Source organism: Lepidochelys kempii, chromosome 2 (genome assembly GCF_965140285.1).
Source record: "Lepidochelys kempii isolate rLepKem1 chromosome 2, rLepKem1.hap1, whole genome shotgun sequence".
NCBI classification, from domain to species: domain Eukaryota; kingdom Metazoa; phylum Chordata; order Testudines; family Cheloniidae; genus Lepidochelys; species Lepidochelys kempii.
In genome coordinates, this window is record NC_136381.1 from 258,840,180 (window position 1) to 258,942,845 (window position 102,666).

A 102,666-nucleotide genomic window follows, 5' to 3' on the forward strand; every position below is an offset into this window, starting at 1 on the left:
GCGGCAAACTGGCAAAGTTCCACTGATGGCTATAAATCTATGCCGATTTATACCAGCTGAGTCTCTTGCACTGTATCTCTTCTAGTTTTGTATCCAAATGCCCCTGATTAAAAAACAATTAGTTTTTTGGGGGAGGTTTTTTCCCCAAACTGGAGCACTCTACTCCCACCATGCAAGCAGTCAGCAGTGCCTTTCTGTTGTAGACCAAAATGTAACTCAAGAACAGGGAAAGGCGTCTGTAGAAAATCAATTTAACAGAGTAAAATTTTGGGGCAGGGCAGAGTTCTTTTACATTCCACCTCTGTGTCTAGAATTTATAGCCTGTAAATTCTCCCCTCTCTAAGTTCCTGTGTCTATTCTGAGTGTGCTTGTGGTTTGCAGATTCTATTTCTGCTCTTGGCAATTTGTTCCACACACATTTACTCCCTTTGCAGAATGCAATTTCTCCTGACAAGCCATTTAGTCTTACTGCCCAGGCTGTGGCTTCTGTAAGTGTCTCTCTGAATTGGGGGCTTCTTACCCTCTGGGATAGTTTTGTGGCATCCACTTTCTTCTGTGAACCGTAAATGTCTCTGAAAAGAGCAGACAGTGAATGAAAGGGTGTTTCTGCCAATCTCAGCCACAGCAGAAACAGGGTTGGGATGAACCAATGGGCGGAGGCCTAGATTTCCACTGCAGGCAGGGACATGAGAGCTGGGAGGGGTCTGTGCTGTGGGCAGAGCAGGCAGTTGGGCTCTTGGCCTCTCATAATTAGTCTCTGTGTTGTGGCTGTAGCAGCTCTCGGCTGCAACAGAGAAATAAATGAGTCACCAGCCCAGAGGAATACGTCCACGCAAAGTGAGGGTCCAGCGATACCAACCAGCCTGGCTAACAGACTTGTCAGTAGGACAGAAAACAGAGTGAGCCTGGCACGTCAGGCTCCCACACCAAGTCACATTCCAACATCTGGGCATATCTGTTCCAGGAGCTCTTTGCTGCTGCTTCACATCTGCACTTTTCCCCACAATGGAATACAGTGGCAGTTTCTTTCCTTGCAACAGTAAGTCAATAGTGGGGACTATAAATATCTATGCATTTGCCTGGCTTTTTCTAACTCCTCCAGAAGGGAGTGTGGGCGTGCGTGTAAAACTTTATATAGAACCATTGCAGGGAGTAATGTTACAGGGATGTGTCACTGGTCAAACCTTGCACCAAGGAAACAACTGATATTTCTTTTTCATTGGGATTATTTGTGTGTGTCGGAATGTGTTTCAAGGCTGTGGAGTTGTGATAATATGAATGGAAGATTCCAAAAAGTTATGCTTCAACTATCCTTTTGAAACACACTAAAATTTCTTCATGATGAGACTGAGGCTTTGTCTACACTGCACTTTTGTCCATAAAACTTTTGTCATTCAGGGGTGTGAAACCACTCCCACCCCGACATCAAAAGTTTTACCAAAGAAAAGCACCGGTGTGGACCCTTGTTGGGGGTGGATTTATTTTGTCGGCGGGAGACCTCTCTCCTGCTGACAAAGAGCGACTACACTGCACACCTTTTAGCGGCACGGCTGGAGCGGCACAGCTGTGTCACTAAAAGATGCGTAGTGTAGACATAGCCTGAGACAATGGGACAGGACAGATCCTCAGCTGGTGTAAACTGTCCTAGCCCCTTTGAAATCACTGGCGCTATGACAGTTCACACCACCTGAGGAGCTGCTTCCCAGACACGATAAAAGCTACTTTAAAAATGTATCTGAAATGAAGAAATCTCCTCTTCCTTTCCAGTGAGGGAGACTTGTGTGGTCTGAATCCATGTATTTACAACGACTAGGACACTTGATAACAGGAAGAGGAGTTAATCAGATCTCCCTTATTCCCTTCCTCAACTTTACTATGTTATTATGTTACCACTTCATGTTATTTTATTCTCTTTAATGAGCAGAAACAGATAAGCACCATGCATACCTATGGTTTATGTACTATAATGGGATATTATGATGTTGAAAGAGTGTGTTCAAAGTGCCTATTCTTTTTCAGAGGCATCTGTTTAGGTGATCTCTTGTTATAGAGGCAATTTAAACTGAAATATATAGATAGATAAATGAATAAGTGCCATGCATATCTGTGGCACTAAATATAATCAGCCATTTTCAACGAGAGAAATGGGGGCGGGGGGTAAGCTCCCACATGCTCAGGATATCTTTCCTCCAGGTTTGTCAGATGTTAGAAATCCGTCTGTGGGGTGAAATTGGGGTTAATATTAGTCATTGCAGGGGAATTATTCATTATTTTCATTATTCATCAGGGAAAAGAAAGGCGAGAAAGGCATCTGAAACTGTGAGGAATCATTCCCATTCTGACTTCTAGGTCATTTTTAAGTGGATACTATTGAGTCTTGGGAACTGGCTAGTTGTTAGACAGGATTTCAGTGGCTGTTTGTATTCTTCACTGTTTGTCTGAAGCAAAAAAGTAAATACTGCATAATCTTAGAACTTTTTTTTAAAATGGCAATTTTAAAGATTAGAGCCCTTTCATGCACACACACAAGCACAGCAGTACCTTCACATGCCAAACTGCTCAGGTGAGCAGCGTTACTACTCACATGCTTACCTATGTGCAGGATCAGGGGAAATATGGACCCATCATGTATGTCAAAGTGTCTAAACCGCACAGATTCTCTGGTGATAGGTGCATTGTAAAATGGGTGGGCAGTGTGGCAGATAGACGTTGAGGCTCCTTCTGTTTCTAAATCTGGGTCTAGTGGAGATATAATAATTAATGTATATTACAAAATTAATTAACAAAGAGAAGAACATCAGAAGAAACAACAAGCACAGAATAATTCTGAGCTTAATGAATCCGGTGGTTCTTAAAAAATTATCTGGGTATATTTTACTTAATCAGTTCTCTACCTGCGGCATACAATAGTTTAATCTCCTATGGGCTGTAATACGTTGGTACTAAACGGTAGCTAGCAGGTACTGGGTGGTGTTGGTAGCCTGTTATATACAGGAGGTCAGATTGGATGATATGGGGGGTCTCGTCTGGCCTTAAACACTATGACTCTAAAGACATTAAAGGGATCGTACAGACTAAAAAGCCATAAGAGTCCAATACGTGTATTGCAAGCTAGTGAAAGTGCGCTCAGTGAATTTGTAGGCTGGTTTGTTAAAGAGAGATGGGCGGAGAGCTGGACTGGTCAAGTTTTGCCAGTTACACCAGTACAGCTCCAATCAATTAACTTTTCTGTGCCTCATGTCTGGATTTGTTTGGTTCAACTGTAGGCACCTCAAGGCTCAGATCTTATCTTATTATTTGTTCTGTAAAATGCCATCTCCATTTATTGGGCAAGAAATCAGCCGGATTCTGCAGTCCGTTAATTGTTTCTCTTCTGCCTCTACCTGGCGTTTCTATCACAGTTCATCAGTTAAAACATGGCCTATACGGTGTGCGAAGGGCCACAGCCACATTTAAGGAAGGCTACTGCATTCTGCTGCAGCAAAAATACTGGAGCGGGAGTCAACAGTAAAGGGGTTAGAAGTATTCATAAAATCCTTATTGAATGATTCACTTTCTTGTTTCCCATGTCCCCATCAGGGTCCTGAGGATTGTCCCCTTCCCCTCCCTGAATTAAACCCTTGAAGCCATATGTCATAGTCCTCTATCTTTTCTACCTGGGGCACTGGACCAGCTCTGTTTGGAATCTAACACTGTTAGGCAGAGAGGGGTTCCTGTTGAGTCGTCTGCAGCCATCTCTTCACCTCCCCAAAGGTTTGGCACTGTGCTGATCTTTGCAGCACAGTTAATTCCTGATAGGGAAAGGCAGGGACCAGGACTCTCGGTTACACTGGAGAGGATTCCTAACCCACACATAACTAACCTCAGGGGTTGAATAGTGATGGTAGCACCCAAAGCCCCGAGTTGGGATTGGGACCCTGTTGTGCTGGGTGCTGAAATGCACATGGACCCCAGGGTGAAGACCAGGCCCAAGCACAGACAAAAATAATATGTGGGGCAACAGTTCAGGCATGCCAGCATGTGGAGGCAGAGCTGTAGGGTGGATTTGTGCGGGGATGGGCCTTCATGAGGAACTTGAAGAGGAAGAAGGAGCACACTTGGCAAGTCGGGAGGCTGCTCCATGCAAAGGGGCAGGGATAAAGCTGAGAGTGGGAGAGGGCAATGAGGGGAGGTGAAAAGTTTGGAAGGGGTGCAAGGAATGGGGGAGAGGGGGAAGGGAGAGCAGAGATAGAGCTGAGATTGTGCGGGGCAAGGAAGGCCAGGATGAGGATCTTCAACTGCTGACCTTGAATGCACAGCACTGGCAGGCAGGGCCGGCCTTACGGGTGGGCAGTGTGGCAGACTGCCCTGGGTGCTGTGGTCGAGGGGAGGGGTGCCGTGGAGGCAAGGAGCAGGGCAAGGCTGGGGTGTGAGGCTGTGGAAGGGAGCTTGGGGCAATGTGGGGGAGAGGCAGCAGATCCTGGGGGCAATGGAGGGTGGGGAGCCTGGTGAGGCAACACGGGCCAGGGGTGCCAAAATACAAGTTCTCCCAGGGCGACATTTTCCCCAAGGCCAGCCCAGCTGGCAGGCATCATTGCAAATGATGTGGGGAGCAAAGAATAATTCCACCTAACACACCGATGAAAGAGATGTAACCAAGTGTGGCTGCAGGAAAGCCACAGAGAAGTATGATGTGCTTGTAGATAACCCTGTCTCCTGTGACCGTGCAATTTCACACGATTCCCAGTTAACACCATACATAGGTCCCAACTTGCTGGAAACTCAGGCCCCAGGTTCACTGAAGGGCTTCTGAACCTTTCTGCAAACAAGGGCTATATTTTGAATTGGTAGCAAACCCCCCAAAGCTGGGAAATTCTCCCTGCTTTTCAGCTTCACTCTGAAGCTCGGAACCATAGCCCGGTCCATGCTAGCAATAATCTAACCAGGTTTGGGGGAGAATTATTACACGGACCAGGACCCCATTGTACTAGGTGCTGTACAAACACAGAACAAAAAGAGTCCCTGCCTCCAAGAACTTACAATCCAAATTTAAGAGAAGTTTCAGTAATGTGGTTTCGTCAACGGAAGTGAAATATTGTTACATGAAACAGCTTTCCTAACTGGTTTAGTGGTTCCACATTACTTCTCCAACAACACCATCAGATGCACTCAACCATGTCAAGTGAGAACAGGATTCAAAACCCAGTCCCCGAGCAGCATTCAAACACTGCTCTGAAATGCAGTTTTTGAATGGCTGAAAAATTACTTATTGCAGGCAGACCCCATGCTAGTATTTGAAAGTGGCAGCGTGGCCACAGATTCAGAGAGATCCCTGGAACGGCCTGGCAGGGGTTTAAAGTGAACATCCGTGGCTCAACAGGTAAACTTCAAAGCCCTCACAAGACAAAATGGATCAGTGCTAACACCAGTAAAAGGATCTCTCAAGCACATTCGCTGTTGTGAAGGGAGGAGTGGAGCAGGCAGAGAAATTCTAAGTCTAAGCAAACCTGCAGTGAAATATGAGGCTAGAAACCACATTGCCTGCTTTGTGAATTAGCTTATTCCTAGCGTCACCACAAGGTGGAACTTGTTACATATTCTATGTACTAGACGATGCAAAACTAAATGCAAACAACTGTGAAGCGGCAGAATCATAGGCCTGGAAGTCACTACTTTCCTTGGAAGCATGGGACACACTGGACAAGCCAAGGGTATTGTTGATGAGGAATTTCTTTGTTCTTCTGCCGCGGGTTCTTTTAAACTTATAGAGATATGTAAGTAACATAAATGCTTAGCTAGAAGATGGTGTGTAGGGCCATGGAGAGCAATTCTGCACTTCTCACCAGCAGTAAATTCACTAAGAAAAATGAAATCTACCCCCAGGAAGTGTCACCTTCGGTCTCTCTTAGATTCCTTCCTCAACACAGTTTGAAAGCTCTAGTGCAGATTATGGTGTGTAGAGAATGATGGCTGATTAGAAGGGAAGTTAGCCCTCTAACACTGAGACGACCTGGGAATTACTTACAATGGCTAAGAGTGTCTGAAGTGCTGTTACATGCATCTTGACTGTCTCAGTTGCTGTAATAGGCATATTGCATACATAGTTTCGCCTCACAACAGTTTTACACTGGTATAACTCCATTGACTTCAACAGAGTTACTCCAGATCTACACTGGAGTAACAGAGCACAGAATCTGTCCTCAAGGGTGGCAAAGTGATGTCTCGCCGGGCAGTCTGAATAGCAGTAATAATGTAGGTTTCAGAGTGGTAGCCGTGTTAGTTTGTATCAGCAAAAAGAAGGAGGAGGACTTGTGGCACCTTAGAGACAAACAAATTTATTTGAGCATAAGCTTTCGTGGGCTAAAGCCCACTTATACTCAAATAAATTTGTAATATTGCAGTGACCCTGCCTGACACATACTAAGAGCTGGTCTACACTGAAAACTTTCATAGCTACATATCTTAGGATTAGAACGAAAAATCCACACCCCTGAGAGACATAGTTAAACCAATCTAACCCCAGTGTAGACAGCATGAGGTCGATGGAAGAATTCTTCTGTCAACCTAGAAACTGTCTCTTGGGGAAGTGGATTAATTACAGGGGTGGGAGAATCCCCCTCACTGTTGTAGTGTCAACACTGAAGTGGTCCAGTGGCACAGCTGGAGTGTTTTCAGTGTAGACATGGCCTCTGATTAACCTTGAAAGGAACCATAGTCAAGGGAAAGGAGTGCTGTGAAAGCTGAGCGCTCCCCCTTCCCACGGTTCTCATTCCCTTTGACAAATGCTTCTCTATAGAGATTGGTTTCCACAGTGATGTCTTAGGGCCAGATCCTCCTACCCTCACTCACATCAGGCCTGATTCTCAGTTTCTAGTCTCCTTGGGACTGTCCTAGTAGTGTAAAGGGGCCTTAGTGCAGCTGAGAAGTAGCTTATTCTGGGAGTGGTCCCATTGGTTTCAGTAGGGCTAGTCACAAAGAAAGGTGCTGCTCAGCCGGATGAAGAGTATCTGAATCTGGCATTTAATGAATGTTGCCTGGAGGGATTTTTTCAGGGGGTGGATCTGAGTCCTTGCTTTCTCCTCCTGTTTTTAGTTTCTGGAATGCACGTCTACGCTTTGCATTACATGGTTTAGGCCCCATGCAGGAGGAGATGTAACAGTTTGGCTATGGCTGCACTAGAGAGCTTACAGTGGCGCAGTTGCACTGATGCAGCTGTGCTGTTGTAAGCTCTCTGTGTGGCTGCTCTAAGCCGACGGGAGAGAGGTCTCTCTCTCGTTGGCTTAATTTACTCCAGCCCCTGCGAGTGGCAGCAGCTATGTTGGCAGGAGAAGCTCTCCCACCGACACAGTTGCGGTCCACTCCAGCACTTAAATTGGCATCAGTTATGTCACTTGGGAGGGGATGGCTAATTCACACCCTTGAACGGCATAACTTACGTTGACTTCAGCTGTAGTGTAGCTATCGCCTTAGTTCAGTAAACTATGAGTATATCAACATCCCAAATGAAGGCGTGATTGCAGTGCAGGGAGGCATAACTACACAAGCTTTAATCTAGCTGGCAGAGGTAACAGTGGTAGTCAGGATGTGGTGGCATAGCCTTCAGTGTGAACTATCCACCCAGGACAAACCTGCTGGGGATCCTGGACGTGAACTCGGGTTGCTGGCTCACACCAGGGTCTGTGCTGCCGTGTCTTCGCTGTTATCCGTGCTAGCTAGATTAAAGCTTGTACAGGAACACCTACCTGCATTACAATTACATCCTAATTTGCCATAGACCAGGGGAAGTCAATTATTTTTTGTCAAGATCCAAATTTGTTGGTCAAGGTATAGTCAAGATCCAAACTCCAGAGAAAAATAATAAAAAAATAATAACAATAATGATAATGAGTAAATAAAAAGATTTTTGGGGTCCCTTCAAAAGCGTCTGGTGGTCTGGTTTTGGCCCGCCGTCCACTATTGACTACCCCTGCTATAGATGTATGTACTCATAGGGTTGAATTAGAATCGCGGAGCCAATTTTGATTGTGGATCTGGATTTAAATTTTGCAGCATGGTCCCTTCTTTGTATTTTGATGTGAATAGCATATTGTTGTTTTCCCTTGTGTGAAACATAGGTTTGAGTGCAGTTCCTGAGTACCTCGCCCAATGGGCTCATTCCAGCCCCTCCTGAGAGAAGGGAATTAGGAAACTTTTCCCACTTCACCTTTAGACATTCACATTCTTGCAATTCAAGTTCTTTGGAGATCGTATCAGGGGTTTGGGAAGGTACGAGAGGAAACGTAGCGCTGGTTCTTTTCACTATTGTTCAGTACGTTTCTCCAAGGAGCAGTCGGTATCTAATGATGGAGGTGTTGTGCTCATTTTCCAAAAGACAATACAGTGAATGTTCTATTTGCACTAGGCTTATAATTCTGCGGAATAACATTATTCCTATTTTACGTACCATAATGACAGAAAATTTAGCAGACCCCAGTTTTGGGAATATTGTCAGAGTTTGATGCTATTGCCATTTTGTAAGGAATTCTGACATTAACAGGGCAAGCACAGGAAGTGGAGGTGAGGTTACAGTGTCATTTGAAAGATGTATTTTCCTATGTTTACAGGTGTAGGACCTGTAATGTGTGACCTTTGCCTTCTGGGGAAAATTCCCATTGACATCAGCAGGTGTTACATAATGGGCATGTGCTATATAGTCATGATTATTCATGGTACAGGATCTTGCATCTCTTACATAAGAATGAGTGACAGCATCTTAGGTCACCAAAAGGCCTTGTGCTCTGGTTGTGTGAGCATGGGGCTAGGAGCCAAGCATTCCTGTGTTCTAATCCCAAATCAGTCATGAATTTGGGCAAATCAATTAACTTTTCTGTTATTTGTATTACAGTAGTAATCAGTAATCAGACCCCCTTCAAGATCACAGGCCCATTGTGTTAGATGCTGTACAGATGGAGAGTAGAAGGCCAGTTCCTGCCCCCAAAAGCTCAAAAATTGATCTGCTTCCTGTAAAATAATAGTGCTCCCTTGCCTGCCTTTAATAGGAGTGTGGTGGAGAGTAATTACTATATTTGGAAAATGCTTTGAAGCTGTGAACTGTATGTATAATTATTGTTATACATATATATACTCCTTTTCATTCCAAAGAATCCCTAGATGGTTTCCTTTTTACTGTCCCTAGGATCCCCACCTTTCTCTCCATCCAAAGTGCCCACTTCCTTGGCATCTAAGGCCCAGATCCTCAAAGGTATTTAGGCACCTAACTTCCTTTGAAATAAGGCACCTAGGCCTGAGGATCTGGGCCTAAGTACTTCGCTAACTTTGGGACAAGATTCTGCCATCCTTACAATGAGTAGTGCCTTACTGCATGAGTAACCCTATTGAAATCAGTGGGACTGCTCACTAAGGCCCTGATCCTGCAAACACTTATGTACAGGGAAAACTGTAGTCATACGAGTAATCTCATGTGATTTCAATGAGATTGCTCATATGGGTAAAGTTGCATGGTTGAGGAAGCATTCAGAGGACTGGCATCCAAGCAAGGTACTATCCAGTGTGAGTAAGGGTAGGAGAATCTGGCCTGTAACATATACTCGCTGAAGTGTAGCCAGCTCTGGAATGTAACATGATATCCTGTAACACATATTGTGATTAGGTAATACTGTATAACACATAATATCATCCTCTCACCATCAGGAAGATATACGCATCGTTTGTAAAATATGTCACCTTTATGTAACCCCAAACTCCAATGAAATAAAGATCTGTTGTTTCCCAAAGCAAGGCTTTCTGGCTCAAAGCCTTCACCTTTGTTTTAAAACCAAACAGAGTTTCCTGTCTCCAAAGCCCCAAAGTAAAATCTAGCTTGCACATTGCTGTGTTTGTGATCCGCCTAACCTGGATAAATGCCCGTACTGCTCCAGAAGGTTTGTCCAACTTCAGTGAAGGGGGACAAGTCTTTACTCAGAACAATATTGAAGATCAGGTAGCTCTTGCACTTGAGCAACCTGCATTGTTTAAAAATGAATTAGTACTGGTAAGAACAGTAAGCAGAGATGTTCTGTGTGCTCCAAGGTGGAACCCTAGGGGAGTGACACTAGCTGCTGCCAGGTCAGCAAGACATGTTAAAGGAAGCAAACTGCCAGTGTTGCCAGGTGATTGACGCTATGCTATGGTGCTTTGTTTTTCTGTTTAATTAGGCTGGTATCCAGTGCCATGCTGTGTGAATTCCAAGTGCTGTTTAGAGCCCAGTCTTGCAGTCCATAGATATTATAAGACCTATTAGATCATCCAGTCCATCTCCAGCCAAGGTAGGATTGCTCCCTAGAGTCCATAACTCCCAATGGGAGCCTTGCCAGAGAACACTCTGCAGGAGCAGGCCCTTACACATCTGTGAAGAAGTCCCCCCCCCCCCCCAGTGATTTACTTATAAGTGAGAAATTTCCCCCTCTAACCTGTCTACTCCCTGGTTAAAATGGTCAGTAACTTCCTAGCCAGAGAATGCATTTCCCCTATCCTCTAGTTATTTGTCTGTGGTTTGCAATCACATTGGCTAAATATGACAACATCTTGTTTGTTTACTGCAGTTCCAAGATCCATCAGTGGCTCACACTGATCCCCGAGGCATTTCACTATTAAACTCTGCAGAGGGCAGTGGCAAATTATTCTGATCATGTCCTCGGGTTTGATCAAAGGAACCAGATTCTCAGTGCTGACGCATGAGTTTTGATTTATGGTTTCCATGAAAGGTGTAGTGAGAATGGACAGAGTGTAGTGGCACTAGATTAAAGTGCCCCCCCCCACCCCTCCGCGTACTAAAGAAACTCTTTTCTCTGCCACTTGGAGTTTTGATCTAAAAACCAATGACTAGCTTAGACTCCTTATGGAGAGACTAAAACCAGGGTTAGAAATAAATAGTAGCTTACTCTTATCACCGCTAGATCTCAAAGCCTGAAAGGAAGGAGGTCAGTAGCATTGCCCTCACTTTACAACTGGGGGAAGTGAAGATGCAGAGAGGTGAAGTAACTTCCCCAAAGTTACCCAGCAGGACAGTGACAGAACCCAGCTCTCCTGAGTCCCAGTCGGTTCTCTGTCCACTAGGCAGCACTGCTCCTCTCCTTGTTACCCACACAAGAAGTGCGCATGGGGCAGGAACTGTAGGAAATTTTAGGGAAACAAGGCTAGTGTAGCGAAGACCTCACCTCTAAAAGTGGCAGCCAGGATTTAGAAAAGAAAGATGCTCTGCTCTTTTGGAGCTTGTCTTATGCCTTATATTTCAGTAGTCTTTAGAGGCCCCAGCTAGATCATGGCTCCATTGTGCTGGGCCAGGGGCCCCCAACGTCGTGCCTGCGGGCGCAATGGTGCCTGCCGAGGCAGTTGTGTGCACCCGCAGGACACCGCGGTGCCGAAATGCGGCCGCCGAGCACGGCTGCCGTACAGCCGCCCACCGAAATGTTTCTCGGAGGCATTTCAGCGGCGGGGTGTCTTCTGGGAATAGGAATATGCTATTCCCACAGAAAGGATGGGGACCACTGTGCTAGTGACCCAAAGAACTCCCAGTACAAGTAGATAAGACAGACAAAGGGCGGGAGAAGGGAAATATTATCCCAGTTTTGCAGATGGGGAAGGGAGCCACAGAGTAAGTGACTTGCCTGGGGTCACACAGGAAATCTTTGGCAGAACTGGGCCCTGGACCCAGATGCCCAGTCCAGCGCATGCACCACAACGGATGCAAACGCAGGGGTGCTGGGGGTACGGTAGCACCCTGGGGCTTGAAGTGCTTTCCATCACAGGCAGGGCTTACAGTTTTGTTCAGTGGGTCTCAGCACCCCCCCCCCCCCCCGCTATCCAAACTGTTCCGGTTCCACTGCACAAAATGCACAGGTCTCGGGCGCACTGGGGCTCTCGTACCCCTATTTTCACGCGCTGAAGGATGCGCTTTAGCCCCTCTGCCCCCCCAGGGGCTGCTAGCCTACGACCAGCCGCGCTGGCGACGTTGTCAGGCTGGCTCCAAACCATCCTTTGCGGCCGGTGCCTCTCTGAGCCCGCTGAGCCGACACGCCCCGAGCAGCGGCGGGGGGCGGGGGGGCGGGCAGCTGGGAATTTTATTGCCCCTGGCGGTGGCGCGCAAAGAGTTTAATTGCGGGGCGACTTGGCCCTTCGCCACCGCGGGAGCTGCTGCGACTTCTCCTCCAATCTCTGCTGCCTGCGAGCAAGCCGGGAGGAGAGACATGCCCAGCGCCACACCCCCAGCCTGCCTCCTCCCTCTCCTGCCGCTGGTGCTTCCTGAAGCTTGGGACGTTGTTTAATAACAATCTCTGGGGGCTCGGGGGGGGGGGACGGACTTGCCGGATCAGAGCAGGACAAGGGCGGCTGACTGCTCCCCAGTCCGCTCCAGCAGCCCCGTGCCTCTCCCTGGATCCCAGGCTGGACCATGCAGTGCTTCTGGAGACAGCCCAAGCAGAGCAAATCCCAGGACAGCGTCTCGCAGGAGCAGAGCAAGAGAGTGGCAAGGCAGAATGGCATCCGGCTGGGTAAGGGGCGAGTCAGAGCCAATTCCTCGGTGCTGGGTTCCTGGCGGCCACTCTAAATCTGGTCTTTGGCACTCTCTTCCTAGCGGTGGCAGGGGCCCTGGTCTCGACCCCACCCAAAAGTAAGCCCCCGAAACTATTTTTAAACTCCGGAGGTTTCTTTTCGCTAACCACCGGCCTCCAGATGTGCAAGCTGGTTGGTTTCAGGCATGGAGGAAGATTGGATCTTTTGGGCAAAGAGGCCATTTCGAAATCACTTCTTGTTCCCCTTATGCTGAAATATAACTGAGCTGTTGATGGCTATACGGTGGATGTATAGGGCACAGTGATTTTCCACTCTGGTTTTAGTACTTATCAGGACTACATTATTAATTATTATTATTTTCTTATTATTTATTATTATTACTATGGAGTCTAAAGTTGCATTCAAGGGTCTGAATTAGATTGATTACAAAAAACCGGAGGAAATTCAGAGCAAGTTTCCTAACCTCTACGTTATTCACCGATCACTGATTAATGTTGTGTGAATTTACACCAGGGATGATTTTGTTCTTAGCGTCTTTCCTCTCAGCAGATATACCCTGGCTACAAGGGTGCTGGTGGAAGTTGGAGGAGTTTCAGAATTTACTGCAGCATTGCTCTGAATTTTATCCAAAAGACCTGTTTGCTTTTTTAAACTAACACCATTAGATCTGAGCTACTGCAGATAGTAGACACAGGGTGTGGGTGTGTTACAGTAGTTGAAATTTAAAATAGTGTCAAAGCATATAAATCTTACTCATCTGTAGACGATATGGAGATGCCTATTGTTACAGTCTCATGTACACATCTCATGAGTGCCTCTGTCTTCTGGGTCTCTATTTCAGCGCCATCACTGAAATTTTCACTGTAAGGTTGGGACCGATCATGTGTTGGGGTTACAAAGGGTGTCATTTTTAGGGTCTTTAAATTGTAATCCTTCCTGGTCAGGGACTTTGTTTGTGAAGGCTCATCTACTCTGTAGTATTGTATGTTGTCGGGACACTATTTTACCATTATTAAATATGACACATTTCACTCTAAATATTGTACATTAAATAGCCCAGGATTATGTGGTTGGTATTTACTGGGGAGAGGGGAATAGTATCACGGGGTTGGAAGGGACCTCAGGAAGTCATCTAGTCCAACCCCCTGCTCAAAGCAGGACCAATCCCCAACTAAATCAGAAGGTGGCTGCCTTTCTGAAACCATATTTAGGGAGATTTAAAAATTTTTTTTTTGACCCATACAAAGATATGTGGATAATTTGAGGGTCAAAATATATTTTGTATAATGCAGAGGCTGCTAACTAAGTAAGGCCCCAGTCCTGCAGCCTAATCTTTGCAGGTTTAGGACCTAAGGTGGAAATCGACCAGTGTGGAGGGCTTGGTAAAGGCCCTCAATGCGAAGTATGCCTACTATTTTCCCAATTTAAGTTCTGTTATTATCATATAACTGGAAAGAAATGTCCTTAGCATACTCTGTAATGTTCGCAAGATCTTTAAATAACCTGGTAATAAAACTGGTGTGTATTGTGACTGTGGTTTCTTTCATGCAAAAACTTCTGAAGCCACAGTGGATGGATCTCCCATTGATGCAGAAAGTAGATATTCAAAGCAAGTCCCATTAGCTCCAAACAGGATATTAGACAAGAAAATCTTGTCAATGGGAAAATCAAGTCTGAGATAAAGAGCCTGCTAAGAAAAGATTTGTTTATAGAAAGTAGTTCAAATAAACGCCTAGGAGCGTTGTCCCATTGGCATTGCTGTCTCTCTCTGGTATTTATCTGGGATCTATTACCATAATATCTGAGGACCTCACAGTCTCTGATGTATTTATCTTTGTGGCATCCCTGTGGGGTAGGGAGGGACTGTTATTCCCATTTTACAGAGGGGGAACTGAGGCACAGAAGAGTGACGTGACTTGCCTAAGCAGGGTTGCTGGAACAGTTTGTATAGTGGGGGTGCTGAGAACCATTGAACCAAACTGTAAACCCTGTATATGATGGAAATCATGTCAAGCCCGGGGATACCAGAGCACCGCCAGCTCCAGCACCTATGTACCTAAGGTTACATAGGAAGTCTGTGATGGAAGAGGGACTCAAACGTAGGTCTCCTAACGCCTAGGCTAGGGCCCTAACCACTGGACCATCCTTCTTCTGGAGAGCAAAACCCACAGTTATCCTCAGAGCAGTTATACCGCAGACAGTGCCCGCTCATCTATACCAGTGTGCTTTCACACTTTGGAAAGAGGGTAGCTCACTCTGGACTTCGTGTCACTATTGGTATGGCTGAGATTTGAACAACTATTCTCTAGCCAAAAGGACCTGTGTCAATATAGAATCATAAAAGCGTAGGACTGGAAGGGACCTTGAGAGGTCTTCTAGGCAGTCCCCTGCACTCAAGACCAGAGTAAACGTTATCAGTCATTCTAGACCATCCCTGACAGGTGTTTGTTTAACCTGCTCTTAAAAACCTCCAGTGATGGAGATTCCACAACCTGCCTAGGCAATTTATTCCAGTGCTTAACCACCCTGACAGGCGTTTTTCCTAATGTCCAACCTCTAAGCCTCCCTTGCTAGAATTTAAGCCCATTGCTTCTTGTCCTATCCTCAGAGATTAACAAGAATAAGTTTTGTCCCTCCTCCTTGTAAACAACCTTTTATGTACTTGAAAACTGTTATGTCCCCTCTGGACTCTCCAGACTAAACAAACCCAATTTTTCCAATCTTCCCTCATAGGTCACGTCTTCTAGACCTTTAATCATTTTTGTTGCTCCTCTCTGGACTTTCTCCAATTTGTCCATATCTTTCCTGAAATGTGGCTCCCAGAACTGGATGCAATATTCTAGATGAGGCCTAATCAGCGCAGAGTAGAGGAGAAGAATTACTTCTTGGGTTTTGCTTACAACACTCCTGCTAATACATCCCAGAAGAATGTTTGCTTTTTTTGTGTGCAAGTGTTACGCTGTTGACTCATATTTAGCTTGTGATACACTGTGACCCCCAGATCCCTTTCTGCAGTGCTCCTTCCTATACCAGCCTCCAGTGCCCATGGGGGGCAGGAGAAGGGAGCTAGTCACACCCCTCTATCAGCTTCCCCTTTCTTTCCTGAAGTTCTCAGCCTTGCCTTTTCCCTGTCCACTGGTCCTGCCCTCTCTGCTCTCATTTCCTCCTAGCTTCCCTGCCTCCTTGCTCTCTCCCATCCTGTTCCTTGCAGACTCTTTCCCTGGAACCGCCCTCTGCCCAGGTCATCCAAGGTGACTGCTTTCTTGGTTCAGATTCCTCCTAAAGTCCATATGTCTTCTGCCCAGCCTCTCAGTGTTAGTTGGAAGAGCTGTGATGCACCTACTAGCAAACCATGCAGGGCTCTGTAGCCTCTCTCTGGCCACCCAGGTCATGTGTGTCCGTAGAGACTTGTGTCCTCACATGCAATTTGGTGTTCCGTGATCCCGCTGGAAGCAGCGGGAGTATTCGCTAGGCTGTCGGATCAGGCCCTTAGTCTTCAAGCTCCTTGGGACAGGGATCGTGTCTTCCACTGGGTTTCGTACAGCGCCAAGCGTATTGTCAGCACTTGACATTATTTTCCCATTGATGCCCGTGTTTAATGTATTGTGGCAGCAGGATGTAAAGTTTGTGCATAACACAGTGCATGTGTGTAATGGAACATGTTACGGTTAATGGGTGTTACTCACTACGCATTCATGTACTGATCAGTTCCTTTCACGCTCAGATCTGCATTATCTTCTCCACTGTGTGAAATCCCTTCCCACCCATTTCATAGTGACAGAGGCAGCAGTGGAGCTGGAAGCAGGGCCAAGAGCTGTGCTGGGGTGGAGGCACAATACCTCCACCTGGCTGATGCTGGGCTTCCGTAGATTCTCCCCGGAGCTGCATGAATCTCATCCATCTGTGAGCCTGGGGGATCTCGGCAATTGCTGGTTCCATGAGTAGAGTGAACCCTACCCAGGAATGATCTGAGGGGAAAGGCTCATGTTCTCCCCCAAACCCAGAACTTTCCTGTGGGAGTTTCCTAGAAGAAGAAAGTGATCAGCAGGTATCCTAGAAATCATTTTCCCATGAAAAAATGCAGAATTTGCTTTTTTACAGAAGATCTTTAGTTTTTACATTTTGTGAAAAAAATAAAAACACCTATTAACTATGAACTAAATTTTACTGAAAGTACCAGTGACGCTTGTTCAGTGCGTGCGACCTCCTCCACTGGTGGTTGATTGTTGAATGGCTTTAAATTTACAGTGGAACCCCATTTATCTGATTTAATTGGGACTGGAGCCAGATCGGATAATCAAAAATTGGGATGATTAGGAGAACTGGCAAAGAGCTTTCTATCCCTTATTTTAAGATGGGAGAGGGGCTCGAGCGGTCATTCCCTTGCCGTGCTGACAGCTGGAGCCCACTCACCTGGGGCTGACCACCTGAATCCTGCCCTGTCAGACTGATGGTTCTGTTAATGGAGAACTTGGATAAATGAGGTTCAACTGAATATCAATAAAACATTGTGTTCAGCTGATACCTGTATATATTGTGGCCTGGGAAACAAAAGTTCAGCGTTTCGTTTTAATCACAGAAAAATGCTGATTTTTATGGGTTTTTTTATCACGGTGATCCCTGGTGATCAGGTCCTAGTTTAATTAACTTTGATCACCACCCAATGAGAGAAAGCTCAGAGGCCCAGTGGTGCTCTCAGACAGAGAGGTGTGTAACAAATGTAATATCCAAGGCAGTGCTGGGGAAAGAGAGACCTCGATAACCTTGCCAGGATCTCCATCTCATTTCTCATCTCCTCTAATACCCTTTGCCTCTGACTCCTTGAGCCAGCCTGAGGATCTCGGCCTACTTCTCGGCTTCTTTAAAGTAATCTAGTGCTGGTGAAATCTATTACAAGGAAAACGCCTGGAGAGTGAAGTCTGCTGTCTTTCCACAGGGCAACAGGCAACATGACAGAGGTGGATGGAGGAAGTGTTCAGGTGCTGTGCCCTGGAGGAGATCACCGAGCAATGACTTGGTGGGATCCCGGAGAGATTAAGGCCCAGGGCTCCTGGACCGTGTTCCCACTTAGCTATAAACTCCCAGGGTGATATTGGACAAGTTGCGCGTTAACGTCCCAAGGCCTGAGTTTCTGTGTAAAGTGGCTATGATAATACTCACCCATTTCACAGAGTGTGGTGAGGTTAGTTACTTAATGTTTGTAAGGTGTTGTGAGAGCCTTGCTAGGAAGGTACTTGAAATCCCAAAATCCAGAGTTATTTTTACCCAGATTTCGGGCTGTGCTTAGGAACCTAAAATGTTACCTTTGGTCTGATCCACTACAGCACAATCTTTCTGCCTCTTCTCTAGCCTACAAGCACACACCGGTGCAGTTGTCCGCATACTCCTGGCCCTGCTGTTGTTGTTATTATATATTACTTGTATTACCATGACATCTACGAGTCCCAGTGATGGACCAGGGCACCCCTGTGCTAGTAGCTTTACAAACACAGAACAAAAAAGACAGCTATCTCAAGCTGGCCACACCAGTTTTGGGGGCTGGCTCATAAACTCTGAATGTTTGGGGTTGGCAACACTGACTCAGGTGATCAGCTGTTCCTCCCCCTATCCCCAGCTCAGCCTGTAGCTTAAAGACACATTTCAGCTCTAAGTATGATGCTGTTATACCTCCTTCAGTTGTAGCTAAGCCTAGTTAGGTTTCCTGTCTGACCCGTCAGGTGTTTGCTGTTGATGTGTCACAGGAGGTTCTTAGCTGCAGACAAACTAGGTACTAATCAGCTGTGGATTTTCATGCCTGAAATGGTGCCTAAGTAGCCTGTTACCAGCCCCTTCCAGATGGTAGCGGCTCACATCAGCTGTATGTTTAAAGCAGGAATGAAATAAATGACACAATGGAAATCTGCACAACAATCACATTACTATCCCCTAGCCCAGCTCAAATTCCTTTTATCTGTTATGAATCACACTGCAGGAATGACCTTTATGCTGCATTATGTAACACTGGGAAGTGTCCTAGGGAACTGAATTATCCTGATGACTGTGAATACCAATGCGTGCTGCTTAATCAGGAAGATGTTGGCAAAAATTCCACTTAATGGGGTGCATTTGACTAGTGCCAAGGAGTTAAGTGGTGTTTAACCAGCTCTGGATTGTGGCTTTTTATATAGGGCAAGAGGTGTGCATGATACCTCAAAACTGACACATACTGTGTCTGGAGAAGTAAGACGTTATTGTCATCATCTCCCATTCCTATGTTCTTCCCAGCACATGCTCCATATTGTTCATTATAATGTTCTGCCATCTGGTTTCCCCCAAAGGAAATAGCTTAGTGGTCAAAGCATTAAGTTGAGAATTTCTACTGTCTCTGGAACCCCAGGTTCAGATTATTATGACTTTCATTTACAATGTTCACTACGTGTCCCAACCACAATCAGGGCTCCACTGTGCTAGGCACTGCACAAACAAAGACAGGGTGTTTCCTGCTCAATCTTCATATGAATGTTGCTGTCCATTACTATAATATCTCAGTATGTCATAGTCTTCATTGTACAGTAGAAGAAGAGCTGTAAAGCAATTAAAAAAGTTAATTGCGATTGATTGCACTTGTTACTAATAGAATGCTATTTATATAAATATTTTTGATGTTTTCCACATTTTCCAATATATTGATTTCAATTACAACACAGAATACAAAGTGTACAGTGCTCACTTTATATTTTTTAATATTTGCACTGTAAAAATAAAATAGTATTTTTCAATTCTCTTAATACTGTAGTGCAATCTCTTTATCATGCAAGTTGAACTTACAAATGTAGAACTATGTACAAAAAATAACTGCATTCAAAAATAAAAAAAAATGTAAAACTTTAGAGCCTACAAGTCCACTCAGTCGTACTTCTTGTTCAGCCAATCGCTCAGACAAACAAGTTTGTTTACATTTGCAGGAGATAATGCTGCCTCTTATTATTTATAATGTCACCTGGAAAGAGAGCAGACGTTCGCATAGCACTGTTGTAGCTGGTATTGCAAGATATTTATATGCCAGATGGGTTAAAGATTGATATGTCCCTCAAGCTTCAACCACCATTCCAGAGGACATGCATCCATGCTGATGATGGGTTCTGCTCAATAACGATCCAAAGCAGTGCAGACCAGTGCATGTTAATTTTCATCATCGGAGTCAGATGCCACCAGCAGAAGGTTGATTTTCTTTTTGGTGGTTCGGGTTGTGTAGTTTCCACATCGAAGTGTTGCTCTTTTAAGACTTCTGAAAGCATACTCCACACCCTGTCCCGATCAGATTTTGGAAGGCACTTCAGATTCTTAAATCTTGGGTTGAGTGCTGTAGCTATCTTTAGAAATCTCACATTGGTACCTTCTTTGCGTTTTGTGAAATCTGCAGTGAAAATGTTCTTTAAACGAACAACATGCTAGGTCATCATCCAAGATGGCTATAACATGAAATACATGGCAGAATGCGGGTAGAACACAGAGCAGGGGACATACAAGTCTCCCCCAAGGAGTTCAGGCTCTAAAGTTTTAAATTTTTTTTTTTGAGTGCAGTTATGTAACAAAACAAAACAAAAATCTACATTCGTAAGTTGTGCTTTCATGATAAAGAGACTGCCGTATGGTACTTGTATGAGGTAAACTGAAAAATACTATTTATTTTGTCATTTTTACAGTGCAAATAATTGTAATAAAAATAATATAAAGTGAGCACTGTATACTCTGTATTCTGTGTTGTAATTTAAATCAATATAGTTGAAAATGTAGAAAGCATCCAAAATATTTAATACATTTCAATCAGTGTTCTATTGTTTAACAGTGCGATTAAAACTGTGTTTAATCGTGATTAATTTTTTTAATCACGATTAATTTTTTTGAGTTAAATCGCATGAATTAACTGTGATGAATCGACAGCCTTAAGTAGAACCTCTGAGTTACAAACAGTTCGGGAGTGGAGGTTGTTTGTAATTCTGAAGTGTTCGTAACTCTGAACAAAGCGTTATGGTTCTTCTTTCAAAAGTTTATAACTGAACATTGACTTAATATAGCTTTGAAACTTTACTATGCAGAAGAAAAATGCTGCTTTTAGCCATCTTAATGTAAATTAAACAAGCACAGAAACAGTTTCCTACCTTGTTAAATCTTTTTTATTTTTAAAACCTTTCCCCCCCCTTTTTTTTTAGTAGTTTACGTTTAACGCAGTACCGTACTGTATTTTTATTTTTTTATTTTTTTGGTTTCTGCTCCTGCCTGATTGAGCATTTGCAGTTCAAAATGAGGTGTGTGGTTGACCTGTCAGTTTGTAACTCTGAGGTTCTACTGTATTGATTTTCACACCACCACATGAGGGACAGCAATGCTATCATCCCCATTGCATAGCAGGGGAGTTGAGGCGCAGAGAGATTAAGTGAGTTGCCCAAGTTCACACAGGAAGAGTGGCGGAGTGGGGTTTTGAACCAGAGTCTCAGGTCTGTGCCTGAACCACAAGACCCTACTTCCGCTTCTATACTAGTGGATCCCAATACCTCCCCTGTTTGGATGCTAATCACTGGCTTTTTAAGATCTAAACTGCATTAACACAACTCTTATGAAGAACATAATTTGTGTATCACGGGGTTTACTATGTGGTGATCTTTTGGACAAGACCATAAAAGCAAGGGTCCAGTCTCTCTGTCTGGGAAAGAAAAAAAGATCCTGGAGATTTTTGTTTTGTAAGGGAGGAGTTTGCCCCAGTGTTTTGCAAAATGCTCTCTCCCTCTACATTGTGCTAATTATCCTCTGGTGTCCAGCCCAGAGCTGGCTGCATTTCATTGGTGTATGTATATGACTTGGCGACTCTGCTGGATGGAAAGGTCTGTATAAATAGACATTAATTATTATACTAATGCTAATGCTCTTCTGTGCAGGTCTGCAAGATGACAGGGATCTGTTATTCCTCCTCAAGGGGAGCCAGCTGCTGAAAGTGAAGTCCAGCTCTTGGAGAAAGGAGAGGTTTTACAAGCTCCAGGAAGACTGCAAAACCATATGGCAGGAATCCAAAAAGATGTTGAGGTCTCCGGAATCACAGCTCTGTAAGTGACCGTCCCCTTATCCTAGGGGCAGCATAATGTCCAGTGGTACGGTGTCTGGAGAGGTGATTGGTTGGGAGTGTAGGCCCAGGAGACAGGAAAGTAAAAGCAGGAAGTAGGCATTCCACGTACAGTCAGTGAGTCTGATCCAGTGCTCAGACTCCTGGTGTCTTTAAGCCAACTTTATGCCTTCTAGATTCAAGGCTACTTGAGGGGCTGAAATGGCCCTGGCATAACCTAGGCAGCTCTGAGGGCTGCTTGCGTCCCCCAGTACTGCCCTGTGCTTGAGAGGCAGGCCAGTGTAGGAACTCTCCCTTAGGCCTCGTGGGCTGTTGATGGTTGCTGTATGCGCCCAGAGTGGTGTAAAACAACTGTTTCAGAATGACGGGCTGCAGCCCCTCCACCTACACCAAGCCCACCTAAGCAAGCAAAGGCTGCAGCCAGTGAGGACAGGCAGAGATGCTTCTGGGTATGGACCGGGTCACACACACACAGACAAGGGAAAACCCAGCACAAAACTGAAGGGGCTCCCTTTTCCTGCAGCTGTTGAGAATTGCAGCATCTCCATGGGAAAGCAGAGCGAGGGGCAGAGGAGATAGTGGGAGCTGCTGGCTCAGAGTCAGGCCCCAGAACGAAAGGGAGAGCTGCAGGGATCAAAGGGAAAGGGCAGGTGGCAGGTGTGCATTGTTGTTCCTCTGGCTTTGCGAGGCTGAGGTTGTTCTCATGACTGATTTAGAAACATGAATCCTGCCCATCATTGTCCGTAATAAAACACCCCAGCACCACAATTGGTATTGAATGAGTGCAGGGAAAACCTAGCTGTGTCACAATCACCCTGCCAACATCGTTATTCATTATTTGTATAACTGTAGCGCCTATGAGGCCCAGACCCCATTGTGCTAGGAGCTATACCAACATAGAACAAAAGACAGTCCCTGCCCGCCAGAGTTTACAATCTAAGTAATCTCCTGCCCACAGATAATAAATGCTGTCCTGGACCTTGAGCCTATAAGGAAGAGGCTCAAACAGTTGCCCTCCGCCTCCACTCTAACATCTGCCACATGCCCAGGGGCCTGAATTGCAAGAGCTCCACTGCGTGGGGACAAATGTGGCTAGAAAGGCCATAGTGGAGAGAGAGAAACTCTGAGTTTGTCAGGTCATGGGCCAGTCTGGGCTTCACCGCTCAGAACACACACCTGAGGGTGACCAGAGATCCTGAACTACTACATGCTGTAACAAGTGAGGGTGACGAGCCCTGGCAGAGGCTGGGTGGGGAAAAAGGTGGCTGGTTGTTAACAACTGTAAGCTCGCATGCCTGTGCTTGGAGGAGTGCATCAGGCATGTGTGTTTACTGGCTCACCCGGCAATTTGTGTTTTGTTTTTTTTTTATCTCCTTCTCAGCTGGCCATGGGTTTGTCTGATACAATTCTCCTGCACGGATCTTTGTTTTATAAGCTGCTAGGTGAATAATACCAAATATAGATTTATAGTGTGCGGCAGTGCAAGGTCACATTGCCCAGGTTGTTTGTAGAACGTTTGACCTTTACAGTTGAAACTAACCAAGCTAAGGGCCCAGACCTTCAAACTCAGGTGAGTAGTTGTTACTCCTGTGAGCAGTGTCTGGGATTACACCCGGGGTAAGGGCTACGCACCTGAGTGAGGGTTCAAATAGGACTGGGGTCTGGAGAGGAAGGGTGGTCTTGTTTAAGAACTGGATTAGCACTCAAGCAATCTAGCTTCAATTCCTGGCTCTGCCAGAGACGCCTTGTGTGTATCTCAATCTCTCTGTGCTTCCATTCCCATCTGTAATGGGGGATTATAATATTCCCTCTCCTACCCTGTTTATGCTGTAAACGCTTCAGAATAGGAACTGTCTCATTAGGTGTTTGCACAGTGTCTAGCATAACAGGGCCCCAGACTCAATGGAAGCTTCCAACCATCACTGTAATTGAAATAATAATAAAGGCCCTAGCTAACTCTCTCTCTCTCCAGTTAAGTCCCATTCTATATAGGTTATGGACGCGAATGAAAGTAACTATCAAAGTCCTTGCCCAGATAACGTCTACTTTGAAAACAAACAAGGGTGTGAATTAAAATAGCACACCGTTCAAACAGGAAAAAAAAAAAAGGAAATGGCAAATGTAATGTGTGTGAGTATTCTCCAGGCTTGCTGAGGCCCTGAATGCACTGGCCTTTTAAGGGTTTTAGGGAACTGTATTATAATTTGATCTATTGATTTACTTGTGTTTAGTTTCTTTAATGTTGTAAGCCACCACCATAATATCTGGACACATGACACAGGTTACCAAACCATCCACAATATTATATGATATATTCAGGTAACATCTCAGTGGGTCTCTCTAGATCAGGTCCCCATATACTAGCTGTTTGTAGCAGATCGCTGACTCACCACTGCAGTGCCTCCTGCTGGTCATCTGGGACTTAGCTTGATTCCAGCACTCAGAGCACCTCCTGTTGGCTGTGTCTCTCCTTCCTCAGGCCCCCGGGTCTCTCCCAGACCCCAGTGCCCCTTACCTTGAGGTGCTGCCCCACAGCAGTGCCCCCACACTCTGGGTCTCCCTTCCCAGGGGAACCCCCTTCCTCTATGCCCACCTTGCCTCAGTGGCTACTGCCAGTCATCATCTAGCCCCCTTTCTCCGGGGCAAACTGCAGTCTGTAATGGCCACTCATCATTGGCAAGGGGGTTGGACCAGCTACCTCTGCCTATCCCTGGGCTTCACCTCTGCAGCCCCAGTACCTCCTTAGGCCTTTAACAAGGCCCCAGCCTGGGGAGTTGCCCAGCTGGAGCTCCCTAGCACTGCTCTGCTTCAGGTACCCTGTGCTCCCAGGCAGCCAGGTCCTTCGTACTCCAAGCTGGAGTGAGACTAACCCAGCCCCTCCCTTTAGCCCTTATATCAGGGCCAGCTGTGGCCGCTTCCCCAGTCAGCCTACCTTTTCTCCCAGGAGCAGGGTAACTGCCCCGCTACAGTGCTGAACACGCATTTAGTAAGAGATGTCCTTGACCCAAGGAGCTTAAATAGACATGGCAAGGGAGAGCTCAGGCACAGACAGATTCAGCGGCTTGCCCAAAATCATACTGGAAGTTTGCAGCAGAGCTGGGATCTGGACTGAGAATTCCGGAATTCCAGTCTGGAGCCATAACCAGAAGCCCAGTTCCGTCTTTGTGTTCAGCGTTCGCATTCCATCCCAGGGGGTTCAGAATGATTACCTCGTGGTGCTGGCTGGGTTAGAGCTAGTAATGGTTTGAGTTTGATTAACCATCTGTGTGCATCTGGGCTTGAACAAGCATATCAATGTACATTTTCCTGATCACAGCATAAACTAGCTTTAGTTTTAAGGCCCTGGGAATATAGTGGATTACACTTAGCTGGTGTAGTTTCCCTGTACCAGGCATTGTGCTACAGCTGTCTTCTTTCCCTGGTCTTGTATTGGTAAGCATTCAACAGCAAGGAAGTGCATAATAGGGTCATCGTTTAAAATATAACATAATGGAACATAGAAAGCTAACAAGGAGCACAAGAGTAAACGTGTTATGTCAGGTGCTTGACATTTTGCTTTTAGGTGACTGTTACTTTGGATTTTAGTTTGGGACCTCTATAAAATCCCAGGATTAGCATCCATACAAGCAGACTCCATTTTCCAGGCGGAAAAAAGAATCAATCCTGTGAAAGCTGTGAAGTGGGAGCATAGCTAAGCAGAGTGAGATAGAGGAACCGCAGCACAATAACCTCTCATGAGGGCACAGGTCGTATTTCTGATTTGAGAGATTTCCTGCTAGAGTGGCTACTGGATGTATAGTCACACAGAACTAATTTTGTTTTAAGCCATTGTGTGGTGGCCACCAATGGTGAACAACATGAGTCTCGACAGCTTGAGCTGCAAAGCCAAGCTGTAGCTGAGGGCTGTAACAGACTCACATCCTCTATGTGGGTCAGGCACAGCGGGGGATCTGTAACACACATCAGTGGGTTATAATTGCTCCTCCTGGTCACGAAGAATAATATTGGATTTCAAACCAAACACTTGTTATCGACCAAGGACCTTATGGTCTTTTATATTTTAAATGTTCTGATTATACATTTAAAATAGTTGTGAATTATGGGCACTTGAAAGATTCTGGCTTGACATCCTGGGAGACTGATGTCTCTGTTTACAGAACTCATCTTGGATCTAATCTGCCCTCCCTGCGGAGCCAGCTAGTATAGAAGCCCATTGATTTTTGTGATTCTGGCATGGTTCAGTGAGGCCTACAGGACCAGATGTTCCAAGGAGCATAGTACATTGGGTGCACATTGGATGCTTGGCTCTTTTGGAAACCTGGTCATGAGTGTTGCAATGGGAGCTGACTAGTGCCGAGCGCCTTTGAAAAACTGGCCCTAATTGTGGGTGAAAATGTGGCCCGTAATGCCCAAGCCCTTTTGCTCTGCCAGGCATTCTGGTTCACCTGTTTTTGCTTTTAAGCTGGAATGATTACATTGCAATCACCCTCTCATTCGTTTCTGTAACAGCAATCATAAAAGTCAAAGCCACAGAGGCCTAGTAAATTCATACAGACATGTGACCAGTGAGAGCTCTCATGGGAGAGAGATGGAAGCAGGAGTGAAAATCCTGAATGTTGTTAATCTTCTGTAGTCAGCTGCTACTCAGATATTTTGACACCAGTGTATGTTTCATAGCACATTGAAACACTGTACGCAGCCATCTAGGACGAGAAGTGAAGGGGAATATCCTATCCAGTCCAAGGTACAGCAGGAATTCAGAAAGTTGGGCCCAGATCTTCAAACATATTCAGGCTCCTAACTCTCATTGATTTCAATGGAAGTTAGGCGCCTAAGTCCCTTTGAGAATCTGGGCCCTGGATCCACATCAGGATTTGGGAAGATCTCTGGGACTAGTCCTTATGCTTTTCTTAAAGTGTTCATGGGGCCTGACACTGCTCTCCCTGAATTTTGCCTCTGATTTCAGTGCTAGCGGGATCAGGCCCTAAATGGCCACGATCTCAGCTTTTATGTCTCCCTACCCTCTGTTGATCCTAGGCCTAGCACCATAATGAGGCATCAGTTTAGTGCTGGCCCAGCCCAGCACCACTTCCTGCAGCACACTGAGTTTCTCTTGGACTTGTCCCGGCACTGCCCCAGCCTGGTGCTGCTAGGCCCACGAGAGCTGGCTCACAGCCTGAAGGCGGTGTGGCTCCAGAACTCCTCTCCTGCTCGTTCACTACAAAATCTCACTGGAAAGGAGCTCTGGTGATTTCCTGCGCACTGCCCTGTACAAGGGCGAGCCGCAGAGCCGCAGCAGGCATCAGAAACATTGCCCCCCAGTGCAGCAGGGAGAGGGAGTTGGGAGTTGTGTCTTCTCAGTATGATACACAGCTTTGAAAGCAAACAGATGTACATGTTGGATGGCAGAAATGAGAGAGAGTTTAGAAAGCTCCCTGCAGCCTGTTCCTGGAATGGAGAGAAAAACCCTTGACCCTATGGGACTGTATTTCTAGTTACCACCATCCCCCCTTCATATAATGAATTGGCAGAAATTCCTCTTCGTTAGTAGCAAGCATAATAAATTCATAGATTTCAAGGCCTGAAGGAACCATTGTGATCATCTAGTCCAGGTGTTCTCAAACTTCATTGCACCGTTTGACAATAAAATTACTACTTGACCCCTGGGGTAGGGGAGCTCAGAGCCTGAGCCCTGCTGCCCTGGGTTGAGGGAGAGGGGGCTGTAGCCCGAGCCCCATTGCCCCAGGTGCAGGTGGAGCTAAGGCTTCAGGTTCAGCCCTGGGTCCCAGCAAGTCTAATGCTGGCTCTGGCGACCCCATTAAAATGGGGTCACGACCCACTTTGGCGTCCTGACCCACAGTTTGAGAACCACTAATCTGACCTCCTGTACAACACAGGCCATGGAATCTTCCCAAGATAATTTCTAGACCATATCTTATAGAAAAACATCCAGTCTTGATTTAAAAATTGTCGCTGATGGAGACTCCACTTTGACCCTTGATAGGTTGTTCCAATGATCAGTTTCTCTGCCTTTAAAAAGTTGGGCCCTATGTCCAGTCTGAATTTGTCTAGCTTCAGCTTCCAGACAGTGGAACATGTTATATCTTTCTCTGCTAGACGGAAGAGCCCATTATTAAATATTTGTTCCCAGGTAAATTCTTATAGAATGTGTTTAAGTAAGGCCTTAACCTTCTCTTTGGTAAACTAAATAGATTGAGCTCAGGGAGTCTATTGCTATAAGGTAGGTTTTCTAATCTTTTAATCATTCTCATGGCTCTTCTCTGAACCCGTTCCAATTTATCAACATCCTTCTGGAATTGTGGGCGTCAGAACTGGACGCAGCATTCGAGCATAGTGGATGGCAGTGGGTAATTGTTCAGAATTAAAAACAAACGCTGGGCTGGAGTGACAGCATTGAGTTCAGCTATTTACCTAGAAAGGGTGAGTTCACTCCGCTCATATAAAGCCCAAGTTTTTGGGCCCTTTGAGTGTGGGAGATCCAGGAGCTGACCTCTACCTTCCAAACCCAGGGCCAGGTGTGGGGCTGCAAAAAATCTGAATGTGAGTGACTTGGCCCAAGTGCCAGAGGAAGCCTGTGGCGGAAGCAGGGGGACTGCCCTGATGGTCAAACCCCTAGGTGTGAGCTTAGTCCTGCAAGGCCGTCCTTCTCTTCAACCAGAGATGTTTCCTCAGGAATTAGTGTTCCAGGTTTAGGTGCATTATAAGGTTTTACATCCTCTGAATCATCGTCCCAGTCTGAGACTGGTCTGTGCTACATTGATCTGTGGTGACCCTGATGAGCCCTGACACCAGGCTCATCCTAGCCTTGTCACAGCTTTTGCTGCGCTGTCTCAAGCCCACTGCACTTGGGGCCAGATGGTCGCAGTGGTAAACTGCCCTGCAGTTGGGTTGGTCTGAAGCCACATGGTTCTGACAGGAGTAGGGAATGGTTCAGCACTTCAGGCCGTGCACAGATGGAACAGGCCTGCTGCATGATTTCTTAGGATAGTGCATTCTTTGCACTCCTTTGCAGCATGTCTGATCCACTGGTCGATTTGGATTGGTAGAGCCACATTGCCTGCCCCCATTGGGGTGGCTTGTGTCCTGGGAGCACTAGCTGGGAGCAGTCGCTGCTCTTGAACCCAGCACAGGGGTGGGAATGTGATGAGAAGGAAGGGTCTTTGCACCTTTCCTGCCCTGTGAGTGCACCCATCCACAGGGCTGTCACAGTCCGGCCTCTTGATGTGCAGCCTGCATTAGATATAACAGAGAGAGCAGGACTCCTTGTTTATACCTTAGAGATGGAACACAGATGCAGGGCCAATATGGTGTATCCAGGCCTCCACACTACTCCAGTAGGCTCCAGGCCTCCACACGCAGCACATAGCATGGGGGCTTCTTGTTTGTACACTTTGGAAGTTGCCAGGTCGGCCAGGCGTCCCCTGTGTGCTTTATTCACTCCAGAGAGGTCAGGTCTATAGACCTGGTACTCTGTGTTGTGTTACTTGTCATTCAGCTACAGCGGCAGCGTGGAGCCTGTGTTGTTGCTGCCACTTATCTTCTCCCACAGGCTTTCTGCTCATGAGAAGGCTTTCTGTCTGGGAACAAAAAAACCCCAAACATCGGCTCCCAGCTTTCAATGGAAAAGGGAGAGAGATTATGCTGGCCTCTCGATAACAGGTCATTGAAGTGACTGGATTAACAGATGGCCAAGAGGAAATGTCTGCTTTGGGAAGCTGGCAAATAGCCAGTCAGAGCAATACCTCGCGCTTTCCGTCGTCAAAGCACGTTACAGACCGCACCGCACTGAATGGAGGAGGTAGTGTGTTCCTCAGGTGAAGGCCTCAGGACATATTCGTTCTATTGCTAGCTCTGATTCTGTCCTGTCATTAAACTAGGGCCAAATCACGTAGCCCTTGGCCGTACTAAAAGTTGCAGTTCTTTAACTACAATTGATTTTTAATCCATCTAGGTACGCCAGTGGAAATCCCTAAGGTAGACTCACCTAAACCAGTGTAGTCGCTGCTTAGCTTGGTTTAGATTAATTCAGTAAGGCCTTGTCTAAACAGGGCTGGTCGAAAACTTGACAGTGAAATTGTTTTCTGAGTAAATGATATTTTTCATGAAAAGTGTCTGCTTTTCGTGGAAAATGGCTTTTTGTGAACACCCCAAAACTAAAAATTTTTGGCTGAAAAATTTTGATCAAAAAATGACACTGCAGTGCCTCATGGGAGTTGCAGTTCAGGTACCTTATTCCCCCATTCTCCTCTATGGGTTGGATTCCCCAGCTGGACTACATCTCCCATGATGCAACACGACCAGGGACTCCTATGATACACTGCAGCGGCTCAGCCAGATGGGAAATGTAGTCCAGGTAGGGAGCCCAGCTCAAAAAAGAAAACCAGGGCATGGAGCACATGAACTATAACTCCCATGAGCCATCATGACAGCATTTTCAAATCAAATTGTTTGGGTATTGACTGAAAAATTTTAATTTTGGCTTAACAGTTTTAGCTTTCAATTTTTTTGATGAAACGTTTTAATTTTTCACAGAAAAAAAAAGCCCGTTTCCAATCAGCTCTAGTACATCAGTTTAATGGACTGGATTGAAAAAGTAACTTACTGATACAGGCTAAACCGACTTAAGCACAGCTTAAAACATTTTAAGTGCATCTACCATAGGAATTTGTGCCAGTTTAACTAGATCAAATTTAAATCAGTTTACTTCAACCAGAGCAACTCTTTGAGTATAGACAAGGCATTAACCTCTTCATGTCTCAGTTCCGTCTTCTATAAAATAGGAATAATAACAGGGGTATTGTGGGGATTCAGGTCTCTAAGGCATTTTGCAGTCTTCAGTTGGAAGGTATTCTACAAGTCCAGAGTAGTATTACTCATTAATCCTCTCAACACTCTTGTGTAGTAGATAGATATTATCCCTACTTACCCTCACTGAAAAGCCCTATAGAATTGAATACAAAATGGTAACTTTCCTGTAGAAGGTTTGAGCTGTTCTTTAGACTGGCTACTGAATCCCATGCATGGTTTACAACCTACTGAAAAGATCTAATTCCTTTTCAAATTCTATAGGTATGCAGAATAATTCTAAAGAGCCCTATTATTTTCCTTGTTTTCTGTTTAGTCCCTGTTAATTTCTACAGGATTTTTCCATATGGGTTTGTTGGGAACACTGGGGCATGGCCACTAGGTAACTCGAGGGGATGGAAGACCACGAGTGTCGATGAAGCCCCCTCGCACTAGGCCCCTGTGTCCTTGCCCCCCCCCCCCGTCCTGCCTGGAGGCACTCGCAGCAGCTCTGTGTGCTAGGCCCAAGTGTCCTTGGCCCCCCCGCCTGGAGGCACACACAGCAGTTATGCTGAGAATCTGCAACAGTATGTTGCAGAGTCAGACTGCCTGAAACTAAGCAAGGCCAAACAGGGGAGATATGGAAGAACAATGCTGAATAAAGCAGCTTTATGTATAGTTTAACAAATGATACAGAGAATCAGGGAACTAGCTGGGAACTGGATTGGCTGGCTATATGGATACTTGGAGCAGCTTGCTATTGGATAAGTATGCTGGAAAAAAGGATGTATAAAAGCCTGTGTAACTTCCTGCTCTGGTGTGCAGGATTTGAGATTTTATTCTCCCTGTACCTTTTTGCAGCTGCAAATAAACTTTTCTGCTTCTCCACCCCGTTGTGATTATTGGGTGCAGCACACTGGGTAACGAACCAACTCAAGCTGTTGTTCAGCCTCTCGGCACTGGGTGCCGGCAACAGGTTTGCAGAAGATTTAGCCCAAAATTTGGTGAAAATGTGGCTGCCCATGTTTAGGCACCTAAATATAAGTGTCCTAATTTTCAAAGTTCCTGAGTCTCTACAGTTGCCATTAATTCCACTGGGAGTAACACACAAAGAACCAGATTCTTAGCTGGTGTAAATCAGGATAGTTCCTGTGAGGTCAGTTTATACCAGCCATTAGAAGTGATAGATTTTAAGACCAGAAGGGACCATTATAATCAGCTAGCCCAGTGAGTCTCAAACTTTTGTACTGGTGACCCCTTTCAAATGGCAAGCCTCTGAGTGCGACCCCCCCTTATAAATGAAAAACACTTTTTTATATATTTAACACTATTATAAATGCTGGAGGCAAAGCGGGGTTTTGGGTGGAGGCTGACAGCTCCCAACTCCCCATGTAATAACCTCACAACCCCCTGAGGGGTCCCGACCCCCAGTTTGAGAACCCCTGAACTAGCCTGACCTCCTGCATAGCACAGGCCAAAGAATTTCACCCGATGATTTCTACATCTAGCTCAATAACTTGTGGTTAAAATAGAGTGTATGCTTCAGAAGAACATCCCGTCCTGATTTAAAGATTCCAAAGGATGGAGAATCAACCATATCCCTGGGGAATCTGTTCTAACAGCTAATTATCCCCACTGTTTAAAAAATGCCTCATTTCCAACTCAACTTTGCTGACTTCAACTTCCAGCTGTATAAAGGATGTTTTTTTATATAGTTTGGGCACAGTGCATGATTAGTGCAAAACCTGTTCCATTGATGGACTGAATGATCAGTAAAAAGAAAAGGAGGACTTGTGGCACCTTAGAGAAAGTGTTTATCAGAAAGCCAGTCATGACTGAGTTATTATGGGGGTTTAGGCATTTCCTTTAAAATGCTTGTGTAAAGTTAAAAGGGTTACAAATCAGGGTTTCTGATTTTACCAAGTGAGTGGATGCAACGTTTGAATCTCCGATGCATCAACCCAGCTAAATTTACTGTAGAAAGAAAGGAAAGGGTGTGATATGGTGCCAAGCTTACTCTTTGCCAGTCAATGAATGAAATGCTTAGGACAATGAAGTCAACATAATTATTAATTACTATTATTTATTATTTCTATTATTCTAGCACCTATTAGCCCCAGTCATGTACTGGGACTCTACTGTGCTAGGCACTGTACACAAACAGAACAAAAAGAGCTTACAACGCAAGTACTGTATAAGACAAGAGACAACAAACAGATAGCTACAGACAGAGGAGAGAGGACAAGGAAACAGTGAGATAATATTGGTCAGCATGATGCACAGTGGACTCGGAATACTAGCAGCCTAACTGTTGTCAAGATCTTTGTAGGGTTTACAGAAAAGAAGAGCTTAAAGGAGGGTTTTGAAAGAGGATCATGCATTCGTTTTACAGATGTTTACAGGAAGCTCCTCTCAAGCATGTTGGGCAGCAGAGGAGAAAGCACCAAGGTGCTTGATTGAACATTTAACAAGTGGGTGATGGAAGCTGGCATGAGGGATTCAGAGGCAGTAGTTGACCTTTCAGTACTGAATAAGAGCTGAGAGGTAGGGTGGGGTTAGGCTGTGAAGGGCCTTAAAAATGAAGAGAAGTAGCTCATGCTTACTGTGATCGATAAGAGGGAGCCAGTGGAGAGATGCAAAGAGAGGGGTGACATGGCAAAACTATACACCCAACAACCAGTCCATTGAAATGACCACTTCTCCCCCCTGATTGGCTGTACAGTTTTTCAGGAATTTTGGCTCCACAGCCGGATGTCTTTGTCTCTGAAAATATGTGCTGATGGGAATGTATTATGCAAGGCTCAAGTCACTGTGAAAACAAAACCACCTGACTAATAAGTCTGTTGATAATGAGTAGGAGTACTTGTGGCACCTTAGAGACTAACCAATTTATTTGAGCATGAGCTTTCGTGAGCTACAACTCACTTCATCGGATGCATACCGTGGCGGGGTGGAGGGTGAGAAAACCTGGATTTGTGCTGGAAATGGCCCAACTTGATGATCACTTTAGATAAGTTATTACCAGCAGGACAGTGGGGTGGGAGGAGGTATTGTTTCATGATCTCTGTGTGTATATAATGTCTGCTGCAGTTTCCACGGTATGCATCCGATGAAGTGAGCTGTAGCTCATGAAAGCTCATGCTCAAATAAATTGGTTAGTCTCTAAGGTGCCACAAGTACTCCTTTTCTTTTTGCGAATACAGACTAACACGGCTGTTACTCTGAAACTTGATAATGAGTGTTTATCAAAGTCTCTTAAGTTTTATCAAATGCGGACCTGCCCAGCTTTGCACTTTAAACCAGCCTGTTGCGTATCTCGGGCTATTTGCCTGCTGGGCGGTCTGCAAGATATCCCTATTCTCCACAGCACATGTTCTGCGTGGATTGTGACAGGCCCCACATGTCATGTTTTAGGGCCAAATTCAGAGGTTATGTGTAAGGGGCAGTAGTGGTAAGTGGGTGTGAGCCTCAAACTAGATCTAAGATATTCTAAAGGCAGTCTAAACAGTTCTTCATACCATGGTGTTGAGTATGACATAAAAATCTAGATGAATGGATTATAGAGGGAATCTTATAATATGCTTAAAATTTATGCACCAGATTCTTGTAAAACGTGTGTATATCTTAGATGATCCCACAATGAGGAGCAGCGTTTTACAACCCTGGACCTTCCCTGTGAAGGGAGATTTGTTGAATTCTAGACTGAATTGGTACAGAAGTCATAATCATTTTAGCTTTTAGCCCTTAATTGTTAATCACCTGTAGTGCAGCTGAAAGAAACTATGTTACCCTGTTAAACAAACAAAATAATGTTGATGCTTGTTGTGCCCAGCACGTTGTGTTTATTGTGATATGGAGGCTCTCTCACTGCAGATGTCCTAGCTGATGCTGTGGCTTTGTGGTTGGATAGTGTCTGTTGTCTGCTCTTGACAGTCTGCCAGACAGATCTTGCAGAGTTTAAACTGAAAGGCAGCTGGATAGAGAACTGTGAGCTCTACCTTGACAGACAGTTCTGTATGCAAATATGGCGGCTAGCTATTAGCATGTGGCTAAACCTCTCATTTACATTTTCTGGCAGTAAACAGATCTGATTCATTGAGTCAATTACAGTGTGTGAGAATAACTCAATGTCACTGAGTACCACATAGTACTGTCAGCTAATTAATAGGGAGAGGAATGGTGTCTGGCAGCTACAGCAGGTGACTCCTGGTTTCCATTTCCAACCCTCACACTAATGTGTCGTGTGATTGTACCGAATCACTTAACTTTTCTGTTCCTTAGGTTAGCCACCTGAAAAGAAGGGATAATAAAGCCTGGTGCACAGGGATGTTTGAAGACTAAGGGCTTGTCTACACATGAACGTTAATCTGTAGAAAGGTAGGGTGTACATTTAAGGCAGATTATCTGTTTGAACTGATGTCCCGGGGCCAGGACCGGATTAACCTTTTGTGGGCCTGGCTCCAAACATATTTGTGGGCCCCCGTGGGGGCAGTGGAGACTGGCGCGGTGGAGTCGGTCTCAGGAGCGAGGGGCTGGACAGGGACGTGGTGTGGGAGGGGCAGCCCTGCTCCGCCAAGCCCAGTGGGAGGTGACTGTTTACAAACCGGCAGTTGCCAGACGCACAGTGGCCTGCCTGGCCCTGTGCTGCCAGCATGCCCCTTCCCCTCAGGGGCAGGCCGTGCCGTGCCACATATTCCCCCCTGCCCAACACTGGAAACCCCCACCCCTCCCCCGATTCCCTAAGACCAGAGCCCCCCCCCCAAGACCCACTATGCCCATCACACACACCTCAGATCCTGCCACAAATGCACAGTGCCCTGGCCAACACCACCCCTGCCCAGCGCCCCCCTGCCCACAGCCCCACCACAACTGCCCAGTGCCCCACTCAGAACCTCCACTCCCTAGTGCCCCAATACACACAGATCTTTCCCGCCTCCTCGCAGCCCAGCACCACCCCCCGACCCTCCAGAGACCCACTCAATCACGCCCTGCCTCCTGGCTGCACTCACTGGCCCTCTGCGAGGCGACTGTGTCTGCCGGGCTGTGCTGCCAGCTGCAGCCAGGGTTGGTCCCGGGGTGGGGAATCGCTCCGGCCCCTCGGGAGTGGTGTGATCAGCCAGGCCAGGGCCTGTCCCGGATGGGCTCCCTCAGGACCCACTTGCCTGGAGGGGCCCAGCCAAGCCCCCCAAACTCCCTCCCCACCACAACTGGCTGAGACTTGCCAGGCTTCTGCACCAGTCCCAGGCAGCTCAGCTCCGGGGAGACAGGGGGGCCCCACAGATGATGGGAAGCAGAGACTGCCCAGAGTCGGAGGTGCACTGGAGTCTGGCCAGAGGGCAGGGAGGAGCCGGCGGGTGGGGCCAAGGGGTGAAGAGGAGCCCTCGGCTGGCCAGCAGGTAGGTCGAGAGGAGCAAGGGGTAGGGGGGAGGTAGGGTGGGAGCCTGCAGGCTGGTGGGGTCTCAGAGCACAGTGCAAGCAGAGCAGGCCGGGGTCCCTTCTGAGCATGGGCCCAGCTCCATGGCGCCATTGTAAACCCGGCACTGCCCGGGGCCAGAACTATACAAGTCTCCCTGTGTTTTGCTGCAGGCATTTGCCTATATACAAATCAACTCCTTAGCAGATATTAACATCCAGGCAAAGCAGGAAGCAGAGATAAACTTTCTGTTCTGTTCTCAGTTACACCCATGCAGCTCCATGAACTTTCATTGGGTCGATCTGTTTGCTAAATTTGTCCCATTTTTGTTCCTCTGCTATAAAAGTCTTTGTTTCTGATTCCTTTTCACTGTCAGCTGATCTGTGTGTCCCTGCTATACAGTGTTTGCTTAGTTTGGGGCTCAGCCTTAGCTGTTCATGTACAGTAGCCTCCCTATTCTGTGGCAGCAGATAATGTTTTTGCACTAGGCCTGATCCCAGATTTTCCAATGGAAGCAAAGAGATAATGTTTGGAAATAGACCAGCCCAGTTGCTTTGCTTCAGCTCTTGTCTTTAGAGATGAATGCATTCTTTGAGCTGTATAAAGCTTTTTAAAAAATCCCCATCCACCCAATAAATGTCTTTTAAAAATCTCCACACTCCCAAGCTCTCTTGAGCTCTTGCTTAATTAGTTACTCCTGAGGGAATTCTGCACCAAAAACTTAAAAATTCTGCGCACAATATTGTAAAATTCTGCAAATGTTATATGTCAGTAAATAAATGTGGAAGCTCCAGCGTGGCAGTGGGGAGAACAGGTGACTGGCTACACAGAGGTGGGAGATCTCTGCTGGCTGCTCCGGGCGCCCAAAACAACGGGCCCGTGCTGCTGGGGAGGGGCATGTGGCTGCTCTTGCAGCTTCCCTTAGCTTCACTGTCAGAAAGTCATTTTTCTGCATGGAAGCAAAGAAATCTGCTCGGGACATGAATTCTGTGCACTCAAAAGTGGTGCAGAATTCCTTCAGGAGTAATGAGTTTATATGCTGACCAGTATCCTGTCCCCAGCCTCCCACTTACCTTCTCTAACCAGAGCAACTCTTTTGACCCCACCCCCCCTCCCGGAACATGGACTCAGCAGTGAGGCTGCGCCCAACCCTGACACAGGGCAAGTGCTGGGCCTGCCTCAGAGGCCTGTGTCTGGGGAGGGGGTGGCTGGGGATGGGGGGGCTGCAGAATGATCTCCCACCTCTGTGCAGCCAGTTGCCTGTGCTCCCCACTGCCATGCTGGAGCCTCCACATTTATTTATTGACAAATAAAGTTTGCAGATTTTTGCAAAATTTTAAAACATTATGTACAGAATGTTATTTTTTTGGTACAGAATTCCCTCAGGAGTAGCCGGTGAAGCAACTCACCAGGGTTAGCAGCGCCACACCAGGTGTATCAGGTGTGCGCAGGCAGGCACAGCCCGGCAGGATCCAAGTGTGGAGGGGCTTAGTGTGGGGGGATCCAGGTGTGGGGTGAGAGGGTTCTGGGTGGGGAATCTGGATGTGGACAGCTCAGTGCGTGGAGGGTCTGGGTGCGGGGGGATGTGGATGCACAGAGGCTCACTGGGGTGGGTTCCAGGTGCAGGGGCAATGGACTCTGCAGGGGGGTCCAGTTGAAGGTGGTTGGGGCTCAGCAGAGGGGTCCGGATGGGGGATGATTGGGCTCGGCAGGGGGGATCTGGGTGCTGGGGAAGTGGGGCTTGGTGGGGGTCTGACTGCAGCTGGTTGGGGCTCAGTGGGGTTGGGGTCTGGGTGTGGGGCGGGGCTTGTGGGGTGGTCCAGGTGCATGGGGGTGGTGCTCATCAGTATAGGGGTTCTAGTATGGAGAACTCAGTGGGTGGTGGTCTCTGAGGGTCCAGATGCAAGGGGGAGGGACTCAGCAGAGGGTGGTCTGGGTGCAGGGGTGGAGGTCCAGAGGCAGGGAAATTGGGGCTCGGTGTGGGGATCTGAGTATGGGGGGATACAGATGCCCAGGGGTTGGGCAGACGGAGGAGCAGCTTCCCGTACAGTGACCCCTCGTCCCGTGGCTGAGGACCAATGGGGGCAGGAAGTGTGGGCGAGTGCGGAGCCGGGGTAGGTTTCTGGAGGTGGATGCTCAATGTAGGGGAAGAGTGCTTCTTCCCCACCCCAGCCCAGCCGGAACTAGCAGCTGAGCCCGCTGTGGTTCTGTTATTACTTGCAAACCTTCCGGGGTACGTGCGGGCCAGCCCTGGTAGGAGCCAATGGCCGGGGTGGGGCTGGGGAGGGCCAGGTGTGGGGGGAGGGGCTTGGTGGGTTGGGGGTTCAGGTCTGAGGGTTCGTTGTGGGGTTCTGGGTGCGGGGAGTGAGGCTTGTATGGGGGGTTGGGCGGACAGGAGATGGGTCTGGCCTGGACCAGCTGCAGCGTCTCCAGCCTCCCCCCCGGCAGTGATTTACTTCTCTGCTGACAGCTCCGGGCACCCAAAATGACAGACCCGCGCTGCTAGGGCGGGGCGTGTGACTGCTCTTGCAGCTTCCCTTAGCTTTGCTGTCAGAAAATCATTTTTCTGCATGGAAGCAAAAAAATCTGTGTGGGACATACATTCTGTGCACGCACAGTGGTGCAGAATTCCTTCAGGAGTAATCAGTTTATATGCTGTCTCCAGCCTCCCACTTACCTTCTCTAACCATAACAGCTCTCTCTACCCAATCCCCCTTGTCTCAGCAGTAGCCCTTGCAGTGTACCATAGAGTCTTTTCAGGGACAGTTTTTAAGTCCTTCACCTGTGTCCTTCCCCAATGGACTCATCTTGTTAGACCAGTGGTCTCCAACCTTTTACGCCCAAGATCCCTTTTTGAATTTAAGGGCAACCCAGGATCTACCCCGCCCCTTCCCCAAAGCCCTACCCCACTCACTCCATTCCCCCCTTTCTCCGTTGCTTGCTCTCCCCGACCCTCACTCACTGTCACTGGGCTGGGGTTCGTGGGGTTCTGGGCTGAGCCTGGGGCAGGGGATTGGAGTGCAGGAAGGGGTGAGGGGTGCAAGGTCTCGGAGGGAGTTTGGGTGCAGGAGGGTGCTCCGGGCTGGGGCAGAGTGTTGGGGTGCGGGGGATTGTGGTGTGCTGGCTCTGGGATGGGGGGTCAGGGCTGGGGCAGGGTGTAGGAGGGGGTACAGGGTGCTGGCTCTGGAAGGGGGCTCAGGGCTGGGGCTTGGGGTGCAGGAGGGGGTTCCGGGTGTAGGAGGGGGTATGGGGTGCTGGCTCCAGGAAGGGGCTCAGGACTAGGGGTTGGGGTGCAGCTAACGTGGCTGCTGCTAAGGCAGGCTCCCTGCCTACCCCAGCCCCACACTGCTCCCAGAAGGGGCCAACGTGCCCCTGCAGCCCCTGGGGGGGGTAGGGGGCATGTGGCTCCACGTGCTGCCCCTTTCTGCAAACACCACCCCCACAGCTCCCATTGGCCACAGCTCCCTATTCCTGGCCAATGGGAGCTGTGGGGGCGGTGCTTGCAGGAAGAAGCAGCGTGCAGAGGGAGACCCCCTGCCCCTCCCAGGGCTATGAGACCACGCTGGCCACTTCTAGGAGCGGCGTGGGGCCGGGGCAGGCAGGGAGCCTGCCTTAGCAGCAGCCCCGCTACACCACCAGAGATCGCCATTGACTGGGAGATCCTCTAGGATTGACCAGTCGATTACGATCAACCGGTTGGTGACCACTGTGCTAGACCATGGTGTGACATTGCACTACATATGCTTTATAAAAATATGTTTATAAGTGTGAATATGATGTAACTGGAATATGCTTTATGCAAAAGGTGCCTTGTAAGGTATCATCACAAAGCTTATAATCTACTGAGTGTGTTCATCCTATTTCTATGAATGTATCATTCTTGTATCTGAAACTAGGAATATGAAATATTACTCTGAGGTCCTATTGTAATTGTGCAAAGTGTGGGCCATTCATGGTGGTTTAGAATCTTGATGGCTCACATTGACTAGGACAATGAAGTGAGCTGTAGCTCACGAAAGCTTATGCTCAAATAAATTTGTTAGTCTGCAAGGTGCCACAAGTACTCCTTTTCTTTTTGTGAATACAGACTAACACGGCTGCTACTCTGAAAATTGACTAGGACAATTGATTGTAAATGGCTCTGTTTACTTGCAAACCTTCTGGGGTACATGCGGGCCAGCCCTGGAAGAATGGAGACTAGGGGTCTCACAGGACATGTGAACATGTCACGTGATACTGGAATCCATTTTAAACCTGGTGCCTTTCCATTTAGAAGGAGGGGTGGGGACCCAGAAAGACAAAGGATTCCTGCCTTGTGCCAAAGCTATAAAAGGGGGTGGAACAGAACAAAGGGAGTCCCAGTCATGAGAAAAGCCCTGCTTTTCATCTGCAATGCCTGCTGGAACTAACAAGGACTGTACCAGGGGAAAGGTTTGGGCCCAGACTGGAAGGAGTCTAGTTTGTGAAAGAAGCTTATTGGAACATCTCTGAGGGTGAGATCAGAGGCTGTAATCAGTTCCTTAATGTATTAGGCTTAGACTTGCGTGTTTAGTTTTATTCTGTTGAGTAACTTACTTTGTTCTGTCTGTTATTACTTGGAACCACTTAAATCCTACTTTTTATACTTAATAAAATCACTTTTGTTTATTGATAAACCCAGAGTGATTAATACCTGGGGGAGCAAACAGCTGTGCATATCTCTCTATTAGTGTAGTAGAGGGCAGACAATTTATGAGTTTACCCTGTATAAGCTTTATACAGCGTAAAATAGATTTATTTGCGGTTTGGATCCCATTGGGAACTGGGTGTCGGGGTGCTGGAGATAGGTAACCTGCTGAGCAATTTTTGGTTAAAGTCTGCAGCTTTGGGGGCGTGGACCAGACCTGGGTCTGGGTTGCAGCAGGCTAGCGTGTCTGGCTCAACAAGACAGGGTTCTGGAATCCCAAGCTGGCAGAGAAAATGGGCTCAGAGGTAATCTCAGCTCGTCAGGTGACAGTCCCAAGGGGGTCTCTGTGATGATTGACTGGTCGATTCTCTACGATCGACCAGTCAATCGTGATCGACCGGTTGGTGACCACTGTGCTATACCATGGGTTCTGGACCATGGGTTCCAGAGAATCAGTTCTAGATTTCCTATTGGATTAAAAACTTCTGAAGTTTTATTTATTGTTTGCACAAGCAGCCATCCTTTCCAAAGTCGTAACCATCTAGGAATCGACAGTTAAAACTTCTGCAGTGACACATTAGGAGTAAGTGTGTTCTGTGTTCTACTGCTGTCCAGCCACTGGTTCATATGGGGTGGAGTGGCTGGGGACATAGCTAAGTGGTAGGGCACAGGCTTAGTGCATATGAAGCCCGAGATTTAATCCATGGCATTTCCTCCACATATTCACTGGTGGGCCAACTCACGAGCCAGCGTATCAAATAAATCTCCTAATAGCAGCAGAATGTCAGCTCCTTTCTTCAGGATGGGTTTATTTCTCCAAACCAAAAGAGTCCAGCATAAATAAAACAGATAAACTAGGTCCTTTCCTCTGACCCAGCATCCTCTGCAGGTCTCTCCCTCCCTACTGAGAAGCTACTCAGCGCTTAGGGCCTCAAGTTACACAGATTTGCTTAATAATGTGTGTTTCTGTCCACATATTGAACAGGCATCTGTGTCTCTGTTTATTTAGGTTTTCTCCAATATCCACCTTGATTATTTGGCATGGATTTAGCTTCTACAGCTGGGGCCAATTTCCCCCAGATGATGCCACACAGATCAGATTGTGTGGTTTATATTTGAACTGGGTGGCCTGATTCCCTACAGCAAATGGGATCAAATCTGCCCTCAATGATGGATTTGGAGTAGCATGGGTGTAGCTGAGGCCCGTAGTTTGGCCTGTTATTGCCCGTTTTGGCCAACTGTTTTGACTCTTTATCTTGAACAAACAAGAAAGTGGGCCTGATTCTCCTCCCCCTTATACCAGTTTAACACGAGTTTGACTCTTGATTTACATCAGTGTGAGAAGAGAATCTGGGCCAAAACACTTGCCCTTTTCATAGCCTTCAAACAGAAGGCAGACGGTGTTAACAGAAGGGACCAGTGTTCTGGCCCTGATCCTGCTCCCATTAAAGATTAGACCCTCTGTTTTTATTAGGGTTGTTTTTTTTAATCAGTTCTTCTGTGATAAGAATAGATGAAGCTGATATGATTAGCAGGCTGAGATATTGTTATACACTGAGGTAACACTTGCCCAACATTTGTTAAATATACTGCACCTAACTCTATGTACACATCAGAATAGTCTAGCTGTTCCAAATAGCTGAAGCCCTCAAAGCATTTGACAGATGGGGTATCAAAGGCCATATTAGTGATTTTGCATGTTTGTTTCTGGGCACCATTTGAGACAGCTAAAGAGTAATCTTCAGAATGTGATGAGCGCCTTCTCTCTGAAAATTAGCCCCTGTAAATGTATTTCAAGCTGTGCACCCAAAATAATTAGTTTTGTTTGAAAAATCTTGGCCTTAATGACAAGATCCCACATCAAGTCAATAGCAGAGTCATATTAGACCCCAGGCCTCCTGACAGTCAGTCCGGGGCTCTATACAGTAGACATTGCTAGTCTCACGTTGCTACTTCCAGTATGAGTCCTGTTTATTTGTTAAAATGGTGATAAAAGTGAAGAACAAAGGAGAGCTTCCTCCTCTCTTGATACTGCTGCTTCCTCCTTTTGATCATTCTGTTTGCGAGAGGTGGGGGGAAAAGTCCTTCGGGCCTTGCAGGGAGCAGTTATTGGAAAAGAAAAATAAAGAGTTACTTGTTAATATCCGCCTCAGAGCAAAGATAAGACTGGCTAACCCCCCCATTGATAGCAGGAGCCTTTGTTTCCACAGTCTCCATTGAAGATATTCGGGATGTGAGGCCCGGTCACCAGACAGAGGGGATGGAAAAGTATGCCAAAGATGTCCCTGAGCATCGCTGTTTTTCCATCATCTTTAAAGACCAGCGGAAAAACCTGGATCTCATTGCCAGTTCTGAAGATGATGCCAGCCACTGGATTGCAGGCCTGAGGAAAATCATAGCCAAGAGCAATTCCATGAGCCAGAGGCAGAAACTCCAACAGTATCCTTTGCATTTTAAAAGTGATCAATTATCTAACCACAACAAAGATGCACTTGTCTTTCTCAGTTGGGGTATTTGTATGTGTGTGCGGGGTTGTAAAACTGCACTATGAACAGGGCACTGTGTCTCCTCTGACACTGACTTTACATCTCTATGACTCCATGGACTTTCTCCTGATTTACACTGATGTCCTTTCAACAAAGAATTGTCTCACTGAGGACTTAAGATAAAAAATCCATTAGTTCCTAGATTCTTCAGGGATTTGTTTCATTCACCATGATCTCCAGGTTGGGAATTTCTTGGCAATTAATGAAAGGCTTGTCGTGTTTATGATGTTTTATAGAAAGGTAATGCATTTCCCTCTCTTGTGCACCAATTTTACATCAGTGTAGTTCCACTGACTTTAATGGAATTACTCCTCATTTACGCCAGCATGGGAGGAATACCTCTCCCTGAAGAGCTTGCTCGCTATGTCGACACACTACAGACAAGGAGAGGGGGAAAGGAATGCAACAGAGAAGCAAAGCCAGTGAGTCATTGGCTGAAATCCTGGCCCAGCTGAAGTCAATGGGAGTTTTCCCCCTGGCTTCAATGGAGCCAGGATTTCATGCACTGGGCTGTAGATCCTTGCGCATCCATAGGCTTCGCTGTTGGGCTGCATTTTTTAAACTATTTGAACCACATTTGGCCTTTTGGATGCTCTGTGGGTCTCCCTGCTGTTAAAGCAACCTGCCTGAATCGGCACTGGGATTCTTGAGAGGCGCTGACCTACTGGTTGTCTTGTGAGTGCCAAGCGTACTAACCTGGATGGACTTTACAGATATCGCACCATCCCTTGTCTTTTTATACGTTATTCCACACACTTATGCATGCTGTGGTCTAACACTCTGTCAGGGAGAGGGGGACAGGTTTTTCTCCCCACAGAGGTCCCTCGGTACCACCAGCAGGACGGTCAAGTTGAATTAGGCATTAGTCAGCCTGCCACATCCCTCCCTCCCCTAGGTTGTGCTTTGACTAGCACCTGGGGTGTTAAGTCTATGGAAGCTGTATTTCTCACTGGAACCAGCATTGTCTTTTAACTGAAGACAGGGCATCCCCGGAAGCTCATGACAGAAGCTTTTGGTAAGACACAGAATTTCCCACGAACCCTTACTGCATTTAAACTGTGGGTGACTCGGCGTCCTAGTTCCACTGTTATTGTGTGGCAAGCGCAGACTCTGGTTGCCATTCAGAAACAAACACCAGCTCTGGAGAGATAAAAAGGAGCCAGCACTTCTTATCTGGTGGCAAAACAGTGGCAGACAGAGGTTTTATTGTCGTTTTCTGCCACTAGTGAGAGTTGGTTGGAAAATTTTACTCTAGAAGGGAGAGGCTTAAATATTCTTGGAGTGGCAAAACAGTCATCAGGAACAGGGAAGTTTGCCATTCATCTCTCTCATTTTTGCATCTATTGCTGCAGACCAGTGCATGCAAGCTAGTGACTTGCAGATCACGAGGGATCCCGTGCCCTTGTCTGATAGCAGTCTGCGGTTGTGGCTGAAAAGCGTGATACTTCAAGAGGGTGAGATGCAACCAAATAGCTTTTGCTTACCACCAGCTCCAAGGTCCTTAAAGCCTCTAGGAGATTGTGTGTTTTTTCAACACTTCGGCCCAGATTCTGCCCTCAGATCTATGCAGGCATGTCTGGCTGAAGTTACTGGCTTGACCAGCACTGACCAAACAATGCAGAATTGTTGCCAGAGTGCCAGTTGAGTGAATGATGTAGCTCATCCTCTTGGGAGGAGCCTCACTCTTTGGGTCAACAAAGCTCAAATTTAGCTCCCTCCTTATTTAAGTTCAGCCTCTCCTCTCGCACTGTGCCTTGGGCTCCCATCTGGACCCAACCCACGGCTGGGTCAGTACTTCCTCCTCTGTCGCTACCACCTTGCTACATTAGCTCCTCTGTGCCTTGTTGTCACTCATGGGTGGGGGACCTTCACTAGGTCTTTCTACTACTTCATAACCTCTGGATATACCAGAGGTTCTGCTGCTGGCCCCAGCATCTTCAGCTGGAGGACTCTGTACCTGGATGTTAGCTAGTCTGTCCCAGTGCTCACAGTCTGGGGACTATTTTTCCTGTAAGTAAAGTTCTGGTCTTCTCGTCACAGTGCAGCACCCCTGCCTGGCTTTCTTCTGACATTGCTCTGAATCTGCCTGTCTCTGGCGCTGAGGTGTTTGCTGAGCCTAATTAGGGGTTTAGTGCTTGCCACTGGCACTTCCCTAATCCAGTTAGCCCTTGATAATGAGGGACCTCCCTGACTCCTATCCTGCTAAGGTCATTCATTTTCTTGTGACCTTCACAGTAGATAGGGATCTATTAAGTACAAATTCCTCCAGCTTTTAATACCATGTATTCCTCTCCCATGCCTTCGCTGGTTTACGGTGACTTTCCATCCCCTCCTACTTTACCTCCCTTTGGCTTTCATTAGGAACATACCTATAGGAATTGCCATAGTGGACCAGACAAAATTTCCTGTCTTCAACAGCAACCAAGGCCAGATGTTTCAGAGGCAGATGGAAACCCCAAGCTGCACCTAACTGCAATATTGTAGAATATCATAGCATAGGGAGAGGGAATTTACTGTACTGTATCATGTAATACGGGATCACCAGAATTTCTTCCTGAGCCCAGCTAGTGATCAGGGCATGCTTAGTCTCGAGCACTTATACACACGTCTGTAACAGGTTAGTAAAACACCCCCAACCCTTGATAATTATCAAAGCTGAGTGTGGCTCTCGAGTGGCACAGCGGCAGCGCCGCTGGGGAACACAAGATGCACCCAGAGGGAGAGTCCAGTCCTGAGGAGTCCAACTACCTCAAACTTTTCCCCCTTATTTATACATTAGTAATAGAATGACATGTCCCTTAAAGCAAACTTGTTAAGTAAGCAGTTTCAATGGTCAAGCGAGAGGTTCTTTCTGATTATCGATTAACCAGGTGTGGGTTTTTCCAGAGTTTGCAGCCTTGAGGCCTCAATAGACATTCCTGGGGCACATCCTGCTCTTCTAAGATGCATGTATCAGCAACTTCAACACAATGCTTATCAGGAAGGACGCGGGGTCAAGCTGCCCTCTCTGTGGCTCCCAAAACTCCCCCCCCCCACCTCAGCTCGTGCCTTGGTCAAAGTGAGAGTGCTGAATGGCCAATTTACAGCCTGCTGACTTGGCTGCTTTTATCAATAAGCCATAGTGGTTTCAGGCACTTTACTGGTTTGCTACTTCATTTGAGACTTTCCTCACCGCTTGGGCTGACCCCCAAATTTAGCTCAGTTCAGCCCCTCCTCTTGCACTGTGCCTCATGCTCCCACCTGCAGCCAAACCACCATCTCGCTGCTAGGTTTCACTTCGGCGGCCACCATCTTGCTACACTGGCTCCTCTATGCCTTGTTGGTACTCATGGGTGGGGTGGGGTGGGGCCTTCACTAGGGGTCATGAAGGTTATTGCCTTCTAGAGCCCTCCTTTCTGGAGAAACCCATGGCCATGCCAGAAATAATATTTGCCTGACTGTTTTCATTCTAGTTAACATTTGTGATGACTGCACCCCTCCACCACCACCTCTGTGGGTGTCTCGGCTACAAAAAGCCACCTCTGGAGCATGTCCAATTTAAACCACTGAACAATTTCCATCAAAGAGTAGAGATGATTGTATCTAAATAACAATAACATTTGTTTGGGGCAAAGGCTGTAATTTCCAAAGTGGAAACATGCCTCTCTCTCTCTTTAACTCCTAGTCAGAATCCAAGTTAAATGGGGTGGGGAGGCAAACAGTATTTCTGGAAGACTAATTATGGTGCCTGTTGGCGTCCAGTCTGGAACAGTTACTATCAGTCTAACCCAACCTGGAATTACAGAACAGCAAGATTCTCATTTTAGGTTTGCTGATGTTTAATTAAAGCCTGGAGTTTAAACTTAGTCTTTCTTCAGTGGATGTGCCTGGAAGTGTGGTTTGATGTGAAAGTTTCTTGAAAAGAAATGTGCATCATATATGAATACAGATAGATAGGAAAGAAGTGTTGGGGGCTCTTGGTCCATTCTTCTCCCTAGCAGGGCAGGGTTGTTCTCTGCAGTACATTTTCCTGTGCTTGCCACCCTAGTTTAAAGAAATGAACATGGAATAAAGTCAGGCATTTGACAGATGTTTTTTGATGCTTCTGTATATACGGTAGTGCCCAACTAACAGTCCAGTTCAGCTCTAGAGCAAGCAGGCATAGCTTCAATGATTTCACACACAGTGTTGGGCACAGTTTTGCCAGGGATGACTTTGGTCCATAGAATTCATAGGAACTTTCAATCTAAGCTGTGAGAAATGCAGCAGCTTTGCTTTTGGGTTTGTTTTTTTTTCTGCTTTGAAATCACATCCCCTGAATTTCTAATTTGAACAAACTCACTAGATGCCTTAGAATTATTCTTCAGTCATTTTTCCTTAGTTTCTAGTGGAAGATGGTAGCTTCAGGAGCCAGCAGATTCTTTAAAACAGCAGTGAGACAATATTGTCTCCCTGTTCAGACAGGAATGAAAGCCATAGCTTTCCATCAATCGTAGATACTTAAATGGTCCCCATTACCATTGTGTTTGAGCACTTCATTCTTTATCATATGTATCCTCACAACATTACTGTGAGGTTAGGGCAATGCAATACGCCCCATTTCACAGATGGGGAATTGAGGCCCAGAATGGCTAAGTGATCTGCCCAAGGTCACACAGAAGTATGTGGCAGAGCAGGAAATCAAATCCAGGTCTCTCAAGTCACAGGCTAGTGCCCCAACCACTCGAGCAGCCTATTCTCAACCTGCTAAGGCCCAACCTAGGATGCAGTGTGCGACAAAGATCCAAAATGAGGAGCACAAACCATTAGCCGTGCAGGACACTTCTAATGTTGTAGGATTCATCCCGTTAGCATGAGTGATGGTTTCTATATGATCTCTCTGATCCTCGATTCTTTATTTCTGATGTAAATAGTTTTTAACAACAGAAGTGAGGGGACATTAGTTAACCTTGGGACTGAAATGAGGGATATGTCAGAGGTAGGATGATGCCCAGGAAATCTTCAGTTGTGTTTGAGGCTCTACTGTTAAATGGTTGTGTGACCATTGTGGTTAGATAGCTAGCTGTGTCTCTGCCCTCTTTCTGGTCTCTCTGAGTGTTTGGCCTCTTGTCCTCACCTCTCTCACGGTGGAATTTTGTGAATCTTCTACTTTTGGGCGGGGACTCAGGTACTGTGATGGGGTGCACCTTCCCATGGTCGCATGCTGTCACACCGTCTCTCTCTCTCATCCCAGTGTCCTCTTCAGCTAGGTCACTCAGTGTCCCCCCTTCTGGGATATATAAAAGTCTTTCCTTCAGCAGTCCTAGGTAGTCTTCCCATTCACTGCCTCAGGTGCCACTCCTTCAGTGGCTGGTAGGGGAAGCCAGGCCCACCCTCTACTCCAGGTTCCAGTCCAGGGACCCTCAGCCTAGCAGTTCTGTGCATTACCCTCCCAGCCCTCACTGCTCCTTCCCTGGATGGCTTCCTACCACTCCTGGTTCCCCCCCTTTCTCTAGGAGTACTAGCTCCAAACCCTCCTCCCTCTTCCCAGGGAGTGACTGCTCTTTCCCAGTCCAGTTTCCTGTCTTTGTAGTCCCTGCCTGTACCTGCACAGCTGAACCTGCTTCCTATCAATACCCTGCTCCCTGGCTCTCATTCCAGGTGCAGCCTTACAGTTAATAGACCGTAACCCCTTCCAATCCTGTGTGGGGTGAACACCCCATCACAGGTACACTGCCCTGTGTATACCAATCGCTTATTGCCCTGCGGGTCTGACTGGGTTTCGGGTACTTGCATTTCCTCCCTTCAGAAATATGTGATCAGTGATATAGTGAGCAATGGCCTTCTGAAAAAGACAGTATTTTTATTTAGCAGTTGGAACTAAGCATTTTAGAAAAAAGGGATTTGAAAGTAAAAAATAACAGACGTAGTTCCTTTCATTTAACCTTATGCTGCGCTAGCATCTAAATTAGACAGGATTTGTTCCAGGAGGAGAACAAAAGTAATTCATAATCTCTTGCATTCCCAGATCCTCCTGTAGGTCTGGGTTGTGACCCAAGGTGTGTAGGGTAGCCCACACTGAAAATGCCAAGGTGTGGGCAGGCTGCAAAAAAGAGAGCAGATTCTCCCAAAACTGGTGGTTAACACTGTAGTTCACCAACCAGTCACCAACTGTGCTCCTGATCCCCCACACTGGTTATCAGAAGAAATCACACAGCTCTCTTTATTGCATTCCAGTCTCTGGCTCCCAATCAGCACCTAGGTCTAGTAAAGTGAGAAGTTATTTAAAACTCTATTCACTGTACAAAATGTTCTTCTGATCCCCAAAGGGCCAGCCACATTACCAGATCAATACTAGTTTGGATCTTACCCAAAATACCACACTGCCAGCCAATCCTTTAGTATCTAAAACTAAGGGTTTATTATAAAAGCAAAGAAAAGAATGAAAAGAGAGCTGTTAAATGGTCAAAGCAATAAGATACATACATGTGACTTCAGAGTCCATATATCAGGTTCTTAGCAACACTGGTGAGTTTGCTGGCTTGTAAAGTCCCTTTGGAACACATCCAATGCTTGGATGGTTCTGTCAGTCCTTTGTTCAAAGCTTCAGTTTGTAGAGAAGTTACTTCTGAGGTGGGAAGCAGGATTGAAGACAAAATGGAGATGATGTAGCTGCCTTTTTATATCCTTTGGTATGTGGCGTGTACATCCTCTGTCCCAAACACAAGCTCACAGCACATGGGCATGGAAAAGCACTTGGAGTCCGCTGGCCACAAGGCATGTCTCTACATGTCCAACTGACTCGTAGGCGTAGCCTCTGGCTTCTCTTAATGGGTTCTTTGTACAACTGATTGCCCTTGATGGGCCAGTAAGCAGGCTGGATAGTGCTGAAACCCAGAAACCCAGCACAGGCTTGAGATGCAGATATAGTGCACACATTTAGTTGGGGTTAGTCCTGCTTTGAGCAGGGGCTTGGACTAGATGACCTCCAGTGGTCTCTTCTATGTTTCTATGATTTATAACTCACGATACAAAGACGATACACATAATAAATATGCTTATCATATTTAGCAAATCATAACTTTTCCACTGATACCTTACATGGCATATTTTGGCATATGACTCATTGCAATTTTGTAATATTGGTATCCATAATATTATAAATGGTCACCCATATTCCATATGGCATCACATGGTTGACTCCTTGTCTGAGTCTCTCAGGCCAGGTCGACACCTAAAACTTAGGTCTACCTAGCTACATCACTCAGAGCTGTGAAAAATGTCGTGCCGTGTGTGATGTAGTTGGGTCAACCTAATCCCCGTTTTAGACGCAGATGGAAGAATTCTTCTGTCAACCTAGCTACTGCCTCTTGAGGGCGTAGGTTTACTGCAGTGATAGAAAAACCCCTCCTGTCGACGTAGCAAGTGTCCACAGTACAGCACTACAGTGGCATAGCTGCAGTGCTACAGCCGTGCCTTTGTAGCATAGAGATATACCCTCAGTCTCACTGACCTGTTCAGACTCGGTGCTTCCCAGGAGAGTGGGTGAGAGCCATTCACGCTACTTACTCTGGCATTGTCCCTGGCATATTGAGGGGCCATGCGGGTACCCATAGCAGTCCCACTGACTTGAAGGTATAAATTGTCCCCAAATGTGAAATAGTTATGGGTGAGGACAAAGTCACAAAGTTCAGCCACCAGGTTTGCTGTGACATTATCGGGGATATTGTTCCTGACGGCTTGTAGTCCGTCTTTGTGTGGAATGTTGGTGTAGAAGGCTTCTACATCCACAGTGGCTAGGATGGTGTTTTCTGGAAGATCCAGGGCTGCCCAGGGGATTCAGGGGGCCTGGGGTCTTCAGCAGCAGGGGTCCTTCCGCTCCGGGTCTTCGGATGTGGTGTGTTCGGCGGCACTGAAGGCCCCCCCGCTGCCGAAGTGCTGCCAAAAACTCTCGTGGGGGCCCCTGTGGGGCCCTGGGCCTGGGGCAAATTGCCCCACTCCCTCCCCCCCCCGGGCGGCCCTGGGAAGATCATCAAAGGATTGTAGTTTCCTCAGGAAGTCAGTGGTGTCTCGAAGATAGCTGGTAGTGCTGGTAGTGTAGGGCCTGAGGAGGGAGTCTACATAGCCAGACAATCCTGCTGTCAGGGTGCCAATGCCTGAGATGATGAGGCGTCCAGGATTTCCAGGTTTATGGATCTTGGGTAGCAGATAGAATGCCCCATGTCGGGGTTCCAGGGGTGTGTCTGTGCGGATTTGTTCTTGTGCTTTTTCAAGGAGTTTCTTGAGCAAATGCTGTAGTTTCTTTTGGTAACCCTCAGTGGGATCGGAGGGTGATGGCTTGTAGAAAGTGGTGTTGGAGAGCTGCCTAGCAGCCTCTTGTTCATATTCTGACCTATTCATGATGACGACAGGATCTCCTTTGTCAGCCTTTTTGATTGTGATGTCAGAGTTGTTTCTGAGGCTGTGGATGGCATTGTGTTCTGCACGGCTGAGGTTATGGGGCAAGTGATGCTGCTTTCCACAATTTCAGCTCGTGCACATCGATGGAAGCACTCTATGTAGAAGTCCAGTCTGTTGTTTCGATCTTCAGGAGGAATCCACGCAGAATCCTTCTTTTTGTAGTGTTGGTAGGAAGCTTCCTGTGTGTTAGTGTGCTTTTCAGTGGTGTGTTGGAAATATTCCTTGAGTCGGAGATGTCGAAAGTAGGATTCTAGGTCACCGCAGAACTGTATCATGTTTATGGGGGTGGAGGGGCAGAAGGAGAGACCCCGAGATAGGACAGACTTTTCTGCTGGGCTAAGAGTATAGCTGGATAGATTAACAATATTGTTAGGTGAGTTAAGGGAAGCACTGTTGTGGTCCCTTGTGGCATTTAGGAGTTTAAATAGTTTAGTGTCCTTCTTCCTCTGTAGAGATGCAAAGTGTGTGTTGTAAATGGCTTGTCTAGTTTTTGTAAAGTCCAGCCACGAGAGCGTTTGTGTGAATGGTTGGTTTTTTAAGAGAGTTTCCAGTTTTGAGAGTTCATTCTTAATCTTCTCTTGTTTGCTGTATAGGATGTTGATCAGGTGGTTCTGCGGTTTCTTTGCATGTGTGTGGCATAATCTCTCATTATAATCTGTATGGTATGTTGATTGTAATGGATTTTTTACCTTCAGTCCTTTTGGTATTATGTCCATCTGTTTGCATTGGGAAAGGAAGAAGATGTCTGTCTGTATCTGCACAAGTTTTTTCATGAAGTTGATGGATTTCCACTTCATACGGCTAAATTCAGTGCCTTTTATGGTGACAGGTTTCTGCCGTGTTAGTCTGTATCAGCAAAAAAAACCGAGGAGTCCTTGTGGCACCTTAGAGACTAGTGCTATAATGCTAAAGGAGTTGAGAACCACTGCTTTAGATACACATGTGGCAATTGTAGGTAAATATTCACATATTAAGGGTTACCACTGCGGATGCTAATGGTATCTGTAAACATCTTTTTTCTCAGGGAAAATATGATGGGTTCAGTTAAAATATTGTGTATTGTCCCTTAGGGTCAGTTATATATATTCTAGCTCACGCCCTCATCTCCCAGAATGGGCATTTTTTAGTCTTTTTGGAATGATTTTTGAAACAGTGCCTTCTGCCCTAGACCCGCTTATGGCAGTGAGGACTACGTCCATAGAGATTTGATGACCTGATCTTAGTTTGATGATTTTCCTAGTTTAAAAGTAGAATGCTTTCCCTGAAGACCTCATTCATTTGATGATTAAACGAGCAGAAAGAAAGAGGGTGCTCTGCTGCAGTAATAGCCATTCCTATTTTGAAAAAAAACGCCAAGATATTTAACAGTCTGACGTGATCTTCCAGAAAAGACATAGGAATGCCAGTGGAATCAATGACAGATATTTTATTGTAATCGGCTGAAACAGTACAGTAACATCGTAAGCTGTAATGTTAGGGCATGGCAGAATACAGTGATATATAACTTATGTGTTTTACAAGGGAACGTTGGAACCTACCAGCAACACCAGTTCTACTTTTAAAAAAAATGATAAGAAATATAGGAACAGATCCTCAAATATATACTAGAGTAGAATCACAGAATCCTAGAATATCAGGGTTGGGAGGGACCTCAGGAGGTCATCTAGTCCCACCCCCTGCTCAGAGCAGGACCAATCCCCAATTTTTGCCACAGATCCCAAATGTCCCCCTCAAGGATTGAACTCACAACCCTGGGTTTAGCAGGCCAATGCTCAAACCATTAGACAGCGTATAGCTTTCACAAGATGAACAGTAATGTTTCTGCTGGGGAATCTTTTCCCAATATCCAGGCTGGGTTCTTTAGTGTCTTCCCCAGCTCCAGTCAAATGCTAGTTGATATACTGGATCTCGATCAAATCCCGCCTATCCATGTAGGAAACCATCAGTTTTGCCTTCTGGGAGCTCTTTGCCCTCCTTCCCTCACCCCCAATCCCCTGTTAATGGCCTTGAATGCAATGCTCATTCTCTTGCAAAAATGTTTTGTGATTCAGCTGGGGCAAGAAGCTAATAATGGGGCAAATAATGTTTTTCTCACTCCCAGTGGGTGAAAGAGCTCTCCTCGGCCGGGGACTCTTATGTGACAGAGCGCTCTGCTGCCACCGAAGCAACCCTTAACATTCTCTTTAAAAACAGAGGGCCAGATCCTCAGCTGGCGTAAATTGGCTTGATGGCACTATGCTGATTTACACCAGCTGAAGACATGCCCAGAATCTCTAGTTGAGTTTTTTTTCCCGGGGGGAGGGATGATAGATGGGGGAAGGAATCGATCTGGAGTGATTTCCTTACATCAGCTTGCAGCTGGATTCACTCCTGCTTGCAGAAAGCCGATAAGAACAAAGACAACAAGATGAGCTTTAAAGAGCTCAAGAACTTCCTGAAAGAAGTGAACATTCAAATGGATGACAGTTATGCCAAGCAGATCTTTCAGGTAAGGAGAATTCACAATTAGCATGGCAGCGAATGGCCTGGCTTGGGGTCACAGTCCCTGACCTTCACACCAACTGAGCTGGAGACAAACGCTCAACATGCTGACTGAGCCCTAGGATTGTGCATGTGCCTTAGGATCTTCAAAGTGCTCACTGTTGGCCTAACTGGGCTCCCAGTTAAATCAATGGTCAAACTCCCATTGACTCCAGTAGGAGCAGAGCTGGGCCAATCTTGAGTGCGTTTTGAAAACTCCATCCATGGTGAATTGGGGACCCAATGTGAGAGCTGCCGTGTCCCAAAGGTATAAATGAGTCCAAGAACCGAGGGGGATGGAGAAAAGGATCAGTCACTGATATGGATAATGCAAGATAAATGGATAAGATCAGTGAGAGAGCAGGTACCCTTGGGCATTGGTGGATCAGGACTTCAGAGTGTAATGACTACATGCTGAAAAGTTAAGTCCCCCCTGGAATAAGTTCTGCTATAGTCACTTACCCTAACACAGTGGAGTAAAATGCCAAGTGGCTTCTGTAAAATCAAGGAAAGTTATACAAGATAGGGGAAAGCGTGAATTAAAGGAATACAATCATAATAGTTATGCAACACTGCACACTGGCAAGGAGCAATTATGGTGCTTTAATGACCCAAGACACACGAATTCCGCTCAGGGATATGCACTACTAATTTCTTGTGCTTCGACTTGCTGGCAGAGCCAGTGGGAAGGTAATGACGGTGACAAGAAGTCCTTAGTTGTTGAGTTTTTAGTGTTCCTGAAACCCAGCCTTCCTGCTTGCATGAGATAAAGCCCATTGGATTGATTTGTAGGCCCTCATCACATCTGTCACTTAACTTCACTGAAGTGGGCAGTGTTGGAAAGAACTGTTCTTTTCTCTTCAGAGTGCTACTAGATGGTAAAAGCACACGCAGTTGTCAAAACCCAGTAGTGGTTCTCATGCTCCCCTCTGCTTCTGCAAGTGGAGGGCTGGGGGGTAGAGCCCTGCTTAGGGCTATTTTTTAAATCCTGCGCCCATCCCGCAATACCCACTCCCGCATCGTCTCTTGCATTTTTATCCCACTCCCACCCACGGAAACCTTAGATCCCGCAAATCCCGCAAGAGAGACAGACTCTCCCACGCTACTAAAAACAAAACAAAACAAACACAAAACCACAGATTGGTTAATATATATTATATATAAATGGAATTCAGACACAGTTTTTACCACTAAAAGAATAAAACAAATCTTGCTTACACCATGTAAAAAAATATTTTAACTCCTGTTATAAGACATCAGATCTCTTTCTGTCCCTTGCTTAAAGTTAAGTATTAAAACCTTTATTAAAACAACAACAACAAAAAACAAACTTGCTGAATTTCTATTATGGCAAACTGGCGAGAGATTTAGTATTGTCCCACAAATGACCACAGTCAGGTTTTTTTGCCCACCCAATCCCAACCGCAACAAAGTACATTTTACCTGCTCCCACTCTTATGGCAGCGGGTCCTGCGGGACCCCAGTCCCGCTGCAGGGCTCTTCTGGGGAGCCTCAGACTGCAGGTCCTAGCTGGGGATTGCATAGAAGGGAGGCATGCCAGCTCTTTGTGTTCCCCTAACCCTAGATCTGTGGAGACCTCTCTGTGTGGGAGCTCCACATGGATTCGAGGGGAGGTTGGCCAGCATATCTCTACTGATTTCCTTCTGCAGAAGCCCCAGAATAAAGCTGCATAAACACAAGCTCTGTCTGCAGTAACATGTACTTCCTTCCTTTTCCACACAGTCGAACAGGCCTGCTCCTCTGAGGGGACTCCTCTTGGAGCAGCTGCAGTCAAGGAGCACCCAGAAGAACAGCTTTCAGACTGTGAGCTCTGTGGGGTATACAGCACCTAGCCCGGGGACCTAACCTGGGGCCTGTAGGTGCAGCTGAAATGCAAATTACAGTAATGATAACGAGCTGCTCTTACAGAGGCTGTGCTCTGTGGGGGGTCCAGGGGAATAGAGAGAGGTGGGGAAGGGTTGGCAGTGGAGAAGTGAGAGACCGCAGTGTCGGTTCATGTAGCAGTGAGCTGTTCTTCATACAGGCACAGTAATGACGGATGATAGATCAATCAGACTGTGGCTATAAGGGTGTTTTCCTAAATTAGTCCTGTTTTCCATCAAGGTGGCCTCCCATACCTGTGTGGTCCCGCTATAAGTTCTAAGTAGACCTGGGTACAATGTCTCCAATGAAACCAGAAGCCACATAAAACTCACCTGGTTGGGCATTTCATTTCAAACTTGATCTCAGCTCTGTTCCATCACGAAGTTTCCCCACGCTTTCTGGCAAACTCAGTCTGATTCAGGGTATCAGGATGCATCAAAGCCAGGTAAAACCCAGCAGTTTGGACCAAGATTCTCTCTGTGATTTAGGGCTCATTCAAACCCAAAGTGAATCTCAGAGGGGACCACGCCATACAGGTCAAACTCAGAGAACATGTTCACACACACAGAGCAACCCAAACTGGAATCTGGCCACGATGGCAGCACTTACACCCCTGTTCTTTTGGAACGGGCAGCGAAGTCTGTGTAATGGCCACTAAGGGCCAGGCTTCCAAGAGGTGGCCCTTACAAGAGCACAGGCCTCCATACAGCTGTACTGGGGTATTGTCTCAGTTCTGTCTCAAAGGAAAGAGCGTCATTGGCCAAATCCCCACTATCGCCAGTCTGCCTTTGTGCTTCTTCTCCAAGAATTAAGCAAATCAGACACTGCTGAGGTGACAAGCTTTACCAAGGTGACATCACAGGATGGTATAGACACAGACAGCAGCAAGCAAAATAATTGCTTCAAGAGTGTAGAAAACGATCTTGTTGGATTAAAATTGTTATTGTTTTTGTGCTTTTCGATACACACATCTGAATACAGAAAGAAAATGAAAAACATTATAAATTTGTAACGACACCATCTGTACCATACAGCATAGTGTTAACATGCACCTGCAAAATCCATTTAACAACCTTAATATTACACTATAAAAGCAACTAAGTTGAAACCTATGTAGAGGGTGACCTTTTAAATGACTAAGCATGTCAGGAGAAACAACTGAGCGGGTAAATAGGCCACTTTCTCAGCTTCTCTCAGCATTAAGGTGAATAAATGCCACCTCTGTCACTTTGAGCATGCCAGTTGTGAGATCATAGTTTTGACTTGTGGAATGCAACGAGCCACCAGATAGTTTAGGTTGGTTCATAACTAGGCAGCCCAATGGCTCCCAAAGTGTTCCAGCAGTGACTTTCCATAGGGAGCAATGATATCAGTGCCCCAAAGACCTCATTATCATCTTGCTAGAGGAAACCTCAGGGGCATCATGATTGTCTTCTGTGTGATTAGCACTGCTTGGCTTGCGTCCTAATAAGATGGTTGGTTAAATTAAAATGTGCATTTTTTTCTAGGAATCAGGAATATAACCATATCTTGCATTTATACCATGTCTACCATCCTAGGGATCCCAGAGCCAGTTATACACTATGCACGTACAGAACCCCTGAAAGGTTGCCACCTCTGCAGTGGGTGGTGACCACCAAATGGCACACAGCATGGTCTACAGCACTCAGGGCTGGGGGATGGGACCTTTTTTGGCCAAGTACCTCGGGGCAAACCAAGTGCTATGGGAATTTTGAGATCTGTGCAGAGAGGGCAGGACTTAGTTTTCAGAGTCCCACCTGAAAGACCATCTAGACTTAATTGAACTCAGTGGGCCAGATCCTCAGCTATGGAAGAGCTGGCTGTCTATATTAGATATTTATAGAGAGCCAGTCATCAAAATATCTAGGCATCAACTGATAAGATAGGTACAGAGAAACCTGCACCAAAAATCCCTCAATCCTAATAAGAGACTCTGTGTCTTAAGCGACCACTTTGACATATGCCCATGTTTTCCATTACAGTTTGTTTTGTTTGACCTTTAGTTAATTAAAATGTTTACCAACAAAAATCCTACCAAAGTAATTAACATTAGGGCAGGATAGGGAAAACGGTTGTAATACTGCTTGCAGATGCAACATTGTGAAGATTGCGGGGGCAACCATTATATCACATCTAGTCAGCTGCTAACTATAGCTAGTAGGAAAAATGGCTTTTTCCCCATTGGAAATGTTGATGAAAACTCATTCATTCTCATGGAAAAGTTTGACTTTTAATAAACCATCAAAAACTGAAGTATTTGAGCCAGAAATTGAAACGTTTCCATTCAGAAATTCTGCTGTAGTGCCTCAAAGGTGCTGTAGTTTGAGTGCCTTATGTGCCCATTCTCCTTAATGAGCTAGGCTTCTGGAAGGACTACATCTTCCATAATGCATCCTGGTCTCCCCTTATGGGAGGTGGCGGCCTCATGGGAGTCTCTGGTTGTGATGCATCATGGGAGACATAGTTTAGCTGGGGAGCCCAACCCATATTGGAGACTGGGGACGCAAGGAAACTGAACTACAGTGCCCCTGAGGCACCAAGGTAGGATATCTGGATCAAAATATTTGGGTGTGGGGGCATTTGTTTTTCTGAGGAGAAATTAAAACTTTCCACAGAACGCAGGAACTTTTCACAAAAGAATTCATTTTGCTGAAAAACCCAAATTTTCCATCCAAAAGCAGTTTTTATGGACTATCTTCAACCAGCATTTCTGCCAGTGCTTGCTAGTCTCTTAGTGCCGAATCCCAAACCCATTAAAGTGAATGGAAGTCTTTCCATTGACTTTAATTGGCTGTACATCAGTCTCTTCATTACTTGCTTAACACAGGTTTCACTTACTGTTTCCTTGTACTCCCTGGTCTGTCTATCTCCATCTGTTGTATCTTAGATTGTAAGCTATTTGGGGCAGAGACTGTCTTTTTGCTCTGTGTTTGTACAGCACCTAGCGCAATAGGGTCCTGTTCTATGATTAGTGCTTTTAGGTGCTACAGTAATAAAAATAATAAATAATAATAACTGTTGATGTTGCAGCGCTAGAAAATGACCCTGGACAGGTCAGTAAGAGCCATCAATCAAGGGCTTCTCATTAGGCGGGAAATAACTTTCCAATTATTTTGTGTTCTACACTGTTTAGAGCTGGTGCAGATTATGGCTGGAATATGCTATAAGGAAAGAAGGTTTTCACTCCTTCTCCCCTCTACGTTTACAGCAGTGTGACAAATCCAAGACAGAGACCTTGGAAGATGAGGAGATAGAGACATTTTACAAGATGCTGACTGAGCGGGTGGAGATAGACGAGATCTTCAAAAAATACTCCAGTGCTGAAGGGATCATGTCCAGGGACAACCTGCTGAGGTTCCTCCGAGAAAAGCAGCAGGAGGAGCATGCTGTCCCTGAATCTGCACTCTCCCTGATTGAGAGATATGAACCCAACGAAAAAGGTGAGTTGGCAGCACTGGCTGCTGTTTGGGTGAGAGTCTAAAATGCTTGCTCTGGGTAGAGCAATTCCTTGAACTATTTTGCTACTGTTTCCTTCTGCAGCCTTGCATGACCTTGTATTGCAGCAGCCATCTCTAATGTGTCAATATTCCAGAAGAATGTTAGCAGCTCCACAAGGATGTGTTGGGTGGACTGGAAAGTGTCTTTTTTCTCAGGTCTTTCCTCTGATCCAGTACCCAGCAGGAAAGTGGTTGATATATAGAGTTTTAAGGGTTGCTGTAGTCCTTGTGGGGAAGCGACAGATGGTTTATTTAATAATAGTCCTTGCATAATATTTAGCACCACTATAGCACCTGTCATCTGATGGTCTCAAAGCACTTTGCAAAGGCAGATTTGTATTGTCATTTCCATTTTCCAGATGGGGAAACTGAGTCACAAAGAGCTAGATTCATAATAGGATTTAGGCACCTAACTGCCACTTTAGGCTCCTAAATCCCAGAATCAGGCCCCACTGGGATTCACAAAGCTCCTTCTCAGCTGCCACCAAACCCTGTAGACACCTAAGCTCACTCGGAGCCTAAATTTTTGGAGTAAAAGTTCCCTAGGTGCCTATGTTCCTGCCTCTGAGCATGCCCACGGCAGCCCCAGGCCAGGCGTCTGGATAATACACATGACTGAACTATTGGTATAGAAGGGTACAGCTTGCTCAGGAAGGACGGGTAGGGAGAAAAGGGAGGAGGGGTTGCCTTGTATATCAAAGATGTATACACTTGTGCTGAGGTTGAGATGGAAATAGGAGACAGACTTCTTAAAAGTTTTCTGGGTAAGGATAAAAGGGGTAAAAAAGAAGTGTGATGTCATGGTAGATGTCTATTATAGGCCACCTAACCAGGAAGAAAAGGTGGGTGAAGCTTTTTTTAAACAACTAACAAAATCATCCCAAGCACAGGACTTGGTGGTGATGGTGGACTTTAACTACCCAGAGATGTGTTGGGAAAATAGTACAGTGGGACACAGATTATGCATCAAGTTCTTGGAATACATTGGAGATAATTTTTTATTACAGAGGGTGGAGAAAGTGATTAGGGGAGAGGCTGTTCCAGATTTGATTCTGACGAATAGGGAGGAACTGGTTGAGAATTGGAAGGTGGAAGGCAGCTTGAGTGACAGTGGATCATGAAATGACAGAGCTCATGATTCTAAGGAATGTCAGGAGGAAGACAGCAAAAGAAAGACAATGGACTTCAAGAAGGCAGATGTTAGCAAACTCGGACAATTGCTAGGTAAGATCCTGTGGGGCAAACCAAGTACTATGGGAATTTTGAGATCTGTGCAGAGTGGGCAGAATTTAGGTTTTCAGAGTCCCACCTGAAAGACCATCTAGACTTAAAGAAAAGGAGTACTTGTGGCACCTTAGAGACTAACCAATTTATTTGAGCATAAGCTTTCGTGAGCTACAGCTCACTTCATCGTGCCCCATACTACAGAGGAAGGCAAAAAAAACCCCAGGGCCTCTTCCAATCTGCCCTGGAGGAAAATTTCTTCCCGACCCCAAATATGGCGGTCAGCTGAAAACCCTGAGCATATGGGCAAGATTCACCAGCCAGATGCCCAGGAAAGAATTCTCTGTAGTAACTCAGATCCTACCCCATCTAACATCCCATCACAGGCCATTGGGCCTATTTACCATGAATATTTAAAGATCAATTAATTGCCAAAATCATGTTATCCCATCATACCATCTCCTCCATAAACTTATCGAGTCTAATCTTAAAGCAAGATAGGTCTTTTGCCCCCACAAGTCTCAGAATGACTCCGTAACCTGGCAGTTGGAGCACTCCCCTGGGAGGTGAGCGACCTGGGATCCAGTCCCCCTGCCCCAATGGCTTTTTATATGATTTATCCACTGAGGAACTGCTTCAGCGGGAGAGACTGAGTGAGCCCCGCTTCAGAATATCCCAGAGCTCAGTTAGGACACTCCCCAGAGAGGTGGCAGATCCTTGTTCAAATCCCTGTACTCCCTTCATGAGGAAGGGAGATTTGAGCTAGGGTCTTCCAAATCCCATATGAGTATACTAACCACTGGGCTAAAAGTTAGGCGGGAGTTGACTCTGGTCCTCCCCTGGCCGCCTGCAAAAACAGCATAGATGCCACATGCCAAGAGAGGGTTCACAGCTGAGAATCCCAAGCAGAGGGAGGTGCCTTTCTGCAGCCTGCACTTAGGGCCCATCTCTGTGAGAGCAGAGGGGCTTAGGACACACTCCTGTTGCTGGCATCTCCCATTGGCTTGTATAGCTGAAGTAGGTTTGCCACATTTCTAATGGCTGGTAACCAGACCCCTGTGGTGCTGCCCCCTGCTCAGCCTCTTCCCCGAAGGCCCTGCCCCCTTCTCCATCTCTTCTTCCCAAGGCCCCGCCCCTGCTCCGCTTCTTCCCCCACAGATCAAAAGAACTGGACATCAGGGTTTGTCAAATGGCACCCGGACACACAAGCCAAAACTTGGATTGTCCAGGTGAAAACTGGACGGGGGCAACCCTAAGGTGAGTAGCCACCTAGCATGCTGGCTTTTGTGAATCCCATTCTGAGGCCCCACTGCCTAGCCCTCCTTAGTCATTGCATAGGGCGCTTAGGCTCCTCAACTCAGCCTTTGTGAATCCCAGTGATTTTCCAAGCCCCTGAAAAACTCGGTAACACTCAATGTCGCCACGTCTGCATTTCTTATCCAATCTAGCCCAAGGAGAACTTTTTGAAACTTGGGTACCTAAAAATAGTTAGGCACCTAAATCCATATTTAGGCGGCCAGTTAAGTGACCTGCATTTCAATAGAGCAAATGCAGAATTATTTTATTTCTGCTCGGAGATGAAATGAGTAACCACCGTGCAGCCTCTTAGATGGAATGTTCAAGACAGCTGAAAGGCCATGTTCCTGGGCTGTGTCTCTGCTGCCATTGGCACAGCTCAAGAATGGGGTGGGGATGAAAGTAGCTGTGCAGTTCCCTGGTTTGGGGCCTGGCCTGGGGACCAGTTCAGTTTCCAGCATAAGTTAGAGCACCCTCTAGTCAAGCCAGTACAGCTGTACGTCGTTGGCTTTTGCCTTTTGCAAATCTTGGTTTGCTCAGACGATACATTATTAGTGTTTGCTAGGGAATTTGAGGGATGTGAAGGGGTTATGTTTGGGAGAGAAGATCTGTCATCCTTCACCTAGGACAGGGGTGGCAAACTATGGCCCGGGGGCTGCATCCAGCCCTTCAGACGTTTTAATCAGGCCCTCGAGCTCTCACTGGGGAGCAAGGTCCAGGGCTTTCCCCACTCTGGTGCTGCAGCCAGGGAGTGGGGTCAAGGGCTTGCCTCACTCCGCGCAGCTCCTAGAAGCAGCGGCATGCCTCCCCTCCAGCTCCTACACGAAGGGGCAGCCAGGGGGCTCTGAATGCTGCCTCTGCTGCAAGCACTGCCTCCACAGCTCCCATTGGCCAGGAACCATGGCGAATGGGAGCTGCAGGGGCGGCACCTGCGGATGGGGCAGGGTGCAGAGCTGCCTGGCTGCGCCTCCATGTAGGAGCCAGTGGGGGGACTTGCCGGGGGGACATGCCGTGTAGGAGCCAGCTGGGTGACATGCTGCTGCTCCTGGGAGCTGCTTGAGGTAAGCATCACCCGGAGCCTGCCCCACTGCCCCCCTCCCGTGTCCCAACCCCCTGCCCCAGCCCTGATCCCCCTCCAAACCCCTTAGTCCCAACCTGAAGCACCCTCCTGCACCCTCAACCTCTCATTCCCAGCTCTGCCTAGAGCCCGCACACCCAGCTGGAGACACACCCCAACCTCCTGCCCCATCCTGGAGCCTCCTCCTGCACTCTGAACTCCTCATTTCTGGCCCCACCCCAGAGCCCGCACCCCCAGCTGGAGCCCTCACCCCCTCCCACACCCCAACCCCCAATTTTGTGAGCATTCATGGCCCACCATACAATTTCCATACCCAGATGTGGCCCTCAGGTCAAAATGTTTGCCCACCCCTGACCTAGGACATAGACAGCAAGTTTGCTTCATGAAAGTGGAGTCTCAGTCAGGCTTGGTTGAAACCACTGGAGATAACTTTTGGTGAGATAAGCTTCTTTAAACAGGAGGGTAATTTGTTAAGTTGAGTCTCTAGAAAGCATGTTATGATTTTGTTTTATATGTAACCATTTGTTTCCAGTGTTCTTACTCATTATTGCTGGAATGTCTGTATTTGAGAATGAACTTATTCTTGTTTTCACTGTAAATACATCTCAGTGCTGTGGTGTTAAGCAAAGTGGTGATCCGGAGTTGAATCTTACAAGGTGGTGAGTACTGCTGTTTTGGGAACAGCAGGCCTGGGCATTAGGAGGGGCTGGACACTACAAGGAGTGCTCTGAAGACTCAGGGGTTGGTGTGTGCCTTTAGCTAACCTGTTCAGAGAGAGTGGAGGCATGGAAGGCAGTGTTTGTGTAGCCAGAACCTAGTGGTGTCAGAGTGCTGACCCACAGCAAGGCACAGATAAAACTTCCTCACACTAGGGCAGGTGGTGTTGAGGGGCCTCACAGCTCACGGTGTTTCACATTCTTCCAGTACCAAGGTGTCATATTTTCACTGCTGGTTTATGTTTCTTTTATCTGGTAGCCAAGAAGCAACAGATCATGACCAAAGATGGTTTCCTGATGTATCTGCTGTCTGCAGAGGGGAACATATTCAACTCCTCTCACAGTAAAGTTTATCAGGACATGACTCAGCCCCTCAGTCACTACTTGGTGTCATCTTCGCACAATACCTATTTAATGGAAGACCAGCTCAGAGGGCCCAGTAGCACAGAGGCCTATATCAGGTAAAGGGGGATCTCTCAACACAGATTGTACAAGGATACAGAACACATACAGGCAGACTTGACCCTTGAATGTTCAGTTCCACCCTGGCCTGAACTGACCCTAACCTTATTGCTGATTGTTGTGTCTGCCAGCTAGTAGCCAGATGTTGAAGTGGCCTCAAACAGCTGCAAACAAACCAGCAACAAGATACTTCCCTGTAGCTGACAGTATTGCCAACCCTAAGCGTGCAATAATCCTGAGTCAGGCCCCCAGAGGAATGAGATTTAAAAACTAATAAATGTAACATGCTTTGCATTTGTCTTCTGGTGTTGGGGACTTCACGGGTCATGTTTTCAAGCTTTTCTTTGCAGCCAGGAGGGCTGGACATTTACTCTTTTTTCAGTGAAAGCTGAATTCTCAGGCAATAGCATGATTCCAGGAGGAAACCCCCCAAGTCACGTGAGTCATGATCAAAGTGTGAGCCCTAGTTCCACTGAGCAGGTGCTCTGCTACCATGGCTCCTTGCCTACCCGATGGAATTGTTGGGGAGTAGCAGCTAGCGAGTCAAAAGCGACAGGGAGGGGCAGAGGGTTTAGCTCGGTGAATTGCTTTCATTAGTTATTTGAGTGCATTTTGCAATATCAGGAAATTACTTAATCCTGTTTCCATTGGGGTTAACTCGGTGGTTCCCACAAGTCTCGTAGCAGTGCTTATAGGAGATGGGTCTCTTTAGGCATATGGGGGAATTACTCTACACACGGCCTACTGTACACATATGCCTCTGTAGAGAAAAGTGGAAAGATCATCTTCAGAAGCCTACAGTGATGAATATATAGACAAGAACTTACGTTTGAAGGCAGGAAATGACTGAACCAGACAATGCAGGGCAGGGGCTTTCTGAGCATACATTCAAGATGTATAATCTGTGGGGTGAACTTTCTAAAGGGGATTTAGTCTCATTAAATGACAGTGAAGTTCGCATAGCTATGTCAGTGAGCACAACTTTGAAAATGCATCCCCAATTCCTTGTCAAATCTGCATGAAGAATGCACATGGTCTAGGCCTCTCTGATTGTGGCAGCTACTCATGGCTTCTTTGATCCACTCTTTTTATGCCCAGTCAGCCTTTCCTGATCTGCTCTTCGCCATCTCAAGGCTTCCCTAATCTCCCTTCTCTCCAACCCCCGCCTGTGCTTTTCAGATCCCCGTTATCTTCAGGTGCCCTGAGCTTTTCCCATCTCCCTTCTCCTCAGATTCCTTTATGCATTTCTGAGCTTGCTCATCAGTTTCTCTGAGCTCCTCTCCTTTCAGTTGCTCTGATCTCTCTTGAGCTCCCCGCTCCTCAGTCCCACTGCACTTTTTACAGGTTCCCCTTTTTTCACTTACTGTGCACTTGTCAAAGCCATCCATGAGCGTATATTGAAATGCTCATGTACAATATCGTCCCATTTTTGGAGGGGAGCGGGGAGAAAAACCAGAATGCCTCCATTCTTTGTTTCCAGAGCCCTGACCAAAGGCTGCCGCTGTGTGGAGCTGGACTGCTGGGATGGTCCTAACTCAGAGCCTGTTATTTATCATGGCTACACACTCACCTCCAAGATCCTCTTCAGTGATGCCATAAAGGCCATCAAGAACTATGCTTTCAAAGTAAGAACAAAGGATGGGGGGGGTGTTTATCCTGCAGCTTCATTTCTTTTCCCTGAGAACAAACAGGCAGACGTTCCGCTTCAGTGAAATAATCAGCTTTCCATTGTGCGTACAGAATGAAACCTGCATACTTGCATTTCTCATTGGTCCCTTTCTGGGCTGCCATACTTGTGCCTTGCCCTCTGCAGTGAGCAGCACCTGAGGGTTATTGAAATGCTGAGCCCTTTGGGGCAGGGATTGTCTTTGCATTGTCCATGGGCGCAGCACTTAGCGTGATGGGATCTGGACCCCTACCACAGTGAAGACAGTAACCAGAAATTAGAACAATAATGCATGTAGGCAATGGGAAATGTAGGCAGTCCAATTAACTCAGCTGTTCATTTCATGATTAGCTTGGCTGTGATGTCTGATGGCTCAGCCTTATTTATCCAGAGGTTTTAGAGAAATCCATGTGTGTGCATGTGAGGGACTGATGGGAGATATTCCCTCTCTCTTCCTACTGGGAGTAAATTACAGGATGTAGCAATCAAACCTGGGTGCCTTGAATAGCAGCCCCGGGCTGTCATCCTTTATATCAAGACTGTTGTTCTTCCAGACTCACTGGGGACTCAGGCTTGCTCCTTCTTCTTCAGTTAAATTGCCTTTAGAGCCAACATCCTGTTTTCCCCAGGATTTTAGGATGCAGAAATCAGAAGCCTACATTGCAAGGAAATATCCATGGGGGTGTACAGTGGGTAGCACTTTCCTAGGGTCCTAAAACCCGTTAGATGCATCATCAGGAAAGGAAGAAATGACTCGATGATATAGGATCTGTCTCGCCCTTGTCACACTAGTATCTGAGCATCTCACAGGCATTAATGGATGTTACTTTCAGAACACCCTCTGAGGTCAGGAAGCATTATCTCCATTTTACAGATGGGGAACTGAGGCACAGGGAAAGTTAAGTGACTCAAGGTCTGTGGACCAGTTGAGCTGGGAATTGAGCCCCTGCCTCCCAGTCCAGCGTCCTAGCCTCTAGATTACGTTTCCTGGGAGGCTTCAGTAGATGGCTACCAAAATAGTGCTATTAATGTGTAATGTTAAATAGTGTAGAGTTACTGTGCATTTGAACTCATCTGTGTTAACGGCCCGGTTTCCAATGAGATGTGCCTTTTGAAAACTGCGCAGCACATTGGTTTTATAACACCCGGAGGGAAGCGATTGCCAGAGTTAAACCATGATGTATGTTGCTGTCCTACCACAGACCTCTCCATACCCAGTAATCATTTCCTTGGAGAACCACTGTAGCCTGGAACAGCAGAAGATGATGGCTCAGCACATGAAGACGATCCTAGGGGACATGCTGCTGGTAATGCCACTTGATGGAAATACATCAGACTTCCCCTCGCCGGAGGTGAGTGGAGCTACTTTACTGCTTTGTGTGTTGTTACACTGCCTGTGTTCTTATCAGACTCATGTAATATCACTCACCGTGATAAGGAGAGTCACTGAGGAGTCTCACGTGAAGACCGGCTCTGTGGAACTCAGGGAATTTCTGATCCAGAGGCCAGACAATGTCTTCAGCCCTGTTAGCAATTGCTTTCTCACAGGGCACGTCCAGTTAGCTGGATATTACAGGTCTGTTTTGTATATGCTCACCTTACACAGAACTTGGTTAATATGACCTTCCGGGGCCTAAAGTCCTCTGGATGCTGGAGTTATCCTAATTAGTTTTAGTGTAGATGAGGGGCAGACTAGCTCCTTGGGAGAAGTAGCTAGGGGATTTGTCTCCATGTTTCTGAATAGGCAGAATTGACCACTGCTTGATTATAATATAGAGGAGCAGCACTGTTCTGTACTGAAAGAGGAAGGAAGCTGTCACTGGCTTGTTTTCCGCTGCCCTTCAGTCCCTGGGAAGCTATTCCATGAGGATTCTGGCCCGTTCCCAGGGAATAGACAGAGTAACTGAGACAGCCATGCTGCACTGATTTCCCCTACCCCTTCCCTACCTCAACGTGATTGGGGAAAATCAGTGCAGGTTACTGCAAACCATGTCATATTGCAGACTCTCTTCCCACTGAAAGAGATTCTGAGGGCAGTGGTAGCTTGAGGAGTAATAGAGAGCATGGGAGCTGCCTTGTCAAGGGATTGTGAGGAGGGGGAGAGCTGGGTGGCAATGCAGAGGCAAGGGACCCTTGCATGGAGGCTCCTTGCCAGTGGCATGTGCCTAGAGATCCTTGCACATCAGTGCAGCCAATGAGTTTGGGGAGCTGACCCCCAGGCCTGATAGGAGAGGGAGGGACCCAGCAGACTGATGAGGTAACTCAGTGAGTTAACACTTGTGAGCCCTTGGTTGGCTACTATCCATGCTGCTAATAAATTCAATACAGATTTGAACTCATTAGGACTGTTGCAGTAAATTAGCCAGAGTTTCATTCAGCTGGGAGTGAAGCAGCGTAGCTCCCTGGATGCCAATGACACCGATCTATACCAGCTGAGAATCTGTCCCGCTCTATGATACTTCAGCCTGATTCCAAAATAGCAGCACGTGGAGGAGAAGATACAGCGACAAAAATGACCTTGGATTAACTAGGGCATTCTGAATGCTTTTTAAAATTCTTATTTTTACCCAAAGCTTCATTGGCCCAGGAAGTGCTGGTAGGAGTTTGTGGATGGGGAAAATCCGATGGTCAGTGCGGGAGAGAGGGGAGGGGGAAAAGCAGTCAAAAATATCATAGGAATTTGGCGTCTCTCATGTTCTGCTGTATTTTAAGGCATTTGGGAGTGTTACCTTGTGTTTGTACAGTGCTTAACAAAATGGGGCCCTGTTCTTGGTTGATCCCTAGGCATTGCTATAATAAACAGGATTTATTATTATGAATAAATGCACCACTGCTCCACTAGGACCTTTGCATTAGGGAAAAGAATTTCACTCCATAGTTAAGCACTGACTGTGCTATGGCTCGTGCAGGAATAGGACACACCCCAAGGCTGGGGATTGAATAAGATTTTGCTGAGTTGGACAAGCAAGCTCTTATGAGATCGTGTTACTGACTTTCCCCTCACTTCCTCGTCTTGTTTGCCCTCAGTGAAAAATCCTGAAATCAGCTGATTGCTTTTCAAAGGGCTGTTAACTCTTTGTAGCCCAGTAAAATTATATATATATAAATCTTTAAAAATCATTGAAAAATAAAATGGGAAATAATAAATCAAACAAAAACCAACGAGATTTTGCACATTTTTGTTTCCTGCTATCTATTTGATATGCCCTCTGGCTCCTCCGATAGCCAGTGGGCCAGCTCCTCAGCTGGTGTAAATCAGTGTCGCTGCATTAAAGTCAATGGAGCTAGGCTGATTTATATCAGCTAAAGATCTGGTCGAGTCAGCTTTTTAAAAAAGGGAAAAAATAGTGATATAAAAATAATTCCTCACTTTTTCCCTCCTGTACTATTCCTCCATCTGCCTAACATGTGTGCCTAGTAGAATCTTTTCTCAAGACCAAATTGTTGACTGTTGTAGATACTTTCATTTATAATTTATACGTAAAACACCATCCTTGATTTTCCACTTCCTAGTAAAGCTGATGAGGGAAGAGGGAGGGGGCAATGAATTTTTTATGAGAAAAAAGTGTGTCCATTTATTTTCTCAGTTTGGAATCCAGCCCTGGCAAGCTGCTGGAAGGCGGTAAACAAAATGCAAAGCAGGAGAAGCATCATTATGGAGTCTGTTGGCTGGGTAGTTTTAGGACTTAAAGAAATATACCGCACTGCAGGAAAAGGGAAGTTGACACAGTTCAGATTCACACTAATAAATTATGGTGCTGTCTAGGGTGTGTATCTTTTTTGGTAGGTCCTAATCCTGCAAACCGTTACTGCTGTGAGAAGTCCTTATGCACGTGAGTAATCTCATTGCCTACTCACATCAGGGGCAATTAACCCGGTTGCCGAGGGACAGCAAAAGCCTGTGAACCACTTAAGCTACGCCCAGGGTTGCCCAGGGAGGTCCACTGGCAGATGGCTGCATGGGTGCCAGGGCACTCCCACGGGCCATGGAACCAGTCTGTGTAACATCCCTGCATAGGCCAGCATAGAAGGCTGCTGAGGGGCTGGGAGGAGAAAGGAGAGGCTAGAGTTACACATATGGGGCCGGGGGGGATTGACCTCCTCAGCCACTCTTCACTCCACCATCCCGGAGCACAGACAGCCTCCTAGCAGGCTTTATACAGATGGATGGCTGATTTGCATTGCTGGGCACATGGTATGTCTGATCCCATCCCATCCCCACTAGTTCACCCTCCATGGAAACTTCCTTCTCCATGAAACCATCTTCCCCTGGAGGTTTCCCTGGTAAGGCTGTCTAAGTTTGTCTCTCTTGTTCTTTATCACATTGCACGTGATCCAGTCACTTCACTGCCATTCTGAAAGGCACCTGGCCTTTTATTTCCCCCCGTCTCTGAGAAAGCTCATTCGGGAGCCAAGTGGAAGAAATAATTAGATCAGAATGGAACAATAACTCACGGGTGGGTGATCCTAACTACAGAGCATGCAGAAAATAGCCTAGCCAGCCCAGCACTGGAATTGAAATAAAGCGCTCGTTAAAGTTGTTGGTGACTAGAGGAATCAGATGGGTTAAATATTAGAGTCCTCATAAAACACTCCAGATAGATAGAGTGGATAGCTCTTGCTGTGACCCTGACATCCACATTCAGGCATTTAATCAATGGCTTCTCACCTTGACTACCGCATCTCCCTTCTCAGTGGCTGCCCTGATGCCATTGCTGTATGGGCTGGTGTGCCAAGAGTGTTGCTGCCCATCATCTCACATACAGTAAGACGTGACCATGTCCCCCTGGCCTCTTAACACTTCAGAGTTGCTAACTCTCCATGGAGTGGCCCCCTGCCCATCTCACCTTCCTTGGGCTCGATTCACTCCTCAGTGGCAGAAAGTCTGCCTGAGTCAGAGCCATCATTGCACAAGTCTGCTGCAATCCCCCGTCTGCTGTGGGTGTGTCTGCACTGCAATAAAAAACCCGCAGATGGTCCATGCCAGCTGACTTGGGCTCAGATCTAAGGGGCAGTTTGTGATTTTGGCGCTCGGGCTGGAGCCCCAGGCTCTAGGCCCCTGCAAGGTGGCAGGGTCCCAAAGCTCGGGCTGCAGCCCAAGCTGGAACGTTTGCACCGCAATTAAACAGCCCGTTAGGCCGAGCCCCGCAAGGCTGGGTCAGCAGACATGGGCCAGCTGGGGGTTTTAATTCCAGTGCAGACATAGCCTGTGAGACCTGGAGTGAGCTTTTGCCATCCATAGAGTAGCGGTGCTGCCCCGAAAGACGCAGGACCAGGGCCATTTGGAAGATACACTGAGTCAAGCAACTTACCCTGAAAGCCTCTGCCATCAGTGTTTCTTTTGGGTCCTGCCCCCACTGCATGTATACTGGAGCGCAAATTGCTCCCTACTAGTGAATCTAGGTCTGGTCCTCTGCCTCCTCCCCCAGGTTCTCTTCTGTGTCTTTTTCCATAGTTATTCCAGTGTTGGAGGGAGCTGCCTTTGCAGCCCCTCCTTTCTGGGATAGCTTTCCTCTCTCTCTGCCTCTCTTAATAACCTCACTGGAAAATGTCTCTTCTCCTCTCTTGCTGGGGCCCCTTAATTTTTCCCATCCTCTGCCATCGTTTCTCCTTTAACGTCATTGTTCAGTTATTGCTATTTCACCCTGCAAAGCAGCTCGGGAGACAGTTGCCCTGAAAGACATTGTACAAAATAAGGGTGTAATAAGTATTAGTGTGTTGGATCTTCAGAGCCCTTGACAAGCATTAACTCAGTAACCCTCACAGCTTCCCCGTCAGATAGGTAGGAAAGTATCCTTATTCTGCACACTGTGGAAACTGGGACATGGTGCTGAGCCCTTTTAATTCGCACCTGAATTCAGCCCCTACCAGGATCCTGCCCACAGAGAGGTTAAGTAAAGTGCCCAAGGCTATGTATCAAGTCAGTGGCAGAACTGTATAAAGCTCTTTGACCTGTGCTATACAGAAGCTCAGACTTAATGATCTAATGGTCCCTATGAATCTATGAAACTGTGTGTGATGCATTTGGAGCTATTCTGTAATAACTTACGAATACTGTGTGTCGACCGCGTAATTGGGATGTTTACTTTGTGCATAGACTGGTTGAGTTTAAAAGGGGCTGTTGCGAAAAAACAAGCAGGATGGAAACAAATGGCTGAAGATAAGACACTTCTCAGCACACTGGAGAGTTGTTAAGAGACAATACCATGGCAGGGGAAGGCTGGGACCACAGGAGATCAGAAGAAGCCGGGCAAGTTTTTTTTCACTAAGAGGGTGGTGAAACACTGGAATGCGTTACCTAGGGAGGTGGTAGAATCTCCTTCCTTAGAGGTTTTTAAGGTCAGGCTTGACAAAGCCCTGGCTGGGATGATTTAACTGGGAATTGGTCCTGCTTTGAGCAGGGGGTTGGACTAGATGACCTTCTGGGGTCCCTTCCAACCCTGATATTCTATGATTCTATGATTCTAAGTTTAAAAGGGAGCACTCTGTCAAAGGGGGTGAGGAGCGATATTTGGGGGGGTGTTTGAGGGCACCAGACTGAGACACCAGGGACCTGCTAGGGAGTCTGAAGAAGTTAGGGCTGCCTAAATGACCATCAGGGGATGATAGGGCTTTACGTAAGATGGATATGCGTGTAGACTGTTTAGAGAAAAAGGGTTTTAAGACAACAAATGCTTTGTTCCTGTTGTTAAAATAATCAGTACTTTGGTTCGAAAAGGCTGTCTGGTCATGTATGCCACTGGTCACAGACTCCCACAGGGTAGAACCGCTGGTGCCTGAAGTCCGTTGGACCTGCTGGCTCAGCATCGTGGATAGGCAGGGTATCGCAGCACGCAGCCTGGTCTGAGAGCGGGAGAATCACAGGATTCCACCCTAGGGAAGGCTAAAGGCATGAGGGCTGAGACGGGCAGGGCTGCACTCGGAGAGACCAGAAGGCAGGCAGAGATGTGGCTAGCTCTGCAACCGTGACTCTCTATCCCTGGCTTCTAGTCCAGAGTTCCATCTACTCCCAGTCCTGCTGCCTCTCAGGATATATTGTGTTGTATTCGCCCTTGTGCTTCCCACAGGTAAATGAAGTGGGTTTTGTGGTCAAGTCTTGCCAGTTGCCGTTACTTACTGAGGCATTTCAGGAACTCTGGGGCTTCTACACAGCACAAAGGACGTGCTCAGCAGAGCTGAAGTAAAGAGTGGATTCTCTTTCCCCTCAGGCGTAGTTTGGCAGGAACTACTTAGTATCACATGGAGGGAAACCGAGACTGCCATAACGAGAGTTTAGTTTTTTAAACTTCATCCTGGGGGAAAGCCACTGAAAATCAGGGTGTCAGCATCTCTTGTTCCAGATAGCCATACTGACTGATGGGTGCCAATGCTCAGCCCACGAGCCTCATGGAAATAAGGTTCAATGCAACTTTTATTGTAGTACAGCAGTGGTCACCAACCGGTCGATTGTGATGAACTGGTTGATCCTAGATCTCCCAGTCAATCGCAATCCTATTGACTGGGAATGGGGAGCTGTGGCCAACAGGAGCTACGGGGGCGGTGCTTGCAGAGAGGGGCAGCACACGGAGCCACATGCTGCCCGCCCCTGCCCCCCAGGGGCTGCAGGGGCATGTTGGCCCCTTCTGGGAGCGGCATTGGGCCAGGGTAGGCAGGGAGCCTGCCTTAGCGGCAGCCATGTTTCGCCACAACTGGGAGTCGTCGCAGGTATGTGCTGCCTGGTGGGAGGGCGCACCCCAGCCCTGAGCTCCCTCCCAGAGCCAGCACTCCAAACCCCCTCCTGCACCCCAAGCCCCAGCCCTAAGCTCCCTTCCAGCGCCAGTACCCCAAACTAGCCCTGAGCCCCCTCCCGGAGCCAGCACCCTATACCCCCTCCTGTGCCCCGAACCCCCTTCTGCACCCCAAGCCCCAGCCCTGGGCCCCCTCCCAGAGCCAGCACCCCCACTTCCTCCTGCACCCCACCCCCCTGACCCAGCCAGGAGCCCCCTCCCAGAGCCAGCACCTCGCACCCACTCCTGCACCCCAATGCTCTGGCCCAGCCCAGAGCCCTGTCCTGCACCCAAACTCCCTCCCAGAGCTTGCACGCCTCACCCTTTCCTGCACCTCAACCCCCTGCCCCAGGCTCAGCCCAGAGCCCTATCCCACACTCCAAACCCCTCAGCTCCAGCCTAGAACCCGCACCCCCTCTCAAACCCCAACCCCGTGAAAGTGAAAGTGAGTGAGGGTGGGGGAGAGCGAGTGACGGAGAGAGGGGGGGATGGGGTGAGTGCGGTGGGGCTTTGGGGAAGGGGCGGGGTAGATCCTGGGTTGCCCTTAAATTCAAAAAGTGATCTTGGGCATAAAAAGGTTGAAGACCACTGTAGTACAGCATCTTCTACAGAAACTGGAGCCTGAAACTCTTCACACAGCTCAGTTATGAACCTCATCCCGTGCAAGAGGGTCGCATCAAGACCAGTGTGCCACTTAAGCTCTCAGAATAGGATTTAAGATTGACCTACCAATGAATTTCACCCTCACTGATAAATACTAAATCACAGCAGAATTAGAAAGAAATCAAGAGGTATAGGCAAGGGGGGGGGTGGGGCGGACAGTATTCATAGGCCAAAAGGGACCATTGTCTGGCGTCCTGTATAACACAGGCCAGAGAGCTTCATTGATCCTGGCATCAGCCCATAACTTCTGTTTGAGGTTCAGCGTATCTTTTAGAAAGACCATCCAGTCTTGATTTAAAGACTCAAAAAATGGGAAAAGATTACTTGTCTGTTCTTGCCGGCGGAGAGCTGAGGAGTTAAGTGATTTGCCTAAGGTGTCATGCAAAGTCAGTGGCAAAGATGGGAATTAAATCTAGATCTCCTACGTTTTATGCCATGGCCCATTCATTTTCTTTCTTCTGGGCCCAGAAATGAGGCGGTGGCAAGGAGGTCTGAAGTGCCCTTCCCTAGAGAGCTCTGTGATAAAAAGGCAGCGTCACAGAGATAAAGTACCAATGAGGCGGAGACGTAATAACTAATAGCAACACACAGCTTTTATATGCAGTAGATACAGGAAAGGCTGGTCCAGAATCTGCCTGGGAGAAGGCTCTTGCGCTAGTGAGATGAAGTTTCTCCACCCCTGTGGAGAGTGCCAGCATGAGGCCTGACAGTCCCTCTGTTTGAAGGCTTGAGTGGGATGTAAGTGGTGCATAGGCCTCTATGCAGGGATGAATTTCTCCTGCAAGGTCTAGATGTTATGGAAGGACAGAGAGGAACAGGGGGATGCTAAAGTACTGCAGGGCATAGGGAAGGTGTAAAGAGAGGGCAGCTCTATGGAGAGTGTTTAAAAAAAGGGGGACGGTTTTCAACTGGCTCCTGAAATGAATGCAGAGAAATGAAAGGATCACCAGCTCATTTAGTCTGACCTCTTGTATACCACAGGCCACCAGCACCCGCATACGCACTCCAACAACTGCAATTAGACCAAAGTATTGCACCCCTACGGAGACAAAACTATTTTATGCCCGAGGCAAAGAATAGGAGGGGCTGGGGTGCACCAATCCCTGAGGCCCCGGCAGTGGCAGGAAATTAAGTGAGATATACCCAGATGAGGACTGGCGATGTCTGTTCCTGCCATATGTTGCCTCATAATTGGTACCCTCCTGCTGGCAGCTTTTGTGCACTCTGAGTGCCAGGGGAGTTGTTCCAAAGTAAACAGCTTATTTGTGATATCTTAAGGGGGAAAAAAAAAAAAGCTTGGCTCCTTTATCAGGTTCTAATGGCAAATTTCAGTTCAAGCCAGACTTTGCGGTGAGGCCAGCAAAATCTACTGCAACTTGACTGCATGATGTGTCAGGCTGGTCTCTGCTGAGACTCGTTACAATGTGCTGTCACCCAGAAAGAGAGTATAATATTCTTTGAAAACTGCTTGATTGCTTTAAAATCTCCCTGGTTTACTACAGCCCTGTCATTTAAGAACAGCATGACTGTTGCCTCTCCCATTACAGCACTCAGAAATATAGAGGAAGGATTGTTCAGTGGTTAGGGCATTAGCTGAGGCTTTGGGAGACCCAAGTTCAATTCTTTGCTCCACCACAATCATCCCGTGTGACCACGGGCAAGACACGTAGCCCCTTAGTTCCCCCGCTGTAAAATGGGGATACGAGCACTGCCCTGCCTCAGAGGGGTGTTGAGAGAATAAATACATTAAAGATTGTGGGTGCTTGGCAGGATCTAAAAGAGTGCGGGAGTGCATGTCATACCAAAGCAAAGCAAGTAGAGTGGTTAATTTGCAGATTCCATCTTTCCTTGGGAAGATAAGGACAGTGCTGTGCACTATGGGTAGGATTTTTCTAACACTCAGCACTGACTTAAGCACCCAGGCTGGAGTCAATGCTACATCTCCGACCGTGTTCGCTGGAAGCAGAGGTGGGCCGGTGCTAAGTGATTTTGAAAATCCCAGCCCACTGGAGTAAAAAAGTAACAAGCCGCAGTCATCTAGCCTGCCCTCCAGCATAACACAGGCCAGAGAGTGGCACACAGCGATCCCTGCATCAGGCCCATAACTTCTGTTTGAGCCATAAGAGAACTTGTAAAAAGATGTCCAGTCTTGGTTTTAAGACAGCAAGTGATGGAGATTCCACCACATCCCTAAGTAAATAGTTCCAATGGTTCATTACCCTCACTGTTAAATGTTAGCCACTTGTTTCTCGTCTAAATATATCTAGCTTCAACTTCCGACCCTAAAGCGCCCTCTACTATCAGAAATCTTTCCCCCGTATTGGTACTTGTAGACCATGGTCAAGTCACCCGGGACCTTCTCATGGATTGTGATAAGCCATATAATACAAAAATTGAATGTCTTGGGCCAGCTCCTCAGCTGGTGCAAATTGGCATTGCTGTATTGGAGGATGCTGATTTGTTCCAGTGGGGGATCTGGCACCTAATCTTTTTGTTTTGCTTATAAAGAGTATGTCTCTGAGATGTGCTAAAAGCCCAGAGCTCTCCTTGAGTTTGAGCACAGAATATTTTCAAAGCGGGCCCTGAACATTGTCCAAGATACTGACCAGTGCATAGTGATCATGTGGAATCCTTTGGACAAATACATGCTGTCACTTACTGGCATATAGCAGTTTTCAACCATGGCTCTCAAGCGGTTTTCAAAATGGTGTAAGTTTCCCTATCCACATTTTACAGATGAGGAAACAGAGGCTGAAGGAGCTTAAGTGACTTGCATAAGGTCACTCAGCGAGGCAGTAACAGAGCCAGGAATACATCCCGTCTGTCCTAACTCTCAGTCTTGTTCTGTGGCCATTGGGAGATGTTAGATATTTAAAAAGAGTTGGATAATTTTGTAGCCTTTGATAGGACTCGTAGTTATGTCTGGTAATTTAAGGTGGATCACACTACATGTTTCAGAGAGCGTGCTGATTACCTGGGGCACTCAGACAGGAGCTTTTTCTTATCATCGGTTTTTGCAGATGGGCTGGGAGGTGGTTGCCATTCTTTGAAATCTCAGGCATTGGCCACTGCAGGGAGTAGGGTACAGCCTTGGTGGGCTGATGGCTTTGTCCATTAACTGGATTCCTTTGGCTAATAACCGGTGACTGGTGAAGCTCAAATGGGCCTTGGTCCTGCCAAGCATCCTTCTGATTTATTACAGATCAGGCCAGATTCTGCTCTGACTTACACCCGTTTTTCACAACCCCTTTTGCAGCAATTAAAGGGGAAGATCCTTGTGAAGGGAAAGAAGTTGAACAGCCTGGAGGACACCATAGGGATGAACGGGAACAGTAGCACAGAGGCTGAAGATGTCTCTGATGAGGATGAAGCAGCCGAAATGGAAGATGAGTCTGTGAAGAAGGAGGTAGAGCAAAAGAGGACAGTAAGTCAAAGCTCTGACCAGATCACTGAATGGGAAGAATTATGTGGAGAGGGAAAGGGCATAAGCTAGATCCTGGCTGTCCAGCCTGCAGAAGGCCTTGACATTTTATTAAAGCTGATGTTAAAATTATGTAATACACAGGTTGAGAAAAGAGTGTCTGTACATCTGGGTATAGTGCTTAGATGATCCACAATACAAAGTTTGTTTTAAAAAGACATAAAATACATATAGTGCATAATCAGCAATAACCCAAATTAAGGTGAATAAATTACATTAGCGCTTTATCCCATTGCACCATTCATAGGGCTGTGAAAAGTCGACCCTTCTACATGGGGCTTTGAACGTAGTGTAGGTCCAACGAACCCACTTTCTAATACGTGACCAGGTCCTCAACTGGTATGAATTAGTGTCGCTCCAATGGAGCTCTGCTGATTTACACCAAGGGGCATGGTCTGATCTGTTCAGGCGAGCAGGGCCAAACTATAAGAATCTTGGTCCTTCCCTAGACTCAAACATAGCTTTTGAAAGCTCTGCCCTTAGACACATGCGCTTAACTCACTGAAGCATCCACGTGCAGAATTTGGCCCTTTATCTTAGACCACTGATGTTTCCCAGCCTCCAGGTGTGTGTGAATGTCCCTATGCACTATGGGCCAGATTCACTATGGGTGTATAACAGTGTAGCTCCACTGAAGATGAACACCCGCTGTGGATCTGGTCCATCATGTGTTTTCCCTAGTTTCCAGAGGTTTATATTTCATGTCTAGTCTGGAATCAAGCAGGTGTTTCCTTGGACTTTGGTTATTTTTCTTTCCTGCTTCCTTCCCTCACCGGAGCTGCTTGCTCCTGTTAAATCCCTGACGTAATTAAGGTGGCTGTGGCAGCAACAGGGGCCAAAGCATCACATGACAAAATCAGAACCCGTCTATCCCAGAATGAAGAGCTCCAAGCTTTGTGGAGCCGGGAATCCTGCCCTCTCTGTTCCCTTATTCCCAGCCAGGGTAGATCTTCCGGTTTGCACAGCTGGCTCTGAGACAATCAATTTCTGAGATTCAACTGAAAAGTCTGAATGCTGGAGTCAAGGGCTGAGGCTGAGAGTGCAAACAAAACATTTTTGGTCCTGCGCTGCAGAAAGCCTTGCGCAGAGCTTTCCACCTGCATAATGTGGGGGTCCATCATGCTGTGACACTGAGCAACAATGGGACTTGGCCGACAAAGCAGCTGCTGCATGAAACCCAGTTAGAGCTCACACACACAGCCCAGATCTTTCCCAGACCTCCTGCCACTAGCAGCCTGTGAGCCAGAAGGGTGAGCTGGGTAACAGCATGCAAACACCAATCCCACAGCCATCCCAAGTCTTTTCTTAACCGGGATAGGGTTTGCCTAGACCAAATGTGCAACCAGGAATCCGCCTGTTCATGTGGTCAGCGTTGAAAGCAACCTGTTCTGGGAAAGGAGGGGAAGCTGGGTACAGCCCAGTTGCACGAAAGGTTCTGGGTGCTAAAAACTGGGGGATCCCTCTGTGAAGGAGACAGGAATGAGGCCCTGGTGTCCTTCCCCGGTGATCACTAGAGTGCATACTCTGCACAGTTGTGAGGGGGTTTGTGGAGGGAAGGCCAAACCTATTGCTTTCTTGTCTCCAGAGCACCAAATTAAAGCTGGCCAAGGAGTTATCGGACATCATCATCTACTGCAAGAGCGTCCACTTCCAGGGCTTCGACAGCGCCACCTCTCCCCTTGCCTTCTATGAGATGTCGTCCTTCACCGAGAGCAAAGCCCAGAAACTGGCGCAGGAGTCTGGTACGTGCCTCCGGCCTTGTCAACAGGCTTTGCTAGTCCCCTTGTCCGTGAACCCACACATTCGGTGCTCACTTCCTTCTCTAGTCTTTCCATGCGAAGATTCACTTTTAAAGGCAAGATGTCCAGAAGAAGAGAGCACCTTAGAATCTAAAAACAACTTTGCATTGTCTCTCTATGTATAAATGGCAACTTCCCTCCCTACCCCACCATTAAGTATTTGTGCTGCGTTCAGTGCTGTCTCCTGGATCTCTTTTGTAATCCACAACTGGTACCTTAAGGGTATTTTAGCCAGAGCAGCATTTTACATGCTTTAAGCATGGTAGTAAATATCATGAACAGATATTGTAATGTGGTGAATTTTGTGTGTGTGTGTAATGTATGTACCCCACTGCAGTTTGCTGGACAGAATTATTTCAGCTATGTCTCACAGATGGGTTTCATAGGCCCTATACTGCATGCATCCAATAGAGAGTCCCATTTAGGCTGAAGCAGAACGAGCCTGTTCCTTTAGAGTAGGAGGCTCTTGGTTCTATCCCTTTGTCACTGTGAAATACTGAGCATACAGCATAGTGGTCATTGTGTACAACGCAGTAACACCCAAGAAGCTTCGAGGTGGCCAGAGATTTATTATAATATCTTCTTGCACTGAACTGTAGAACTTCCTGCTCCATTAATATCCCTTCATATTAATGTGGGAGCAGAAATGGTGTCGTTATGGCATATGCTGTTCAAGCAGTTTTGAATGGACACATAGGTCACAGGGGCTGTTTCTGTTGCCTGATTGGATGAGTTTAGCTCTCAGAATCAAGTTTCTTGTGTGAATAGTTGCTCTTTGAATTCTGCTTTTTGTGAATGTTCTGCATTATCCCTGTCACATTAACTATTTCGGTCAGCATTCCTGCCAGAATATTCATCTGCTTTAGTATTCACAAGGCAGAACCACTTCATTGAAAAATTCGAATACTTGCTCTGCTCTAGTTCCCAGCAATGGTGGCTCAGGATGGGAACTGTATGCAAAGTGACTGCAGGTTTGGGTGAGGGTTCAATTTACTTAGTAAATGAGAGTCCACTTTGGAGTGATCACCACCAGATTAGTGATCAAATGTGGATGAGGAGGCACCTAAAAGGTTTGGTCTCTTTGGCTGGGTATGTCACCGAAAGAAGCAGTGGAAGTGATTTTGTGACAGTGTGTCTGATAAAGGGAAAGAAGTGGTGACAGAATATACTCCTGTGTTCACACTCTATACACCATTGTAATAACGTTTGTACAAGGTGTGCCGCATGAGGAATCATTTAAAAACACATAATTTGCTGGTCAGTATTGCCCTGGTAAAGTATGTGTGGCAACATTGAGAAGTGATAAGATTTCCCTCTATGATGTTATTAACACACGTTCCAAAGCCCACAGCCCTGCCCATGCAGAAGTCAGGTCAGTCCTAAACAAAGGAATATGTGCTTGCCTTAATATGTATTTTAGCAGTAAGCTGAGTCATCAAGCAGGGAGGGACAGCAAAGGAAGTTCAACCAGGTGAAAAAACCCAGCAGGGAATATCCTTCCACATAGGCTCTGTGTTTCCTGGGTCTCAGCTGGCAATGTTTTTCAAGAAATTATAAAAAGGAGGGACAAACACCCCAAGGCACTCCTTTCTTTCTCTCCCTACCCATCCCATTCACTGCACCTGAAGAGATAAAGGAAGCCACCATGGGACTCTGGGGGAGGGGTCCTGACCTGAAGAGTTTGGTCGGTAAGACTGCTGCTAAAACATGTGGTGAGAAAACTCTGCTTCGAATCTAACAGAATACGTTAAGTTTGGCACCAGGAAGTGTTTTCTCTTTATTTTTCTGGTAGCCATTTCTGGCTTGTGTGCCTCATTACTTGGACTCACTTAAAATCTATCTCCTTATCATTAATAAACTTGTTTTATTGTTTTATCTAATCCAGTGTGTTCAAGTTGAAGTGTCTGGGTAACTCCTTGTGGGGTAACAAGTTGTGTGCATATTATTCCCTTAAAGGAATAATGGACTCAGAATATTTGTACTGTCCAGGCGAGGGCTGGGCCGTACAGGACATACATTTTTTGGGGGAAATCCAGGATGGTGGGGGGGGTGTTGGGGTCACCCTGCAATATAATCAGGCTGGTAAGAGCCATTGTTTGGTTGGCTGCAGCGCACACACAGATGTAACTGGGCGTGACTTACATGCTGGAGGCTGTTTCTGAGCAGTCTAGGTTGGAGGCTACAGCAGCGAGGCATTGTAAAGGGCACCCCAGGTTACAGGGTGGGGTGACGCAGCTGCTCATTAGTCTGGATTGTACCCTGGTATGTCACAGAAGAGTTCTATGCAAAGTTAAAAGACAGGCTAAGTAGGCAGGTAAAGGGGCTGCATATCATTAAAAAGGAATAGAAATAGCACAAATCACTCAAAAGGGTGTTTGTATCTGTTTCTCTAGGAACCAGTTTTATTCATCATAACATCAGGCATTTGAGCCGGGTCTATCCTGCTGGCTGGAGGACAGATTCTTCCAACTATAACCCAGTTGACTTGTGGAACGTTGGCTGTCAGATCAGTAAGTGCAATTGAAAGCTACCAGGTTGAAAATCGGAACCAGATCAACAGGGACCTAAATGTTGTTAGTATTTGATTGACCTGTGTGTGGCCTCAGTCCCTGAAGAGAGGACCTCCCGCCCCAAACCGCCCCCCCCCCGGGATCCCACCCCCTATCCAACCCTGCCTGCTCCCTGTCCCCTGACTTCCCCGACCTATCCACACCTCTGCCCCCTGACAGGCCCCCTGGGACTCCCATGCCCTATCCAAACCCCCCTGTTCCCCGACCCCTGACTGCCCCAGAACCTCCACCCCATCCAACCGCCCCCTGCACCCTGTCCCCTGACTGCCCCCCAGGACTCCCCACCCTAACCACTCCATGTCCCCTGACTGCCCCCCGGGACTCCCTACCCAACCCCCCACTGCCCCTCGCGCCGCTGCCACCCCCTTACCATGCCGCTCAGAATGGCAGGAGCTCGCAGCCCCACTGCCCGCGCGGCGGCGTAACTATGTGGGAGGGGCTGGGGGCGAGCCTCCCGAGACAGGAGCTCAGGGGCCGGCCTGGATGTGGCCTGCGGGCCGTAGTTTGCCCACCTCTGCTCTAGTATACTACGCTATGCTGTGCTATGCAGGTTCTTATACTGTGCTTATCGCTGCAGTATCTGAGCACATTCTAGCAATGCATTAAACAACCATGATTCATATCTGTCGTGAGTTGTTTGTTTTCTGTGAGATAGTGAACTCTTGGTATTCGTGTTTAACAAATGGAGAACTGAGAGTCAGAAGATACGCGCCCAAGGTCAGACGGAAAACCTGTAGCTAGCTAGGAGTGAATGTAGATCCCCTGAGTCCCAGTGTTGTGCTGTCACTCTGAAGCTCCATACTTCCTCATTTCCTGTAGCTGCTTCTTGTATTCAAAGCGTAATGTAGGTAATAAGAACAGGAGGACTTGTGGCACCTTAGAGACTAACCAATTTATTTGAGCATAAGCTTTCGTGAGCAACCGCTGTACTGTAGCCCACGAAAGCTCATGCTCAAATGAATTGGTTAGTCTCTAAGGTGCCACAAGTCCTCCTGTTCTTATTACCTTTTCTTTGTGCGGATACAGGCTAACACGGCTGCTACTCTGAAACCTAATGTAGGTAATGTAATTGTGCATGTTCCATGCCTAACTGATAGAACAGTATTTCTCAATGACCGGTTCCCGGACTGGCATCGGTTCCTGAGATCTCCCTGACACAGTTCAGGAAGGCAGCAAGCCAGTCCCTGGTGTCAGAAAGGTTGAGAAACACTGCACTAGACTGCACCAGTATGGTTCAAGACCCACAGTAGTGGAGGAATATAGTGTGGCAGAGTAAGCAGCAACAGCAGCTGAATAAGCAAGCTGGTTATTTAGCCCGTTGTCTGTGCCTTAGCTGGTGAGTTCCTGGGTCCAAACGTAGCAGATCTAACACAAAGTAACACTCTTTTAAAATTCGTGGAACACTGAAACTTTGAGGAGATACGAATGTTTCAAAAACAAATTGTGAAAACAAGGGCTCCATGAAGCTACTCGTGAAATAAAGTATTTTTGCCCATTCCCCACCCCCCTGGGGGGAAGATGGTCCAATGGTTAGAAAAAGTGCTTGAGGGTCTGGCATTCTGGGTTCTATTCCCAAATACCACTGTGACCTTGGAGAATTCACTGAGACCAACATGGGTGCTGAAAATTAGGCACCTACATCCATATTTGGGAACCTGAGTAAGTGGGCAGATTTCAAAGGTGCTGAGCGTGCACACAGCTCTCTCTGAAATCTGTATTAATTTATTTATCAGAGGAAAAATAGAGGTGTGAATGAGAGGATCATTTTTGTCTTTAATTTTTGTAGGGCACTTAGGACTTAGTGGTCATGGTGGAAAACCAGCTAAACATGAGCTCCCACTACCATGTGGTGGCAAGGAGCGTTAAGACGATCCTCGGATGTATAAGCAGAGGAATATCGAGTCGAAGCAGAGGAGTCGTATTGCCTCTGTGTACGGCACTTGTGAGGCCACTACTGGATAGGGTGTACACACTTCAGAAAAGGTGTTGAGAACATGGAGAGGGGCTCGGAAAAGAGCTACCACAATCATTCAAGGTCTGGAAAACATGCCGTATAGTGAGAGAGTAAAGAAGTTCAGTCTATTTAGTCTAGCCAAGAGAAGGTTGAGAGGTGATTTGATCAGTCTATAAGGCTCAGATCCCCAAAGGTGTCTAAATACCTTTGAAGATCTGGGTCTAAGTAATTACATGGAGATTTCTGAAAATACAGAGCTTCTTTATCTAGCAGACAAAGGCCTAAAAATCTCCAATGGCTGGAAACTGATGCTGGATGCATTCAGACTGGAAGAAAAATACAGTTTTCAGTGAGTTAATTAGCCATTCAAACAACTTACCTATGGATGTGGTGGGTTCTTCAGCACTGGAAGTCTTTTAACCAGTATTGAATGTCTTTCTAAAAGATACACTCCATTTCAACCTGACGGTGTAGTCTCAGTTTAGGAATCACTGGGTGAAATTCTGTGTTATGCAGGAGGTCAGACTAGATGGTCAGGATGGTCCCTTTAAAATCTGTGAAATCCTCATGTGAAAAGGGCTGTAGGAAGCGAAGTTTATCACTATTGTGCTGCAGATCACGAAGGCAAATCTTTATATGTATGAAGGTAGCTGTATTGTGTGAAAAATCACTAGAAAACCACTTGTGCTGGCTTACAGGAAGGTGAATTTTATTTTTTTGTTCCAGTTGCCTTGAATTTCCAGACGCCAGGCCCAGAAATGGATGTTTACCAGGGTCGATTCCAGGACAATGGGTTTTCTGGGTATGTCTTAAAGCCAGAATTCCTTCGGGACAAGCAATCCAAGTTCAATCCAAAATCCATCACAGAAGGAGTCTGGTGGATGCGGAAGAAACTCCAGATTAAAGTAAGAATTGGAGTAGGAAAATTGTAACAGCAACGCCAACTTTGTGTGCTTCTACAGATCTAAATTCTGCCACCTCTACCGACACTGAGCAGTACCTTCACAGCCCCGATTCACCAAGTTTGAAACTCCTGCTTAAATCCAGCGCGTCATCAAAGTTGTTAATCATGTACATGAATCCCATTGACTTCAGTCTGAATTGGGGCCTCTGCGAGAATTCCTTTCAAAGCCAAAGGGACTACTCAGAAAGTAAGGCCCCAGTTCAGCAAAGACTCACGCACATGCTTAACGTGATGCACAGAGTAGTCATTGGGATTATTCAGTGTTCATAAAGGGAAGAAGATATGTAAATCTTGGTAGGATTGGGGCCTATGGTACTATAAGGTCTTTGGGGCAGGGGCTGTCTTGTTCTGTGTTTGAACAGTGCCTAACACAGTGGGGTCTTGATCTGTGACTGCAGCTGCTAAGACGATCACAATTCAAATAATAAATTATAATAATAATGCGTTGGGGTGGCAGAGCCCAGCTCACAGAAAGCACTCTCTTTTCATGACTTCACCTTCTTGGTTTAGTATAAAACGTGTGAAAAGGATAAAACAAGGGTAGTCCAGGCTCATATGTCATTATTTATTGTTATGGTTACAAGCATTTATTTGGCAAACATCCTTCAGTATTAGTTCAGGGTATAAACCGCTCATCAGCAGGGGTCCATTAGGAATTCCTTCTCCCTGCCCCTTGCCAGGGCTATTGGAGCATTGCACAGTTGACCAAGAATACTGTGGCCGTTTCACACCTTTCCCCGAAGCATCAGGTGCTGGAGTCAGGATGCAAGTTTTGAGAGAACTGTGGTCTGACTTGCTATGGCAGACCCTGTGTTCCCAAAGGATATTGCCTGGAGAAAAGAGATGACAGTTCTGAAAATCAAGTCTCATCCTGAACGTGTGCTACTGTCCCCTCTGCTTCCTCTGCAGATCATCTCCGGCCAGCAGCTGCCCAAGGTGAACAAAAGCAAAAACTCCATCGTTGATGCAAGGGTGACAGTCGAGATCCATGGGGTCCAGCGGGACAATGACAAGAAACAAACCAAAGTAATTGAAAACAACGGTAAGAGGGATTTCTGTATCACAGCTTAGCTTCACACGCCATCAGAGCATCCCAAGACCTTGCTGGCATGGTTTCACTCTGTACACAAGTAATGTCATGTAATTCACACTCTAACATGCTTTCATGTGATGACATGCTCCAAAGTGCAGCTAATCGTGGCCTCCCCTAACCAGAACAGCTCATGGTACAGAACAGCAGGCTCAGATCTGGGCCTGCTGCCATGCCTAAGCTCCTGGTTATGGACAGTGGGCCAGATCCTGAGCTCATTAACACTGGTGCAAATACAGGATAAGTTCATGGATTTGTTTCCATTGGGCTCAGGCCTCAATAGCTTTTCAGAAGGAAAGAAATTTCCTCTGGCGGGATCAGCCTGTCCTTTGCAAGGAAGCTACTGTGCGGCCTGCTCTCAAGCCCGGAGAGGATTCATGAGAGGCCACAGTCGTATGTTTCTGCACTGGCTATGCCACTGTTTCCCTTGCCCCTGGACTTGTCTGCTGGGATCTGTCCCCTCTGTACACGAGTCTGGTGTCACCCATTCAATGGGCTGTGTGGACTGAACCACCCTCCTCATAGCACGGAGCTTACACTCTTTGATGGGACAGGGTGGGGAAGCTTCGTATCTGTCCTGTGGATAAATACAGGACTTAATTCACCAGGGAAGCCAAACTGGCACCTTTCACTGGTGCTAAATTCACATACATCATGGATGTCTAGGAGGAAGGATGAAAAGCCTTGTGGTTACAGCCTGTGACCCTGGAGAGCTGGGTTCAATTCCTGCTCTGCCACAGACTTCCTCAGAGCCTTGGGCAAGTCACTTATTCTCTCCTACATGCAGTTCCCCATCAGCAAAATGGAGACGATAATACTTCTTTCCTCACGGGCTGTTGTGATGATGGATCATTAGTAACAGTGAGGCTATCTGATACTGCACTGAGGAGGGCCATATAAATACCTAGAGCAAGAAATAACTTAGGTTCCTTTCCTGCAAGACTGATCCAGGCAGTAAATAGCTGTCAAATCAACATACACATTCCTCACAGAGATAGGGAAATATGCCGCTCACAACACACACAGAGACTACATTATTGTGTGGGATCAAAGCCAAGTGCATATAAACACCGTGTACATTTTCTCCAGGGCTAGCGGTGTTTCCCTTTTCCTCCTTTCCTTTCTTCCTGGTTTAGATTTCAGTTAGTAAAACGTGGCCCCGCTGCAAAAGTTCTTGTCCGTTTCCTTTCAGGCACATGGCTGTGAGTTTAGAACCACGTCAGTAACTTTCCCACCAAACTCTGCACTGTGCTGTTATCTGCACTGTGCATATAACATCACAAGGTCTGGATCTACAGAGCTGCTGTGCGCCCCCCCCTGCTCCCGGTGACTTCGGGGAGGTTACTGGCAGGAATGTTTACAGAAACAGGGACTTTTAAGTGAATGTTGCAAAATGGGATGGGAATTCCACATTTGTTATTGTCACTATTTGAGCTGGAAACCTGATACGAGTTACATCAAGGGCTATGTCCTGCATGGCCCTGAGGCCCAGATCCTCAAAGGTATTTGGGCACCTAACCCCCATCAGAACTTAAACACCTCTGCGGATCTGAGCCTGAGTGCCCTCAGCTTCCACTGAAGTCAGTGGGGTATTCTCACCTTGCAGGAACAAATCCCAAATCAGGGAACAGATTCAATGGGAGCTGGGAATGCTCGGGATTTCTGAGTATTAGGCTGTTACCAGGTAGGGGCCATAGAGTACAATGCTGAGCTATTGCTTTGCACGTGCAAATCCCCTAGTGACAAAAGCATAGTCCTGGGGCTAATGCTGTCACATCCGCCCATCGCTGACTATCTTGCCTTCCCACAAAATCTAAATGGACCGAATGCCATAGATGAGACCTTAATTGTTAACACTGCCCTGTCTTATGCACCTTGCTAGGAGGCAACCACACTGCTGAGGCATGATTCCCTCTCTGCTTCCCTCTAGCTTTGGGGGTACAGCCATGTGCTGCTGACCCAAACCAGCAGCAAATTCTGACACCCCCTGCACCAGCACAGCTGTGCTGGTCAGCGCTTTATGGGTGGAGCCAAAGCTCACTCCATTCACCATCTACTTGCTCCTGGGTCTGGGTAGCTGATCTGAGTATCGCGCGCAGGGGAGTTCGTACTGCCTCTTATCCCACAGCATAGATGTGTTGTCCAAGTCACAAGGTAGCCTCAGTGATTTACTTAAAGTCAGACAGTGAGTCAGTATCAGAGCTGGGCAGGAAGCTTCTGACTGTCAGCCTAGGTCCCTATGCACTCGGCCACACTTCCTCATCTCCAGCTGACCCAGACCTTTACAACAGATCAGACTGGGCTGGAGATCTTGTGGGATCTCTTACCAGATCCCCAGACATTGCTGCTTTTGCTCAGGCTGCAATATGGCCAGAGCAGCCTCTATTCTTCTTTTTGGCATTTCCTGGATGGAACCAGAGGCCTGAGTCAAACAAAGGGTAACGTGTGGTTTGAGTTTGACGCTGGGAATGATCAGTGATCCAAAAGAGGGGGTGGCTCTTGTGTCCCTCACAACCAGATTGTCCAATCCCTTGAAGATAGAGAGAAACCCCAGAGGTACCACCTTTGGCTCCAGATCCACTGTTCAGATCTGGGGTTTGTTCCAGCTCTCTGGGCCAGTTTTGAACTCCAGACCTGGATCTCAGGTCAGCTAGTGACCAGCCCACTCTCAGGGTGTAGGTGGGGGCCCAGAGCTGTGTTTATGGTAGGGCTCCTCTCTGTGAAAAGCTGACGCTGTTTTATCACTGGAGAGGGGAGATGACGATAATCCCTTCCAGCTGCGCTATTTCTTTTACTAACTGGTGAATGAAACTTCAGCAGTTCTTTCTGTTAAAAAGGGTCTAACAAAGAAAAGCTGCAGCAGATCTCACTCGGTTTCATCACTGACAAAGTGGTATTGTCCGTATGCAGAAAAGAAATCCCGAATCAAAACTATAAACCAGTTGGACAGAGACCTAATCCTACCTCGGGCAGAACTGCTTACTCAGTCAGTTGGAGCTTTGCCTGAATCAAGACTGCAGGGCTGTGCCTGTTGAATTCTCCCTGGCACTCAGGGCTGTTCTCCTGAACTGTTGCACTTGTTCCTGTTCGTCTTAGACTTAACCCCATATGGGACAACTGTTTTGCTGATTTCAGCTGCAATTTGCATCTGAACCACCCACTACATCATTGGAGAAGTATCCTGCTGCTTCTAAAAAGACACACTATGAACCACAGTTTGTGCTAAGTCAGGTAGCCGTGCCATGTACTCACAACAGGTAGGCAGGGAATTTTGGATGAAAGAGGGATTTTCTCTTTCCCCTTAAGATTTATCTGTTGAATTCATGGGGTCAATTCAGAGAATACTTGTGCAGCACTGGATCCTGCAGATCTCTGCTCACCTTGGTGACCTACTTGACATCAACACTCAACCGGAGTCACTGTTGGTTATTCCTAAATGGGAATTTACAGCCTCCGAGTTAGTTCACCATGGAAGGGCTTCTGCAGAGTACCAAGAGGAGAAGGCAAATCCCCCACAACTAGAAGAGAGCCACTGGGTCTTGTGGCAGAAGAGGGGACCCCATGAGCTAAAGTATGGTCAGAAATGCCCCAGTAGAGTGAAAACGCTTATTTCAGTCAGATTATTTTGTGGTTCACATTGTTCCAATCAGTTCATAGATTTCTAGGGTGAAATCTGGGCCTCACTGAGGTCAGTGGCAAAACGCTCATTGATTTCTGTGGGACTGAGATTTCATGCATGAATTTTAAGGCCAGAAGAGACGGTTCAGATCATCTGGTCTGACCTCCTGCACAATGCAGGCCAGAGAATTTCACCCCGTGTTAGCTTGTGGCTGAGCGGGAGCATATCTCCCAGCATGACAGCCCATCTTTATTTCAACTTGGCATGACTGTTTTTATTTTTCTGCTCCCTTGCTCAGGGTTTAACCCAAACTGGGATGAAGAGTTTGAATTTGACATTGATGTCCCCGAACTTGCTCTGGTCCGTTTTGTGGTGGAAGACTTCGATGTATCAACCAAAAATGACTTCATTGGACAGTACACCATCCCCTTTACTTGTCTAAAACAAGGTAAGGAGCTTTGTCTGTAGCAGAGCAAGCCACACTGGCTCGGCCCTTTAAAAACAAGCGGTGCCCTAGAGAGGCTAACGGCCTGGATTTTCCCACACGACCAGCTGTTACCCTGGGACCACTTGCTCGTTCAGTGACTGCCTGAGTCTTTGTTAGGATTAGGGTAACGTGGCCTCCAGAGACTTCCCTTAAAGGCCCAGCATAAGCCAGTACATTGGCCACTACGGAATGGTGTCATTGTGTTGGAGACCCGAGTAATACATTGTAACAAAGGAAAACACGCACAGTGGATTCACTCGCATTCATTCAGCAGGAAACAGGATGTGGTTTGAGCATACTCTGAAATAAAGCAGCCTCACTTCAGCATGGTTTCAGCCTGCCTCCGAAAGGCCAGGTACTACAGGAAGCAGTGGTGTTAATTCAGAAGGCAGTTCACTCCCGTCAGGGTCAGGCACAATACGAAATCAAGCGTCTGAACACTTGTGATCATGAGTGATCTATTGTAAGCGTAGTGGGATCAGACCCAGTTTCTGGTCATATGTGAACTCTGCCCATTGTATTCCTAGCAACTTAATAACTACTGTAATTAGGGTTGGATAAATAGGGACCTTTAAAAACAATCAGCATATATTGTTTATGGAGTAGCATCTATAGGGAAGCAGTGATTAGGGCAGGATGGCAGTAGTAGGATTCCTGGTTCCTATTCTTGGCTCTCCCACTGCCTGTGAGCTGCTGGGCAAGTCACTTAAACCTAACGTATTCACTGATCCTCAGATGGAAAGAGCTGTAGAAGTGGCGTAAAGTGTAATTGTGGAGCCATACCATATCACCTGTGCACTATTGTACCTATTATATATGGCCCAAAGTTACAGGTCAGGGAAGGAGAGGACTCGAGCGTAGGAAATGGAAGTGATGTGGGACAGTCACTCTTTAGCATTGCAGTAGAAATGCCCCTACTCCTGCGTATGAAAAATAAGCAGCTTTCTCACGTCTTTACATCCAATCCCATGTTGTTGCATGTAAAACATTCAGAGTAGCAACCACATCAGGACTTGAAACTGAACGCTCGTGTCTGTGTATTTACTCATTCCAGGCTACCGCCACATTCATCTTTTGACCAAGAATGGGGACCCGTATCCATCAGCCATGCTTTTTGTGCACATCAATATTCTGGACAATAATTAGAAACAGCAGAGAAACCCATCTTTCAAGAATCAATGGACACTGCTACAGACTAAAAATGAACTGAAATCTGTCCTCATCCCTACCCTGTGCAATCCCCAGTGCCTTCTCTGGGCTTGGAAGAGGTATAAGTCAGTGCAGCCTGACTCCCATGCTGCTAAAAATACCTTTTATTCTGTACACACCCTCCATTCATTATGCTGAAAATATTCTGACCTTGCTGTTGAGATTTTGTTAATAAGACTATTCAACACATTTTGATTTTTAATGAATGGTAATTCTAATTACTTTACTTCTGTTTTTATAGAGCAGTTTAGGGATTTTAAATGGAATTTAGATTTAGTTAAGGGTATTGTGTTTGTTCAATGGAGGGCAGATGTGACCCTTGCATCCTTGCCATTGTAAGGGTGCACATCGAAACTTTGTATAAGCAATATACGGTGGACAAATAAGCCCTGATCCAAAGGCCAATGAAGTCAGTTGTCTTCAGATCAGGCCTGTCCTTCACTCTTTTAAATCCTAAATTGAGACACAGTTCTGTCCTCTTTACTACAGTATAAAAAGCTACACTACAAAGATCACTTTTATTTTGTAATATGATGAAAAAATATGTGAACACTACTCCACGGATGTGCTATTTGCATCCAGCATGAACAGGGCTGAGTCACATTCTTCAAAGGAAAGAAGAAGTTGTAAGTGGGGGGAGTCTTTTTTAAACACAGGATGACCACAGAGACTTAATTTCACAAAAGACAATGTAAGTGTATTAAAGTGAAGGTATGGAAGGTTGTTTTTAAATACAGTAAGTTAAACATTTTCAGTGTGTATGGAAAACATCTTTTTGAATAAGGAGATGCTGAGAAAAAGGCAGTAGAAAGAATAATTTTAAATGTTTATCTGGTTATTATTTCACTGGTTGGAACCGAACATCATAGGACAGTAAAAAGAGGTGGCAGGTCTCTGAAAATGAAAGCAGGAAGGTGTGTGGGTTGTTTTGTTTTTTCCAAAATACAGCTACAGAGCTAGAGGAATAACGTAGAGAGAAAATAATATATTTTCAAAAATTGTCCACACTTGAGTTACTGATCATACTTCAGACTATTAAAAATGGAAGCATTCTGAAAAATACCTGATTTATTTTTCATCCTTTCTCCTCTTTTGTTACTTCTTGCAATGCACGCCCGAAGATTGTAAGCCTTATCTGTTTCATCGTTCATATTCAGTCAGCTTCACTTTGTGCTAATGCATGACACAATAAGAGGCACAAAACGATTGGGTGAAGGAAAGATGTCAGTGTCTCTTTGCGTCCTGTTCCACTCACACCCCCACACGCCCTTGGCCCAAAATAGCCCAGGTGAGTGCCCTTTAGCCAACACAACAAAACCCCTCTATTCATTAGGGTTTCTGGTGGAAAATGTATTTTGCTGCAGTGTTTGCTAGCAGATATGTTAACCGTTCTTCTGGACACTGCTGTTGGCTGGTGTTCTAAACAATTAGCTGTTTAATTGTTGTTTGGGGACTTCGGATTTGTGTCTAATCATTAAAAATACCCAGCCAAACCCTTACTTTAAATTAGTTACTGGCAGCTAAGGGAGCATAAGTGCTCGTGCCAGCCGTACAAGCAGGTAAGCTATATTTCAGCATAGCCTTGTTTCCTACAAACGTCATCTATTGCTACACGAGCTAACAGCTTCTTCGCACTAGGTCTCTTTAATAGCATGCACCCAAGCTATAGAGCACTCCCTGTTCAGGAGTACCCTGATCGCTCACTCTGCTTTCCCTAGCTGCTTACCAAAATTGCCCAAAGCATAGGCCCATGATTCATTTTTATAGTCTTGCGGCAATCACGAGGGCCCACCTGGGTTTCCCAGGTGCCTCTTATAAAAGAGGCTGCAAAGTGCCTGCTCAGGTCTTTGGCATCAATCTTAGCCCTAACCAACCCCACCAGAGCATAATCTTTCCTTTTAGCCAGAGGACAAATAGTTGTTTTTGGAGCAGATAGAGCAGGACTTTCATGCTGGCATCCTGTAGCGTATGGATTTGTTATAAACTGGCAGCCAACGCATGTGTTTGACTGCTTAGGAAGTGCAGCTTCCAGGTGGGTGTTGTGTAACTGCTGGGGAGCAGGAGTGCGGGGTCAGAAAAAAATTAGTGGCGAGCCAAAGCTACAACCGAATCCCTGCTTTCGCCTGCCTGCTGAGGCTGTGGCTGCTTGTGAGGGGCTAGTCCCATCCTAGAGGGGGGCCAGGATAAGGGGTGGCTCACCAATAGCCAACCTGGGGCATCCCTGCTTTCTCTGCACTCAGCATTGGCCCAGGCTGTGGTGGCTACTTTCTATTTGGCTGGCCAGCGGCTGCTTGAGGCAATCTGCCGGCCCCATCGTCATAGGCTTGGGGCAGCGCATTTGGCATGGTTTGCCCCCCTAGCATGAGGCCAAAAATTTGCCAGGCCAAATCTGAGTGAGTGGCGTTGCGACCTGGTGCACAGGGTCACAGCACCTTGCAAATTTGGCCCTGCTGCCTCTGTCTTGTTGGAGAGGAAACCAGGCCAAATCTGCTGCTTATAGCAGCTGCCTAAAAGTCAGAGGGGAACCAAGGTCCTGGGTGGGGCAACTGCTCCCTTGTGCCACAGCAAATGAGGCTCCTATTGGGGAGCGAGTAATGTACTGGCACTGGGTATGGTTATGATGGTTCGTGGTAGTGACGTGTGAGAAAACCGCATGGCCTCTCTGTGCCTCAGTTTCTCATTTATAAAACATGGCTCATGAGACTTTACCTTGGTTGTAAAGTGCTGTGAGCTGATGAGTGCTCTGTAAGCACAACGTGGTGGTGTTATGCAGAGCCTGTATCTGTGTGCCCTCACCCTGCAAACTCTCCTTCATTACAGGAACTCGTACTCACACAAGCCATACCATGGACTTCAGTGGAGTGACGCGTGTGAGGCAGACGTTGCAAGATCTGGCCCCAATGAATAAATTTTAGATGTATAGTGGGGGCTAGACTCCCAAGGGAGTCCCGCCTAGTGGAATTTGCAACCCCAAGTCAGGCACCCAGGCTCCCTATACCATGCATGGGGGACAGTGAGGTACCTAAAAGGGATTCACAGATGCCAGCTTGCTGAGGGGGGAGCTGCCGAAGCTAGCTAATAGGAAGTGCTGAGGAGAGGGAAGTGGCTGAAGCCCTGCCCCTCAACTAACTCCAGGCCAGAGGGAGGTGTCTACCTCTGCTAAACCAGGTTAGTCCTTTATCAAGGCAAACCAAGGAGATCATAGAGGTGCCCCCATACCTAATGCCCCACTGACTAGAGCACTCAGCCGGGAAGTGGGAGCCCCAAGTTCAAATCCCAGCTTTGTCGGACTCTGAGCAGGGACTTGAAGCCAGGTCTCCTATCTCCCAGGTGAGGGCCCTGACCACTGGGCTGTAAAGTTGGTCTTGGACCCCGCTGGCTATTGAATTGTTTATATAAAGTGGAACAGCTTCAGCAGGAGAACTTGAGAGACCCACCGCAGAATGCCCTGCTACAGCCACCACAGCTGTGGTTTGTGGGGGCCCCAATCCAGTCGCTGTGCTCTGACACTGCCTGAGACGACCCGCCCCGGCAAAGGCAGTCTGTGGGGGGGAGAAGCCTCCTTTGAGCATCCCGCTGGGGCTTAGAGGTGAGCTGGGCACTGAGCTGCCAGGTGGTTTCGCACCTGCCCACCAGCAGAATAGTAGGCACCATGGGGACTTTACTGACAGAAACGTAAGTGCCGTGATGGGGACTTCAGACAACTAGAGGGTTAGGCGGCAGCTCAGCGGTGGTGTAGTGAAAGAACAGGATGCCTGAATGTTGGACTTAGGTGCCTACATCCCCCTTGTGAATCTAGCCCGAAGGGTGAAAACTGCTGTGGAAGTTAAGGGTACAGCTGCACTGCGGCTGGGCCGGGCTGGGCTGGGCAGCCCGGGCAGCCAGACTTGAGCTCGCGTGGCTAAAAGTAGCAGCATGGACACTGTTGCTTGGGCTGCCACCCACGCTTGGACCCAACAAGGGGGCAGGCGGGCTTGGGCTTGAGGGGCTTCCTTAGCCGCCGCCCGTGCAGCAACGAGCCGAGTTAGCGCATGTCTGGCTCTGCGAGGGTGGCCACGGACGCATTCCCAGAATACCAGACGTTCCAGGATATCTGGGGACAGCAGGCCCCCGCCCCCCGACTGGCATGATGGTGCGTGCGAGGCTGGGCCACATGGGGGAATGCCATTTTGAAGAGCATGCCCATGCATGCATGGTGTGTGTGAGTGTACGTGATTGTGAGGTTCTCAGATTAAAATATGACCATATAAATCATTGTTGCACCCACGGTTATATATTTGCAGCAAATCTTGTACAAAGGTTGTCGAGTGAGGTGTCTATGAAAAGGTTATGAGTTGCTGGTTATGATTATGCTATCTGTATGCATGGATCATGTTTGTATTTGAAGTGATAAAAGTGATAAAAGTAAAATCCAGCTCTATACCTGGATTTCAAATGTTGGCTCCTGAGGTACCGCCCACAAGGAAGCTAGCCAGCACATCTCGGAGGGCTATTCAAATTAAGTGGCTCATCAAGAGACACTTGGTTGACAATGGACCATGCGAGACGCCAGTCTGCACTGAGTGAACTGTCATGTAAACGTGCTGTCTGGAGCGAAGGGAAAGGCTTCCTGAAAGGACTGAGCGAAATTGGGAATGGACATGTGACTTGCCCATGTGACTCCAAACGCCATCTTGTTGCGGTCATTTTCCACAGTAAGAACAATGGGATGCCCACCACATGGCACAAGCTATAAAAGGCCCTGGAAACACCTCCACTTTGTCTTCAATCCTGCTTCTTACCTCTGGAGGACCTTTGCTACAAACTGAAGCTCTGAACAAAGGACTGACTGACCCATCCCAGCTGTGGATGTTCTCCAGAGACTGGACTTCAGCCAGCAGTTTATTCCATCGCTGATACAAGCCTGAACCGAGAACTTTGCCATTACTGTATGTAACTGATTTCTTTAACCAATTTTAACTCTCACCTTTCTTCCTTTTTATAAATAAACCGTTAGATTTTAGATACTAAAAGATTGTCATCAGCGTGATTTTTGGGTAAGAGCTAAGTTATATATTGACCTGGGCGTGTGGCTGGTCCTTTGGGATCAGAGGAACCTTTTATTTGACGAGACTGGTTGTAAAGAACCACTCATCTCTGAATCCAGTGTTTTTGGTGGTGATATAAGAACTGGAATGCCTGAGGAAACTGCCTTTGTTTTCTTCTTAGGCAGTGTGGTGAAACAGGAGTTTACTTTTGTGGCTGGTTTGGGATATCTTATAAAAGAATAACCACCAGTTTTGGGTTGTGTTTGCCCTGTTTCTCAGCAGTTTGTCCTGAATTTGACATCCTCAGTTGTGACCCACTAAGGCACGGGTACCGTCGCACTGGCTGGGTTGGAGCGGCATGCTCCTCAAAATGGGGTCCCCTGTCCAATACCAGACAAAACCATGTCTGGTTTGTTTCAGTACCGGATGTGGGACAAATCACCCACAAAGAGGACTGTCTGATTTAAAATAGGCAAGTGGCCTCTCTAGTTGATGCATGCTGGGAATCGTACCTCCCTTCTGCAGTGCAGACACCCTAAGTCTCAGGCCAAAGGCAGTGATCTCTCAGCTGGTGGATCATTTCTCTTCAGCCAGATGAGAGGGTGAGGCGGTGCCGGTTCTTTCTGAAATCACTCGGTGGTTCAGCTGTTTCTGATTGATCCTTATCCTGACAAACTCCAAAATGAAATCAAAAGCATTCGAATGAGGTAGCTAGACTTAATTGGGTCCACAGCAAGGAGGGGCTTGAAAGGAATGACTGCGGCTTCCATAGAGCTATGGCTAATCCAGGCATCTGAGCACACTTCAAACACCCTGATGTAACTATGGTCAGCAGTGAAGGATCATAGTAACTGAAGCACTGATGTCATCCCCACACTCCCACCAATAGGGTGGCTGGTTCAGGACAACATTTACCCAAGAGAGAAAGGGGTGATCTGTGAAATACCCTCCACACACATGGTGGTGTCCATTAGTTAGCTTCATATGCGGGGGGAAATGTCATTAAAGAGAAACAGGCAGCTAGCAAGCTGGGCTGTGTTCAAACTAGCGATGTAAGGATCAAGGCAATCTAGCCAAAAGCCGGTCCTTAAGGCCATGTGGCTCTTTGATGAGATACACAGATACTCTCGGCATATAAGTCTTAATAGACACTGTATTTGTAACTCACTGAGCACAAAGCGGCCTCATACCACGCTAATAGGGGCAATGAAAATAGTCAACTTAGTTGGAGGAAGGAACATGGCTGCTGGTGGCTTGTTCTTCTCTGATCTAGGGGGACTGCATCATTTTTCGGCTGTTTATAGAGATGCAGCATATGGCACTGAACCTGCCTCCCCAGGAGGGTGTAAGCTTTTAGCTAGGACATGGGACTACCTGGAGCGTCTCTCTGTTCCACTCAGCGTGTCCCAAGTAACACACAAATACTGCTGCTGCCTTTGCCCCTAAAAATGCAAAAGGAAATGCAGACTCTCAGCCATATGGAAATCATAACTAGCATGGCAGTACATTGGGGACTGCAACACAGGGCCAGAGGGTTGCAGCTCTGACAACGGCCACCTGGAATCTGCTGATTGAACCTGGGACCTCCCAAGCTAAGCCATGAGCTGCTACAGTTTAAGCTAAAAAAGCCAAGGCTCTGTAGCTGGGGCTGCCACATTCACTGTCTGTGGACCGGGCACAGAGCAGGATGCGTAACACACACTGACCAGTGGGTTACACAGCCCCCAGCCCTTTCTTTAAGGCTAGTTTCAGGGGGCTCCTGAAACTTTGTGCTGGTGTCTGGTTAAGGTTGAGATTAGACCCGCTGCAGTAACATTCTGGTTGAGAGACTCACTGTACTCTCCGGTTTGCTTGTGCAGCCTGTGTTCTGCAAGTTCTGTGGATAAACAGGGGAGGAAGTGACAACCCATCTCAAGGGTAAGGGACAGCGAGCCGCTTGGGTAGGGGAGATGTTACACCAGTGTCCTACTCACCTGGGGTTGTTAAAGACCGCACTGATTTTCTTAAGAGTAAGGGTATTAGGGCAGGGATTAACAGCCTGATCCTGTTCCCCTTTGCGTGGGTTGTTCATTCCCTCCCCTAAAGCTGTTCAGAAGCATGGCCGTGCACTGTTCGACGGCTGCTGCAGTTCAGCCTGGTGATGAAGGAAGTAATCGCTGGCTAATTTTCAGGGTGTTTTGTGAAGCTCTCTTGATTCTTTGTGATGACAAGCGCCATATGAATGTCAGCTCAGCACCGCTGGGCTAGCAGCAGGAAAGTGGAACGCTTCGTCAGACACTGCTGGGAAGTGTTATAAAGTCTAGATGCATGTCAATGAAGGACTATTTCTCTCTGCATTTATGAACTACATACAGCTGAGTAAGCCACTCAAGCTACAAAGGAGACAAGAACAATGTTTCTGCAATGAGCTAAAATATCTCTTTGATTTATTGTTTGTAAAAATCTCCTACCAGCTTTTGAGTGACAGCAATAACCCTCTCACTGGGATTTTCCTGTGTGTTACAAGAGCGAGAGTGCAGGTGACCTGCAGTGAAATAGACTGATCTCCCAAATCCTATTGCATGTCTATCTCTCCTGACTCAATCAGATGATATACTTATGGCCCACAAGCAAAGCTTTTAGGCAAGATTCATTGCATTCTATTGAGCAGCAATGTGTAATTGATTAATTGTGGAGCTGCAAAGGGCAAGTCACACACGTGTATAGGAGGGGAATACATTGGGCATAGCCGGCTGACCACTTTTCCGGGATGAAACACACTGATCATATTTGGTGTTCAAAATAGATATGATTGTGCAATAAAAATTGGATTATACAGCTGGGTGACTTGTGCCTCTGTTTCATCTGCTTCCTTATTCATGCATCAGTAGCTGTCCCCACATCCTTGTTGCCATTTCTTCTTGGTCTAGCTGATGCGGCTCCTTATTTGCTGCTTGCGTAAACTGTCTCTCTCGCTTTGCTTCCCCAATAGATTCTTCTGGGGAATCGTCTGTGCTCTTCCTCCTACTCTGCTTGGGACGTTGTTTAGATCCTGATCAAGTTCCTATTGGCTTTGGTGCTGGGCACTTAAGACGAGACTTACAAAAGTATTTAGGTGCTGAAAGTCAAGGGGAGTTGGTTACCAAATGCAGGTATTTTCATAAGACCTGCTCAGCCCCTGTTTCTATTTTTAGGTGCCTAAATACCTTTGTACATCTGGCCCTTAGAGCTCAGCTCTGGGTGATGCTGATTTGGATGTCAAAACATGAACCTGGATGTGGTTTTAGACATGTCTAACTGTAAAGGGGTGATATACACATGGCTATCAGCGAGGATGGGACCTTCACGGCAAGACACCTCAACACCCTCTGATCTAAAGGAGAGGGCATTAGGGGTGAGTAAATAGCAGGCTTCTAGCGTTGCTGGAGTCAGGCACTGGAAGGAGACATGATCATCCAGTGTATTATACAGCCACACTTTCATCATCCTGATAAAGCTGCGTAAGCGTGATGGAAAGGGGCAGTTGTGATCCACTGGAATGAACCAGTGTTGAGAGTCAAAGTAGGGCTCTTATACCCAACTCTCACTCTGACCCTTTGTGTCTCCATTAACCTTGCTGGAAGATGGAGAATGACGATCACCCTTTTTGCAACATGCTGTGAGGTCTCCAGCTGACACTGTATTATAGAGAATGTGGGTGCTGTGGGCTGCAAACAGGATGAGCTCCCTCACTCAGCCCCCACCCCTGTGCCCGAGCTCTGACCTAGAGGGACTCCCTCCAGGTGCAATTTAGTAGTTCCATTACCACAGTACATTCAATGCTGGGCCTGCCAGCGGGAACTGTCAATATTGATGCCAACCATGGTGTACAGATGTCAGCAGGAATGGGATTGGAACCCCCAATGGCAACACCTTTTGCTCACTCCTGCCAAGAGCTGGATTTGAACCAGTGACTGAGAGCTATTTGGGAAGGTTCTTTTGTTGGTGTTGTTCCCATTAAAAGGGTCAGGCTTTGGTTGGAAAAACCAAGACTCTCTTGGTCTTCAGGTGCTGAAAAACTTTGTTTTCACAGAAACGTAGAGGTGGAGGGACCCCTGAGAGGTCATCTAGGCCAACCCTGTGTCCTGAGGCAGGACCCAGTGTACCTAGACCACCCCTGGCAGATGGGTGGTTGACCTCAGTTCTGCCCATGAAAAGCCCAACTTTTTCATCAAAAATGAATTTTCTTTTAATGTCTTCAGTGAAACACTGTTTTTTGAACCAAGAAACACTGACATTTTCAACCAGCTCCAGAGAAGCTCTAGAAATTTCTCTAACAATCACAGGAGCCAGCCAATCCCCTTGTTACTTAATAATTTGGATTTTTTTCTTTAGCCACAAGCTAAAACACAAAAAACTGAGGTAAGCGTTACCGAGTTAGAAAGTGTTAGTATAACGAACACTGTAGCTCTGTCGCCCTCTAGGGGCTGGAACATGTAACAGTTGAGTCGGTTACAGCTCTCATGCTAACTAACCATGTCGCTCAAGCAGTAGAGGCTTATGGTCTGAGGGAGGTCGCTGGTATGAGCCCCACCTATGTCCCAGCCAGGGGAGATTTTACATAGGTAGATGCTAGGTCGATTTGATCAGTTCCTCTGAGGTGAGCACTATACAGCAGGTTTGACAAGGGGTCAAAAGTTCCTTTCTATCCTGTTCTGAGCCCCCTTGCTGATGATTACCTGCCGTTCTGATTGACCATAGCATTCAATGAGATGAAGTGAGTGAGTAGCTAAAACACCCATTAACTTCCATTATTTGAACTGTCAGACAATGTCTGGAGTCCTGGCATACGTGATGGAAGCGCTGCCCACTCTAAATACATCAGAAAAGTTAGATTCCATCATCTAAAAACAAGTATGGGGTTTAGCCTCTAGTGAGGCAGAGTTGCTTGTGATTCACAGCAGGTATCAAAAAGCAATGAGAAAAAACAGTGGGAGAAAGGGGAAACAGTCTCATGCTCGGTAGCAACCTGCCATGCGATCAGGAAGGGGAATTGCTGACATATGACCACAGGGAATCACACCTTAAACACACACATCCTTGGTGAACCAGAGCCACCTCCGAGTCTGGCTTTCTTCTTACAGCCTGGCAACACCCACAGAACTTTTCATGCCAATATGGTGTCGTGGAAGCAGAACATCAGAAGCAGGAAGCCTGCTACATAATCAGTGGGGCCACTGAATGAGCAAGGTGGTAAAGGAGCGCTCACAGAAGACAAGGCCATTGTAGACAAGCTAAATGAATTCTTTGCCACAGTCTTCACTGCAGAGGGTATGAGGGACATTCCTACCCTGAGCCATTCTTTTTAAGTTACAAATGTGAGGAACTGCCCTAGATTGAGATGGCAGTAGAGGTGGTTTTGAAAAAAATTGATAAATTGAACAGTAGTAAGTCACCAAGGTCAGATGGCATTCACCCAAGTGCTCTGAAGGAACTCAAATACGAAATTGCAGTATGTGGTATGTAACCGATCCCTTAAATCAGCCTCTGTACCAGATGATTAGAGAATAGCTCTTGTAATGCCCATTTCTAAAAAAAGTCTCCAGGGCTAATCCTGGCAATTACTAGCTGGCAAACCTAGCTTCAGTATCAGGCAAATTGGCTGAAACTATAGTAAAGAACAGAATGATCAGACACATTGCCAAACACAGTATGTTGGGGAGGCATCAACACAGCTTTTGTAAAGGGAAATCAAGCCTTGCCAATCTATTAGAATTCTTTGAGGGTGTCAACAAACATGTGGACAAGGGTGATCCAGTTGGTCCAGTGCCCTTGAACTTTCAGAAAGCCTTTGACAAGATCCCTCATCAAAGGCTCTTAGACAAAGTAAGCCATAATGGGATGAGAGGGAAGGTCTTCTCATGGATCAGTAACTGGTTAAAAAATAGGAAACAAAGGGTAGGAATAAATGGTCAGTTTTCACAATGGAGAGAGGTGAACAGAAGAGTCTTCCAAGCATCTGTCCTAGGACTAGTGCTGTTCATAAATGAGCTGTAAAAAGGGAAAGCAGTGAGGTAGCAAAGTTTGCAGATGATACAAAATTACTCAAGATAGTTAAGTCCAAAGCTGATTGGGAAGTTACAAAGAAATCTCACAAAACTGGATGACTGGGCAACAAAATGGCAGATGAAATTCAATGTTGATAAATGTGAAATAATGTTCACTGGAAAACATAATCCCAA

The 102,666-nt window shown here is 46.8% G+C and overlaps 1 protein-coding gene across 3 annotated transcripts; it reads left to right on the top strand.

Annotated features, from left to right (window-relative positions):
- The first annotated feature begins 826 nt into the window (after positions 1 to 826).
- Positions 827 to 92,499, top strand: PLCD1 (phospholipase C delta 1). Of its 3 annotated transcripts, none has more exons than XM_073334724.2 (15): positions 827 to 1,039; positions 21,444 to 21,608; positions 42,720 to 42,948; positions 53,832 to 53,961; positions 59,107 to 59,338; positions 63,969 to 64,170; positions 65,652 to 65,796; positions 67,040 to 67,189; positions 77,523 to 77,690; positions 79,333 to 79,489; positions 81,940 to 82,056; positions 84,797 to 84,975; positions 85,944 to 86,076; positions 90,042 to 90,191; positions 91,285 to 92,499. In XM_073334724.2, the coding sequence occupies exons 1-15, from the start codon at positions 1,006 to 1,008 to the stop codon at positions 91,374 to 91,376; spliced, it is 2,283 nt and encodes a 760-aa protein (XP_073190825.1). In that variant the 5' UTR covers positions 827 to 1,005; the 3' UTR covers positions 91,377 to 92,499. The 3 variants fall into 3 exon arrangements, with proteins under 3 accessions (XP_073190825.1, XP_073190824.1, XP_073190826.1); XM_073334723.1 differs by lacking the exon at positions 827 to 1,039 and adding an exon at positions 12,261 to 12,506; XM_073334725.2 differs by lacking the exons at positions 827 to 1,039; positions 85,944 to 86,076; positions 90,042 to 90,191; positions 91,285 to 92,499 and adding exons at positions 12,261 to 12,506; positions 85,033 to 85,161 and having other exon boundaries at positions 84,797 to 84,872.
- Positions 92,500 to 102,666: the final 10,167 nt, after the last annotated feature.

Coding starts and splice junctions, on each gene's coding strand:
- PLCD1 (XM_073334723.1), top strand. CDS start 12,407: ATGCAGTGCTTCTGGAGACAGCCCAAGCAGAGCAAATCCCAGGACAGC. Junction 42,949..53,831: donor CAGAGGCAGAAACTCCAACA/GTATCCTTTGCA, acceptor ATCAGCTTGCAG/CTGGATTCACTCCTGCTTGC. Junction 53,962..59,106: donor ATGCCAAGCAGATCTTTCAG/GTAAGGAGAATT, acceptor CTACGTTTACAG/CAGTGTGACAAATCCAAGAC.